At 45.1% G+C, this 127,271-nt stretch overlaps 3 protein-coding genes across 3 annotated transcripts; all 3 read left to right on the top strand.

Annotated features, from left to right (window-relative positions):
- Window positions 1–5,981: 5,981 nt before the first annotated feature.
- Window positions 5,982–66,707, top strand: LOC112232955 (thyroid receptor-interacting protein 11-like). The gene is made up of 33 exons (XM_042325117.1): window positions 5,982–6,653; window positions 13,453–13,508; window positions 14,035–14,145; window positions 14,366–14,668; window positions 14,905–14,973; window positions 16,163–16,355; window positions 17,974–18,321; window positions 18,591–18,628; window positions 18,726–18,803; window positions 20,193–20,408; window positions 20,664–21,389; window positions 25,446–25,604; window positions 26,136–26,303; window positions 27,240–27,324; window positions 29,528–29,913; window positions 30,084–30,212; window positions 30,423–30,530; window positions 33,640–33,842; window positions 34,935–35,073; window positions 36,982–37,086; window positions 40,699–41,232; window positions 42,804–42,914; window positions 43,214–43,384; window positions 44,112–44,261; window positions 44,837–45,030; window positions 45,731–45,894; window positions 46,984–47,087; window positions 49,372–49,471; window positions 51,311–51,392; window positions 55,353–55,467; window positions 61,550–61,675; window positions 62,752–62,899; window positions 65,911–66,707. Exons 1-33 carry the CDS (start codon window positions 6,515–6,517, stop codon window positions 66,132–66,134), a joined length of 5,982 nt encoding a protein of 1,993 aa, XP_042181051.1. The 5' UTR covers window positions 5,982–6,514; the 3' UTR covers window positions 66,135–66,707.
- A 27,749-nt stretch (window positions 66,708–94,456) lies between these two features.
- On the top strand, window positions 94,457–119,351 carry LOC112217193 (tandem C2 domains nuclear protein). The gene is made up of 12 exons (XM_042325116.1): window positions 94,457–94,543; window positions 94,795–94,865; window positions 95,861–96,058; window positions 96,414–96,560; window positions 97,475–97,551; window positions 99,317–99,398; window positions 102,008–102,108; window positions 104,092–104,208; window positions 107,169–107,360; window positions 117,706–117,811; window positions 118,193–118,389; window positions 118,575–119,351. Exons 2-12 carry the CDS (start codon window positions 94,796–94,798, stop codon window positions 118,683–118,685), a joined length of 1,398 nt encoding a protein of 465 aa, XP_042181050.1. The 5' UTR covers window positions 94,457–94,543; window position 94,795; the 3' UTR covers window positions 118,686–119,351.
- Window positions 119,352–122,275: 2,924 nt separating this feature from the next.
- Window positions 122,276–125,792, top strand: LOC112257199 (uncharacterized protein DDB_G0290685-like). Its single transcript, XM_042326226.1, has 10 exons — window positions 122,276–122,281; window positions 122,690–122,863; window positions 122,969–123,164; window positions 123,306–123,431; window positions 123,515–124,018; window positions 124,075–124,116; window positions 124,159–124,200; window positions 124,250–124,431; window positions 124,613–124,682; window positions 124,896–125,792. The coding sequence occupies exons 1-10, from the start codon at window positions 122,276–122,278 to the stop codon at window positions 124,982–124,984; spliced, it is 1,431 nt and encodes a 476-aa protein (XP_042182160.1). The 3' UTR covers window positions 124,985–125,792.
- The last annotated feature ends 1,479 nt before the right edge of the window (window positions 125,793–127,271 follow it).

Raw genomic sequence — 127,271 nt, 5'->3', positions numbered from 1 at the left:
CCACTAAATGTTGGAACATTTCTGCGGGGACTTGCTTCCCATACAGCCACACGGTATTAGTGAGGTCGGGCACTGATGTTGGAACGATTAGGCCTGGCTCACAGTCGGCGTTCCAATTCATCCCAAAGGTGTTAGATGGGGTTGGGTTCAGGGCTCTGTGCAGGCCAGTCAAGTTCTTCCACACCGATTTTGACAAACCCATTTATTTTTGGACCTCTCGCTTTGTGCACGGGGGCCTTGCCATGCTGAAACAGGGAAGGGCCATCCCCAAACTGTTGCTACAAAGTTGGAAGCACAGAATTGTCTAGAATGTCATTGTTTGCTGTAGTGTTAAGATTTCCCTTCAGTGGAACTAAGGGGCCTGAACCATGAAAAACAGCCCCAGACCATTATTCCTCCTTCACCAAACTTTAGTTTACACTATGCATCGGGGCAGATAGCATTCACCAAACTCCGATTTGTCAGTTGGACTGCCAGATGTTGAAGAGTGATTCATCACTCCAGAGAACGTGTTTCCACTGCTCCAGAGTCCAATTGGTGGCGAGCTTCACACCACTCCAGCCGACGCTTGGCATTGCGCATGGTGGTCCTAGGCTTGTGTGCGGATGCTCTGCCATGGAAACCCATTTCATGAAGCTCCCGACAAACAGTTCTTGTGCTGACGTTGTTTCCAGAGGCAGTTTGGAACTCGGTAGTGAGTGTTGCAACCGAGGACAGACACACTTTGATGTACTTCAGCACTCTGCTTGTGTTCCTAGCTCCAACAGTGCAGTAGTGTCTAGAAATTCACAACAATACACACACATCTAAACAGACGATTTTTACACTCTATTCGGCGGTCACGTTCTGTGAGCTTGTGTGGCCTACCACTTCACGGCTGAGCCGTTGTTGCTCCTAGACGTTTCCACTTCACAGTAACAGCACTTACAAGACTGGGGCAGCTCTAGCAGGGCAGAAATATTAAGAACTGACTTGTAGGAAAGGTGGCATCCTATGACGGTGCCACGTTGAAAGTCACTGATCTCTTCAGTAAGGCCATTCTGGTTTGTCTATGGAGATTGCATGGCTGTGTGCTTGATTTTATACACCTGTCAACAACAGGTGTGGCTGAAATAGTTGAATCCACTAATTTGACCACAAACCAATGCTGGCACTAAGTCCGCATTGAACGAGCTGTATAAATCCATAATCAAACAGGAAAATGCTCATCCAGAGGTGGCGCTCCTAGTGGCCGGGGTCTTTAATGCAGCGAAAAATTAAATCAATTTTACTTCATTTCTACCAGCATGTCAAATGTGCAACTAGAGGGAAAAAAACAACTCTAGACCACCTTTACTCCACACAGACGCGGATGCTAAGCTACAATAATGTTTTGCTAGCACAGACTGGAATACGTTCCGGGATTAACAGTAACCGGCTTCATCAATAAGTGCATCGACGACGTCGTTCCCACGGTGACCTCAATCAGAAGCCATGGATTAAAACCAAAATCTGCATTGAGCTAAAGGCTGCCGCTTTCAAGGAGCGGGACACCTAACCCAGATGCTTATAAGAAATCCCGCTATGACCTCCAACGAACCATCAAACAGGCAAAGCATCAATACAGGACTAAGATTGAATCCTTCTACATCGGCTCTGACGCTAGTCAGATGTGGGAGGGCTTGCAAAGTGTTACGGACTACAAAGGGGAGCTATAAGACGCGAGCTGCCCAGTGACACGAGCCAACCAGAAGAGCTAAATTACTTATATGCACGCTTCAAGGCAAGCAACACTGAGCATGCATTAGAGCACCAGCTGTTCCGGACAACTGTGTGATCACGCTCTCCGTAGCCAATGTGAGTAAGACCTTTAAACAGGTCAACATTCACAAGGCCACACGGCCAGACGGATTACCAGGACGTGTACTCGAAGCATGCGCTGACCAACTGGCAAGTGTCTTCACTGACATTTTCAACCTGTCCCTGACTGAGTCTGTAATACCTACATGTTTCAAGCAGACCACCATAGTCCCTGTGCCCAAGAACGCCAAGGTAACCTGCCTAAATGACTACCGACCCGTAGCACTCACGTATGTAGCCATGGAGTGCTTTGAAAGGCTGGTCATGGCTCATAACACCAGTGGAGGCTCCTCAGAGGAGGAAGTGGCAGACCATCCTCCTCAGTGATTTTCATAAAAATAAAAATTGTCAAACATTTAAAAAGTTATTTTTAGAGAAAACTATACTAAATATATTCACGTCACCAAATAATAAATAATAAAACACACAATTTTGCAATGAAGGTACTCTGTAGGGTAGCACCATGATGTAGCCGGAGAACAGCTAGCTTCCGTCCTCCTCTGAGTACATTGACTTCAATACAAAACCTAGGAGGCTCATGGTTCTCACTTACACAGCAATTATGACGACTTCCGGAGGACGTCCTCCAACCTATCAGAGTTCTTGCAGCATGAACTGAAATGTTGTCTACCCAATCAAAGGATCAGAGATTGAATTTAGTACTGAAAGCATATGCTACAGCTAGCTAGCACTGCAGTGCATAAAATGTGAGTATTTGACTCAAGGAAAGAGAGACAATATTTGAACAGTTTTGAACAAATTAATTTCTTCCAAAATGGAGGAGAGAGAAACATGTTCAGTTTCATTGTAAGCAAATACCAGCTAGCTAAGTTTAGCCTATTCAGCATCCCTCTGTTTGCAAGGCACTTACAGAGGGTAGTCGGTACGACCCAGCACATCACTGGGGCCAAGCTTCCTACCATCCAGGACCTCTATACCAGGCGGTGTCAGAGGAAGGCCCTAAAAATGGTCAAAGGCTCCAACCACACTAGTCATAGACTATTCTCTCTGCTACCGCACAGCAAATGGTACCGGAGCACCAAGTCTAGGTCCAAGAGGCTCCTTAAAAGCTTCTACCCCCAAGCAATAAGACAGCTGAAACAGTTAATCAAACGGCTACCAATGCTACCTGTCCTCTGCTGCTACTTGCTGTTTATTATCTGTACATAGTTTGATTTGATTTGACTTGATCATTGCCATACAAAAAGGTCATAGGAACTTGCCAAAAAGGTCATAGGAACTTGCCAAAAAGGTCATAGGAACTTGTCAAAAAGGTCATAGGAACTTGCCAAAAAGGTCATAGGAACTTGTCAAAAAGGTCATAGGAACTTATTGTGGGTGTTGACTTTTGACTGGAATCTATCTATGTATGAAATATGAAATCTACATTATGGAGAAAAGCGCATTATAATTTCCATGGCAGCATTTAATAACTGTGTGGAAAGCATTGCGTTCTTGGAAGAGGGTATCGGATCAAATAGGCTGCTGGAAGACATGAAGCAAGGCGGGGGATGGGATGGTGGTTGGAAGAGCGCGCTTGTTTTGAAATGGAAAAGCGTTGTGGTAGCTTTCGATAAAGAAGAACATCAAGATGCAGCAGCTGTTTTATAAGTGGGATGCCCTGTTGAGCGCTACATCCCGAGGGCTTCCTGCTGATTGGAGGTTGTGACCGCCAGTTAAATGGCGTCCCTTGAGAAGGCAAGAACAAGACGTATGTTAGGAGAAGTGCAGTATTAACATAAGGAGACTTGTACTTGGAATACGGAGGAGGAATGGAGGGGAAAAAGAGAGGAAGAGGAGGTCTAAGAGAGAGAGAGAGAGGGAGGAAGAGGGTGAGCTTGAGTCGGTTAAAAATGGTGGATTAAAGGAAAATGGTTTGTTAAAGAAGAATGGTAGAAAGTGTGCGCAGAGTGAGCTGAAGACAGGAGGAGAAATGGAAGTGAATGAGGTCAAAGTATCAGAGGTGGTAGGTATGGTGAAGTTCTCGACGCCCAAGGCTTGCACCAAGGGTCAGGTTAAAGATGAGTCTGTGACGTTTTTGGAAAGACCCTTGCCTTTTGACTGATCCATTTGTAGTTTCAGGGTGGGTGAAAACAGAGTTGGGTGCTGTGGAATCGGTGAGGGTAACCACAAGTGGTCTTGTGATAATCGTTTGTGTTTCTTCTGGTCAGAAGGAGAAGGCTCTCCGTGTTAAATGAACAGGGGCAAGAAATGTGAATTGTTTTGCTCTTAAGAAAAGGGCGCCATTGAAAGGAGTGATTATTGGGGTAACAGTAAATGTAAAAGTTGACCAACTGAAGGGGAAGATTCCCGGTGTTTGTGATGCTCGTCGTTTGGTGCGACGCAGACAGGGTGGTGTGAGTGGTGAAACAGAAGAGTCGTTGTCTGTTCTTCTCAGTTTTGATGTTGTCTTTCCCTGACAAAGTGATGTTAGGATATATAGGTTATCCTGTACAAGCTTTTGTGCCGAATACATTACGTTGTTACAGGTGTCCAGCTTATGGGCATGTGGCAGCAGTGTGCAGGAGTACATGAGACAAAGGAATGTGTAGCATTGGGGAAAGTAGTGGTATGTGTTAATTGTAAGGGTGCCCATGGGGCTGTGGATCAGAAATGTCCCGTGCCAGAGAGGCAGGTTGAGGTTTCCAGGGTTAGAGTAGTGCAGAAGTTGTCATATGCTGAGGTAGTGAAGAAAGTAGAGGAAGATGGGTCAAGGGGGAGGGATCCTGAGAGGACTGGTGTAGTAGATCTGTACCAGAACAGAGGGAGGGATCCTGAGAGGAGAGGTGTGACTAGTAGATCTGTACCAGAACAGAGGGAGTGATCCTGTGAGGAGAGGTGTGACTAGTAGATCTGTACCAGAACAGAGGGAGGGATCCTGAGAGGAGGGGTGTGACTAGTAGATCTGTACCAGAACAGAGGGAGTGATCCTGAGAGGAGAGTTGTGATTAGTAGATCTGTACCAGAACAGAGGGAGGGATCCTGAGAGGAGTGGAGTGACTAGTAGATCTGTACCAGAACAGAGGGAGGGATCCTGAGAGGAGGGGTGTGACTAGTAGATCTGTACCAGAACAGAGGGAGGGATCCTGAGAGGAGAGGTGTAGTAGATCTGTACCAGAACAGAGGGATAAACCAACAAGTGATATATGTTTCAGTAAGATTGGATTTATAGCATTTATAGCAATGGCTATCAACTGTACTGCAGGGATGGAACGTAAGTTGCAGAAAATTGAGATTGGGAAAGGGGGATACCTAATCAGTTGTCCAACTGAAAAGTGTCTTCTGCATTTAACCCAACCCCTCTGAATCAGAGGTTGTGGTGGCAGCTGCAGAGAGGTATTTGGGTGTGCGAGACTTGACATCAGAAGAGTTACAGGGTGTGTTAAGTGGTGGTGTCCCGTCCTTTCAGGTTGTTGGCCTGAAGTAGGACTAAATACATTTAAATAGTGGAGTAGGGTGGGGTTAGTTAGATGGTAGGGTATTTGATTATTTATTTATTTATTTTTCAAGCCAAGTGTAAGGGAGTTGTACTCCCAGCCCAGTAGGTGGCGGTAATGCAACATTTATTGGATGCCAACCGCCGTTAAACCTCATCGAAGAAGAACATTGCAGTCTTGAATGCAGCCCAAGTATAATCAAATATTTGTATAACTAAACCAAGATAGACCACAGCCTGTCGTTTCCAATAGGAATAAATGAGTCATAATTTGCAGAACAAGCAAGGAGGTGAGCAGAGCCAAGAACGAGCTAGCGAGATCCTATTTACCTGTTATAGCATGTATCTTCATATTTCCATTAGGGAACGCCTACTCTGTGAAGTTCACGCTTGCACTCCTAAACAATGCGATTTAAAAAAATTAAAAGAATAATAACTTAGTCCACTCTGTTCAAAACAGATTCTAGTTTTGGCAACAGAAAATTGTAATGAGATCAAATGTTTAATTGACGAGGAAATGTGCAAAATGTCGACCCAAAATCCATCTCCTTCCATATTCTCCCCACTGCCGGGCCACTGGGCTTCCTACTCACTACCATATTTGGTCATGAGTGGAAACGCCAAGCGGATGCTTCACATTTATAACATCCGGTGAAATATCTGTCTCGTTGTTCTATCTGTTATGTTCTTCCAATGTCCCATGATTCCGTGTTGCGGCTGTCCACGTCAAGCTCTGTCTGTGACAACACAGCACCGAGCTGAGATGGCAGACCTAGTACGTTATCTGAACCGGTATATACATACACGATAAAGACAACTGATATAATAGACCGGATAATCTTCTCATTAATGTTACGCGGATGATCTATTGTCGAAGTTTGTTTAGATTCGTAAATCCACGGGATCAATTTGACTGCAAGTGAGTGACACATTCAGCTAGCAAGTCTACGTTAGCATACCAGCTAACTAGCTATCCGGCCAACTACTGTAGCTAGCTTGACAACCAGTTTCACTCTACCAAATTGACAACTTCACAAAGGTGACAAAGCTAGTTTTAAGAAGTGCAAGAATTCAGGAAAAAAAACAACGTTTCTATGAGTTTTGACAGAGAGCTGAATTGTATGAAGGTAGGGTCGAAGTTGATCGCCACCTTACCAGCTAACTACCTAGCCTAGCCAGTGTTGGGCCTTTTTGTTATTGTTTAGCTAGCTTACTAGCTAACGTTAGTTATTCTCAAAGATGTCATCGTGGCTGGGTGGACTGGGCTCCGGCCTGGGCCAGTCTCTCGGCCAGGTCGGGGGAAGCCTCTCCTCATTCACCGGACAAATATCAACCTTCACCAAAGATATGCTTCTGGAAGGAGTTGAAGAAGTTGGAGGTGAGTAAAACCAGAAGCTATCAACTGTACTATCAACTGTGATATCAACTGTGCTATCAACTGTACAGGAGGTACCTCACAGCCAGCAGGGCACTCAGGTCAGCAGGAAACTAATAGCTAGAAGCTATTTAACTGAGCTGTTTCAGTTCTTAGGTGAGCAAGTTCAGGGCTACTACACAATTGTGAAACGTCTGGGAGAGGTTTGAGAACCACTGCGCTACAGGACATGTTGCTGGTTGGTTATTGTATAAACGGACTAAGGTAAACCGGATCAGGATAGCTTTTTATTTGAGCTATGATTAGATTCCAAGATTGCAATATGACCATAACATATCAGCATCAATGTAAACGTTTAATGGAGAAAATGCATCCTGTTAAGAGTTCTACATTATACCATGCGAATAGCATTTGATTTCTTATGTATGTATTTATGTATGTGTACATTTCCAGTCAAAAGTTTTAGAATAACTACTCATTCAATGTTTTTTCTTTATTTTTTACTATTTTCTACATTGTAGCATAATAGTGAAGACATCAAAACTATGAAATAACACATATGGAGTCATGTATTAACCAAAAAAGTGTTAAACAAATCCAAATATGTTTTAGATTCTTCAAAGTAGCCACCCTTTGCCTTGATGACAGCTTTGCACACTCTTGGCATTCTCTCAACCAGCTTCACCTGGAATACTTTCCAACAGTCTTGAAGGAGTTCCCACATATGCTGAGCACTTGTTGGCTGCTTTTCCTTCACTCTGCTGTCCAACTCATCCCAAACCATCTTATTTGGGTTTGAGGTCTGGTGATTGTGTTGGCCAGGTCATCTGATGCAGCACTCCACCACTCTCCTTCTTCAAATAGCCCTTGCACATCCTGGAGGTGTGTCGGGTCATTGTCCTGTTGAAAAACAAATGATAGTCCCACTAAGGCCAAACCAGATGGGATGCCGTATCGCTGCAGAATGCTGTGGTAGCCATGCTTGTTAAGTGTGCCATGAATTCTAAATAAATCAGACAGTATTACCAGCAAAGCACCCCCACAACATCACACCATTTTTATTTATTTTATTGAACCTTTATTGAACTAGGCAAGTCAGTTAAGAACAAATTCTTATTTACAGTGACGACCTAACCATCACACCTCCTCCTCCATGCTTCACGGTGGGAAATACAAATGCGGAGATCATCCGTTCACCCACACAGCATCTCCCAAAGACACAGCGGTTGGAACCAAAAATCTTAAATTTGGACTCCAGACCAAAGGACAAAATTCCAACGGTCTAATGTCCATTGCTCGTGTTTCTTTGCCCAAGCAAGTCTCTTCTTCTTATTGGTGGCCTTTAGTAGTGGTTTCTTTGCAGCAATTCGACCATGAAGGCCTGATTCACACAGTCTCCTCTGAACAGTTGATGTTGAGATGTGTCTGTTACTTGAACTCTGTGAAGCATTCATTTGGGCTGCAATTTCTGAGGCTGGTGTCTCTAATGAACTTATCCTTTGCAGAAAAGGTAACTCTGGGTCTTCCATTTCTGGGGCGGTCCTCATGAGAGCCAGTTTCATCATAGTGCTTGATGGTTTTTGCAACTGCACTTGAAGAAACTTTAAAAGTTCTTAATGTTCCGTATTGACTGACCTTCATGTCTTAAAGTAATGATGACTGTCGTTTCTCTTTGCTTATTTGAGCTGTTCTTGCCATAATATGGACTTGGTCTTTTACCAAATAGGGCCATCTTCTGTATACCACCCCTACCTTGTCACAACACAACTGATTGCCTCAAACGCATTAAGGAGGAAAGAAATTCCACAAATTCACTTTTAACAAGGCACACCTGTTAATTGAAATGCATTCCAGGTGACTACCTCATGAAGCTGGTTGAGAGAATGCCAAGAGTGTGCAAAGCTGTCATCAAAGCAAAGGGTGGCTATTTGAAGAATCTCAAATATAAAATATATTTTGATTTGTTTAACACTTTTTTTTGGTTACTACGTGATTCCAAATGTGTTATTTCATAGTTTTAATGTCTTCACTATTATTCTACAATATAGAAAATAGTAAAAAATAAAGAAACTCTTGAATGCGTAGGTGTGTCCAAACTTTTGACTGGTACTGTATATATCTATATTTATTTATATTTATATAATACATTTCTGTCTCCATACTTTAGTGTGTGTGGGGGTTTTCCCTCATCCACTTACTTTGACCAGAAAGACTGTTGTCATAAGTAAACAATGTTTGCCTGATGAACTAGTGACAGACAGACGGACAGGAACCACAGAGAACTTTGATCACTACGTTCCAACCGACACATACTGTACGCAAAGCAAGATTACGCATGACTCATGTCAGTAACTCTTGGAGGGCTGTTTCACTTCTGAAATTAACACAGAGCCTATAGTACTTTTGTTGTTGTTGTTGTATTAAATAAACATATTAACTATTGAGAACTAGACTAATTGGACTGAAAATATGTTTGAATTGTAGGATTTAGTTAGAAAATCTATTTTGTTTGTGGGATCGTGTAGAAGAGTCCCGGTGAAGGCATGTTTGTCTTTAGAATGTTGTTTTGTCATGTGAAACACTTTTAGCAGATCTCTTCATATGTGTCACATGTAGTTGCCAACCCTGGTAGTGCCTCATAGCTGCCGGAGAGATAAAATACCTCATCACCTTCCAGACAATATCAGATTCCCTCAGAATGGCAGTAGCCTATTTTTAAAAGCACAGAAATCAATATTATATCAGGATTTCCCGCCCGTGACGTCCGTAAATGAAGATAGTTGCTCAGTGAAAATCCATATTTGGTGAGTAATTAACATATTTTCACATTTTATAACCCTTGCAGAGCTGTCTAATGGGAGTTTAATCTAGGTTCAGGACTGTTGCTGCCACCATGGACTCTAATCTATGTTCAGGACTCTAATCTAGGTTCAGGACTCTAATCTAGGTTCAGGACTGTTGCTGCTACCATGGACTCTATGCCGATCTAGGTTCAGGACTGTTGCAACAGGATGAGGTTAGGAGTTCTGGCTTGTAAGGCCTCTAGGTAGCCAGGAAGGATGTGTTAAGATGAGGGGGTCTAGAAGAGATATATATGTATGTGTGTGTGTGTGTGTGTGTGTGTGTGTGTGTGTGTGTGTGTGTAAAACATTAGGAACATGTCACATAAAGGTGCAGACTTGACAGCGTAGAGACAGGTGACTATGGGGATCAGATGGGTCTATGATCAATATTTACAGTAATATACACATACAATATTGCGGTGTTTTCCTACATCTCCAGCACCTGAGGAAATGACCTGGACGTGCGTGTGTTTTTTTCAGCTTTTGTAGTTGATAACGTACCGTAACTACAAACGTAGAAGACTGCCAGGAGAAACAAATTCCTGAGTTTTATCATCATTACCAACTGAGGGCATGGTTATACAACGTAGAACAACTGAATATTATTTAGGACTTACATTTGTCCAAACAATATCATAACAAAAGGGCACTTGTATCATCATATCACGCACAGTGGAAGGAGGAAGGATAGGGCCGCCCATCACACAGTGGAAGGAGGAAGAATAGGGCCGCCCATCACACAGTGGAAGGAGGAAGGATAGGGCCGCCCATCACACAGTGGAAGGATAGGGCCGCCCATCACACAGTGGAAGGATAGGGCCGCCCATCACACAGTGGAAGGATAGGGCCGCCCATCACACAGTGGAAGGATAGGGCCGCCCATCACACAGTGGAAGGATAGGGCCGCCCATCACACAGTGGAAGGATAGGGCCGCCCATCACACAGAGGAAGGATAGGGCCGCCCATCACACAGAGGAAGGATAGGGCCGCCCATCACACAGAGGAAGGAGGAAGGATAGGGCCGCCCATCACACAGTGGAAGGATAGGGCCGCCCATCACACAGTGGAAGGATAGGGCCGCCCATCACACAGTGGCCCATCAAGGAGGAAGAATAGGGCCGCCCATCACACAGTGGAAGAATAGGGCCGCCCATCACACAGTGGAAGGATAGGGCCGCCCATCACACAGTGGAAGGATAGGGCCGCCCATCACACAGAGGAAGGATAGGGCCGCCCATCACACAGAGGAAGGAGGAAGGATAGGGCCGCCCATCACACAGTGGAAGGAGGAAGGATAGGGCCGCCCATCACACAGTGGAAGGAGGAAGGATAGGGCCGCCCATCACACAGTGGAAGGAGGAAGAATAGGGCCGCCCATCACACAGTGGAAGGAGGAAGGATAGGGCCGCCCATCACACAGTGGAAGGAGGAAGGATAGGGCCGCCCATCACACAGTGGAAGGAGGAAGGATAGGGCCGCCCATCACACAGTGGAAGGAGGAAGGATAGGGCCGCCCATCACACAGAGGAAGGATAGGGCCGCCCATCACACAGAGGAAGGAGGAAGGATAGGGCCGCCCATCACACAGTGGAAGGAGGAAGGATAGGGCCGCCCATCACACAGAGGAAGGAGGAAGGATAGGGCCGCCCATCACACAGTGGAAGGAGGAAGGATAGGGCCGCCCATCACACAGTGGAAGGAGGAAGGATAGGGCCGCCCATCACACAGTGGAAGGAGGAAGGATAGGGCCGCCCATCACACAGAGGAAGGAGGAAGGATAGGGCCGCCCATCACACAGAGGAAGGAGGAAGGATAGGGCCGCCCATCACACAGTGGAAGGAGGAAGGATAGGGCCGCCCATCACACAGAGGAAGGAGGAAGGATAGGGCCGCCCATCACACAGAGGAAGGAGGAAGGATAGGGCCGCCCATCACACAGTGGAAGGAGGAAGGATAGGGCCGCCCATCACACAGTGGAAGGAGGAAGGATAGGGCCGCCCATCACACAGTGGAAGGAAGGATAGGGCCGCCCATCACACAGTGGAAGGAGGAAGGATAGGGCCGCCCATCACACGGAGGAAGGATAGGGCCGCCCATCACACAGTGGAAGGAGGAAGGATAGGGCCGCCCATCACACAGTGGAAGGATAGGATAGGGCCGCCCATCACACGGAAGGAGGAAGGATAGGGCCGCCCATCACACAGAGGAAGGAGGAAGGATAGGGCCGCCCATCACACAGTGGAAGGAGGAAGGATAGGGCCGCCCATCACACAGAGGAAGTATAGGGCCGCCCATCACAACAAATAAACTGAACCGGGCCCCGTTTTCCCTAAAGCATTTTAGGACCAGGTTAATCGTTAGAACCTTTTTGTAGGAGCAATTGTTAAATCTCCGAGCTGTTTCCCAAAACCATTGTTATTAAAGTTGCACTTGAAAAAGCTTGTAATCTAACGCCTGCCTCAGACCACTTGAAGAACAGCGAAGTGCGTTGTTGGAGGTTTTTTTTTTCTTTCTTGTGGGGGGTAGGGGGGTCCTAGGGTAGAGGAACAGGAGTGGGGGGTAGGGGGCCTAGGGTAGAGGAACAGGAGTGGGGGGTAGGGGGAGGAACAGGAGTGGGGGGGGGGGGGTCCTAGGGTAGAGGAACAGGAGTGGGGGGGGGGTGGGTCCTAGGGTAGAGGAACCTTGGGGGTAGGGGGGGTCCTAGGGTAGAGGAACAGGAGTGGGGGTAGGGGCGGGTCCTAGGGTAGAGGAACAGGAGTGGGGGGTAGGGGCGGGTCCTAGGGTAGAGGAACTGGGGGTGGGGGGGGTAGTGGGGGGGGGCGGGTCCTAGGGTAGAGGAACAGGAGTGGGGGGTAGGGGGGTCCTAGGGGGGTGGGTCCTAGGGGGGTCCTAGGGAGGAACAGGAGTGGGGGGTAGGGGCGGGTCCTAGGGTAGAGGAACAGGAGTGGGGGGGTAGGGGCGGGTCCTAGGGTAGAGGAACAGGAGTGGGGGTAGGGGCGGGTCCTAGGGTAGAGGAACAGGAGTGGGGGGGGTAGGGGCGGGTCCTAGGGTAGAGGAACAGGAGTCCTAGGGGGGGGTAGGGGCGGGTCCTAGGGTAGAGGAACGGGTACGGGTGTAGGGGGGGGCCTAGGGTAGAGAAACAGGTGTGCGGGGGTAGAGGCGGGGCCTAGGGTAGAGGTACGGGGTGGGGGGTAGGGGCGGGGCCTAGGGTAGAGGAACAGGAGTGGGGGGTAGGGGCGGGGCCTAGGGTAGAGGAACAGGAGTGGGGGGTAGGGGCGGGTCCTAGGGTAGAGGAACAGGTGTGTGGGGGTAGGGGTGGGGCCTAGGTTAGAGGAACAGGAGTGGGGGGTAGGGGCGGGTCCTAGGGTAGAGGAACGGGTGTGGGGGGTAGGGGCGGGGCCTAGGGTAGAGGAACAGGTGTGGGGGGGTAGGGGCGGGTCCTAGGGTAGAGGTACGGGTGTGGGGGGGAATGGGCGGGGCTCCAAGACACTGGAGTCCTGTAGGAGTGCCATGACCCTAAACAACAGTCAACGTCTCTAAAGTACAGATACTGCGGCACATGCCGACTAACGGAAATACACGCCACAATTTAATTCCAAACTGTTTTGCTAATTAACCTATAGACCGATAACCATGACTGTGTTTACATCGACTGATATTTCTGTCATTGAAAACATTCTCCCGGACAATTTTGCTGGCAACTACTTTATTTATCGGCTATTCTTTTTTTTTAATCGGCCAAAAACCGACAATTACTGGCTAACAACAACCCTGTATATTAAGACAGTAGGTACAATTACTAACTAACAACAACCCTGTATATTTGGACAAGACACACCCAGTACAAATAAAGTATTGAACTAAAACTTGATTGGTTTAGCAAATCTTATTTTGGAGGATGCATGGCTGTGATTGGTAGTCCAATTGTTATTACACAGCATCTCATACTTTTCTTTCAGATGCTTCCACTGAGCTGCTGGTGTCCAGTTCTAAGCAGGAGCAAGTGGAGGCTGAGGTACGAGGGTTTCTTACCATAATAGGAGACGCGTTTCCAACACACAACATTTTAAAGCCTAATCCTGGACTAAAAAAACGATTTTAATTCAGATTCTCTGTTGAGTTATGCTTTGAAGTCCAGGACTAGATTTAATAGTGTTTGTGACCGCAGTCCCAAAAGTATATATTTGTAACAGATTTCATGTGTGTTTATTGGAGTCTGATAGTTGGTTATGTACGCTCTCCTGTTTTTCTGTGTTACAGTATGAGGGTTTTTAAGGGTAAAAAAAAAACATTTTTTTGGGCAAAATAGTATATATTTTTTTGACAATTTCAAACCTCAAAGAGTAGGTCTGATGGTAATTTGGGATATCAGCCCCACCCTCGCTTGGGGAACAAAAGAGGACCCCCCCCCCCACCCACTAGTACCATGTCATGTTATTCCCGAACCACCTATTTATTAGTTAATTAAATCAATATTTAAATGAGGTGAAAAGGGAGACTGGAGGAGGACTTTAATTATTTTTCTTTTCATCTTGTTTCAGTACGTGCGTTTAACGAGGATCCATGCCGAGCTGGAGGAGAAGCTGGAGGCCTCAGAGATCCAGAATAAACAGCAGTCAGCTGAATACAGGACCATGATGCAACAGAAAGATGTACGGTCTGATACATAGAACTATATTATACACACAATGAAATGTGAAAATGTCATCCTCTTGGAATATGGATAGATAGCTACGGTTTTTCCGAGGGAGCGTTTCACAACGTGCTGGTATCTATCTGACATTACTATTTTTTTGTACCTTTAAACCTGCAAGTAAGTTACTGGATGTGTCCGCGCTACTTCTAAACTGTGTCGTCGTGTCACCTGTCCAGGTGGAGATCAGTCACCTGAAAGCCCGTCAGAGTGGACTACAGGAAGAGGTTCAGAAACTACAGCACTCTGCTCAGTCAGCTACTTCCGACCCTGCCGTACTTCCTGTCACCACCGCCTCCACCACCACCACCTCTTCCTCTTACATGTCCCGCCCCCTGGGGGCCCCCCACCACCAGGGTTTCCATGGCAGCGACGAGATGGACTTCGGTGACGTGATCTGGTCCCAGCAGGAGATTAACCGTCTGTCTACGGAGGTGATGAGGCTGGAGGCTGAGGTCTCCCATTGGAGACGCGTGTCTCAGGTAGGGTGTTTTATTTTTGTTGCAACATCGTTCATTACATCGACTATAACACATTTGATCTATTACCGTTTTACTTCACGGATTCTAAAGGTTTGTGTCAAATTCCTAATTTAAAAAAATCCTTGGTATGAAATTCAGAGGTTTCTTTTCTTAGTAATACATGCATGTAAAAACTTACATTTTTAAATTGAGGGATGGAATCATATCTTAATTCTGATATTTCTATTTTTTTTCAGGCATCCGTAGCCCCAGGGGCAGGAAACGGTGACCAGGGAGAGGTCCTGAAGCTTCAGAGGATCATCAAGGTGGGGGTTTGCATGTGCTTTTTCTCCTTGGGAGTCTAGGCTGGGTTACTGTAAAACAGGGCTCTCCAACCCTGTTCCTGGAGAGACACCCTCCTGTAGGTTTTCACTCCAACCCTGTTCCTGAAGAGACACCCTCGGATCAGGTACCGCTAGATTAGGGTTTGAGTGAAACGAACAAGATGGGTTTCTCTCCAGGAACAGGGTTGGAATTAAAACCTACAGGAGGGTGTCTCTCCAGGAACAGGGTTGGAGTTAAAACCTACTGGAGGGCTTCTCTCCAGGAACAGGGTTGGAGTTGAAACCTACAGAAGGGTATTTCTCCAGGAACAGGGCTGGAGTTGAAACCTACAGAAGGGTATCTCTCCAGGAACAGGGTTGGAGTTGAAACCTACAGAAGGGTATCTCTCCAGGAACAGGGTTGGAGTTAAAACCTACTGGATGGTATTTCTCCAGGAACAGGGTTGGAGTTAAAACCTACTGGATGGTATTTCTCCAGGAACAGGGTTGGAGTTAAAACCTACTGGATGGCATTTCTCCAGGAACAGGGTTGGAGTTAAAACCTACAGGAGGGTGTCTCTCCAGGAACAGGGTTGGAGTTAAAACCTACTGGAGGGCTTCTCTCCAGGAACAGGGTTGGAGTTAAAACCTACAGGAGGGTGTCTCTCCAGGAACAGGGTTGGAGTTAAAACCTACTGGAGGGTTTCTCTCCAGGAACAGGGTTGGAGTTAAAACCTACAGGAGGGTTTCTCTCCAGGAACAGGGTTGGAGTTAAAACCTACAGGAGGGTTTCTCTTCAGGAACAGGGTTGGAGTTAAAACCTACAGGAGGGTTTCTCTCCAGGAACAGGGTTGTAGTTAAAACCTACAGGAGGGTGTCTCTCCAGGAACAGGGTTGGAGTTAAAACCTACAGGAGGGTTTCTCTCCAGGAACAGGGTTGGAGTTAAAACCTACAGGAGGGTGTCTCTTCAGGAACAGGGTTGGAGTGTAAACCTACAGGAGGGTATCTCTCCAGGAACAGGGTTGGAGAGCCTTGCTGTAGACCTATTTTGCCAACTGTTTATCTAAAAAGGGCTTTATGAATCAAATGTCAAAAAATATTGTTTTAAATCCTGCTTGGACTAAGAGAGACTGACCATCTCTATTCCTCTTTCTGTGGAACATTCTATATGATTCTATTCTACTGGAACAGGAGCTGCGTGAGGAGATGGGTCGTGAGGTAGATGAGCACCAGCATGAGTTAGCAGCGCTGCAGGACGCTCAGAGACAGAAGATGGCCGACGTCATCCGGCGCCACCGGGACGAGCTGGCAGAGTACGAGGAGAGGATAGAGGAGCTGGAGGAACAGAAACAGACTGGAGGAGAGGAGGAGGAACAGACTGGAGGTGAGGAGGAGGAACAGACTGGGAGGAGGAACAGACTGGGAGGGAGGAACAGGGACAGACTGGGAGGGAGGAACAGGGACAGACTGGGAGGGAGGAACAGACTGAAATATCACATTTTACAAGTATTCAGACCCTTTACTCAGTACTTTGTTGAAGCACCTTTGGCAGCGATTACAGCCTCAAGTCTTCTTGGGTATGACGCTACAAGCTTGGCACACCTGTATTTGGGGAGTTTCTCCCATTTTTCTCTGCAGATCCTCTCAAGCGCTGTCAGGTTGGATGGGGCTCGTTGCTGCACAGATATTTTCAGGTCTTCAGAGATGTTCGATCTGGCTGGGCCACTCAAGGACATTTAGAAACTTGTCCCAAAGCAACTGCGTTATCTTGGCTGTGTGCTTAGGGTCATTGTCCTATTTGAAGTTGAACCTTCACCCCAGTCTGAGGTTCTGAGTGCTCTGGAGCAGGTTTTCTTTAAGGATATCGCTGTACTTTGCACTGTTAATCTTTCCCTTGATACTGTCTCCCAGTCCCTGCCTCTGAAAAACATCCCCACAGCATGATGCTGCCACCACCATGCTTCACCGTAGGGATGGTGCCACGTTTCCTCCAGACGTGATGCTTGGCATTCCGGCCAAAGAGTTCAATCTTGGTTTCATCAGGCCAGAGAATCTTGTTTCTCATGGTCTGAGAGTCCTTTAGGTGCCTTTTGACAAACTCCAAGTAGACTGTCATGTGCCTTTTTACTGAGAAGTGGCTTCCATCTGGCCACTCTACCATAAATACCTGATTGGTGGAGTGCTGCGGAGATGGTTGTCCTTCTGGACGATTCTCCCATCTCCACAGAGGAACTCTGGAGCTCTGTCAGAGTGACCACCGGGTTCTTGGTCACCTCCCTGACCAAGGCCCTTCTCCTCAGATTGTTCAGTTTTGCCGGGCAGCCAGCTCTAGGAAGAATCAGTGGTTCCAAACTTCTTACATTTAAGAATGATGGAGGCCACTGTGTTCTTGGGGACCTTCTATGCTGCCGAAATGTTTTGGTACCTTTCCCCAGATCTGTGACTCGACACCACCCTGTCTCTGAGCTCTACGGACAATTACTTTTACAATTACAATTAAACCTCAAGGCTTCATTTTTGCTTTGACATGTACTGTCAATTGTGGGACCTTATATAGACAGGTGTGTGCCTTTCTAAATCATGTCCAATCAATTGAATTTACCACAGCTGGACTCAAATCAAGTTGTAGAAACATCTCAAGGATGATCAATGGAAGCAGGATGGACCTTTGCTATGCTTTCATAGCAAAGGATCTGAATACATTTATGTAAATAATATTTCTAAAAACCTGTTTTTACTTTGTCACTATGGGGTATTGTGATGTCACTATGGGGTATTGTGATGTCACTATGTGATGTCACTATGGGGTATTGTGTGTAGATTGATTAAATTTTTTTATTTAATCCATTTTAGAATAAGGCTGTAACGTAACAAAATGTCGACAAAGGGAAATGTCTCAACACTCTCCCAATGCACTGTACCTGTGACTGATTTCTCCACCCTGACCTAAGACTCTCACACATTTCCCTTTCGTGTTACCCTCTGTATCCAAACCCTTCCAGCTTCTAGTTCAGCCACAGCCAACGCTCTTCAGGAGTCCTCCATGCTCTCAGACCTCCAGAACACTATCCAGTCCCTACAGGAGGCAGCGGAGGAGCGGCTGAAGGAGGAGCAGGATAAGCAGCTGAAGGAGCTGACAGCTAATCTGGAGGAGGCAGGGAAGAGACAGGCCACGCTGCAGCAGGAGAAAGAGGAGGCGCAGGCAGAGAACGCTGAGCTGCTGCAGAACTACACTCGGCTGCAAACGTCTGTCACAGAGCTCCAGTCACGTGTCCAGGAACAGGAGGGGAAAGCCCGGAACAAGGCTCAGCTAGACCAGGAGATACAGGGGCTGAGGAATGCTCTCGCAGGTATAGTCTCAGTATTTATTCCCCCCAAAAATGATTGAACATTTATTTATAACAGGTAAGATATATTGTGAGACTTAGGTCTCATTTACAAATGTATAATACAATATAAATATACACAAAGTATAGTGAGGGTAAACTGAAATTCAGATTTTCCGTTCAGGTTACCGATTGAAAGGAAAGGGAATTGATTCTAACCCTTGAGTGGGTTTTAGTTATTTGTCAAAAGCTCAAGTTAACTCCAACTTCTTTTTTTGGTCATCTTTTTCAAGGTGCAGAGAAGGAGATCTCTAGGCTGAAGAGTCTTCAGGTATCTATCACGTAATGTATTTACAATGTGGTTGAAATCTGTAGTTTATTCTGTGCTCGTTCCTGCTTTAAATGATTGTGTTGATTGTTTGGAACAGAGTGAAACAAAGATGGAGGCGGAACACGCTGACATTCTAGAACTCAACACTGTCATCGGGACGTTGAGGAAGGAGATGGTGGGTGTTTACTCTCAAATGGAAACTTCACTTGGGAAATTACTTTCTTTTTTTTAATACAAGTTAACACAACTTAAAGATCTATATGACTTGATTTCTGTTTGCTAATGGTCATCATTGTAAAAGAAGAATTTGTTCTTAACTGACTTGCCTAGTTACATAAAGGTTAAATAAAATAAAAAATATAAATATGGATGTATGTATGGATGTATATATATTTGTGTGTGTATGTGTGTATATATATGTGGATATACACAAGGTACCAGTACTGAGTAATGATAACTAGGCTATATACACAGGGTACCAGTACTGAGTAATGATAACTAAGCTATATACACAGGGTACCAGTACTGAGTAATGATAACTAGGCTATATACACAGGGTACCAGTACTGAGTAATAATAACTAGGCTCTATACACAGGGTACCAGTACTGAGTCAATGAGTATTGATAACTAGGCTATATACACAGGGTACCAGTACTGAGTCAATGAGTATTGATAACTAGGCTATATACACAGGGTACCAGTACTGAGTAATGATAACTAGGCTCTATACACAGGGCACCAGTACTGAGTAATAATAACTAGGCTCTATACACAGGGTACCAGTACTGAGTCAATGAGTATTGATAACTAGGCTATATACACAGGGTACCAGTACTGAGTAATGATAACTAGGCTATATACACAGGGTACCAGTACTGAGTAATGATAAGTAGGCTATATACACAGGGTACCAGTACTGAGTAATGATAACTAGGCTATATACACAGGGTACCAGTACTGAGTAATGATAACTAGGTTATATACACAGGGTACCAGTACTGAGTAATGATAACTAGGCTCTATACACAGGGCACCAGTACTGAGTAATAATAACTAGGCTCTATACACAGGGTACCAGTACTGAGTCAATGATAATTGATAACTAGGCTATATACAAGGATAACCAGTACTGAGTCAATGAGTAATGATAACTAGGCTATATACACAGGGTACCAGTACTGAGTAATGATAACTAGGCTATATACACAGGGTACCAGTACTGAGTAATGATAACTAGGCTCTATACACAGACCAGTACTGAGTAATGATAACTAGGCTATATACACAGGGTACCAGTACTGAGTAATGATAACTAGGCTCTATACACAGGGCACCAGTACTGAGTCAATGTACAGGAGTATGCAATAATTGAGGTAGATAGGTACATATAACTAGGAATAAAGTGTTAGATTGTAATGAGTTGCCTCAGAGAGGGTGAGGGCCCTGAGAAGGGTTTTCTACATTGCCGTTTGCTGTTCGATGAGAGCTATTTTCAGTTGAATTATTTCATTAATGTTGACCATTTTTATTATATTTTTATATATTTATTTTTTCTTCCTCAGCGGAGTCTACAGGAGAGGCTTGCCAGGGCCGAGGAGAGAGTGGAGTCAGACAGCCTTGATGGAGGGGAGTCCTCCCCATCCGCCACAGAGCAGCTATCAGGGCTGAGGGCAGAGCTAGAGAAGAGCGAGCAGTCGTTGAGCGAGATCCAGGAGGAACGAGATACCCTCCTCAACGAGCTGGAAGAACTGGACCGACAGAACCAGCAGGCTACACAGGTCTGGTTTGCATTTGTGCAGACTACACTGTGGGGTTTGCTTGTTTGTTTTTTTAACAGGGAAATGGGTAATTTCATTGTGAATTTATTTAAAGACGAGGTTTACGTGATCAGATTATGGTTTGTCACTCACATTTGTGTTATGCCGTACAAACAAGTCACCAAAGTTTATATTAGTCAGACGTGCAGCAAAGTAACACGACTGAGACAAGGTTATGGACATGCTGTTTCATTGTGTTGCGTCTCCACGTTACAGCATGTCATCTCGGTGAAGGAGCAGCTCTCTGTTCAGCTGAAGGAATCTGAAGCCGTTGTGGCTCGGCTCCAATCAGACCTCAGTACCACCGCCGACCAGAAGGTGGCGCTGCAGCAAGAGCTAAAGGCCCAGCAGGAGAAACTGAGCCACAGTGCCTTCACTCTCAACGATCTACACATGGGCAAGCAGCAGCTGGAGGACACCGTTAAGGAGCTGAGAGACAAACTTGGACGGGCAACAGAGATGGGCAAAGAGGCACGCAGGGAGACCCAGGAGTTCCAGAGAACCATACAGGAGAGGGAGGAGGAGCTGTCGGCTGCCCGGGCAGAGCTGTGTGAGGCTGGGGAGAGAGGGAGAGAATCCGGGGGGTCCATAGAGCAGCTGGAAGTGCTCAGGAGAGAACTGGCAGAGATGAGGAGCTCCCAGGAGAAGATGATGTCAGAAGACTACGAGATGAAGATGGAGAAGCAGAGGCTGAAGACGGAGGCTGAGCAGGCCCAGGGGAGGATAGAGGAGCTGGCCAGACAGGTCAGGGAGGTTCAGGCTGCTCTCACCAGGACCGTCCTGGAGAAGGACACTCGTATCAAGGCTCTGAAGCTGGAGAAGAGCCAGCTGGAAGGGGAACTGGGCCAGGCAGAGAAGGGCCTACAGGAGCAGACCAGGCAGTACCAGCAGACCATCGAGGAGCTGACCGCTGCCCGCTCCATGGACGCCTCGGCACTACAGGTCCACTGTTGTTTTAATCAATTTATCTATCTACATTACATTTTTCTCTATATATTCTAGATATTTTCAAGCTATTTTCTGATGTTATTGAACAGAGAGAGATGGATGTCAGTGGGCAGGTACAGAGAGAGGTCATGTCAAAGTCCCGTAGGCTGGATTTCAACATATACAAACATTCTATCCCAGGGGTGTCGAACTCATTTCGTAGAGGGACTAGTGTCTGCAGTTTTTTTTGTTGGGGGGTTCCTTTCAATTAGGACCTAGACAACCAAGTGAGTGGAGTTCCTAACTAATTTGTGACCTTATTTCATCAATCAAGAACAAAGGAGGGGCAATAATCCGCTGACGCTCGGCCGTCCGTGGAAGGAGTTTGACCTATGTGTGCCGGAGGCTGCTGCATTAGGATGCTGTTAGACCAGCCAGGACACTTAGTATCTTCATTTATCATTAGACCAGCCAGGACACTTAGTATCTTCATTTATCATTAGACCAGCCAGGACACTTAGTATCTTCATTTATCATTAGGATGCTGTTAGACCAGCCAGGACACTTAGTATCTTCATTTATCATTAGACCAGCCAGGACACTTAGTATCTTCATTTATCATTGGGATGCTGTTAGACCAGCCAGGACACTTAGTATCTTCATTTATCATTAGGATGCTGTTAGACCAGCCAGGACACTTAGTATCTTCATTTATCATTAGACCAGCCAGGACACTTAGTATCTTCATTTATCATTAGACCAGCCAGGACACTTAGTATCTTCATTTATCATTAGACCAGCCAGGACACTTAGTATCTTCATTTATCATTAGACCAGCCAGGACACTTAGTATCTTCATTTATCATTAGACCAGCCAGGACACTTAGTATCTTCATTTATCATTAGACCAGCCAGGACACTTAGTATCTTCATTTATCATTAGGATGCTGTTAGACCAGCCAGGACACTTAGTATCTTCATTTATCATTAGGATGCTGTTAGACCAGCCAGGACACTTAGTATCTTCATTTATCATTAGACCAGCCAGGACACTTAGTATCTTCATTTATCATTAGGATGCTATTAGACCAGCCAGGACACTTAGTATCTTCATTTATCATTAGACCAGCCAGGACACTTAGTATCTTCATTTATCATTAGGATGCTATTAGACCAGCCAGGACACTTAGTATCTTCATTTATCATTAGGACTGTTAGACCAGCCAGGACACTTAGTATCTTCATTTATCATTAGGATACTGTTAGACCAGCCAGGACACTTAGTATCTTCATTTATCATTAGACCAGCCAGGACACTTAGTATCTTCATTTATCATTTAGACCAGCCAGGACACTTAGTATCTTCATTTATCATTGGGACAGTAACCAGCCAGGACACTTAGTATCTTCATTTATCATTAGGAATGTTAGACCCAGGACACTTAGACAGCCAACCCTCTGTTCTTCATTTATCATTAGGCAGTTAGACCAGCCAGGACACTTAGTATCTTCATTTACATTAGACCCCTGTTCCCGCTGTTAGACCAGCCAGGACACAGTTAGTATCCCTCTGTTTCATTTATCGGTTAGACCAGCCAGGACCCCTAGTTCATTTATCACTGTTAGGCAGTTAACCCTCTGGACCCCGGTAGACAGTTAATCTTCCTGTATCCCGGTAGGCAGTTAACCCTCTGGTCCCCGGTAGTATCTTCATTTATCAGGTTAACCATTGTTAGACCAGCCAGGACCCCGGTAGGCAGTTAATCCTCTGTTTAGACCCCGGTAGACAGTTACCCCTAGGTCCACTTAGTATCTTCATTAATCATCTGGTCCCCGGTAGACAGTTAACCCTCTGGTAGACCCCAGGTAGACAGTTAACCCTCTGGTCCCCGGTAGACAGTTAACCCTCTGTATCTTCCCATTAGACCAGTTAACCCTTCTTTTCCCCGGTAGGCAGTTAACCCTCTGTTTCCCGGTAGACAGTTAACCCACTGTATCTTCATTTATCATTAGGTAGACCAGTTAACCCTCTGTTTCCCGGTAGACAGTTAACCCTCTGGTAGACCCCGGTAGACAGTTAACCCTCTGGTCCCCGGTAGACAGTTAACCCTCTGGTGCTGTTAGACCCCAGGTAGACAGTTAACCCTCTGTTTCCGGTAGACAGTTAACCCTCTGTTTCCCAGTAGACAGTTAACCCACTGTTCCCGGTAGACAGTTAACCCACTGTTTCCCAGTAGACAGTTAACCCTCTGTTTAGACCCCGGTAGACAGTTAACCCTCTGGCCAGGACCCCGGTAGACAGTTACTTAGTATCTTCATTTATCATTAGGATACTGTTAGACCAGCCAGGACACTTAGTATCTTCATTATCATTAGACCCTCTGGTCCCCGGTAGACAGTTAACCCTCTGGTCCCCGGTAGACAGTTAACCCTCTGGTCCCCGGTAGACAGTTAACCCTCTGTTTCCCGGTAGACAGTTAACCCTCTGTTTCCCGGTAGACAGTTTAACCCTCTGGTCCCCGGTAGACAGTTAACCCTCTGGTCCCCGGTAGACAGTTAACCCTCTGTTTCCCGGTAGACAGTTAACCCTCTGTTTCCCAGTAGACAGTTAACCCCTGTTCCCCGGTAGGCAGTTAACCCTCTGGTCCCCGGTAGACAGTTAACCCCCTGTTCCCGGTAGGCAGTTAACCCTCTGTTTCCCGGTAGACAGTTAACCCACTGTTTCCCAGTAGACAGTTAACCCTCTGTTTCCCGGTAGACAGTTAACCCTCTGGTCCCCGGTAGACAGTTAACCCTCTGGTCCCCGGTAGACAGTTAACCCTCTCTTCCCGGTAGACAGTTAACCCTCTGTTTCCCGGTAGACAGTTAACCCTTAACCGTAGACAGGTCCCCGGTAGACAGTTAACCCTCTGTTCCCAGAGACAGTTAACCCACTGTTCCCCGGTAGACAGTTAACCCACTGTTTCCCAGTAGACAGTTAACCCTCTGTTTCCCGGTAGACAGTTAACCCTCTGGTCCCCGGTAGACAGTTAACCCCCTGTTCCCCGGTAGGCAGTTAACCCTCTGTTTCCCGGTAGACAGTTAACCCTATGGTCCCCGGTAGACAGTTAACCCTCTGGTCCCCGGTAGACAGTTAACCCTCTGGTCCCCGGTAGACAGTTAACCCTCTGTTTCCCGGTAGACAGTTAACCCTCTGTTCCCGGTAGGCAGTTAACCCTCTGGTCCCGGTAGACAGTTAACCCCTGTTTCCGGTAGACAGTTAACCCCGGTAGGACAGTTAACCCTCTGTTTCAGTTAACCGGTAGACAGTTAACCCTCTGTTTCCCGGTAGACAGTTAACCCCTGTTAGGCAGTTAACCCTCTGTTTCCCGGTAGACAGTTACCCCTATGGTCCCCGGTAGACAGTTAACCCTCTGGTCCCCGGTAGACAGTTAACCCTCTGGTCAGTTAACCGGTAGACAGTTAACCCTCTGGTCCCCGGTAGACAGTTAACCCTCTGTTTCCCGGTAGACAGTTAACCCCTGTTCCCCGGTAGGCAGTTAACCCCTGTTCCCCGGTAGACAGTTAACCCCTGTTCCCGGTAGACAGTTAACCCTCTGTTCCCGGTAGGCAGTTAACCCTCTGTTTCCCAGTAGACAGTTAACCCTCTGGTCCCCGGTAGACAGTTAACCCTCTGGTCACCGGTAGACAGTTAACCCTCTGTTCCCCGGTAGGCCGTCATTGTAAATAAGAATTTGTTCTTAACTGACTTGCGATGTTAAATAACTTTTTTTTAAATTATTATAATTTTTAAAAATCATTAGGATACTGTTAGACCAGCCAGGACACTTAATATCTTAATGTATCTATCTTCATAATCATATTTATGTCTTCATGATCATATTTATGTCTTCATGATCATATTTATGTCTTCATGATCATATTTATGTCTTCATGATCATATTTTTCTAGAAAGTTGTTTTTATCTTTCTCACTTTGTTTATTTTCATTTCATTTGTTAAGCGTTGACTTTGAACCAAATGTTTTGTTTTAAAGTGCTATATAAATAAAGTTTGATTTGATTGCTTGCAGACGGAGCATGAGCGGACAGTGAGGCTGAACCAGGAGAAGGATCTGGAGATATCCCAGCTTAAAAGAGACGTGGAGCAGATGTCCTCCGACCACAGAGACACCAACGAGATGCTGTCCATCACCGTGGCCGGACAGAAACAGCTGACCGACCTCCTCCAGGTCAGCTGAAATACCATAGAGTTAGATAGAGGACTCATCTTTTGTCTTATAACGGATATATATATATCCATGAGTCCTTTTATCTAACTCTGTGACTGACCTTTCTGACATTTTAAAGGGTCAATCTGCAGTTAAAACAACTACAAAGTGGTCACGCCCGCCACCTTTCGGGGGTATTAAGGATAGATATGGCTGCAGAAATGTAATGACTCTCATAATTCATAGACCAAGCTATGGATACAAGGACTGACTACAAGATCAACATGATAAATGTAACCATGTGTTGGAGCTATACAGCGTTTGTTTACAATTACATTGTTTACAAACAATGGAGTGAAACGTTTGCGTTCCGATGGGGTTAGACAGTTGAACGAAGCTCATGAGACATTTATAAGTTATATATATATAGTTCTTTATAATCAATGCCTATGTATTATTAATTTATAAGTCCAAAAAATGCATGTAGGAATTGCAGATTGCACCTTTTTAATTTTTTTTTTTTTTTTAATGATTCTAAATGTGAATCTCCAGGAGAAGGACTCCTTCACGGAGAGCCTGAGAGCCAACATGGCCGCCACCCAGAGGGAGCTGGAGGCCGGGGTCCAGGCAGCCACCCAGGACGCTGAGACCCTGAGAGGAGCTCTGGAGGAGAAGGACAAGCAGCTGGGAGGCATGAAGGAAGACAACAGCCACCTGAAGGTACGTCTACAATATGTATGACATGGGTAACGTGCAATATATCTGTTATGCTATTCATTATGGCTTATTTGGATAGTGACAAGTACACCTTGAGACAGTACTATGTGCCTAAGTTAATTAAAGTTCATCCTCAACTCCGCTCTTACCCTTCTCACTGAACTACCCGGCCTGACATGACTGATCTACCCGGCCTGCCGTGACTGATCTACCCGGCCTGTCGTGACTGATCTACCCGGCCTGTCGTGACTGAACTACCCGGCCTGTCGTGACTGATCTACCCGGCCTGTCGTGACTGATCTACCCGGCCTGTCGTGACTGATCTACCCGGCCTGTCGTGACTGATCTACCCGGCCTGTCGTGACTGATCTACCCGGCCTGTCGTGACTGATCTACCCGGCCTGTCGACTGACTGATCTACCCGGCCTGTCGTGACTGAACTACCTACCCGGCCTGTCGTGACTGAATCTACCCGGCCTGTCGTGATCTACCCGGCCTGTCGTGACTGAACCACCTACCCGGCCTGCCGTGACTGAACCACCTACCTACCCGGCCTGTCTGATCTACCCGGCCTGTCGTGACTGATCTACCCGGCCTGCCGTGACTGAACTACCCGGCCTGCCGTGACTGAACTACCCGGCCTGCCGTGACTGAACTACCCGGCCTGCCGTGACTGAACTACCCGGCCTGCCGTGACTGAACTACCCGGCCTGCCGTGACTGAACTACCCGGCCTGCCGTGACTGAACTACCCGGCCTGCCATGACTGATCTACCCGGCCTGCCATGATTGTCCATCTAATCATTAGTTTTGTTTTTGTTTTTTAAATTGCATTGTCCCCCCCCCCCACCACCACACCACTTTAAAAGCACTTTTAGATGATTCATTAATGTAATGAAAAATGCAATAAAAGTGTAATAACTGATGATCACCCTATCAGGAGGAGATCGATCGCCTCAGGGACCAGCAGAACAGACCCCAGCCCTCCGGCCTGTCCGAGCCACGCACCCTGGACATCATCACAGGTAAATAGAATTAGCTGTTCTGCTGTTGTTTAGAATATGATGTGATTTCGTCTGTGTGCATTTTTATGGCTCCAGGCTTTCCCTTGGTGGCACCAGCCCATGATTTGGGGTCACCCCACAAAATGTTTTGTAGCTGTCACATAATAAATACATTTCAAATCAAACTTTATTTGTCATGTGCGCCGAATAAAACAGGTGAAATGCAGTGAAATGCTTACAGGCCCTAACCAACAGTGCAATTTTTAAGTAAAAAATTGATATTAGGTGAAAAATTGATAAGTAAAGAAATAAAAAACTACAATAAATGACGGTGAAAAATAACAGTAGCGAGGCTATACACGGTAGAGGGCCTATATACACGGTAGAGGGCCTATATACACGGTAGAGGGCCTATATACACGGTAGAGGGCCTATATACACGGTAGAGGGCCTATATACACGGTAGAGGGCCTATATACACGGTAGAGGGCCTATATACACGGTAGAGGGCCTATATACACGGTAGAGGGCCTATATACGCGGTAGAGGGGCCTATATACGCGGTAGAGGGCCTATATACGCGGTAGAGGGCCTATATACGCGGTAGAGGGCCTATATACGCGGTAGAGGGCCTATATACGCGGTAGAGGGCCTATATACGCGGTAGAGGGCCTATATACGCGGTAGAGGGCCTATATACGCGGTAGAGGGCCTATATACGCGGTAGAGGGCCTATATACGCGGTAGAGGGCCTATATACGCGGTAGAGGGCCTATATACGCGGTAGAGGGCCTATATACGCGGTAGAGGGCCTATATACGCGGTAGAGGGCCTATATACGCGGTAGAGGGCCTATATACGCGGTAGAGGGCCTATATACGCGTAGAGGGCCTATATACGCGGTAGAGGGCCTATATACGCGGTAGAGGGCCTATATACGCGGTAGAGGGCCTATATACGCGGTAGAGGGCCTATATACGCGGTAGAGGGCCTATATACGCGGTAGAGGGCCTATATACGCGGTAGAGGGCCTATATACGCGGTAGAGGGCCTATATACACAGGAACCGGTTAGTCAGGCTGATTGAGGTAGTATGTACATGAATGTATAGTTAAAGTGACTATGCATATATGATAAACAGAGTGTCAGCAGTGTGAAAGAGGGGTTGGTTGGGGGGGGGTCTGGGTAGCCATTTTGATTACCTGTTCAGGAAACTTATGGCTTGGGGGTAAAAACTCTTGAGAAGCCTTTTGGCCCTAGACTTGGCGCTGACTTTATATGAGTCACCTTATAAAATAATTCTGAAGTCGTTCACAATACTATATTAAGAAGGGTAATAGACTAGTGAAATCGTATTCAAAAAATACGTTGTTACATCGAACAGTCCAAACAGGAATGCACGATAAAAAATATATATAATCCAATGATTGTTATGAGTTTTGGGTTGAACATTTATGCAAATGTTTTGTTATATATTACTGTCAAAATAGAGCTCCAGAATTTAGATTTTTCTTTTTGGGGGGGGGGTTCGATTGAGATTAATTTTCCTTCATCTTTTATGTACGATGCACTAACAGTTTATATATAGGCCTAATTCGATTGGTTCTAATTTACCACCTGTGGAAGTAGAAAGTCAAAACACATTAGCTATGTCGCTAACTTTTAAATTAAATATAACACCATGTATTAATCTAACGGTAAATGTAAATCCCAATAAAAAAATACGTTGCAATGTGGCCGAGTTCACTTGTGATGGCCGTCGTGCTGCGTATTTCAAAGCCCTATCAGATCAGATGTCTTGATTTGTTAAATAGGTGTGCTTTGCGCTCGGTAAAGAGCGTTAAGAAATAAACATTACACCTACAAGAAAGCTCTCTTTTTAATTTGGACAACTTATTGTTTCCAAAGTAGTAGTTTTCACGCAATTCTGAGAGGTGTGAGAGACTCACTCATTACAGCAGCCGGTCCCAGCGCACCAGGCACAGCAGTAGGGCAGACACTTTCATTACAGCAATCATGAGAATAATGCCTTTTTACTGTTTTATCAAATTCATGGTTTTATCCGCCCCAGAACGAACAATTAAAAATGTAACTCGCGCAAAAGGGTCGCAGAAATACCCTTTTTTTTTTTTTTTTTTTTTTTAAGTCGCCGTCTCATAGTCCTGCAGAAAGGAATCGCCTTGACGACAGTCACATTCAGATTTACAAAAAATGTTAACCACAGAACTGGAGAATGAGATCAGCCAGCTGAAGAGCACCAGAGACGGACTGGAGGAGGAGGGCCACTCCCTGAAGAGGAGAGTGGAGGAGCAGCGGGGGCACCTCCTCTCCTCCCAGCAGTCTCTCCTGGCGCAGCAGAATGAGTTGGAGCAGGCCCACCAACGCCACGAGCAGAGCAGAGAGAACTACGATAGGCTGATCCACGCCAAGGATGAGGAGATTGGGCGCCTGCAGCAGGAAGTAGATCACCTCGGCCACACCCACTCCTCCCAGGAACAGGAAGTGGTCATCCTCCAACAGGAAGACAAGACCCAGTCGTCCCTGAATAACGGAGAGAACGACAATGAGAAACATGACCTGTCAAAGGTGGAGATAAACCGTCTGGTGAAGGTATTTCCTGCATTTTATTATTTAATATTATAATAATAATCGAATAAATAACCTGATTTCTGTTAAATGACAACAACAAAAAAATGAAAATAAATGTAATGACATCATCCATCTCACTTGACTTGAGCAACTGTGGCCTTCTTGCTAATACATCTGATCTAAACCTGAAGGGCATCAAGGAGAAGGAGACTGAAATCAGCCAGCTGAATGAGAAGAACCTCAACCTGACCAGACAGCTGGCCCAACTGGTGGTCTCCAGAGAGGAGATTGGGAAACTCTCCCAGATGCTCTTGCAGAAGGTATGTCGTTTTTAAAAGGGCAAAATGCAGTTCAAACAACTGTTTTAGTAAAAAAGCTGAGGGATGGGGCTGGAGAAATGTAACGTCTGGACCCTACTATGGATACAAGGACTTGGCCATCCATGATATCAAATGTATAGTTTAACCATGTTTTGAGGTCGATGTAACAGTTTGTCTTATTGAAGGATACCAATTTGTATTTCTCTCAAGGACCTGGAGATCCAGGCACTGCATGCTAGAGTCTCCCTGGGGGGCCACAGCCAGGACGTGATGTTCCTCCAGCAGCAACTGCAGGCTTACGCCGTGGAGAGAGAGCAGGTCAGAATCACAATCAGAGTAAACTTTATTTGCCAAGTAGACTGTATGTACACTACCGTTCAAAAGTTTGGGGTCGTTTAGAAATGTCCTTTTTTTGAGCCGTTTCCAGCTACAATAGTCATTTACAACATTAACAATGTCTACACTGTATTTCTGATCAATTTGATGTTATTTTAAAAATGGACAAAAAATTTGCTTTTCTTTCAAAAACAAGGACATTTCTAAACGACCCCAAACCTTTAAACGGTAGTGTATATCTGTAGTAGTAGTATTTGTCTACATATAGTATATAGATGTAGTAGTAGTAGTATATATGTAGTATTAGTCTACATATAGTATATAGATGTAGTATTAGTCTACACATAATATATATATGTAGTAGTAGTATTTGTCTACATATAGTATATAGATGTAGTAGTAGTAGTAGTAGTATATATGTAGTATTAGTCTACATATAGTATATAGATGTAGTAGTAGTAGTAGTATATATGTAGTATTAGTCTACATATAGTATATAGATGTAGTAGTAGTAGTATATATGTAGTATTAGTCTACATATAGTATATAGATGTAGTAGTAGTATTAGTCTACACATAATATATAGATGTAGTAGTAGTATTAGTCTACATATAGTGTATATCTGTAGTAGTAGTATTTGTCTACATATAGTATATAGATGTAGTAGTAGTATATATGTAGTATTATTCTACATCTAGTATACATGTAGTAGTAGTTGTATTCATCTACATATAGTATATAGATGTAGTAGTAGTATTAGTCTACATATAGTGTAGATGTAGTAGTAGTATACATGTAGTATTAGTCTACATATAGTATATAGATGTAGTAGTAGTATTAGTCTACATATAGTGTAGATGTAGTAGTAGTATACATGTAGTATTAGTCTACATATAGTATATAGATGTAGTAGTAGTATTAGTCTACATATAGTGTAGATGTAGTAGTAGTAGTATACATGTAGTATTAGTCTACATATAGTATATAGATGTAGTAGTAATCTACATATAGTATATAGAGGTAGTAGTAGTCTGTATATAGAGATAGTAGTAATCTACATCTAGTATATAGATGTAGTAGTAATCTGTATATAGAGGTAGTAGTAGTCTACATATAGTATATAGATATAGTAGTAGTCTGTATATAGAGGTAGTAGTAATCTACATATAGTATATAGATGTAGTAGTAATCTACATATAGTATATAGATGTAGTAGTAGTCTGTATATAGAGGTAGTAGTAGTCTACATATAGTATATAGAGGTAGTAGTAGTCTGTATATAGCGGTAGTAGTAGTCTACATATAGTATATACAGTGCCTTGCGAAAGTATTCGGCCCCCTTGAACTTTGCGACCTTTTGCCACATTTCAGGCTTCAAACATAAAGATATAAAACTGTATTTTTTTGTGAAGAATGAACAACAAGTGGGACACAATCATGAAGTGGAACGACATTTATTGGATATTTCAAACTTTTTTAACAAATCAAAAACTGAAAAATTGGGCGTGCAAAATTATTCAGCCCCCTTAAGTTAATACTTTGTAGCGCCACCTTTTGCTGCGATTACAGCTGTAAGTCGCTTGGGGTATGTCTCTATCAGTTTTGCACATCGAGAGACTGAAATATTTTCCCATTCCTCCTTGCAAAACAGCTCGAGCTCAGTGAGGTTGGATGGAGAGCATTTGTGAACAGCAGTTTTCAGTTCTTTCCACAGATTCTCGATTGGATTCAGGTCTGGACTTTGACTTGGCCATTCTAACACCTGGATATGTTTATTTTTGAACCATTCCATTGTAGATTTTGCTTTATGCTTTGGATCATTGTCTTGTTGGAAGACAAATCTCCGTCCCAGTCTCAGGTCTTTTGCAGACTCCATCAGGTTTTCTTCCAGAATGGTCCTGTATTTGACTCAATCCATCTTCCCATCAATTTGAACCATCTTCCCTGTCCCTGCTGAAGAAAAGCAGGCCCAAACCATGATGCTGCCACCACCATGTTTGACAGTGGGGATGGTGTGTTCAGGGTGATGAGCTGTGTTGCTTTTACGCCAAACATAACATTTTGCATTGTTGCCAAAAAGTTAAATTTTGGTTTCATCTGACCAGAGCACCTTCTTCCACATGTTTGGTGTCTCCCAGGTGGCTTGTGGCAAACTTTAAACAACACTTTTTATGGATATCTTTAAGAAATGGCTTTCTTCTTGCCACTCTTCCATAAAGGCCAGATTTGTGCAATATACGACTGATTGTTGTCCTATGGACAGAGTCTCCCACCTCAGCTGTAGATCTCTGCAGTTCATCCAGAGTGATCATGGGCCTCTTGGCTGCATCTCTGATCAGTCTTCTCCTTGTAAGAGCTGAAAGTTTAGAGGGACGGCCAGGTCTTGGTAGATTTGCAGTGGTCTGATACTCCTTCCATTTCAATATTATCGCTTGCACAGTGCTCCTTGGGATGTTTAAAGCTTGGGAAATCTTTTTGTATCCAAATCCGGCTTTAAACTTCTTCACAACAGTATCTCGGACCTGCCTGGTGTGTTCCTTGTTCTTCATGATGCTCTCTGCGCTTTTAACGGACCTCTGAGACTATCACAGTGCAGGTGCATTTATACGGAGACTTGATTACACACAGGTGGATTATTTATCATCATTAGTCATTTAGGTCAACATTGGATCATTCAGAGATCCTCACTGAACTTCTGGAGAGAGTTTGCTGCACTGAAAGTAAAGGGGCTGAATAATTTTGCACGCCCAATTTTTCAGTTTTTGATTTGTTAAAAAAGTTTGAAATATCCAATAAATGTCGTTCCACTTCATGATTGTGTCCCACTTGTTGTTGATTCTTCACCAAAAAATACAGTTTTATATCTTTATGTTTGAAGCCTGAAATGTGGCAAAAGGTCGCAAAGTTCAAGGGGGCCGAATACTTTCGCAAGGCACTGTAGATGCAGTAAAAACAGAACAATAAGAGGATATAATAAACAAATTGACACATTTTTTAAAATTGTGTAAAGTGTGTAAAGTGACTGTGTAAAATTGGTGAATGTGTGTAGAATTTGGGATTGTTAAAGTAAAATGTGTTTTTGTTCATTTAGGTGCTGGCAGTGCTGAATGAGAAGACGAGGGAGAACAGTCAGCTGAGGGGGGACTACCAGCGCATCATGGACATTGTAGCAGGGAAGGAAGCTGTGCTCCTCAAGGTCCAGCAGGAGAACCAGAGGCTGTCCACCATGTCTGACCCCTCAGGCAGCCAGGAGATGTTCAGAGAGACCATCCAGAACCTGTCCCGGATCATCAGGTGTAGTTGTGTTGTACATTCGGTGCAGAAATACAGTAACTCAGTTGGTAGAACAAGGTCCTTGCAACTCCAGGATTGTGGATTCCTTTCCCGGGAATGCAAGTCCATTTGAATAAAAGTATCTGCTAAATGATATACTCTACCGTTCAAAAGTTTGGGGTCCATAAAAAAGAAGAAGCCGTATCTGAGAATGGCCAATAAAAAGAAAAGATTAAGATGGGCAAAAGAACACAGACACTGGACAGAGGAACTCTGCCTAGAAGGCCAGCATCCCGGAGTCGCCTCTTCGCTGTTGATGTTGAGACTGGTGTTTTTTCGGGGTACTATTTAATGAAGCTGCCAGTTGAGGACTTGTGAGGCGTCTGTTTCTCAAACTAGACACTCAAATGTACTTGTCCACTTGGGCTTCCCACTCCTCTTTGTATTCTGGTTAGAGCCGGTTTGCGTTGTTCTGTAAAGGGAGTAGTACACAGCGTTGTGGGAGATCTTCAGTTTCCTGGCAATTTCTCACGTGAAATTAGCCTTCATTTCTCAGAACAAGAATAGACTGACGAGTGTCAGAAGAAAGTTCTTGAAAGTTCTTTGTTTCTGGCCATTTTGAGCCTGTAATCGAACCCACAAATGCTGATGCTCCAGATACTCAACTAGTCTAAAGAAGGCCAGTTTTATTCCTTCTTTAAGCAGTTTTCAGCTGTGCTAACATAATTGCAAAAGGGTTTTCTAATGATCAATTAGCCTTTTGATTGTTGCTGATAATGGGCCTCTGTACGCCTATGTACATATTCCATAAAAAATCAGCCGTTTCCAGCTACAATAGTCATTTACAACATTAACAATGTCTACACAGTATTTCTGATCAATTTGATGTTATTTTAATCGACAAAAAATGTGCTTTTCTTTCAAAAACAAGGACATTTCTAAGTGACCCCAAACTTTTGAACGGTAGTGTATATATATGTATGTGTAATAAATTTGTATTATATATATATATATATATTTGAGTATGCAAATACAATTTCATTTTCTTATTATTATTGTCATCATCGTCGTCGTTGTTGTCGTTGTTGTTGTTGTTGTTGTTGTTATTATCAGAGAGAAGGACATTGAGATCGACGCGCTGACCCAGAAGTGCCAGACCCTGGTGTCGGTGCTGCAGGCAGGAGACTCTGGAGGCGTCAGCTCCAACCAGTTTGAAGAGCTGCTGCAGGACAGGGACACATTGAAACAACAGGCAAGACAAGATATTTAGCATTTGGTCTGGTTTTACAGAACTGTGCCTGCCTTGTGTCATAAAACCTTCTCATGGGACATAAAAGCATTATTCACATCACAGATGAGAAATCGCTGTTTTTAAAGTGTGCAATTCCATGTATAAAGGTTTCTCTAATGTATATATTGGAAGATGCATAATGTAGCTGAGGCTAATGTAGCTGAGGCTAATGTAGCTGAGGCTAATGTAGCTGAGGCTAATGTAGCTGAGGCTAATGTAGCTGTGGCTAATGTAGCTGAGGCTAATGTATATATTGGAAGGTGCCTAATGTAGCTGTGGCTAATGTAGCGGTGGCTAATGTAGCTGAGGCTAATGTAGCTGTGTCTAATGTATATATTGAAAGGTGCCTAATGTAGCTGTGTCTAATGTAGCTGTGTCTAATGTAGCTGTGTCTAATGTAGCTGTGTCTAATGTAGCTGTGTCTAATGTAGCTGTGGCTAATGTAGCTGTGGCTAATGTAGCTGTGTTTAATGTAGCTGTGTCTAATGTAGCTGTGGCTAATGTAGCTGTGGCTAATGTAGCTGAGGCTAATGTAGCTGTGGCTAATGCATATATTGGAAGGTGCCTAATGTAGCTGTGTCTAATGTAGCTGTGTCTAATGTAGCTGAGGCTAATGTAGCTGTGTCTAATGTAGCTGTGTCTTATATATATATATATTGAAAGGTGCCTAATGTAGCTGTGGCTAATGTAGCTGTGGCTAATGTAGCTGTGTCTAATGTATATATTGGATAATGTAGCTGTGTCTAATGTAGCTGAGGCTAATGTATGTATTGGAAGGTGCCTAATGTAGCTGAGGCTAATGTAGCTGCGTCTAATGTAGCTGCGTCTAATGTAGCTGCGTCTAATGTAGCTGCGTCTAATGTAGCTGCGTCTAATGTAGCTGCGTCTAATGTAGCTGAGGCTAATGTAGCTGTGTCTAATGTAGCTGTGTCTTATATATATATTGAAAGGTGCCTAATGTAGCTGTGGCTAATGTAGCTGAGGCTAATGTAGCTGTGTCTAATGTAGCTGTGTCTAATGTATATATTGAAAGGTGCCTAATGTAGCTGTGGCTAATGTAGCTGTGGCTAATGTAGCTGTGCCTAATGTAGCTGTGGCTAATGTAGCTGTGGCTAATGTAGCTGAGGCTAATGTATATATTGAAAGGTGTCTAATTTAGCTGTGTCTAATGTAGCTGTGTCTAATGTATATATTGGAAGGTGTCTAATGTAGCTGAGGCTAATGTAGCTGAGGCTAATGTAGCTGAGGCTAATGTAGCTGTGTCTAATGGAGCTGAGGCTAATGTAGCTGAGGCTAATGTAGCTGAGGCTAATGTAGCTGAGGCTAATGTAGCTGTGGCTAATGCATATATTGGAAGATGCCTAATGTAGCTGTGTCTAATGTAGCTGTGTCTAATGTAGCTGAGGCTAATGTAGCTGTGTCTAATGTAGCTGTGTCTTATATATATATATATATTGAAAGGTGCCTAATGTAGCTGTGGCTAATGTAGCTGTGGCTAATGTAGCTGTGTCTAATGTATATATTGGATGGTGTCTAATGTAGCTGTGTCTAATGTAGCTGAGGCTAATGTATGTATTGGAAGGTGCCTAATGTAGCTGAGGCTAATGTAGCTGCGTCTAATGTAGCTGCGTCTAATGTAGCTGCGTCTAATGTAGCTGCGTCTAATGTAGCTGAGGCTAATGTAGCTGTGTCTAATGTAGCTGTGTCTTATATATATATTGAAAGGTGCCTAATGTAGCTGTGGCTAATGTAGCTGAGGCTAATGTAGCTGTGTCTAATGTATATATTGAAAGGTGCCTAATGTAGCTGAGGCTAATGTAGCTGAGGCTAATGTAGCTTTGTCTAATGTATGTATTGGAATGTATCCAGGTGAAGAAGATGGAGGAGTGGAAGATGCAGGTGATCACCACAGTAAAGAACATGCAGCATGAATCTGGACAGCTGGTAGAGGAGCTCCACAAGCTACAGGGACAGGTAACCATCATAATATCTTAAAGTAATGAATCATGTATCATATGTCATGATAATGAGCCTGCCCAGCAGTAATACTGTTAAGATAAAGTACTAACTCAATTGGCGAAGTCACCCCCAAACGATTGGCGAAGTCACCCCAAACGGAAACTCTGCAGATGGCCCAATGTCCCTTCCCAAATTAGAAAGATGTGAGAACTTGTGAAATCCTGATTTTATCCAAATAATCATTATTGAAATATCTGCTTACCTGAACATTAGTCGTCCCATCCCACTGTCTGTTGACAGATGCTACGATGACTGTAGACATCACCATAGACCCTATAGACATCACCATAGACCCTGTAGACATCACCACAGACCCTATAGACATCACCACAGACCCTGTAGACATCACCATAGACCCTGTAGACATCACCATAGACCCTGTAGACATCACCATAGACCCTGTGGACATCACCATAGACCCTGTGGACATCACCATAGACCCTGTGGACATCACCATAGACCCTGTAGACATCACCATAGACCCTGTAGACATCACCATAGACCCTGTAGACATCACCATAGACCCTGTAGACATCACCATAGACCCTGTAGACATCACCATAGACCCTGTAGACATCACCATAGACCCTGTAGACATCACCATAGACCCTGTAGACATCACCATAGACCCTGTAGACATCACCATAGACCCTAGACATCACCATAGACCCTGTAGACATCACCATAGACCCTGTAGACATCACCATAGACCCTGTAGACATCACCATAGACCCATAGAGACATCACCACAGACCCCGTAGACATCCCCATAGACATCACCATAGACCCTATAGACATCACCATAGACCCTGTAGACATCACCGTAGACCCTGTAGACATCACCGTAGACCCTGTAGACATCACCGTAGACCCTGTAGACATCACCGTAGACCCTGTAGACATCACCGTAGACCCTGTAGACATCACCATAGACCCTGTAGACATCACCACAGACCCCGTAGACATCACCATAGACCCTATAGACATCCCCATAGACATCACCATAGACCCTGTAGACATCACCATAGACCCTGTAGACATCACCATAGACCCTGTAGACATCACCATAGACCCTGTAGACATCACCATAGACCCTGTAGACATCACCATAGACCCTGTAGACATCACCATAGACCCTGTAGACATCACCATAGACCCTGTAGACATCACCATAGACCCTGTAGACATCACCATAGACCCTGTAGACATCACCATAGACCCTGTAGACATCACCATAGACCCTGTAGACATCACCATAGACCCTGTAGACATCACCATAGACCCTGTAGACATCACCATAGACCCTGTAGACATCACCATAGACCCTGTAGACATCACCATAGACCCTGTAGACATCACCATAGACCCCGTAGACATCACCACAGACCCTGTAGACATCACCATAGACATCATCATAGACCCTATAGACATCACCATAGACCCTGTAGACATCACCATAGACCCCGTAGACATCACCACAGACCCTATAGACATCACCATAGACCCTATAGACATCCCCATAGACATCACCATAGACCCGTAGACATCACCATAGACCCTGTAGACATCACCATAGACCCTGTAGACATCACCATAGACATAGACCCGTAGACATCACCATAGACCCCGTAGACATCACCATAGACCCTGTAGACATCACCATAGACCCTGTAGACATCACCATAGACCCTGTAGACATCACCATAGACCCTGTAGACATCACCACAGACCCTATAGACATCACCATAGACCCTGTAGACATCACCATAGACCCTGTAGACATCACCATAGACCCTGTAGACATCACCATAGACCCTGTAGACATCACCACAGACCCCGTAGACATCACCATAGACCCTATAGACATCCCCATAGACATCACCATAGACCCTATAGACATCACCATAGACCATGTAGACATCACCATAGACCCTGTAGACATCACCACAGACCCGTAGACATCACCATAGACCCTATAGACATCACCATAGACATCACCATAGACCCTGTAGACATCACCATAGACCCTGTAGACATCACCATAGACCCTGTAGACATCACCATAGACCCTGTAGACATCACCATAGACCCTGTAGACATCACCATAGACCCTGTAGACATCACCATAGACCCTGTAGACATCACCATAGACCCTGTAGACATCACCATAGACCCTGTAGACATCACCATAGACCCTGTAGACATCACCATAGACCCTGTAGACATCACCATAGACCCTGTAGACATCACCATAGACCCTGTAGACATCACCATAGACCCTGTAGACATCACCATAGACCCTGTAGACATCACCATAGACCCCGTAGACATCACCATAGACCCGTAGACATCACCATAGACCCATAGACATCCCCATAGACATCACCATAGACCCCGTAGACATCACCATAGACCCGTAGACATCACCATAGACCCCGTAGACATCACCATAGACCCCGTAGACATCACCATAGACCCGTAGACATCACCATAGACCCCGTAGACATCACCATAGACCCGTAGACATCACCATAGACCCCATAGACATCACCATAGACCCCGTAGACATCACCATAGACCCCGTAGACATCACCATAGACCCCGTAGACATCACCATAGACCCGTAGACATCACCATAGACCCCGTAGACATCACCATAGACCCCGTAGACATCACCATAGACCCCGTAGACATCACCATAGACCCGTAGACATCACCACAGACCCCGTAGACATCACCACAGACCCGTAGACATCACCACAGACCCCGTAGACATCACCACAGACCCGTAGACATCACCACAGACCCCGTAGACATCACCACAGACCCCGTAGACATCACCATAGACCCCGTAGACATCACCATAGACCCCGTAGACATCACCATAGACCCTATAGACATCACCATATACATCACCATAGACCCTGTAGACATCACCATAGACCCTATAGACATCACCATAGACCCTATAGACATCACTGTAGACATCACCATAGACATCACCGTAGACCCTATAGACATCACCGTAGACCCTGTAGACATCACCGTAGACCCCGTAGACATCACCGTAGACCCCGTAGACATCACCGTAGACCCCGTAGACATCACCATAGACCCCGTAGACATCACCATAGACCCCGTAGACATCACCATAGACCCTGTAGACATCACCATAGACACTCATCAGACAGTCACTGGTCCATCATGATGTATTCCTGTAATCTAACTCACTACGTTAAGACAGCCTGTCCCTCATCAGACACTGGTCCATCATGACACAGACAGATCTCTTCCTCCACCTGAAAGGAACGTCTTTCAACAACATAATCTTTTGTCGTGTTTTTTTTAGCTGAGTTTTCTGTTTATTTTTTTTTTGGGGGGGGGGGCGGTTCCTAATTGGGGTGTTTTATGGGTACATGATCACGATAGGACAAAGGTTGACATCGCCCAAACCCTTCTTTCAACTACAACGTGACGTGTCGGGCCAGCCCGCTGAACCTACTAGTGATTCGTCATTCAGCAGCCTTATTGGGATGAATAAAGGACTGTTTGTCTCTGATCCTGTAGGTGGATGCAGACAACGACTGCACCTCGACTCTCTCCGTGGACTACAGCCGTCTGATCCACAGCTATGAGCAGAAGGAGAGGAAGCTCGGCAGTCTCAGTCACGAACTAGCCCACGTCCAACAGACCATCAGCCAGCTGAGCAGTACTAAAGATGTCCTCCTGGGGAAACTGGACAGTGTGGCGCAGAGTCCCCAAGTCACCCCACTGTCTGCTGCCCTGACGTCTACTGCCCAGCCTCCTGCTGCAGTGGAACCTCCCAGACACCAGGTGGCAGCACCTGCAACACCAGGGAACCAGGAAGGACTGAGACAGGAGTTGGAGTCTCTGAGAGCCCTCCTGTCTGAGAGGGAGACTATGATCAGGACCTTGCAGGAGAATAACCACCGCCTGTGTAACTCAGCCCAGGTGTCAGACAGCGAGCAGCGAGGCCAGGCCGAGGAGGCCAGACAGGTCAGAGAGAGACTGGACGTTCTGCAGCGCTCTGTCAGGGAGAAAGACCTGCTCATCAAGACTAAAGGAGATCAACTCACCCAGGTGTGTGAGTGTGTGTGTGTGTGTGTGTGTGTGTGTGAGAGATATGAGGAAGGCACAGCGTGTGCGCTATTAAGACTTAAATGTAACCGTAAATAATATCTATATTCAAAAAATCTATATTCAGTTGCAACTGAATCAAGTGACTAATGACCCCTTCATTAGAATGAGTACAACGGTAAATTCAAGTGAATTATGTCATAAATGGTGGACTGCAGCTATTTTGAGTGTCCACATAGGTGCAAAGTAGGATGTTTTAGCAGCCATTTTGAGTTTCCACATAGGTGCAAAGGTAGGATGTTCTAGCAGCCATTTTGAGTGTCCACATAGGTGCAAAGGTAGGATGTTCTAGCAGCCATTTTGAGTGTCCACATAGGTGCAAAGGTAGGATGTTCTAGCAGCCATTTTGAGTGTCCACATAGGTGCAAAGGTAGGATGTTCTAGCAGCCATTTTGAGTGTCCACATAGGTGCAAAGGTAGGATGTTCTAGCAGCCATTTTGAGTGTCCACATAGGTGCAAAGTAGGATGTTTTAGCAGCCATTTTGAGTGTCCACATAGGTGCAAAGTAGGATGTTTTAGCAGCCATTTTGAGTGTCCACATAGGTGCAAAGGTAGGATGTTTTAGCAGCCATTTTGAGTGTCCACATAGGTGCAAAGGTAGGATGTTCTAGCAGCCATTTTGAGTGTCCACATAGGTGCAAACGTAGGATGTTCTAGCAGCCATTTTGAGTGTCCACATAGGTGCAAAGGTAGGATGTTCTAGCAGCCATTTTGAGTGTCCACATAGGTGCAAAGGTAGGATGTTCAAGCAGCCATTTTGAGTGTCCACATAGGTGCAAAGTAGGACGTTCTAGCAGCCATTTTGAGTGTCCACATAGGTGCAAAGTAGGATGTTCTAGCAGCCATTTTGAGTGTCCACATAGGTGCAAAGGTAGGATGTTCAAGCAGCCATTTTGAGTGTCCACATAGGTGCAAAGTAGGACGTTCTAGCAGCCATTTTGAGTGTCCACATAGGTGCAAAGTAGGACGTTCTAGCAGCCATTTTGAGTGTCCACATAGGTGCAAAGGTAGGATGTTCTAGCAGCCATTTTGAGTGTCCACATAGGTGCAAAGGTAGGATGTTCTAGCAGCCATTTTGAGTGTCCACATAGGTGCAAAGGTAGGATGTTCTAGCAGCCATTTTGAGTGTCCACATAGGTGCAAAGGTAGGATGTTCTAGCAGCCATTTTGAGTGTCCACATAGGTGCAAAGGTAGGATGTTCTAGCAGCCATTTTGAGTGTCCACATAGGTGCAAAGGTAGGATGTTCTAGCAGCCATTTTGAGTGTCCACATAGGTGCAAAGGTAGGATGTTCTAGCAGCCATTTTGAGTGTCCACATAGGTGCAAAGGTAGGATGTTCTAGCAGCCATTTTGAGTGTCCACATAGGTGCAAAGGTAGGATGTTCTAGCAGCCATTTTGAGTGTCCACATAGGTGCAAAGGTAGGATGTTCTAGCAGCCATTTTGAGTGTCCACATAGGTGCAAAGGTAGGATGTTCTAGCAGCCATTCAATCTGTGCATTTATTTCTCCAGGTGAGCGAGAGCCTGAGGAACCGTGAGAGCGACAACGAGGTGTTAAAACAGGCCGTGACCAACCTGAAGGAGCGAGCTCTTATCCTGGAGATGGATACCAGGAAGCTGAAGGTAGGTAGCCTAGCGGCTCAGGAGTTCAAACTTTTAACCGGAAGGTAGCCAGTTCGAATCCTGGGCTGGATTGACCTGAAATCTGGAGGGCTGCTAAGTTCACATCCTAAAGACGTTGGGTTCTTGAGCAAGGCCCTTAAACCCACAACATGCTCTCTATCCAGTGGCACTAGACTGCAGCTTGACCCTTGTGTGTGAGGGTCAAGTGTGCTGTCTGGAGGGGATTGAGAGATATAAGATATATTTCCGTTGTTGGCTGAAACCTGGACAATTTGAAAGTTATTTGAATTGTATTGAAGGATGAGAACGAGGCTGTGGCCCAACGGAGCCGGGAGAAGGAGTCAGAGTTCAGAGCCCTGCAGGAGACCAACATGCAGGTGTCCCTCCTCATGAGGGAGAAGGAGTTTGAGAGGAGCGCCATGTCAGAGAAGGCTGCCGCCATGGAGAAGATGCTCAAGGACAGAGAACAGGTTTGGATGTTTGTACTGTACAAAATCACTATTACTATAAACTACTAACTACACATTTTTGGGAGAATGACCATTGGGGGACTTAAAATGCCATAACTCAAATCCTTTATTGAAGCGATAAGGCCAGAGGAGGTGTGGTTTATGGCCAATATACCACGGCTAAGGGTTGTTCTTAAGTACGACGCAACGTGGAGTGCCTGGATACAGCCCTTAGCCGTGGTATATTGGCCATATACCACAAACCCCTGAGGTGCCTTATTGCTGTTATAAACTGGTTACCAACGTAAATTAGAGCAGTGTAAGTAAACGTTTTGTCATACCCATGGTATACGGTCTGATATACCATGGCTGTCAGCCAATCAGCATTCAGGGCTGGAACCACCCAGTTTATAATTAGTAATAGATTACAGATCTAGTGAAGGACAGAGAAATTCAATCAAAGAAGTAAAATAGCCTATTTAAATAGTTTAAATAGATTTTCGAACACTTTGGTTAAATCTTTTCTCAAACTGATCAATAATGTATTCTTTCCTGACCCTGTAAAACAACACTTTCACTGCACCTATCAGGTGTGTGTGTGTGTGTGCGTGTGTGTGTGTGTGTGTGTTTTCATAACCTGACCGTTCCATTGCGGTGTCCCATGGCAACAGTCAGAAGAGCGGGAAGCAGAACCAGCTGTTTGATCAACATTTTTTTTTATATATATTTTTATTGATACGTTTCCCAGGGCAACAGCCAGAAGTCTGGAGAGCTCAACCAGCTCCTGAACGAGCTGAGGTCCATGCAGGAGAAAGCTGTGGCCTTCCAGCAGGAGAGAGACCAGGTCATGCTGGCTCTCAAACAGAAACAGATGGAGACGACAGCCGTACAGACAGAGGTAGGATGGATGGACACACACCAGGGTTTCTGTTAGAGAAATGGTGGTCTTTTATTATTCAAAAACATAAAAGGGTGTAAAAAGTGTCAAATGTATCGTAAGATATTTTGGCCATATCGCCCACCCCATCACACACTGCTATTATTTGAAGGACACCTGTTAGGGGGGTTGTATACACATTCATAACCAATACACACCACATTCATAACCAATAGACAACACATTCGTAACCAATACACAACACATTCGTAACCAATACACAACACATTCGTAACCAATACACAACGCATTCATAACCGATACACAACGCAGTCGCAGGCGATACGGAACGCAGTCGCAGGCGATACGGAGCGCAGTCGCAGGCGATACATTCCTTATCAGATATATTTATGGATAGTATATGGCAATCAAATATTATTTGTAGTGAAATTGGTTCTGCTGTTGGTAAATATCAAACCCCCATGTGACCCCTCTCCCTGTATCTCTCTCTCTCTCTCTCTCTCTCTCTCTGTTTTTCTCTCTCCGTCTGTCTCTTCTCTCTGTTTTTCTCTCTCCGTCTGTCTCCTCTCTCTCAGCTGCAGCATGTGAAGGACAGAGAGCAGCGGTTGAAGTTGGAGCTGGACCGACTACGTAACCACCTGCTGGAGATAGAGGAGTCCTACACACGGGAGGTCCTCGCCGCGGAGGACAGGGAGGCGGAGCTATGCAAGAGAGTCACGCTATTGGACGACAGACTGGCCACTTCCTCCAGTCAGGTGGAGAGCACCAGGTAAACATGTTCAGTAGGCACGAAGATGAAACAGGGAAGTACTATCTGAACGTTTTTGAAACGTCTTGAAACATTTTTTTGCTACTGTGTGTCCTAATGAACAAGACCCCTTGAAAACAGATGGTCTGTTTATCACTGGTGTTGGTTGAGTTACAGAAAGATAAAAACTTTATTGTCCCGTGTCCACGAACACACAGAAATGTACGTCCAATTGAAAGTTTGTGTTCTGCACTATCAAATCAAATGTTATTTGTCACATACACATGGTTAGCAGATGTTAATGCGAGTGTAGTGAAACGATTGTGCTTCTAGTTCCGACAATGCAGTAATAACCAACAAGTAATCTAACCTAACAATTCCAAAACTACTACCTTATACACAAGTGTAAAGGGATGAAGAATATGTACATAAAAATATATGAATGAGTGATGGTACAGAACGGCATAGGCAAGATGCAGTAGATGGTATCGAGTACAGTATATACATATGAGATGAGTAATGTAGGGTATGTAAACATTATATTAAGTAGCATTGTTTAAAGTGGCTAGTGATATATTTTACATCCATTTCCATTATTAAAGTGGCTGGAGTTGAGTCAGTGTGTTGGCTGCAGCCACTCGATGTTAGACGCAGCGAGGTTTGGGTAGCAAACCGGGAGGAGGAAAACGCGAGTCATCCTTCTTCTTTGTTTGTCTCGTAGCCACCAGGCGTCTCTCCAGGTGGAGTCTCTCCAGGAGCAACTGAGTGGAACGGTGAGGCAGAGAGACGAGGCCTTGACTCAGCTCAGAGCAGCACGGGACCAGGTCAACCAGTACGCCATGTCCCTGTCCAACCTCCAGATGGTGCTAGAGCAGTTCCAGCAAGGCAAGACTACTGGCCTCCGCTGGTCTGGTCCCAGATCAGTTTGTGCTGTGTAGATGGCGTCTAATGATCGATGTAATGCCATGATAAGGACCGTAGGAGTTGGTAAGAGCACTAACAGGTCTGGGACCAGGCTAGCCTCTCTGCTGTAATGCATGTTGTTTATTTTTGGTATCCAGACCTGTTAGTGTTGTATAGCCAACTCTATGGTCACTGAGGCGGTAGGGAGAATATAGCCTGATATCCAGATCTGTTAGTGTTGTATATGCAACTCTATGGTCTCTGAGGCGGTAGTGATTATATAGCCTGGTATCCAGATCTATTAGTGTTGTATAGCCAACTCTATGGTCACTGAGGCGGTAGGGAGAATATAGCCTGGTATCCAGATCTGTTAGTGCTCTATAGCCAACTCTATGGTCACTGAGGCTGTAGTGATTATATAGCCTGGTATCCAGATCTGTTAGTGTTGTATAGCCAACTCTATGGTCACTGAGGCTGTAGTGATTATATAGCCTGGTATCCAGATCTATTAGTGTTGTATAGCCAACTCTATGGTCACTGAGGCGGTAGGGAGAATATAGCCTGGTATCCAGATCTGTTTGTGCTCTATAGCCAACTCTATGGTCACTGAGGCGGTAGGGAGAATATAGCCTGGTATCCAGATCTATTAGTGCTGTATAGCCAACTCTATGGTCAAGGAGGCGGTAGGGAGAATATAGCCTGGTATCCAGATCTGTTAGTGTTGTATAGCCAACTCTATGGTCTCTGAGGCTATAGTGATTATATAGCCTGGTATCCAGATCTGTTAGTGTTGTATAGCCAACTCTATGGTCACTGAGGCTGTAGTGAGAACATAGCCTGCTATCCAGATCTGTTAGTGCTGTATAGCCAACTCTATGTTCACTGAGGTTGTAGTGATTATATAGCCTGGTGTCCAGATCTGTTTGTGCTCTATAGCCAACTTGATGCTATACCACACACAGATCTGGGACCAGTCTCATCTAAAGGCAACATCAACTCCGACAGAGGAAGTAGAGCTCTTCTGGTCTTTATAAAGATATGAACCTCTTCTCTCTGTTCTCCTCCCAACAGAAGAGAAAGCCATGTATTCGTCAGAGCTCGATAAATACAAGAGGGAGAAGGACGAGTGGAGAAGAAAAGCACTTAAACTGGAGGACATGGCCTCAGCACTTCAGGTAGGACACTTCAGAACGACTCATCAAGTACACATCCACTCCTCAATCATATAGTCCTTATGTTAGCCTAAACAACTACCTCTTCCCCCTACTGTATTTATTTATTTATTTTGCTCCTTTGCACCCCATTATTTCTATCTCTACTTTTGCACATTCTTCCACTGCAAATCTACCATTCCAGTGTTTTACTTGCTATATTGTATTTACTTTGCCACCATGGCCTTTTTTGCCTTTACCTCCCTTATCTCACCTCATTTGCTCACATTGTATATAGACTTGTTTTTCTACTGTATTATTGACTGTATGTTTGTTTTACTCCATGTGTAACTCTGTGTTGTTGTTGTATGTGTCAAACTGCTTTGCTTTATCTTGGCCAGGTCGCAATTGTAAATGAGAACTTGTTCTCAACTAGCCTTCCTGGTTAAATAAAGGTGTTCTCAACTAGCCTACCTGGTTAAATAAAGGTGAAATATATACAAATAAATGTTACATTCTGACTTATTGGTCTACTTATCATATCCCTCTCTCTCTGTCTGTCTCTCTCGCTCTGTCTCTCTCTGTCTCTCTCTGTCTGTCTCTCTCGCTCTGTCTCTCTCTGTCTTTCTCTCTCTGTCTTTCTCTCTCTGTCTTTCTCTCTCTCGCTCTGTGTCTCTCTCTGTCTTTCTCTCTCTGTCTTTCTCTCTCACGCTCTGTGTGTCTCTCTGTCTTTCTCTCTCTGTCTTTCTCTCTCTCTCTCTGTCTTTCTCTCTCTGTCTTTCTCTCTCTCTCTCTGTCTTTCTCTCTCTGTCTTTCTCTCTCACGCTCTGTGTCTCTCGCTCTGTCTCTCGCTCTGTCTCTCTCTGTCTTTCTCGCTCTGTCTCTCTCTGTCTTTCTCTCTCTGTCTTTCTCTCTCGCGCTCTGTGTCTCTCTCTGTCTTTCTCTCTTGCGCTCTGTGTCTCTCGCTCTGTGTCTCTCGCTCTGTGTCTCTCGCTCTGTGTCTCTCTCTGTCTTTCTCTCTCTGTCTTTCTCTCTCGCGCTCTGTGTCTCTCTCTGTCTTTCTCTCTTGCGCTCTGTGTCTCTCGCTCTGTGTCTCTCGCTCTGTGTCTCTCGCTCTGTGTGTCTCTCTGTCTTTCTCTCTCTGTCTTTCTCGCTCTGTCTCTCTCTCACGCTCTGTGTCTCTCTCTGTCTTTCTCTCTCTGTCTTTCTCTCTCACGCTCTGTGTCTCTCTCTGTCTTTCTCTCTCTGTCTTTCTCTCTCACGCTCTGTCTTTCTCTCTCTGTCTTTCTCTCTCTGTCTTTCTCTCTCTGTCTTTCTCTCTCTCGCTCTGTGTCTCTCTCTGTCTTTCTCTCTCTGTCTTTCTCTCTCACGCTCTGTGTGTCTCTCTGTCTTTCTCTCTCTGTCTTTCTCTCTCTCTCTCTGTCTTTCTCTCTCTGTCTTTCTCTCTCTCTCTCTGTCTTTCTCTCTCTGTCTTTCTCTCTCACGCTCTGTGTCTCTCGCTCTGTCTCTCGCTCTGTCTCTCTCTGTCTTTCTCGCTCTGTCTCTCTCTGTCTTTCTCTCTCTGTCTTTCTCTCTCGCGCTCTGTGTCTCTCTCTGTCTTTCTCTCTTGCGCTCTGTGTCTCTCGCTCTGTGTCTCTCGCTCTGTGTCTCTCGCTCTGTGTCTCTCTCTGTCTTTCTCTCTCTCGCTCTGTGTCTCTCGCTCTGTGTCTCTCTCTGTCTTTCTCTCTTGCGCTCTGTGTCTCTCGCTCTGTGTCTCTCGCTCTGTGTCTCTCTCTGTCTTTCTCTCTTGCGCTCTGTGTCTCTCGCTCTGTGTCTCTCGCTCTGTGTCTCTCTCTGTCTTTCTCTCTTGCGCTCTGTGTCTCTCGCTCTGTGTCTCTCGCTCTGTGTCTCTCGCTCTGTGTCTCTCGCTCTGTGTCTCTCGCTCTGTGTCTCTCGCTCTGTGTCTCTCGCTCTGTGTCTCTCGCTCTGTGTCTCTCGCTCTGTGTCTCTCGCTCTGTGTCTCTCGCTCTGTGTCTCTCGCTCTGTGTCTCTCGCTCTGTGTCTCTCGCTCTGTGTCTCTCTCTGTCTTTCTCTCTTGCGCTCTGTGTCTCTCGCTCTGTGTCTCTCGCTCTGTGTCTCTCGCTCTGTGTCTCTCGCTCTGTGTCTCTCGCTCTGTGTCTCTCGCTCTGTGTCTCTCGCTCTGTGTCTCTCGCTCTGTGTCTCTCGCTCTGTGTCTCTCGCTCTGTGTCTCTCGCTCTGTGTCTCTCGCTCTGTGTCTCTCGCTCTGTGTCTCTCGCTCTGTGTCTCTCGCTCTGTGTCACTCTCTCAGATCAACCTAGATGAGGCTAATGCTGCTCTGGACTCAGCCTCCAGACTCACTGACCAGCTGGACCTGAAGGAAGAACAGCTAGAAGAGCTCAAAAAACAAGGTGGGAGAGAGGGGGGAGAGGAGGGGGGGGGGGGGGAGGAGGGGAGGGGGGGGGGAGAGGAGAGGGGGGAGGAGAGGGGGGGGGAGGGGGAGGGAGAGAGGAGGAGAGGGGAGGGGGGAGGGAGGGGAGGGGGGGGAGAGGGGAGGGAGGGGGGAGAGGGGGGGGGGAGAGGGAGAGGAGGAGGGGAGGGGAGGAGAGGGAGAGAGGGAGAGGGGGAGAGGGGGGGGGAGAGGGGGGGGGGGGGAGAGGGGGGAGGGGGGGAGGGAGAGGGGGGGGGGGGAGAGGGGAGAGGGGGGGGAGAGGGGAGGGGGGGAGGGGGAGAGGGAGAGGGGGAGAGGAGAGGAGAGGGGAGAGGGGGAGAGGGGGAGAGGGGGAGAGAGAGGAGGGGGAGAGGGGGGGGAGAGGGGGGAGAGGGAGGGAGAGGGGAGGAGGAGAGGGGGGAGAGAGGAGGGAGAGGGGGAGAGGGGAGAGGAGAGGGGGGGGGAGGGAGAGGGGGGGGGAGAGGAGAGGGGAGAGGGGGAGAGGAGAGGGGAGAGGAGGGGAGAGGAGAGGGAGAGGGGGAGAGAGAGGGGGAGAGGGAGAGGGGAGAGGAGAGGGGGGGGGAGAGGAGAGGGGGAGAGGGGGAGGGGGAGAGGGGGGAGGGGGGAGGGGGGGGAGAGGGGGGAGGAGGGGAGGGGGAGAGGAGGGGAGAGGAGGGGAGAGAGAGGGAGAGGGGGAGAGGGGGGGAGGGGGAGAGGGGAGAGGGGGGAGAGGGGAGAGGGGGGGAGAGGAGAGGAGAGGGGGGAGAGGGAGGGGAGAGGGGGAGAGAGAGGGGAGAGGGGGGGGAGAGGGGGGGGAGAGAGGGGAGAGGGGGAGAGGAGAGGGGGAGAGAGGGGGGAGGGGAAGGAAGAGGGGGAGAGGAGAGGGGGGGAGGGGGGGAGAGAGAGAGGGGGGAGAGGGAGGGGGAGAGAGGAGGGGAGAGGGGGGAGAGGAGAGCAGCCATCTTATGTCAGGCTTTTTATCTAGCATGAAGGAACTTCTGACCGGGGCCTTATGGGAAATAAAGTGATCTACTTCTGACCAGGGCCTTATGGGAAATAAAGTGATCTACTTCTGACCAGGGCCTTATGGGAAATAAAGTGATCTACTTCTGACCAGGGCCTTATGGGAAATAAAGTGATCTACTTCTGACCAGGGCCTTATGGGAAATAAAGTGATCTACTTCTGACCAGGGCCTTATGGGAAATAAAGTGTTCTACTTCTGACCAGGGCCTTATGGGAAATAAAGTGTTCTACTTCTGACCAGGGCCTTATGGGAAATAAAGTATTCTACTTCTGACCAGGGCCTTATGGGAAATAAAGTGTGTACCAGGCTGAATGTTGTCCTGAGGGCCAACATGCCCTGATTTGCCTCCCTAATGACTGAAGCTTTCTGTGACATGGCTGTCTCTGTGGCACGGCTGTCTCTGTGGCACGGCTGTCTCTGTGGCACGGCTGTCTCTGTGGCACGGCTGTCTCTGTGACACGGCTGTCTCTGTGACACGGCTGTCTCTGTGACACGGCTGTCTCTGTGGCACGGCTGTCTCTGTGGCACGGCTGTCTCTGGGACACGGCTGTCTCTGGGACACGGCTGTCTCTGGGACACGGCTGTCTCTGGGACACGGCTGTCTCTGGGACACGGCTGTCTCTGGGACACGGCTGTCTCTGGGACACGGCTGTCTCTGGGACACGGCTGTCTCTGGGACACGGCTGTTGAGGTTTAGCCAAACTAACCACGCTTCAGACTTCTGAGGAGCTGCAGCGCATTGAACGTGTGTGTGTGTGTGTGTGTGTGTGTGTGTGTGTGTGTGTGTGTTACAGTTGATGTGAGGCAGGAGATGTTGGAAGAGTCTCAGGACAAGTTGATGAACTTGCTGAATAGCACAGAGGGACAAGTAGACCAGTAAGTTCAACACTACACTGACTAAATATGGTGTACTTAGACACTACACTGAGTAAATATAATGTATTTAACACACTACACTGACTAAATATAATGTATTTAACACACTACACTGACTAAATATAATGTATTTAACACACTACACTGACTAAATATAATGTATTTAACACACTACACTGACTAAATATAATGTATTTAACACACTACACTGAGTAAATATAATGTATTTAACACACTACACTGACTAAATATAATGTATTTAACACACTACACTGACTAAATATAATGTATTTAACACACTACCCTGACTAAATATAATGTATTTAACACACTACACTGACTAAATATAATGTATTTAACACACTACACTGACTAAATGTGATGCATTTAACACACTACACTGACTAAATGTGATGCATTTAACACACTACACTGACTAAATATAATGTATTTAACACACTACACTGACTAAATGTGATGCATTTAACACACTACACTGACTAAATGTGATGCATTTAACACACTACACTGACTAAATGTGATGCATTTAACACACTACACTGACTAAATATAATGTATTTAACACACTACACTGACTAAATATAATGTATTTAACACACTACACTGACTAAATATAATTTGTATTTATAATTACAAACATGACTAAATAAAATGTTTTAACACACTACACTGACTAAATATAATGTATTTAACACACTACCCTGACTAAATATAATGTATTTAACACACTACACTGACTAAATATAATGTATTTAACACACTACACTGACTAAATGTGATGCATTTAACACACTACACTGACTAAATGTGATGCATTTAACACACTACACTGACTAAATATAATGTATTTAACACACTACACTGACTAAATGTGATGCATTTAACACACTACACTGACTAAATATAATGTATTTAACACACTACACTGACTAAATGTGATGCATTTAACACACTACACTGACTAAATATAATGTATTTAACACACTACACTGACTAAATGTGATGCATTTAACAGGGCTGGAGGCAATTCAGATGAAAGTCATTCATTTCAGGAAGTGATTTGAATTTATAATTAAAAGATGGACTCATTTTTTAAAATGAATTGTTTTTTCCTTTTCGGTCTTATTGAATTGGTATTTCAGTTTACTTTCCTGAATTGTCTGACTTCAATTGGAATTGAGCCCATCCCTGGTATTTAATCACACGTTTCATGTAAATTGATCAGAGGTTGTGATTATAAGTACTGAAGTTCAGTGTTAACGACATAATGTATTTCTTCTCAAACGAGTGGTGAAAATTGCTGTTTGATATCGTCCACCACACAGAGATATATGTAATAGATTGTAGGCTGTGTTAATAGAGATATATGTAATAGATTGTAGGCTGTGTTAATAGAGATATATGTAATAGATTGTAGGCCGTGTTAATAGAGATATATGTAATAGATTGTAGGCTGTGTTAATAGAGATATATGTAATAGATTGTAGGCTGTGTTAATAGAGATATATGTAATAGATTGTAGGCTGTGTTAATAGAGATATATGTAATAGATTGTAGGCCGTGTTAATAGAGATATATGTAATAGATTGTAGGCTGTGTTAATAGAGATATATGTAATAGATTGTAGGCTGTGTTAATAGAGATATATGTAATAGATTGTAGGCCGTGTTAATATATGTAATAGATTGTAGGCTGTGTTAATAGAGATATATGTAATAGATTGTAGGCTGTGTTAATATATGTAATAGATTGTAGGCTGTGTTAATAGAGATATATGTAATAGATTGTAGTTAATAGAGTGATTTAATAATAGAGATATATGTAATAGATTGTAGGCTGTGTTAATAGAGATATATGTAATAGATTGTAGGCTGTGTTAATAGAGATATATGTAATAGATTGATGTGTTAATAGAGATATATGTAATAGATTGTAGGCTGTGTTAATAGAGATATATGTAATAGATTGTAGGCTGTGTTAATAGAGATATATGTATTAGATTGTAGGCTGTGTTAATAGAGATATATGTAATAGATTGTAGGCTGTGTTAATAGAGATATATGTAATAGATTGTAGGCTGTGTTAATAGAGATATATGTAATAGATTGTAGGCCGTGTTAATAGAGATATATGTAATAGATTGTAGGCTGTGTTAATAGAGATATATGTAATAGATTGTAGGCCGTGTTAATAGAGATATATGTAATAGATTGTAGGCCGTGTTAATAGAGATATATGTAATAGATTGTAGGCCGTGTTAATAGAGATATATGTAAAAGATTGTAGGCTGTGTTAATAGAGATATATGTAATAGATTGTAGGCTGTGTTAATATATGTAATAGATTGTAGGCCGTGTTAATAGAGATATATGTAATAGATTGTAGGCTGTGTTAATAGAGATATATGTAATAGATTGTAGGCTGTGTTAATAGAGATATATGTAATAGATTGTAGGCTGTGTTAATAGAGATATATGTAATAGATTGTAGGCTGTGTTAATAGAGATATATGTAATAGATTGTAGGCTGTGTTAATAGAGATATATGTAATAGATTGTAGGCTGTGTTAATAGAGATATATGTAATAGATTGTAGGCCGTGTTAATAGAGATATATGTAATAGATTGTAGGCTGTGTTAATAGAGATATATGTAATAGATTGTAGGCTGTGTTAATAGAGATATATGTAATAGATTGTAGGCCGTGTTAATAGAGATATATGTAATAGATTGTAGGCTGTGTTAATAGAGATATATGTAATAGATTGTAGGCTGTGTTAATAGAGATATATGTAATAGATTGTAGGCTGTGTAATAATATATGTAATAGATTGTAGGCCGTGTTAATAGAGATATATGTAATAGATTGTAGGCCGTGTTAATAGAGATATATGTAATAGATTGTAGGCTGTGTTAATAGAGATATATGTAATAGATTGTAGGCTGTGTTAATAGAGATATATGTAATAGATTGTAGGCCGTGTTAATAGAGATATATGTAATAGATTGTAGGCTGTGTGTTAATAGAGATATATGTATATAGATTGTAGGCCGTGTTAATAGAGATATATGTAATAGATTGTAGGCCGTGTTAATAGAGATATATGTAATAGATTGTAGGCCGTGTTAATAGAGATATATGTAATAGATTGTAGGCCGTGTTAATAGAGATATATGTAATAGATTGTAGGCCGTGTTAATAGAGATATATGTAATAGATTGTAGGCCGTGTTAATAGAGATATATGTAATAGATTGTAGGCCGTGTTAATAGAGATATATGTAATAGATTGTAGGCCGTGTTAATAGAGATATATGTAATAGATTGTATTGGCCGTGTTAATAGAGATATATGTAATAGATTGTAGGCCGTGTTAATAGAGATATATGTAATAGATTGTAGGCCGTGTTAATAGAGATATATGTAATAGATTGTAGGCCGTGTTAATAGAGATATATGTAATAGATTGTAGGCCGTGTTAATAGAGATATATGTAATAGATTGTAGGCTGTGTTAATATATGTAATAGATTGTAGGCCGTGTTAATAGAGATATATGTAATAGATTGTAGGCTGTGTTAATATATGTAATAGACTGTAGGCTGTGTTAATAGAGATATATGTAATAGATTGTAGGCTGTGTTAATATATGTAATAGATTGTAGGCCGTGTTAATAGAGATATATGTAATAGATTGTAGGCCGTGTTAATAGACATATATGTAATAGATTGTAGGCCGTGTTAATAGAGATATATGTAATAGATTGTAGGCCGTGTTAATTTCCCCATCATGGCTGTGTAATGATTCTTTGTGGTCCAGGGGGTTGTACTTGTACATCAAGCTGCCTCACGCTACAGAAACACGAGATAGGCTCCTCCCCTATGTGCTGTTTCTGGCTCAGACATGGCTGCTAACTCTTCTTTATATTCTGTCTGCTCAGGGCTCTGATGCGGAACCTGTTCATGGGATACTTCCACACCCCGAAACCCAAACGCTCCGAGGTGCTGAGGCTCATGGGTAGTGTCCTGGGACTGGACAAGGATGAGGTCAACCAGGTGACTGACAATACCCGTCCTCTTTTCCACCACTTTCTCACCCTCCTCTCCTTACTTCCTCTTTCTGCCCCTCCTCTCCTTACTTCCTCTTTCTGCCTCTCCTCTCCTTACTTCCTCTTTCTGCTTCTCCTCTCCTTACTTCCTCTTTCTGCCTCTCCTCTCTTTACTTCCTCTTTCTGCCCCTCTTCTCCTTACTTCCTCTTTCTGCCTCTCCTCTCCTTACTTCCTCTTTTCTTCTCTCCTTACTCCTCTCTTTACTTCCTCTTTCTGCCCCCTCTCCTTACTTCCTCTTTCTGCCTCTCCTCTCTTTACTTCCTCTTTCTGCCCCTCTTCTCCTTACTTCCTCTTTCTGCCCTCCTCTCCTTACTTCCTCTTTCTGCCTTTCTGCCCTCTCCTTACTTCCCTCTTTCTGCCCCCTCTCCCCCCTCTCCTTACTTCCTCTTTCTGCCCCCCCCTCTCCTTACTTCCTCTTTCTGCCTCTCCTCTCTTTACTTCCTTGCTTTTATGTCTTATCCTTATTTGTGATCCTATCCTTCTGTTTGTTCTTTTTTCACCTCTTAGGTCTGTGTGGGATTAGTGTGTTAACCTCTTAGGTCTGTGTGGGATTAGTGTGTTAACCTCTTAGGTCTGTGTGGGATTAGTGTGTTAACCTCTTAGGTCTGTGTGGGATTAGTGTGTTAACCTCTTAGGTCTGTGTGGGATTAGTGTGTTAACCTCTTAGGTCTGTGTGGGATTAGTGTGTTACCTCTTAGGTCTGTGTGGGATTAGTGTGTTAACCTCTTAGGTCTGTGTGGGATTAGTGTGTTAACCTCTTAGGTCTGTGTGGGATTAGTTTGTTAACCTCTTAGGTCTGTGTGGGATTAGTGTGTTAACCTCTTAGGTCTGTGTGGGATTAGTGTGTTAACCTCTTAGGTCTGTGTTTGGGATTAGTGTGTTAACCTCTAGGTCTGTGTGGGATTAGTGTGTTAACCTCTTAGGTCTGTGTGGGATTAGTGTGTTAACCTCTTAGGTCTGTGTGGGATTAGTGTGTTAACCTCTTAGGTCTATGTGGGATTAGTGTGTTAACCTCTTAGGTCTGTGTGGGATTAGTGTGTAAACCTCTTAGGTCTGTGTGGGATTAGTGTGTTAACCTCTTAGGTCTGTGTGGGATTAGTGTGTTAACCTCTTAGGTCTGTGTGGGATTAGTGTGTTAACCTCCTAGGTCTGTGTGGGATTAGTGTGTGTGAGATTAGTGTGTTAACCTCTAGGTCTGTGTGGGATTAGTGTGTTAACCTCTTAGGTCTGTGTGGGATTAGTGTGTGTGAGATTAGTGTGTTAACCTCTTAGGTCTGTGTGGGATTAGTGTGTTAACCTCTTAGGTCTGTGTGGGATTAGTGTGTGTGAGATTAGTGTGTTAACCTCTTAGGTCTGTGTGGGATTAGTGTGTTAACCTCTTAGGTCTGTGTGGGATTAGTGTGTTAACCTCTTAGGTCTGTGTGGGATTAGTGTGTTAACCTCTTAGGTCTGTGTGGGATTAGTGTGTTAACCTCTTAGGTCTGTGTGGGATTAGTGTGTTAACCTCTTAGGTCTGTGTGGGATTAGTGTGTTAACCTCTTAGGTCTGTGTGGGATTAGTGTGTTAACCTCCTAGGTCTGTGTGGGATTAGTGTGTTAACCTCCTAGGTCTGTGTGGGATTAGTGTGTTAACCTCTTAGGTCTGTGTGGGATTAGTGTGTTAACCTCTTAGGTCTGTGTGGGATTAGTGTGTTAACCTCTTAGGTCTATGTGGGATTAGTGTGTAACCTCCTAGGTCTGTGTGGGATTAGTGTGTAACCTCTTAGGTCTGTGTGGGATTAGTGTGTTAACCTCTTAGGTCTGTGTGGGATTAGTGTGTTAACCTCTTAGGTCTGTGTGGGATTAGTGTGTAACCTTTTAGGTCTATAGATTGGATTCTTAGAAAACTTTTGATGTTTATTTCTAATGTGGATTGATAGGCTACAGACAAACATATTGCTATTGTTTACCTTTTGATGTGGAGAATTGTCTACGGGATGACGTGGAGAATTGTCTATGGGATGACGTGGATAATTTTTGAGTGTTTCCCCATGTAGCGTCCTGGTGAGAAACCATACCCCCTCCCTGCTGTTGCACTGAAGAACACTTGCCGTTTTCTTCATTCAACATGAGAGAAACTGCACACTTGTGTTTTACATAATTAAAAATATATATATATTTTACTAGGCAAGTCAGTTAAGAACAAATTCTTGTTTTCAATGACAGCCTAGGAACAGTGGGTTAAACTGCCTTGTTCAGGGGCAGAACGACAGATTAGTACCTTGTCAGCTCGGGGGTTTGATTTTGCAACCTTCCGGTTACTAGTCCAACGCTCTAACCACTAGGCTACCCTGCCACCCCATGTCTGGAGTGTTTATTTGGTACACATACCTCTGAACTGCATGCACCTTTTGAAATACGTAGTGTTGAAGACCGGTTCCTCTGGATGAAGGTTCTTGTACTGGCTGTGAGTCCAAATGGTGTAAAATTCCACCTAGACCATTATTTGTTGCTGCTTTTACTGTCAGGAAATGTGCTAATCCAGGTCTAATTCAGGTCTAATTCAGGTCTAATTCAGGTCTAATTCAGGTCTAATCCAGGTCTAATCCAGGTCTAATCCAGGTCTAATCCAGGTCTAATCCAGATCCCGACAATTCTACCATCTGGATTAAACCGTCGGACGTTTCTGCACATAAATGGAAGTTGTCTTCTTCCCAAACTTATTTGGAGAGAGGAAAAAACCGCAGACTCGTGTATTGCATGATTTCTGAAACGTGGCTCAAAAAACAATCACCGACAAAGACATTGACATTGATGGTTACTATGATTAAAGGTGATGGTGTTGCTATATGCATAAAAGACAAGTACTCTCTGACCATTCTGTCGTCTGTTACCAAACACCTTCTGACTTCTGTTAGCCAACCCATTACCAAACCCAACCCAGTCAGTCTTCTCTTACCAAACCCAACCCATTACCAAACCCAACCCAGTCAGTCTTCTCTTACCAAACCCAACCCAGTCAGTCTTCTCTTACCAAACCCAACCCAGTCCGTCTTCTCTTACCAAACCCAACCCATTACCAAACCCAACCCATTCAGTCTTCTCTTACCAAACCCAACCCATTGTCTTCTCTTACCAAACCCAACCCATTCAGTCTTCTCTTACCAAACCCAACCCAGTCAGTCTTCTCTTACCAAACCCAACCCAGTCAGTCTTCTCTTACCAAACCCAACCCATTCAGTCTTCTCTTACCAAACCCAACCCAGTCAGTCTTCTCTTACCAAACCCAACCCAGTCAGTCTTCTCTTACCAAACCCAACCCAGTCAGTCTTCTCTTACCAAACCCAACCCAGTCAGTCTTCTCTTACCAAATCCAACCCAGTCAGTCTTCTCTTACCAAACCCAACCTAGTCAGTCTTCTCTTACCAAACCCAACCCAGTCAGTCTTCTCTTACCAAACCCAACCCATTTGCTAAAATGTCTAAAAAAAACATGTTTTCACTTTGTCATTGTGGGGTATTGTGATGTCATTATGGGGTATTGTGATGTCACCGTGGGGTATTGTGATGTCACCGTGGGGTATTGTGATGTCACCGTGGGGTCTTGTGATGTCACCGTGGGATCTTGTGATGTCACCGTGGGGTCTTGTGATGTCACCGTGGGGTCTTGTGATGTCACCGTGGGGTCTTGTGATGTCACCGTGGGGTCTTGTGATGTCACCGTGGGGTCTTGTGATGTCACCGTGGGGTATTGTGATGTCATCGTGGGGTATTGTGATGTCATCGTGGGGTATTGTGTGTAGATGAGTGAGAACAAAATATTGAATCCATTTTGAATTCATGCTGTAACACAACAACATGTGTAATAAGTCAAGGGGTATGAATACGTTCTGAAGGGACTGTATCTGCTGGATGCACCCTGTGGGACCTCGGCCAACTATTCACAATGTTTTACCCAATACACACACATCCTCTCCTCCTCCCAGTTTGACTTCCCAATTATCTTTCTGCATTTGTTTTGTTCTCCACAAGGAATTCTTAACATAGTTCAGGACGTCTGTGTTTTCCTCTAGAGCAGTGGTCACCAATCACGATCTGCAAGGCATTCCTGGTCACCAATCACGATCCACTAGTTGATCTGCAAGGCATTCCTGGTCACCAATCACGATCCACTAGTTGATCTGCAAGGCATTCCTGGTCATCAATCACGATCCACTAGTTGATCTGCAAGGCATTCCTGGTCATCAATCACGATCCACTAGTTGATCTGCAAGGCATTCCTGGTCACCAATCACGATCCACTGGTTGATCTGCAAGGCATTCCTGGTCACCAATCATGATCCACTGGTTGATCTGCAAGGCATTCCTGGTCACCAATCACGATCCACTAGTTGATCTGCAAGGCATTCCTGGCCACCAATCACGATCCACTGGTTGATCTGCAAGGCATTCCTGGTCACCAATCACGATCCACTAGTTGATCTCCAAGGCATTCCTGGTCACCAATCACGATCCACTAGTTGATCTCCAAGGCATTCTTGGTCACCAATCACGATCCACTAGTTGATCTCCAAGGCATTCCTGGTCACCAATCACGATCCACTAGTTGATCTCCAAGGCATTCCTGGTCACCAATCACGATCCACTGGTTGATCTGCAAGGCATTCCTGGTCGATCACAATTTTGCATTGGCATTGGCTTGCATTCCGACTTCGAAGGGAATCTGGATTCCGCTGAGGTTGTTGACCACTGCTGTTGAGTGTCCCCTAACTTATGATAATTTCCCCTCGACTTGCTATTGTTTTGAACCAGTCAGCGATCACTCAAGGAGTATTGTACTGGGTTGGAACAGTGTTTTGGACCAGTCAGCGATCACTCAAGGAGTGTTGTACTGGGTTGGAACAGTGTTTTGGACCAATCACTCAGTGATTTCAACACCCATGTCTAGTAGGCGTTTTTTTTAACGTTCCCTTGAGGAAGCATGTGGTTTTTCCAATGTTTACACCACTGAGCTTATCGGGACAGGAAGCAAGCCATGATCAGTGACCCCGGTCAGAGTCCTGTCACAGATAGGCTGACCCCTCCGGCCTGGGCTGAGGTGATTTTATAACGTGTCCCCTGAGAGCGCGGCACTAACTGATGGCGTGTGGGCTGCCAGGGCTTAAATTATAGAAGCTGGGCAATGGGCCCCCAGAGCAAATCAGACCCCCCAAATAACAATCGAAATATCCCTAGCCTCACAAGTGTCAAAGATATAAATGTCGGACCCCCCAAATAACAATCGAAATATCCCCTAGCCTCACAAGTGTCAAAGATATAAATGTCGGACCCCCCCAAATAACAATGGAAATATCCCCTAGCCTCACAAGTGTCAAAGATATAAATGTCGGACCCCCCACCTCGAGACTTTGCAAGAGTCAATTGTAAAACACTTGCGTGTAACACTTAGTGCTGACTGGCTGTGAACGACTCCAGGGATCTTTGGAGTTGACTCTCTCGACTCCGACTTCTAGTTCACAAAAATAAAATGAGCTATAAATAGCTACAGGTGCGACGTTAGAATGTGTGCGCTGATTAGCGCATGGAGCCGTCTGACAATCACAACTAAATATTCAAGGGTAATCAGTAGCCTACGTCAGCTGCCTGGGGGGAGAAGAATGGAATGACTCCAGAATTTGTTAGAGTCGACTCCGGCTCTCGGTGGTCGAGGAATCAACTCTTTTGGAGTCGACTCCGGCTGTCGGTGGTCGAGGAATCAACTCTTTTGGAGTCGACTCCGGCTGTCGGTGGTCGAGGAATCAACTCTTTTGTTGGAGTCGACTCCGGCTCTCTGTGGTCGAGGAATCAACTCTGTTGGAGTCGACTCCGGCTCTCGGTGGTCGAGGGAATCAACTCTTTTGGAGTCGACTCCAGCTCTCGGTGGTCGAGGAATCAACTCTTTTGTTGGAGTCGACTCTCCACATCTACGTAACCTCTAATCCCGGATTGGTGGTCACCTCACTCTATCCCTTACTAATCGTGAACTCTGACCTCTAACCTATGTCCCTGTAGCTGCTGGAGGAGGAGGGAGGCCATGGTGTCGGCGGCTGGGTGTCCGGCTGGTTGGGAGGCAGAGCTGTACAGAGTGTCCCCAACACACCACAGAGACCTGGAGCAGGACAGGGGGGCTTCAACAACGTGAGTATATGGACATTATGCACACACACAGAGATATGGACATTATGCACACACACACAGAGATATGGACATTATGCACACACACAGATACACACACACAGAGAGATATGGACACACACAGATATGGACACACAGAGATATAGACACACACACAAATATCTTCTTCTCTGGTAGTTCTCTGTTGTTCTTCTCCGGTAGTTCTCTGTTGTTCTTCTCCGGTAGTTCTCTGTTCTTCTCCGGTAGTTCTCTGTTGTTCTTCTCCGGTTGTTCTCTGTTGTTCTTCTCCGGTAGTTCTGTTGTTCTTCTCCGGTAGTTCTGTTGTTCTTCTCCGGTAGTTCTCTGTTGTTCTTCTCCGGTAGTTCTCTGTTGTTCTTCTCCGGTTGTTCTCTGTTGTTCTTCTCCGGTTGTTCTCTGTTGTTCTTCTCCGGTTGTTCTCTGTTGTTCTTCTCCGGTAGTTCTGTTGTTCTTCTCCGGTTGTTCTCTGTTGTTCTTCTCCGGTAGTTCTCTGTTGTTCTTCTCCGGTAGTTCTCTGTTCTTCTTCTTCTCCGGTAGTTCTCTGTTGTTCGTCTTCTCCGGTAGTTCTCTGTTGTTCGTCTTCTCCGGTAGTTCTCTGTTGTTCGTCTTCTCCGGTAGTTCTCTGTTGTTCGTCTTCTCCGGTAGTTCTCTGTTGTTCGTCTTCTCCGGTAGTTCTCTGTTGTTCGTCTTCTCCGGTAGTTCTCTGTTGTTCGTCTTCTCCGGTAGTTCTCTGTTCCTTCTTCTTCTCCGGTTGTTCTCTGTTCCTTCTTCTTCTCCGGTTGTTCTCTGTTGTTCCTTCTCCGGTTGTTCTCTGTTGTTCGTCTTCTCCGGTAGTTCTCTGTTGTTCGTCTTCTCTGTTGTTCGTCTTCTCCGGTAGTTCTCTGTTGTTCTTCTCCGGTAGTTCTCTGTTCTTCTTCTTCTCCGGTTGTTCTCTGTTGTTCGTCTTCTCCGGTTGTTCTCTGTTGTTCGTCTTCTCCGGTTGTTCTCTGTTGTTCTTCTCTGTTAATTCTCTGTTCTTCTTCTCTGGTAATACTTCTCTGATCTCTTCTGTTCTTTTCCAGTCGTTCTCTGAGATGTTTGTAAAGTTCCTGGAGGTGGAGTCTAGGCCAGCGCTCCCTGCCCCCAGACTTCCTGTCTATGACATCAAACCTCTCAGTGCCCCGCCTCCTGGGAGGACCACCAGCTCAGCCTGGGCTCAACAACCAGAAGGTAATGCTGTCATGGTAATATTGTTCCATGGTGAAATAATGTTGTCATGGTAATATTGTTCCAGGTAATGTTGTCATGGTAATATTGTTCCAGGGTGAGGTAATGCTGTCATGGTAATATTGTTCCAGGTAATGTTGTCATGGTAATATTGTTCCTGGGTGACATAATGCTGACATGGTAATATTGTTCCAGGGTGAGGTAATGCTGTCATGGTAATATTGTTCCAGGGTGTGTTAATGCTGTCATGGTAATATTGTTCCAGGGTGTGTTAATGCTGTCATGGTAATATTGTTCCAGGGTGAGGTAATGCTGTCATGGTAATATTGTTCCAGGTAATGTTGTCATGTTAATATTGTTCCAGGGTGAAATAATGTTGTCATGGTAATATTGTTCCAGGGTGAGGTAATGCTGTCATGGTAATATTGTTCCAGGTAATGTTGTCATGGTAATATTGTTCCTGGGTGAAATAATGTTGTCATGGTAATATTGTTCCAGGGTGTGTTAATGCTGTCATGGTAATATTGTTCCAGGGTGAAATAATGCTGTCATGGTAATATTGTTCCAGGGTGAAATAATGCTGTCATGGTAATATTGTTCCAGGGTGAAATAATGCTGTCATGGTAATATTGTTCCAGGGTGAAATAATGCTGTCATGGTAATATTGTTCCAGGGTGAAATAATGCTGTCATGGTAATATTGTTCCAGGGTGAGGTAATGCTGTCATGGTAATATTGTTCCAGGGTGTGGCAATGCTGTCATGGTAATATTGTTCCAGGTATTGTTGTCATGGTAATATTGTTCCATGGTGAAATAATGTTGTCATGGTAATATTGTTCCAGGTAATGTTGTCATGGTAATATTGTTCCAGGGTGAGGTAATGCTGTTCCAGGTAATGCTGTCATGGTAATATTGTTCCAGGTAATGTTGTCATGGTAATATTGTTCCAGGGTGAGGTAATGCTGTCATGGTAATATTGTTCCAGTGTGTGTTAATGCTGTCATGGTAATATTGTTCCAGGGTGAGGTAATGCTGTCATGGTAATATTGTTCCAGGTAATGTTGTCATGGCAATATTGTTCCAGGGTGAAATAATGTTGTCATGGTAATATTGTTCCAGGGTGAGGTAATGCTGTCATGGTAATATTGTTCCAGGTAATGTTGTCATGGTAATATTGTTCCAGAGTGAAATAATGTTGTCATGGTAATATTGTTCCAGGGTGAAATAATGTTGTCATGGTAATATTGTTCCAGGGTGAAATAATGCTGTCATGGTAATATTGTTCCAGGGTGAAATAATGCTGTCATGGTAATATTGTTCCAGGGTGAAATAATGCTGTCATGGTAATATTGTTCCAGGGTGAGGTAATGCTGTCATGGTAATATTGTTCCAGGGTGTGGCAATGCTGTCATGGTAATATTGTTCCAGGTATTGTTGTCATGGTAATATTGTTCCATGGTGAAATAATGTTGTCATGGTAATATTGTTCCAGGTAATGTTGTCATGGTAATATTGTTCCAGGGTGAGGTAATGCTGTTCCAGGTAATGCTGTCATGGTAATATTGTTCCAGGTAATGTTGTCATGGTAATATTGTTCCAGGGTGAGGTAATGCTGTCATGGTAATATTGTTCCAGTGTGTGTTAATGCTGTCATGGTAATATTGTTCCAGGGTGAGGTAATGCTGTCATGGTAATATTGTTCCAGGTAATGTTGTCATGGCAATATTGTTCCAGGGTGAAATAATGTTGTCATGGTAATATTGTTCCAGGGTGAGGTAATGCTGTCATGGTAATATTGTTCCAGGTAATGTTGTCATGGTAATATTGTTCCAGAGTGAAATAATGTTGTCATGGTAATATTGTTCCAGGGTGAAATAATGTTGTCATGGTAATATTGTTCCAGGTAATGCTGTCATGGTAATATTGTTCCAGGGTGAGGTAATGCTGTCATGGTAATATTGTTCCAGGGTGAGGTAATGGTGTCATGGTAATATTGTTCCAGGTAATGCTGTCATGGTAATATTGTTCCAGGGTGAGGTAATGCTGTCATGGTAATATTGTTCCAGGGTGAGGTAATGCTGTCATGGTAATATTGTTCCAGGGTGAGGTAATGCTGGCATGGTAATATTGTTCCAGGTAATGATGTCATGGTCATATTGTTCCAGGGTGAGGTAATGCTGTCATGGTAATATTGTTCCAGGTAATGTTGTCATGGCAATATTGTTCCAGGGTGAAATAATGTTGTCATGGTAATATTGTTCCAGGGTGAGGTAATGCTGTCATGGTAATATTGTTCCAGGTAATGCTGTCATGGTAATATTGTTCCAGGGTGAGGTAATGCTGTCATGGTAATATTGTTCCAGGGTGAGGTAATGGTGTCATGGTAATATTGTTCCAGGGTGAGGTAATGCTGGCATGGTAATATTGTTCCAGGGTGAGGTAATGCTGTCATGGTAATATTGTTCCAGGGTGAGGTAATGCTGGCATGGTAATATTGTTCCAGGGTGAGGTAATGCTGTCATGGTAATATTGTTCCAGGGTGAGGTAATGATGTCATGGTCATATTGTTCCAGGTAATGATGTCATGGTCATATTGTTCCAGGGTGAGGTAATGCTGTCATGGTAATATTGTTCCAGGGTGAGGTAATGCTGTCATGGTAATATTGTCATGGTAATATTGTTCCAGGGTAGCAATGATTCTGACTAGGGTTGAGACTGAGGGCAGAAGAACCCATGTTGCATGAAATATGAATAATCTGGCCAGGGTTGAGCGAGAGCATGGGGTGATTTACAGTGGGAGACAGCACGGTTCAGAATATCAACCATACCTGGACCCTTCTACCCAGACTCCTCTGCCCTCAGTCTCACCCCTAGCCAGAACCTCTGTAGAGACTTGTTTGTTTACATCTTAAGTTAACAAAGAAATCTCAAGGTTCCGGGCCATCTCAACCCCTGCCGCCTCCAGCTTATTCCGACCTCTGACCTCTAACCTCTAACCTCTGTTTCCTCCTCAGGAGCCGGCAGGGGACAGAGAGCAGCTGGGGAGTCCAACCCTTTCCTGGCTCCCCGCTCTGCGGCCGTACCGCTGATGCATCATGGGAGCGGTAGTTCCAGTGCTTCGGGAGGACACCACCACCTCCTAATGAAACCCATCTCAGACAACCTGCCTACCTTCACCCCCGTGCCCGTCTCCGCTGAGAGCGGCGGGCAGGTGCTCAAAGACTTACTCAAGCAGTGATTGGAGCCACGGCCTGTCACTCAAAGCTCCTCATCCAATCAGGAGGAGCGTATACACAGACTGAGATGGAGGAGGACCGTTATTACTGTGTAGTGCTTTCTTCCAACAGTCCCTCAGTGATGGTTCTACTAACTTCTGCACAGGATGAGGGTTCTACGAAATTCTGCACAGGATTAGGGTTCTACGAAATTCTGCACAGGATGAGGGTTCTACAAACTTCTGCACAGGATGAGGGTTCTACGAACTTCTGCACAGGATGAGGGTTCTACGAACTTCTGCACAGGATGAGGGTTCTACTAAATTCTGCACAGGATGAGGGCTCTACTAAATTCTGCACAGGATGAGGGTTCTACTAACTTCTGCACAGGATGAGGGTTCTACGAACTTCTGCACAGGATGAGGGTTCTACTAAATTCTGCACAGGATAATGGTTCTACTAACTTCTACACAGGATAATGGTTCTTCTAACCTCCAAACAGCAGGACATGTCAGGCAGACCCTCTCTGATTTAACTGTCAGTTTGTTGTCGGGTTGATATTTCGTTGACACTATTAAAGTTAAAGGGGAAATCTGCGTTGGTCCATACGTTTTTGGTTGTTTGAGCTAGAGAAAGAAATCTCCTTTAAGGAGATGAGGTAGAATCTGGATTTGCTGTTCAATGCCTGCAGTGTCCCTCCCACTCACTCGGTCTTTAACTTTTTTCTGCCACGGTATATTGCTAACGGGGAGACGGTTTATGCATTGAACAAAGAGGGAACTGTGTGTGTGAATGACTCCTGGGTATAGCTGTGTCATGTGACGCGTATGTGATTGAAGGAGAACATCTCTTCTAAATATGACTGGTTGGACAATTGGGGGATGTAGGAGTTACTAAATGTTATGTTTTGTATTCTTTCATTTTAGCCATAGGCCTTTAGGATAATCTGTCTGATCCGGCAAAATGGCACTCTAATCCCTATGATCCCTACCAGAGCCTTGGTCAAATATAGTACACTGTAGGGAATAGGGTGCTATTTGGACACATATAACACTGCTGTATGTATTCAACATACAGTGCTATACATATATATATATATATATATACACACACACAGTATCAGTCAAAAGTTTGGACACACCTACTCATTCAAGGGTTTTTCTTTATTTTTACTATTTTCTACATTGTAGAATATTAGTGAAGACATCAAAACTATGAAATAACACATATGGAATCATGTAGTAACCAGAAAGTGTTAAACAAATCCAAATATATTTTAGATTCTTTAAAGTAGCCACCCTTTTGCCTTGATGACAGCTTTGCACACTCTTGGCATTCTCTCAACTAGCTTCACCTGGATTGCTTTTCCAACAATCTTGATTGACTTCCCACATATGCTGAGCACTTGTTGGCTGCTTTCCTTCACTCTACAGTCCAACTCATTCCAAACCATCTCAATTGGGTTGAGGTCGGGTGATTGTGGAGGCCAGGTCATCTGATGCAGCAATCCATCACTCTCCTTCTTGGTCAAATAGCCCTTACACAGCCTTGAGGTGTGTTGGTTCATTGTCCTTTTGAAAAACAAATGATACGCCCACTAAGCGCAAACCAGATGGGATGGCGTATCGCTGCAGAATGCTGTGGTAGCCATGCTGGTTAAGTGTGTCTTGAATTCTAAATAAATCAGACAGTAAAGCACCATCACACCACCTCCTCCATGCTTCACGGTGGGAACCACACATGCGGAGATCATCCGTTCACCTTCTCTGCGTCTCACAAAGAAAGACACGGCTGTTGGAACCAAAAATCTCAAATTTGGACTCATCAGGGCAACGGACTGATTTCTCTAATGTCCGTTGCTCATGTTTCTTGGCCCAAACAGGTCTTCTTATTAGTGTCCTTTTGGTAGTGGTTTCTTTGCAGCAGTTCGACTGAATGCCTGATTCACCCAGTCTCCTCTGAACAGTTGATATGTCTTACGTGAACTCTGAAGCATTTATTTGGGCTGCAATTTCTGAGGCTGGTGACTCTAATGAACTTATCCTCTGCAGCAGAATGAACTCTGGGTATTCCTTTCCTGTGGCGGTCCTCATGAGAGCCAGTTTCATCGTAGCGTTTGATCATTTTTGCCACTGCACTTGAAAAACAAATTTAGTTCTTGAAATGAAATGTTCCGTATTGATGGACCTTCATGTCTTAAAGTAATGATGAACGGTCTTTTCTCTTTGTTTATTTGAGATGTTCTTGACATAATATGGACTTGGTCTTTTACCAAATAGGGCTATCTTCTTCTGTATACCACCCCTACCTTGTCACAACACAACAGATTGGCTCAAACACATTAAGAAGGAAAGAAATTCCACAAATTCACTTTTAAAAAGTCACACCTGTTAATTGAAATGCATTCCAGGTGACTACCTCACGAAGCTGGTTGAGAGAATGCCAAGAGTGTGCAAAACTGTCATCAAGGCAAAAGGGTGGCTACTTTGAAGAATCTCAAATATAAAATATATTTTCATTTTTTGGCAACTACATGATTCATTATTTGTTATTTTATAGTTTTTGATGTCTTCACTATTATTCTACAACGTAGAAAATAGTAAAAAATAAATTTTAAAAAACCTTGAATGAGTCAGTGTGTTCAGACTTTAGACTGGTAGTGTGTGTGTAAATGGGTGATATTTTAATAATAATTAAGGCAGTTCGGGAAGTACTGTCCAAAGTGTCTACCAATTTTGCTATTATGATGTAAAGGTTATATGATTTGGTTTGTAAATTATTAAATACAAATGTATATTTACAAAGTTGTAAAAACAACTGCACATTAAAAAGCTTTGCCTCTCGCCAACTCTGTCAAATTAGCTCTACATTTTTCTAGGATTATCCTCCACAGTCAACTGCTGGAAAATGATTTCCACCCATACTTCTGAGATAAAATAGTCAAAATAATATTAAATGATATATCCTCATACTCCCCAAAACATGTTAAAGATGCAGTCTCAATGAATCATTAGGTAACCCCTCAGAGAAGTGGTAATTAATTATTTTTTGGGGGGAGGGAAACAATAAAATGGAAGAACACTCAGATAACTAGTGACTTTCTATGTTGGTTGTTTTGATAAAATAAAGGTATTACAACCCCTCAAAAGTATGTAGGTCTGTCTCCTCCTTTTGAGTTGACGCTATTGGCTGCGTCTCAATTGCACCCTATTCCCCTTTTCCCTGTTCACATTGCACTACTTTTGACCGGGACCCATAGGGTTCCATGAGGTTCCCATAGGGCCCATAGGGTTCCATGAGGTTCCCATAGGGCCCATAGGGTTCCATGAGATTCCCATAGCGTTCCATAAGGTTTCCATAGGGTTCCATGAGGTTCCCATAGGGCCCATAGGGTTCCATGAGATTCCCATAGCGTTCCATAAGGTTTCCATAGGGCTCCATAAGGGTTCCATGAGGTTTCCATAGGGTTCCATGAGGTTCCCATAGGGTTCCATAGGGCCCATAGGGTTCCATGAGATTCCCATAGGGTTCCATGAGGTTTCCATAGGGCCCATAGGGTTCCATGAGATTCCCATAGCGTTCCATAAGGTTTCCATAGGGTTCCATTGAGGTTACCATAGGGTTCCATGAGGTTTCCATAGGGTTCCATAGGGCCCATACGGTTCCATGAGGTTCCCATAGGGTTCCATGAGGTTCCCATAGGGTTCCATGAGGTTTCCATAGGGTTCCATGAGGTTCCCATAGGGCCCATAGCATTCCATAAGGTTCCCATAGGGCCCATAGGGTTCCATGAGATTCCCATAGCGTTCCATAAGGTTTCCATAGGGTTCCATGAGGGTTCCATAGGGCCCATAGGGTTCCATAAGGGTTCCATAGGGCCCATAGCGTTCCATAAGATTCCCATAGGGCCCATAGTGTTCCCATAGGGTTCCATAAGATTCCCATAAGATTCCCATAGGGTTCCATAAGATTCCCATAGGGTTCCATAAGGTTCACATAGGGCTCATAGGGTTGCATGAGGTTCCCATAGCATTCCATAAGGTTCCCATAGGGCTCATAGGGTTACATGAGGTTCCCATAGCATTCCATAAGGTTCCCATAGGGCTCATAGGGTTCCATGAGATTCCCATAGCATTCCATAAGGTTCCCATAGGGCTCATAGGGTTCCATGAGATTCCCATAGCGTTCCATAAGGTTTCCATAGGGTTCCATGAGGGTTCCATAGGGCCCATAGGGTTCCATGAGGTTCCATAAGGGTTCCATAGGGCTCATAGGGTTCCATGAGGTTCCATAAGGTTCACATAGGGCTCATAGGGTTACATGAGGTTCCCATAGCATTCCATAAGGTTCCCATAGGGCTCATAGGGTTCCATGAGGTTCCCATAGCATTCCATAAGGTTCCCATAGGGCTCATAGGGTTCCATGAGATTCCCATAGTGTTCCATAAGGTTTCCATAGGGTTCCATGAGGGTTCCATAGGGCCCATAGGGTTCCATAAGGGTTCCATAGGGCCCATAGCATTCCATAAGATTCCCATAGGGCCCATAGTGTTCCCATAGGGTTCCATAAGATTCCCATAGGGTTCCATAAGATTCCCATAGCATTCCATAAGGTTCCTATAGGGCTCATAGGGTTCCATGAGGTTCCCATAGCATTCCATAAGGTTCCAATAGAGTTACATAAGGTTCCCATAGGGCCCATAGCGTTCCATAAGATTCCCCTAGGGCCCATAGCATTCCATAAGATTCCCATAGGGCCCATAGGGTTCCATAAGGTTCCCATAGGGCTCATAGCGTTCTATAAGGTTCCCATAGGGCCCATAGGGTTCCATAAGGTTCCCATAGGGCCCATAGTGTTCCATAAGGTTCCCATAGGGCCCATAGTGTTCCATAAGGTTCCCATAGGGCCCATAGTGTTCCATAAGGTTCCCATAGGGCCCATAGCGTTCCATAAGGTTCCCATAGGGCCCATAGTGTTCCATAAGGGGCCCATAGGGTTCCATGAGGTTCCCATAGGGTTCCATAAGGTTCCCATAGGGCCCATAGTGTTCCATAAGGTTCCCATAGGGTTCCATAAGGTTCCCATAGGGCCCGTAGTGTTCCATAAGGTTCCCATAGGGCCCATAGTGTTCCATAAGGTTCCCATAGTGCCCATAGCGTTCCATAAGGTTCCCATAGGGTTCCGGTCAAAAGTAGTGCACGTTATGGGGAATCGGTGCCATTTGAGATGCTGCCTTTGAGTTTGAGCCAAAAACCACTGATTTATCAGCTTAATATGGTTCATGATCTCCACAAGCATCTCCGGGTATTTTGAATTTCCACCATTTTCCACCTTGACCTCCTCAGCAAAGAACAGCTAGCCTCTATACGCTGCAACTCAGAACAGCTAGCCTCTCTACGCTGCAACTCAGAACAGCTAGCCTCTCTACGCTGCAACTCAGAACAGCTAGCCTCTCTACGCTGCAACTCAGAACAACTAGCCTCTCTACGCTGCAACTCAGAACAGCTAGCCTCTCTACGCTGCAACTCAGAACAGCTAGCCTCTCTACGCTGCAACTCAGAACAGCTAGCCTCTATACGCTGCAACTCAGAACAGCTAGCCTCTCTACGCTGCAACTCAGAACAGCTAGCCTCTCTACGCTGCAACTCAGAACAGCTAGCCTCTATACGCTGCAACTCAGAACAGCTAGCCTCTCTACGCTGCAACTCAGATCTACGTGCCTCTATAAGCTGCAACTCAGAACAACTAGCCTTTACAGCTGCACCATCGAGAGCATCCTGGTGGTTTGCATCACTGCCTGGTATGGCAACTGCTCGGCCTCCGACCGCAAGGCACTACAGAGGGTAGAGCGTACGGCCCAGTACATCCTGGGGGCCAAGTTTCCTGCCATCCAGGACCTTTATACCAAGTGGTGTCAGAGGAAGGCCCTAAAAATTGTCAAAGACTCCAGCCACCCAAGTCATAGACTGCTCTCTCTGCTACCGCATGGCAAGCGTTACCGGAGCACCAAGTCTAGGTCCAAAAGGCTCCTAAATAGCTTATACCCCCACGCCATAAGACTCCTGATCAGCAAATCAAATGGCTACCCAGACTATTTCCCCATAATGACAAAGCAAAAATAGGTTTTTAGAAAATTTTGCAAATGTATTCAATATAAAAAAAAACTAATATTTACATAATTATTCAGACCCTTTACTTAGTACTTTGTCGAAGCACCTTTGGCAGAGATTACAGCCTCGAGTCTTTTTGGATATGACGCTACAAGCTTGGCACACCTGTATTTGGGGAGTTTCTCCCATTCTTCTCTGCAGATCCTCTCAAGCTCTGTCAGGTTGGCTGGGGAGTGTCGCTGCACAGCTATTTTCAGGTCTCTCTAGATATGTTCGATCGGGTTCAAGTCCGGGTTCTGGCTGGGTCACTCAAGGACATTCAGAGTCCCAAAGCGTTGTCTTGCCAGTGTGCTTAGGGTCGTTGTCCTATTGGAAGGTGAACCTTCGCCCCAGTCTGAGCACTCTGTAGCAGGTTTTCATCAAGGATCTCTCTGTACTTTGCTCCGTTCATATTTCCCTCGACCCTGACTAATCTCCCAGTCCCTGCCGCTGTAAAACATCCCCACAGCATGATGCTGCCTCCACCAATCTTGTTTCTCATGGTCTGAGTCATTTAGATGCATTTTGGCAAACTCCAAGTGGGCTGTCATGTGCTTTTTACTGAGTAGTGGCTTCCATCTGGCCACTCTACCACATCCTCTATGCACTTCCTGATGAACCCAGTCACTGAGGGAATTTGATTAATCTGGCCTGGGCATGCGGGTAGGTTTTGTTTTTTGAAAGTTGATTGCATTAGTTTTGGAACCGGCTGCCTCCCGGGTACTCGGGCTGGAAGCACATGACCAGCCCACTTGGAGTTTGCCAAAAGGCACCTAAATGACTCTCAGACCATGAAAAACAAGATCCTCTAGTCCGATGATACCAAGATTGAACTCTTTGGACTGAATGTCAAGCTTCACGTCTGGAGGAAACCTGTTACCATCCCTATGGTGAAGCATGGTGGTGGCAGCATCATGCTGTGGGGATTGTCAGGATTGAGGCAAAGATGAACGGAGCAAAGTACAGAGAGAATTTTAACTGTGCTTAGCTTAGCTCTATTCCGTTTATTTTTATCCTAAAAAGACTCCCCAGTCCTTGCCAATGATAAGCATACCCATAACATGATGCAGCCACCACCATGCTTGAAAATATGTAGTGGTACTCACTGATTTGCCCCAAACATAACGCTCTGTATTCAGGACAAATTTAATTTCTTTGCCACATTTTTGCAGTTTTATTTTAGTGCATTTATTGCAAAGAGGATGCCTGTTTTTACTTTTTATGCTGTACAGGCTTCCTTTTCTTCACTCTGTGAATTAGGTTAGTATTGTGGAGTAATTTATTTTATTATTTTTATTTTATTTTTAGTATTTTGCTTTTCCTTTGTGTTATTGACTGTACGTTTGTTTATCTGTAACTCTGTGTTGTTGTTTGTGTCGCACTGCTTTGTTTTATCTTGGCCAGGTCGCTGTTGTAAATGAGAACGTGTTCTCAACTGGCCTACCTGGTTAAATAATTAATAAAAATATCCCTTCCTCTGTCCCCCATACATACAACATCTGTAAGGTCTCTGTCAAGTGTTGAATATCAAGCACAGATTCGACTACAAAAGACCAGGGAGATTTTCGAAAGCCTCATAAAAAGAAGGGCAGTGATTGGTGGATGGGTAACAATAACACATCAGACATTGATTATCTTTAAGCATGGTCCAATTAATAGTTATGCCGTGGATGATGTATTAAACCACCCAGACACATCAAAGATAATCGTCCTTCTGTACTGAGCTGCAGCCAATGGTGATTTTAAAACCTCTACAGAGTTCAATGGCTGTGATGGTAGAAAACTGAGGATGGATCAACAACGTTGTAGAGACTCAACAATAATGTCCTAAATGGCAAGAGTGAAAAACAAGAATAAAAATATACAAAATACAAAACATTCATCCTGTATGCAACAAGACACTAAAGTAATACTGTGGAAAATACAAAACATTCATCCTGTATGCAACAAGACACTAAAGTAATACTGTGGAAAATACAAAACATTCATCCTGTATACAACAAGACACTAAAGTAATACTGTGGGGAAATACAAAACATTCATCCTGTATACAACAAGACACTAAAGTAATACTGTGGGAAATACAAAACATTCATCCTGTATGCAACAAGACACTAAAGTAATACTGTGGGGAAATACAAAACATTCATCCTGTATACAACAAGACACTAAAGTAATACTGTGGGGAAATACAAAACATTCATCCTGTATACAACAAGACACTAAAGTAATACTGTGGGGAAATACAAAACATTCATGCTGTATACAACAAGACACTAAAGTAATACTGTGGGAAATACAAAACATTCATCCTGTATGCAACAAGACACTAAAGTAATACTGTGGAAAATACAAAACATTCATCCTGTATACAACAAGACACTAAAGTAATACTGTGGGAAATACAAAACATTCATCCTGTATGCAACAAGACACTAAAGTAATACTGTGGAAAATACAAAACATTCATCCTGTATACAACAAGACACTAAAGTAATACTGTGGAAAATACAAAACATTCATCCTGTATACAACAAGACACTAAAGTAATACTGTGGGGAAATACAAAACATTCATCCTGTATACAACAAGACACTAAAGTAATACTGTGGGAAATACAAAACATTCATCCTGTATACAACAAGACACTAAAGTAATACTGTGGAAAATACAAAACATTCATCCTGTATACAACAAGACACTAAAGTAATACTGTGGGAAATACAAAACATTCATCCTGTATACAACAAGACACTAAAGTAATACTGTGGGAAATACAAAACATTCATCCTGTATACAACAAGACACTAAAGTAATACTGTGGAAAAAAACAAGGCCATTTTTTTTATGCCTAAATGCAAAGCCTTCTGTTTGGGGCAAATCCAACACAACACATCACTGAGTAACTGCCTCCTTATTTTCAAGCATGGTGATGGCTGCATCATGTTATGGGTATGCTTGACATAGGCAAAGACTAGGGAGTTTTTCAGGATAAAAATAAATGGGATGGAGCTAAGTACGTGCAAAATCCTAGAGGAAAACCTAAGGAAGTCACCTTTCAGCAGGATAATGACCTACAACACAAGGCTAATTCTACGCTGGAGTTGCCTACCAAGAAGTCGGTGAATGTTCCTTAGTGGCCAATGTAACGGATGTGAAACGGCTAGCTTAGTTAGCGGTGCGACATCCGTTACACCAAGTTACAGTTTTGACTTAAAGGGAAACTTCTGGATTTTGGCAGAGCCCTCTACTTCCCCAGAGTCAGATGAACTTGAGGATACCTTCTATGTATTAGCCTGTAGTTTGAAGGATGTTGCTAACTAGTATTAGTGCATTTGCTAACTAGCGTTAGCGCAATTGCTAACTAGCGTTAGCGCGATGACTTCCAGTCATTGCGCTAGCAGATACCCATAGACTTCCAGTCATTGCGCTAATGATAGTTAGCATTGGCTCGTAAAACTAGCACTAACTTTTTCCTTACTGGACACAGAGACATAAACATGATATCCACCAGTCCATCTGACTCTGGGGAAGTAGATAAAGGGCCTCATCTCTCTCTGAGGAAGTAGATAAAGGGCCTCATCTCTCTCTGAGGAAGTAGATAAAGGGCCTCATCTCTCTCTGGGGAAGTAGATAAAGGGCCTCATCTCTGAGGAAGTAGATAAAGGGCCTCATCTCTGAGGAAGTAGATAAAGGGCCTCATCTCTCTCTGAGGAAGTAGATAAAGGGCCTCATCTCTCTCTGAGGAAGTATATAAAGGGGGGAATACTTATCTAATAAAGGTATATTGTTTTATTTGAAATGAATCTTTATAAAAATTTAAAAAATTAACATTTTTCTTCCACTATGACATTAAAGAGTATTGTGTGTAGATTGTTGACAAAACATTACAATTTAAATCCATTTTAACCTCACTTTGTTACACAATAAAATGTTTAGAAGTCAAAGGGGGTGGTGGTGGTGAATACGGATGATATCCACTGTTAGTGCAGAGAATTCTGGGAGAAAAGTAATGCTAGTTGTAAGGCTAGTTGTTCAAAAGTTTTTTCCTTGATTCCTCAAGTCCTCTTTCCTTGCCTCCTTCTCAAATGGTGAAAAGGAGGACTCATTTGAGATTCATTCCCTGACCAACCAGACATACTGTTGTCAACATGGTCATTGCCAACCCCTATGTTGTGTGATAATAATTGGACCATTGCTGTCTAACTGACGTGAAATGTTGTGTGTTTTTGATTCTGAAGATATCAATGAGTGTGAGACTGGTAACAACACGTGTACAACAGCACAAGTATGTTTCAATTTCAAGGGAGGCTATACATGCTTGGATCTGCTAAAATGTGATCCACCGTACGTTGCTACGCTGCCGCCCCGCCCCAACACCCCACTAGTCCAAACTCTAACCACTAGGCTACGCCCCCAATCTACACCAACACCCTAACCAGTCCAACACTCTAACCACTAGGCTACGCTGCCGCCCCACACAACACCCCATAATGACTAGTCCAACACTCTAACCACTAGGCTACGCTGCCGCCCCCACACACAACACCCCATAATGACTAGTCCAACACTCTAACCACTAGGCTACGCTGCCGCCCCAATCTACCACAACACCCCATAACTAGTCCAACACCTAACCACTAATGACCCAACACTCTAACCACTAGGCTACGCTGCCGCCCCTACCCTGCCAACACCCCATAATGACTAGTCCAACACTCTAACCACTAGGCTACGCTGCCGCCCCAATCTACACACAACACCCCATAATGACTAGTCCAACACTCTAACCACTAGGCTACGCTGCCGCCCCACCCACACAACACCCCATAATGACTAGTCCAACACTCTAACCACTAGGCTACGCTGCCGCCCCACTACACACAACACCCCATAATGACTAGTCCAACACTCTAACCACTAGGCTACGCTGCCGCCCCCACACAACACCCCATAATGACTACCCAACACTGACTAGTCCAACACTCTAACCACTAGGCTACGCTGCTACGCTGCTACACCACAACACCCCATAATGACTAGTCCAACACTCTAACCACTAGGCTACGCTGCCGCCCCAATCTACTACATAACAACACCCCATAATGACTAGCTCCAACACTCTAACCACTAGGCTACGCTGCCTAACCCCAATCTACACACAACACCCCATAATGACTAGTCCAACACTCTAACCACTAGGCTACGCTGCCGCCCCAATCTACACACAACACCCCATAATGACTAGTCCAACACTCTAACCACTAGGCTACGCTGCCGCCCCAATCTACACACAACACCCCATAATGACTAGTCCAACACTCTAACCACTAGGCTACGCTGCCGCCCCAATCTACACAACACCCCATAATGACTAGTCCAACACTCTAACCACTAGGCTACGCTGCCGCCCCAATCTACACACAACACCCCATAATGACTCCAACACTCTAACCACTAGGCTACGCTGCCGCCCCATCTACACACAACCCCATAATGACTAGTCCAACACTCTAACCACTAGGCTACGCTGCCGCCCCACACACAACACCCCATAATGACTAGTCCAGTCTAACACGCCCCAACACCCCTAACCTAACAGGCTACGCTGCCACCCCATAATGACTAGTCCAACACTCTAACCACACCCCATAATGACTAGTCCAACACTCTAACCACTAGGCTACGCTGCCCCCCAACACCCCATAATGACTAGTCCAACACTCTAACCACTAGGCTACGCTGCGCCCCGCCTACACCCACCCCATAATGACACACTAACCACTACACCCCATAACGACTAGTCCAACACTCTAACCACTAGGCTACGCTGCCGCCCCAATCTACACACAACACCCCATAATGACTAGTCCAACACTCTAACCACTAGGCTACGCTGCCGCCCCAACACCCCATAATGACTAGTCCAACACTCTAACCACTAGGCTACGCTGCCGCCCCAATCTACACACAACACCCCATAACGACTAGTCCAACACTCTAACCACTAGGCTACGCTGCCGCCCCAATCTACACACAACACCCCATAATGACTAGTCCAACACTCTAACCACACACACCAACACCCCATGACTAGTCCAACACTCTAACCACTAGGCTACGCTGCGCGCCCGCCCCAATCACACAACACCCCATAATGACTAGTCCAACACTCTAACCACTAGGCTACGCTGCCGCCCCCCAATCTACACACAACACCCCATAATGACTAGTCCAACACTCTAACCACTAGGCTACGCTGCCTACACCAACACCCCATAATGACTAGTCCAACACTCTAACCACTAGGCTACGCTGCCCCATAACACCCCTAATGACTAGTCCAACACTCTAACCACTAGGCTACGCTGCCGCCCCCCAACACACCCCATAATGACTAGTCCAACACTCTAACCACTAGGCTACGCTGCCGCCCCAATCTACACACAACACCCCATAATGACTAGTCCAACACTCTAACCACTAGGCTACGCTGCCTACACCAACACCCCATAATGACTAGTCCAACACTCTAACCACTAGGCTACGCACCCCATAATGACTAGTCCAACACTCTAACCACTAGGCTACGCTGCCGCCCCAATCTACACACAACACCCCATAATGACTAGTCCAACACTCTAACCACTAGGCTACGCGCAATCTACCACAACACACCCCATAATGACTAGTCCAACACTCTAACCACTAGGCTACGCTGCCGCCCCCCCACACACCCCATAATGACTAGTCCAACACTCTAACCACTAGGCTACGCGCTGCCCCAACCTACACACAACACCCCATAATGACTAGTCCAACACTCTAACCACTAGGCTACGCTGCGCCCCAACACACAACACCCCAAGTCCAACACCTAACCACTAGGCTACGCTGACTAGTCCAACACTCCAACACTCTAACCACTAGGCTACGCTGCCGCCCCAATCTACACACAACACCCCATAATGACTAGTCCAACACTCTAACCACTAGGCTACGCTGCCGCCCCAATCTACACAACACCCCAATGACTAGTCCAACACTCTAACCACTAGGCTACTAGCCCCCAACACACACTAACCACTAGACTAGTCCAACACTCTAACCACTAGGCTACGCTGCCGCCCCAATCACACACACACTACCGCTGCCGCCCCAATGACTAGTCCAACACTCTAACCACTAGGCTACGCTGCCGCCACAACACCCCATAATGACTAGTCCAACACTCTAACCACTAGGCTACGCTGCCGCCCCAATCTACACACAACACCCCATAACGACTAGTCCAACACTCTAACCACTAGGCTACGCTGCCGCCCCAATCTACACACAACACCCCATAACGACTAGTCCAACACTCTAACCACTAGGCTACGCTGCCGCCCCAATCTACACACAACACCCCATAATGACTAGTCCAACACTCTAACCACTAGGCTACGCTGCCGCCACAACACCCCATAATGACTAGTCCAACACTCTAACCACTAGGCTACGCTGCCGCCCCAATCTACACACAACACCCCATAATGACTAGTCCAACACTCTAACCACTAGGCTACGCTGCCGCCCCATCTACACACAACCCCATAATGACTAGTCCAACACTCTAACCACTAGGCTACGCTGCCGCACCAATCTACACCCCATAATGACTAGTCCAACACTAACCACTAGGCACTACACACAACACCCCATAATGACTAGTCCAACACTCTAACCACGCTGCCGCCCCTCTACCACCCCCAATGACTAGTCCAACACTCTAACCACTAGGCTACGCTGCCGCCCCCAATCTACACAATGACTAGTCCAACACTCTAACCACTAGGCTACGCTGCCGCCCCAATCTACACACAACACCCCATAATGACTAGTCCAACACTCTAACCACTAGGCTACGCTGCCAACACCCCATAATGACTAGTCCAACACTAACTAACCACACCCCATAATGACTAGTCCAACACTCTAACCACTAGGCTACGCTGCCGCCCCAACACCCCATAATGACTAGTCCAACACTCTAACCACTAGGCTACGCTGCCGCCCCAATCTACACACAACACCCCATAACGACTAGTCCAACACTCTAACCACTAGGCTACGCTGCCGCCCCAATCTACACACAACACCCCATAATGACTAGTCCAACACTCTAACCACTAGGCTACGCTGCCGCCCCAATCTACACACAACACCCCATAACGACTAGTCCAACACTCTAACCACTAGGCTACGCTGCCGCCCCAATCTACACCAACACCCCATAATGACTAGTCCAACACTCTAACCACTAGGCTACGCTAGCCCCAACACTCACACAACACCCCATAATGACTAGTCCAACACTCTAACCACTAGGCTACGCTGTCCAACACTCTAACCACTAGGCTACGCTACACACAACACCCCATAATGACTAGTCCAACACTCTAACCACTAGGCTACGCTGCCGCCCCAATCTAATGACTAGTCCAACACTCTAACCACTAGGCTACGCTGCCGCCCCAATCTACACACAACACCCCATAATGACTAGTCCAACACTCTAACCACTAGGCTACGCTGCCGCCCCAATCTACACACAACACCCCATAATGACTAGTCCAACACTCTAACCACTAGGCTACGCTGCCGCCCCAATCTACACACAACACCCCATAATGACTAGTCCAACACTCTAACCACTAGGCTACGCTGCCGCCCCAATCTACACACAACACCCCATAATGACTAGTCCAACACTCTAACCACTAGGCTACGCTGCCACCAACCCCCAACTAGTCAACACACTAACCACTAGGCACGCCCCATAATGACTAGTCCAACACTCTAACCACTAGGCTACGCTGCCCCAATCCACAACACCCCATAATGACTAGTCCAACACTCTAACCAACACCCCATAATGACTAGTCCAACACTCTAACCACTAGGCTACGCTGCCGCCCCAATCTACACACAACACCCCATAATGACTAGTCCAACACTCTAACCACTAGGCTACGCTGCCGCCCCAATCTACACACAACACCCCATAATGACTAGTCCAACACACTAACCACTAGGCTACGCCCACACACAACAATGACTAGTCCAACACTCTAACCACTAGGCTACGCTGCCCCAATCTACACACAACACCCCATAATGACTAGTCCAACACTCTAACCACTAGGCTACGCCCATACACCCCATAATGACTAGTCCAACACTCTAACCACTAGGCTACGCTGCCCCAATCCACACAACACCCCATAATGACTAGTCCAACACTCTAACCACTAGGCTACGCTGCCGCCCCAATCTACACACAACACACAACACTAACCCATAATGACTAGTCCAACACTCTAACCACTAGGCTACGCTGCCGCCCCAATCTACACACAACACCCCATAATGACTAGTCCAACACTCTAACCACTAGGCTACGCTGCCGCCCCAATCTACACACAACACCCCATAATGACTAGTCCAACACTCTAACCACTAGGCTACGCTGCCGCCCCAATCTACACACAACACCCCATAATGACTAGTCCAACACTCTAACCACTAGGCTACGCTGCCGCCCCAATCACACCACAACATAATGACTAGTCCAACACTCTAACCACTAGGCTACGCTCTAACCACTAGGCTACGCTGCCCCCAATCACACAACACCCCATAATGACTAGTCCAACACTCTAACCACTAGGCTACGCTGCCGCCCCCCCCTACACACAACACCCCATAATGACTAGTCCAACACTCTAACCACTAGGCTACGCTGCCGCCCCAATCTACACACAACACCCCATAATGACTAGTCCAACACTCTAACCACACTACGCTACGCCCCAATCTACACACAACACCCCATAATGACTAGTCCAACACTCTAACCACTAGGCTACGCTGCCGCCCCAATCTACACACAACACCCCATAATGACTAGTCCAACACTCTAACCACTAGGCTACGCTGCCGCCCCAATCTACACACAACACCCCATAATGACTAGTCCAACACTCTAACCACTAGGCTACGCTGCCGCCCCACACACCCCACAGTCCAACACCCCATAATGACTAGTCCAACACTCTAACCACTAGGCTACGCTAACCACTAGGCGCCCCATCTACACACAACACCCCATAATGACTAGTCCAACACTCTAACCACTAGGCTACGCTGCCGCCCCCAATCTACACACAACACCCCATAATGACTAGTCCAACACTCTAACCACTAGGCTACGCTGCCGCCCCAATCTACACACAACACCCCATAATGACTAGTCCAACACTCTAACCACTAGGCTACGCTGCCGCTACACAACACCCCGACTAGTCCAACACTCTAACCACACAACACCCCATAATGACTAGTCCAACACTCTAACCACTAGGCTACGCTGCCGCCCCAATCTACACACAACACCCCATAATGACTAGTCCAACACTCTAACCACTAGGCTACGCTGCCGCCCCAATCTACACACAACACCCCATAATGACTAGTCCAACACTCTAACCACTAGGCTACGCTGCCCCCACCAACACCCCATAATGACTAGTCCAACACTCTAACCACTAGGCTACGCTAACCCCCATCTACACACAACACCCCATAATGACTAGTCCAACACTCTAACCACTAGGCTACGCTGCCAACCCCCCATCTACACACAACACCCCATAATGACTAGTCCAACACTCTAACCACTAGGCTACGCTGCCGCCCCAATCTACACACAACACCCCATAATGACTAGTCCAACACTCTAAACCACTAGGCTACGCTGCCGCCCCCCATAATGACTAGTCAACACACAACACCCCATAATGACTAGTCCAACACTCTAACCACTAGGCTACGCTGCCGCCCCAATCTACACACAACACCCCATAATGACTAGTCCAACACTCTAACCACTAGGCTACGCTGCGCCCCACTAGGCACGCAACACCCCATAAGTCCTAGTCCAACACTCTAACCACTAGGCTACGCTGCCGCCCAATCTACACACAACACCCCATAATGACTAGTCCAACACTCTAACCACTAGGCTACGCTGCCGCCCCCCATCTACACAACACCCCATAATGACTAGTCCAACACTCTAACCACTAGGCTACGCTGCCGCCCCAACACTCTAACCACTAGGCACACAACACCCCATAATGACTAGTCCAACACTCTAACCACTAGGCTACGCTGCCGCCCCAATCTACACACACAACACCCCATAATGACTAGTCCAACACTCTAACCACTAGGCTACGCTGCCGCCCCAATCTACACACAACACCCCATAATGACTAGTCCAACACTCTAACCACTAGGCTACGCTACCCCGCCCCAATCTCCACACAACACCCCATAGTCCAACACTAACCAGTCCAACACTCTAACCACTAGGCTACGCTAGTCCAACACTCTAACCACTAGGCTACGCTGCCGCCCCACAACACCCCATAATGACTAGTCCAACACTCTAACCACTAGGCTACGCTGCCGCCCCAACACACAACCCCATGACTAGTCCAACACTCTAACCACTAGGCTACGCTGCCGCCCCAACACCCCATAATGACTAGTCCAACACTCTAACCACTAGGCTACGCTGCCGCCCCAATCTACACACAACACCCCATAATGACTAGTCCAACACTCTAACCACTAGGCTACGCTGCCGCCCCAATCTACACACAACACCCCATAATGACTAGTCCAACACTCTAACCACTAGGCTACGCTGCCGCCCCAATCTACACACAACACCCCATAATGACTAGTCCAACACTCTAACCACTAGGCTACGCTGCCGCCCCAACACCCCATAATGACTAGTCCAACACTCTAACCACTAGGCTACGCTGCCGCCCCAACACCCCATAATGACTAGTCCAACACTCTAACCACTAGGCTACGCTGCCGCCCCAACACCCCATAATGACTAGTCCAACACTCTAACCACTAGGCTACGCACCCCATAATGACTAGTCCAACACTCTAACCACTAGGCTACGCTGCCGCCCCAACACCCCATAATGACTAGTCCAACACTCTAACCACTAGGCTACGCTGCCGCCCCAATCTACACACAACACCCCATAATGACTAGTCCAACACTCTAACCACTAGGCTACGCTGCCGCACCAACACCCCATAATGACTAGTCCAACACTCTAACCACTAGGATACGCTGCCGCCCCAATCTACACCAACACCCCATAACGACTAGTCCAACACTCTAACCACTAGGCTACGCTACCGCCCCAATCTACACACAACACCCCATAATGACTAGTCCAACACTCTAACCACTAGGCTACGCTGCCGCCACAACACCCCATAATGACTAGTCCAACACTAACCACTAGGGCTAATGACTACACACAACACCCCATAATGACAACACTCTAACCACTAGGCTACGCTGCCGCCCCAATCTACACACAACACCCCATAATGACTAGTCCAACACTCTAACCACTAGGCTACGCTGCCGCCCCAATCTACACACAACACCCCATAATGACTAGTCCAACACTCTAACCACTAGGCTACGCTGCCGCCCCAAACCCATAACACCCCATAACTGACTAGTCCAACACTCTCCAAACCACTAGGCTACGCTGCGCCCCAACCTACACACAACACATGACCCCACTAGGCTACGACTAGTCCAACACTCTAACCACTAGGCTACGCTCTAACCGCCCCAATCTACACACAACACCATAATGACTAGTCCAACACTCTAACCACTAGGCTACGCTGCCGCCCAATCTACACACAACACCCCATAATGACTAGTCCAACACTAACCACTAGGCTACGCTGCCGCCCCACATCTACACACAACACCCCATAATGACTAGTCCAACACTCTAACCACTAGGCTACGGCCCCTACACACAACACCCCATAATGACTAGTCCAACACTCTAACCACTAGGCTACGCTACACACAACACCCCATAATGACTAGTCCAACACTCTAACCACTAGGCTACGCTGCCGCCCCAATCTACACACAACACCCCATAATGACTAGTCCAACACTCTAACCACTAGGCTACGCTGCCGCCACAACACCCCATAATGACTAGTCCAACACTCTAACCACTAGGCTACGCTGCCGCCCCAACACCCCATAATGACTAGTCCAACACTCTAACCACTAGGCTACGCTGCCGCCCCAACACCCCATAACGACTAGTCCAACACTCTAACCACTAGGCTACGCTGCCGCCCCAATCTACACCAACACCCCATAACGACTAGTCCAACACTCTAACCACTAGGCTACGCTGCCGCCCCACCACTACACGCCCCAACACCCCATAATGACTAGTCCAACACTCTAACCACTAGGCTACGCTGCCGCCCGGAAGCATTGGAGTCAACATGGACCAGCATCTCTGTGGAACACTCGCGACTCCTTGTGGAGTCCACGCCCCGACGAATTGAGGCTGCTCTGAGGGCAAAAGGGGGGAGGGGGTGCGCAAAGCAATATTAGGAAGGTGTTCTTAATGTTTTGTACACTCGGTGTATATCTGTCTTGAACTAAGAACATACACATAGCCAGTCTGTCTGTCTTGGACTGTGGTTGTGTAATTCTACTCACTACTTATTTTCTACTCACTCTCATTGGAATGCTCCTATGTACATAAATGCATCTGAGATTAGGAGTGCTGATCTCAGGTCAGTTTAGTATTTTCGATAATAATTAATTTCGTGACATGGACAAGAGGGGGGATCTGATCCAAGATCACTACTCTCCTACTCCTGATGCTTTATGAACATGAACACAGGAGTTCAAGTGATATTCCTCCCTCTCTAAGTGATACATCTCCCCCCCCAATCCCATTCCTCCTTCTCTAAGTGATACATCTCTCCCCTCCCAATCCCATTCCTCCCTCTCTAAGTGATACATCCCCCCAATCCCATTCCTCCCTCTCTAAGTGATACATCTCTCCCCCCTCCCTCCCCAATCCCATTCCTCCCTCTCTAAGTGATACATCTCTCCCCCAATCCCATTCCTCCCTCTCTAAGTGATACATCTAAGTGATACATCTCCCCCCCAATCCCATTCCTCCCTCTCTAAATGATACATCTCCCCTCAATGATACATCTCTCCCCCAATCCCATTCCTCCCTCCATTCCATACCCCTCTCTAAGTGATACATCTCCCCCTCCCTCCCATTCCTCCCTCCTCCCCTCCCCAATCCCATTCCTCCCTCTCTAAGTGATCCCACATCTCCCCCAATCCCATTCCTACCTCTCTAAGTGATACATCCCCCCCCCCTCCCCAATCCCATTCCCCCTCTCCAGTCAGTGTATGTGTAGTACTGAGAACCCAGCTTGTAGAGACAGGCCCCTCACCATCCTTTACCGTCACATGGACCTGTCCTCAGGCCGCAGCGTCCCAGCAGACATCTTCCAGATGCAGGCCACTACCAGATACCCTGGAGCTTTCTACATCTTCCAGATGCAGGCCACCACCAGATACCCCAGAGCTTTCTACATCTTCCAGATCAAAGGACCGGGCAACGAGGGACGAGAGTTCTACATGAGGGTGAGGGAGGGAGGAGCATTCTACAAGAGGGAGAGGGAGGGAGGGAGGAGCGCTCTACAGGAGGGAGAGGGAGGGAGGGAGGAGCATTCTACAAGAGGGAGGGAGGGAGGGAGGCAGGGAGGAGCATTCTACAGGAGGGGGAGGGAGGGAGGGAGGGAGGGCATTCTACAAGAGGGAGGGAGGGAGGGGGGGGAGTTTTAGATGAGGGAGGGAGGAGCGTTCTACATGAGGGATAGGGAGGGAGGGAGGAGCATTCTACAAGAGGGAGGGGGAGGGAGGGAGGGAGGGAGGAGAGTTTTAGATGAGGGAGGGAGGAGCGTTCTACATGAGGGGAGGGAGGGAGGAGCGTTCTACAGGAGGCATTGGGAGGAGGGAGGAGGGAGGGAGGAGCGTTCAGGAGGTAGAGAGGAGCGTTCTACATGAGGGAGAGGGAGGGAGAGCATTCTACAGGAGGTAGAGGGAGGGAGGAGCATTCTACAGGAGGTAGAGGGAGGGAGGAGCGTTCTACATGAGGGGGAGGGAGGGAGGAGCGTTCTACATGAGGGAGAGGGAGGGAGGAGGGAGGGAGGAGCATTCCAAATGAGGGAGAGGAGGAGCGTTCTACAGGAGGGTGGGAGGGAGGGAGGAGCGTTCTACGGGAGGGTGGGAGGGAGGAGAGTTCTGCTGGAGGGTGGGAGGGAACGAGGTTAGGAGCGTTCTATGGAGGGTGGGAGGGAAGGAGGGAGGGAGGAGCGTTCTACAGCGTGGCTGATGTATTGTTGCCTACCCTGACCACCTGAGGAGCGGCCCGTCAGGAAGCCCAGGATCCAGTATGTGCTTGGTATAGTTGGCCAGGAGATGGGGCACTAAGAGTGTGTTGCGTTAGAGATGCTCTACTCTGCTAGATTCTGATTGTGTTCTCTGAGATTAGAGGTGTCCTCAGCTGTTTGTTTTTTGGTGTGAAATAATCTACTGCAAAGACGGTGATGGTATCTTTCCAAGGTACACTGTGGCGTATAATACTGTGCTGAATCCTCTGTGTGCTCATGATTTGTCAGTGTTTGATCTGAAACCATAAATCATGACTTGTGTGTAGGAATGTAGGAAGTGGTTTTAACTTAACCACTGCGATGCGGAAGGGAAAGGCATGTTGCCAGTATATTCCATTCAGACCCCTTGACTTTTTCCATATTTTGTTACGTTATTCTAAAATTGATTAAATTGTTTGTTTTCCTTATCAATCTACACACAATACCCCATAATGACAAAGCAAAAACAGTTTTTTTTGCAAATCTATTAAAAATTTAAAAAAAGATACCTTATTTCCGTAAGTATTCAAGACCCTTTGGTGTGAGACTCGAAATTGAGCTCAGGTGTCTCCAGAAGGTGTAATGAGATGTGAGATGCGATGCTGTCTGTCTCCTCTTCTCTCTGTTCGCGAGAGGACTGACCAGTGAACCTGGTCAGTCCTCTCCAATAACAACCTATAAGTGAACCTGGTCAGTCCTCTCCAGTAACAACCTGTAAGTGAACCTGGTCAGTCCTCTCCAATATCAACCTGTAAGTGAACCTGGTCAGTCCTCTCCAATAACAACCTGTAAGTGAACCTGGTCAGTCCTCTCCAATAACAACCTGTAAGTGAACCTGGTCAGTCCTCTCCAATAACAACCTGTAAGTGAACCTGGTCAGTCCTCTCCAATATCAACCTGTAAGTGAACCTGGTCAGTCCTCTCCAATAACAACCTGTAAGTGAACCTGGTCAGTCCTCTCCAGTAACAACCTGTAAGTGAACCTGGTCAGTCCTCTCCGGTAACAACCTGTAAGTGAACCTGGTCAGTCCTCTCCTGTAACAACCTGTAAGTGAACCTGGTCAGTCATCTCCAATAACAACCTGTAAGTGAACCTGGTCAGTCCTCTCCAGTAACAACCTGTAAGTGAACCTGGTCAGTCCTCTCCAATAACAACCTGTAAGTGAACCTGGTCAGTCCTCTCCAATATCAACCTGTAAGTGAACCTGGTCAGTCCTCTCCAATAACAACCTATAAGTGAACCTGGTCAGTCCTCTCAAATAACAACCTGTAAGTGAACCTGGTCAGTCCTCTCCAGTAACAACCTGTAAGTGAACCTGGTCAGTCCTCTCCAATAACAACCTGTAAGTGAACCTGGTCAGTCCTCTCCAGTATCAACCTGTAAGTGAACCTGGTCAGTCCTCTCCAGTAACAACCTGTAAGTGAACCTGGTCAGTCCTCTCCAATATCAACCTGTAAGTGAACCTGGTCAGTCCTCTCCAATAACAACCTGTAAGTGAACCTGGTCAGTCCTCTCCGGTAACAACCTGTAAGTGAACCTGGTCAGTCCTCTCCAGTAACAACCTGTAAGTGAACCTGGTCAGTCATCTCCAATAACAACCTGTAAGTGAACCTGGTCAGTCCTCTCCAGTAACAACCTGTAAGTGAACCTGGTCAGTCCTCTCCAATAACAACCTGTAAGTGAACCTGGTCAGTCCTCTCCAATATCAACCTGTAAGTGAACCTGGTCAGTCCTCTCCAATAACAACCTGTAAGTGAACCTGGTCAGTCCTCTCCAATAACAACCTGTAAGTGAACCTGGTCAGTCCTCTCCAGTAACAACCTGTAAGTGAACCTGGTCAGTCCTCTCCAATAACAACCTGTAAGTGAACCTGGTCAGTCCTCTCCAGTAACAACCTGTAAGTGAACCTGGTCAGTCCTCTCCAGTAACAACCTGTAAGTGAACCTGGTCAGTCCTCTCCAATAACAACCTGTAAGTGAACCTGGTCAGTCCTCTCCAATAACAACCTGTAAGTGAACCTGGTCAGTCCTCTCCAATAACCTGGTCAGTCCTCTCCAATAACCTGGTCAACCTGTAAGTGAACCTGGTCAGTCCTCTCCAATATCAACCTGTAAGTGAACCTGGTCAGTCCTCTCCAATAACAACCTGTAAGTGAACCTGGTCAGTCCTCTCCAATATCAACCTGTAAGTGAACCTGGTCAGTCCTCTCCAATAACAACCTGTAAGTGAACCTGGTCAGTCCTCTCCAGTAACAACCTGTAAGTGAACCTGGTCAGTCCTCTCCAGTAACAACCTGTAAGTGAACCTGGTCAGTCCTCTCCAATAACAACCTGTAAGTGAACCTGGTCAGTCCTCTCCAATATCAACCTGTAAGTGAACCTGGTCAGTCCTCTCCAATAACAACCTATAAGGGAACCTGGTCAGTCCTCTCAAATAACAACCTGTAAGTGAACCTGGTCAGTCCTCTCCAGTAACAACCTGTAAGTGAACCTGGTCAGTCCTCTCCAATAACAACCTGTACGTGAACCTGGTCAGTCCTCTCCAGTATCAACCTGTAAGTGAACCTGGTCAGTCCTCTCCAGTAACAACCTGTAAGTGAACCTGGTCAGTCCTCTCCAGTAACAACCTGTAAGTGAACCTGGTCAGTCATCTCCAATAACAACCTGTAAGTGAACCTGGTCAGTCCTCTCCAGTAACAACCTGTAAGTGAACCTGGTCAGTCCTCTCCAATAACAACCTGTAAGTGAACCTGGTCAGTCCTCTCCAATAACAACCTGTAAGTGAACCTGGTCAGTCCTCTCCAATAACAACCTGTAAGTGAACCTGGTCAGTCCTCTCAATAACAACCTGTAAGTGAACCTGGTCAGTCCTCTCCAATAACAACCTGTAAGTGAACCTGGTCAGTCCTCTCCAATAACAACCTGTAAGTGAACCTGGTCAGTCCTCTCCAATAACAACCTGTAAGTGAACCTGGTCAGGTAACAACCTGTAAGTGAACCTGGTCAGTCCTCCAGTAACAACCTGTAAGTGAACCTGGTCAGTCCTCTGTAACAACCTGTAAGTGAACCTGGTCAGTCCTCTCCAATAACAACCTGTAAGTGAACCTGGTCAGTCCTCTCCAATAACAACCTGTAAGTGAACCTGGTCAGTGAACCTGGTCAGTCCTCTCCAATAACAACCTGTAAGTGAACCTGGTCAGTCCTCTCCAATAACAACCTGTAAGTGAACCTGGTCAGTCCTCTCCAATAACAACCTGTAAGTGAACCTGGTCAGTCCTCTCCAATAACTGTAAACCTCTCCAATAAGTGAACCTGGTCAGTCCTCTCCAATAACAACCTGTAAGTGAACCTGGTCAGTCCTCTCCAATAACAACCTGTAAGTGAACCTGGTCAGTCCTCTCCAATAACAACCTGTAAGTGAACCTGGTCAGTCCTCTCCAATATCAACCTGTAAGTGAACCTGGTCAGTCCTCTCCAATAACAACCTGTAAGTGAACCTGGTCAGTCCTCTCCAATAACAACCTGTAAGTGAACCTGGTCAGTCCTCTCCAGTAACAACCTGTAAGTGAACCTGGTCAGTCCTCTCCAATAACAACCTGTAAGTGAACCTGGTCAGTCCTCTCCAGTAACAACCTGTAAGTGAACCTGGTCAGTCCTCTCCAGTAACAACCTGTAAGTGAACCTGGTCAGTCCTCTCCAATATCAACCTGTAAGTGAACCTGGTCAGTCCTCTCCAATAACAACCTGTAAGTGAACCTGGTCAGTCCTCTCCAATATCAACCTGTAAGTGAACCTGGTCAGTCCTCTCCAATAACAACCTGTAAGTGAACCTGGTCAGTCCTCTCCAATAACAACCTGTACGTGAACCTGGTCAGTCCTCTCCAATATCAACCTGTAAGTGAACCTGGTCAGTCCTCTCCAATAACAACCTGTAAGTGAACCTGGTCAGTCCTCTCCAATAACAACCTGTAAGTGAACCTGGTCAGTCCTCTCCAATAACAACCTGTAAGTGAACCTGGTCAGTCCTCTCCAATAACAACCTGTAAGTGAACCTGGTCAGTCCTCTCCAATAACAACCTGTAAGTGAACCTGGTCAGTCCTCTCCAATAACAACCTGTAAGTGAACCTGGTCAGTCCTCTCCAATAACAACCTAGTAAGTGAACCTGGTCAGTCCTCTCCAATAACAACCTGTAAGTGAACCTGGTCAGTCCTCTCCAATAACAACCTGTAAGTGAACCTGGTCAGTCCTCTCCAATAACAACCTGTAAGTGAACCTGGTCAGTCCTCTCCAATAACAACCTGTAAGTGAACCTGGTCAGTCCTCTCCAGTAACAACCTGTAAGTGAACCTGGTCAGTCCTCTCCAGTAACAACCTGTAAGTGAACCTGGTCAGTCCTCTCCAATATCAACCTGTAAGTGAACCTGGTCAGTCCTCTCCAATATCAACCTGTAAGTGAACCTGGTCAGTCCTCTCCAATATCAACCTGTAAGTGAACCTGGTCAGTCCTCTCCAATAACAACCTGTAAGTGAACCTGGTCAGTCCTCTCCAATATCAACCTGTAAGTGAACCTGGTCAGTCCTCTCCAATAACAACCTGTAAGTGAACCTGGTCAGTCCTCTCCAATAACAACCTATAAGTGAACCTGGTCAATCCTCTCAAATAACAACCTGTAAGTGAACCTGGTCAGTCCTCTCCAGTAACAACCTGTAAGTGAACCTGGTCAGTCCTCTCCAATAACAACCTGTAAGTGAACCTGGTCAGTCCTCTCCAGTATCAACCTGTAAGTGAACCTGGTCAGTCCTCTCCAGTAACAACCTGTAAGTGAACCTGGTCAGTCCTCTCCAATATCAACCTGTAAGTGAACCTGGTCAGTCCTCTCCAATAACAACCTGTAAGTGAACCTGGTCAGTCCTCTCCAATAACAACCTGTAAGTGAACCTGGTCAGTCCTCTCCAATATCAACCTGTAAGTGAACCTGGTCAGTCCTCTCCAATAACAACCTGTAAGTGAACCTGGTCAGTCCTCTCCAATAACAACCTGTAAGTGAACCTGGTCAGTCCTCTCCAATATCAACCTGTAAGTGAACCTGGTCAGTCCTCTCCAATAACAACCTATAAGTGAACCTGGTCAGTCCTCTCCAATAACAACCTGAGTGAACCTGGTCAGTCCTCTCCAATATCAACCTGTAAGTGAACCTGGTAAGTCCTCTCCAATAACAACCTATAAGTGAACCTGGTCAGTCCTCTCAAATAACAACCTGTAAGTGAACCTGGTCAGTCCTCTCCAGTAACAACCTGTAAGTGAACCTGGTCAGTCCTCTCCAATAACAACCTGTAAGTGAACCTGGTCAGTCCTCTCCAGTATCAACCTGTAAGTGAACCTGGTCAGTCCTCTCCAGTAACAACCTGTAAGTGAACCTGGTCAGTCCTCTCCAATATCAACCTGTAAGTGAACCTGGTCAGTCCTCTCCAATAACAACCTGTAAGTGAACCTGGTCAGTCCTCTCCAATATCAACCTGTAAGTGAACCTGGTCAGTCCTCTCCAATAACAACCTGTACGTGAACCTGGTCAGTCCTCTCCAATATCAACCTGTAAGTGAACCTGGTCAGTCCTCTCCAATAACAACCTGTAAGTGAACCTGGTCAGTCCTCTCCAATAACAACCTGTAAGTGAACCTGGTCAGTCCTCTCCAATAACAACCTGTAAGTGAACCTGGTCAGTCCTCTCCAATAACAACCTGTAAGTGAACCTGGTCAGTCCTCTCCAATAACAACCTGTAAGTGAACCTGGTCAGTCCTCTCCAATAACAACCTGTAAGTGAACCTGGTCAGTCCTCTCCAATATCAACCTGTAAGTGAACCTGGTCAGTCCTCTCCAATAACAACCTGTAAGTGAACCTGGTCAGTCCTCTCCAATAACAACCTGTAAGTGAACCTGGTCAGTCCTCTCCAATATCAACCTGTAAGTGAACCTGGTCAGTCCTCTCCAATAGCAACCTGTAAGTGAACCTGGTCAGTCCTCTCCAATAACAACCTGTAAGTGAACCTGGTCAGTCCTCTCCAGTAACAACCTGTAAGTGAACCTGGTCAGTCCTCTCCAGTAACAACCTGTAAGTGAACCTGGTCAGTCCTCTCCAATATCAACCTGTAAGTGAACCTGGTCAGTCCTCTCCAATATCAACCTGTAAGTGAACCTGGTCAGTCCTCTCCAATATCAACCTGTGGGTGAACCTGGTCAGTCCTCTCCAATATCAACCTGTAAGTGAACCTGGTCAGTCATCTCCAATAACAACCTGTAAGTGAACCTGGTCAGTCCTCTCCAATATCAACCTGTAAGTGAACCTGGTCAGTCCTCTCCAATAACAACCTATAAGTGAATCTGGTCAGTTAAATAAAACGTACTGGATCTGAATGCTGCATCTGGTCAAAGTTATTCTTCTTATGTAACAATGCCATGTAAAAGTTATTCTTCTTAATTAATGATTTTGGGGATTAGCAACAAAAGCCAATAGTGGCCAACACTGGGAGGTCAAATGAGGATACTTCTGTTCAGGGTAATACATGCTCATATGGAGATCACATGAACAGACTATACCATTCTTTATCTTTATTAAGGAAGCAATTGAGACTCCTGCACATGTTTATTATTAATTTTGTTTTTGGAGAAGGAAGCTTGTTAATCTTGAGAACGTCTCGTTTGAAGGGCATTAGCGGAGAGAGAGGAACCATGTCAACAGAACCAACCAGCCTTAGACACGACGGGCACTAGGACCTAAAACGTGTCTGTGGTTCCAGTGGAAGTTAAGGACGAGGACAGTGTGGGAGAATACCCACTATTCCAGCTGTTCTATAGAGAAGTACTGAAAGAAGTTGTGCGTCTTCCCGGGGCGGGAATATCTGCTTAGCAGGTTTTCATAAATTTGTTTTAGTTTGGTTAATGTGGTTATTGTGAGATGATAATAATTGCTGAAATGTCTAGGAATCGTTTCTACCTATGTATCTCTTCTCATCAGAAGATATAGCTGACTCCTGTCAATTCATTTCTTGAACTATTCTGTCGTCAGAAAGATACATCGCAGTCAAACTTTCAAGCGGTATTACAGTTGGCTTCGTGCTGCTGTTTATTCTGCTGTGTACTCTGATTACGACTCTATTACAGCATGGCAATGGAATGCATCAAGAACTGCTGCAAGACCTTCCTAGGCAAGGACGCTGAGATAGAACAGCAAGGTAAATTGTTAATTTTATACATATAAAAAATAAATAAATAGCCTATTGGATTACTCCTTGGCTTATATTATATCACCCATTTATCAAATGTTTATTAAAGAAAATACATTGATTAGCCTTTATGTTATTTTTCCCTCTTTTTGATGTAGTACCATATAGTTTACAGCCTGATTTATTTAACCAGGCAAGTCAGTTAAGAACAAATTCTTATTTATAACGATGGTCTAGGAACAGTGGGTTAACTGGTCTAGGAACAGTGGGTTAACTGGTCTAGGAACAGTGGGTTAACTGGTCTAGGAACAGTGGGTTAACTGGTCTAGGAACAGTGGGTTAACTGGCCTAGGAACAGTGGCTTAACTGGAACAGTGGGTTAACTGGAACAGTGGGTTAACTGGTCTAGGAACAGTGGGTTAACTGGTCTAGGAACAGTGGGTTAACTGGAACAGTGGGTTAACTGGTCTAGGAACAGTGGGTTAACTGGTCTAGGAACAGTGGGGTTAACTGGTCTAGGAACAGTGGGTTAACTGGTCTAGGAACAGTGGGTTAACTGGTCTAGGAACAGTGGGTTAACTGGTCTAGGAACAGTGGGTTAACTGGTCTAGGAACAGTGGGTTAACTGGCCTAGGAACAGTGGGTTAACTGGTCTAGGAACAGTGGGAACAGTGGGTTAACTGGCCTAGGAACAGTGGGTTAACTGGTCTAGGAACAGTGGGTTAACTGGAACAGTGGGTTAACTGGTCTAGGAACAGTGGGTTAACTGGTCTAGGAACAGTGGGTTAACTGGAACAGTGGGTTAACTGCCTTGTTCAGGGGGCAGAACGACAGATTTTTAGATTGTCAGCTCGGGGGTTTGAACTTGCAACCTTTCAGTTACTAGTCCAACGCTCTAACCACTAGGCTACCCTGCCGCCCCGTTTATAAAATGTGATGGATGTCTACTACTTAGTAAACTGAAGTCCCTCTGAGGAAAAATAATGGTTTATTCTACTTTGTAGTTATTACAATGAAGATGCCCCCTGCCAGAGCTATCTCAGGTGGCCCCAGGAAGGGTGTAGGGGTATCAGAGGACTATCTCCTCTCTAAACTCCCCTTGGATGGAAAAGAGATCCCCTTTGTCCTCCCCACGTTCAAACCTTCCTACATCCAACCACGAGGATCACGTTACCTCGGCTATCAGACACCAGGGCTACACAGTATGTATGAAGTCATTCAATCAGTGTCTTTACTGTCACAAATGTGGACATTTTTTACAACCACCATTGTCTGGGCTTTTCTCAGAGCGAAAATGTATATCAATTAATGTTTTATTGCTAATATCATAATGTACATACTGTATTGATTATGGCAATAATCTCTCTGTGTGTACCCCGGGTTTAGGTGATGTGTTATGTAACCTCTGACCTGTGACCTCTAACCTCTATGTATCCCAGGTTTAGGGGATGTGTTAGGTAACCTCTGACCTGTGACCTCTAACCTCTGTGTATCCCAGGTTTAGGGAATGTGTTATGTAACTTCTGACCTGTGACCTCTAACCTCTATGGACCCCAGGTTCAGCCAGGAGCACCTATGCAGAGAGGAAGGCGGAACTGTCAGGGGCCAGTCACATAGTCTATAACCCCGACTCCTCCCCCAACATGTCTCCCGGAACAACACGACACAGCAATCTGAAAAAGAGTCCCCGGGGCTCAGATTCAGGTGTGTACTATAATATCACCCTGACCCCTGACCCTGTACTGTAATATCACCCCTGACCCCTAACCCTGTACTGTAATATCACCCTGACCCCTAACCCTGTACTGTAATATCACCCTGACCCCTAACCCTGTACTGTAATATCACCCCTGACCCCTAACCCTGCACTGTAATATCACCCTGACCCCTGACCCTGTACTGTAATATCACCCTAAACCTGTACTGTAATATCACCCTAACTCTGTACACTAAATATCACCCTGACCCCTAACCCTGTACTGTGATATTACCCTGACCCCTAACCCTGTACTGTGATATCACCCTGACCCCTAACTCTGTACTGTGATATCACCCTGACCCCTAACTCTGTACTGTGATATCACCCTGACCCCTAACTCTGTACTGTAATATCACCCTGACCCCTAACCCTGTACTGTAATATCACCCTGACCCCTGACCCTGTACTGTAATATCACCCTGACCCTAACTCTGTACTGTAATATCACCCTAACTCTGTACTGTGATATCACCCTGACCCCTAACTCTGTACTGTAATATCACCCTAACTCTGTACTGTGATATCACCCTGACCCCTAACTCTGTACTGTAATATCACCCTGACCCCTAACTCTGTACTGTAATATCACCCTGACCCCTAGTGTACTGTAATATCACCCCTGACCCCTAGTGTACTGTAATATCACGGATAAGAAAAGTCCTACCAGCTCATATTGGTTTATATGTGAGGAGAGACCAGGACCTGTGGATCAGGTGTGTACTGTAAAACCATAAAGAGAAAAGAATCCCGTCATCATATTGCAAATACTGAGATTTTCCTGTGCCTTAGTAACTATTTGCTTAGCTTTCACATTTGGGGAAATGGTATCTTAGCTTAATACGGTTTGCTTGGCTTTCAGGTGGGAATGTGACGACTGGGAATCTGAGCAAATCCCTGTATGACTTGTCCAACTCCAACCCTCCCAGCCACATACAGGTGAGTGAGGATGTTTATGCAATAACCAAACCACCTGTATTGTTTACCTCTGACACATTCAGTATGAAACCAAAGCCTAAATCCACCTATGAGCTGCCATATCTTTGTGTTCCTGTCGTCCACATGTAAAGTCGTTGTGCGTCACCCCCGCTCGGCCACATTCATGGTTTCCATTGACTGTCACTCACCTCTCGGCCTCTGAAAGACGGCGCAAAGCTCTGTTGATTGTGTTGAAGGAAGTGGTAATCAATCACAATAATATGTAAGGGTTTGGTTAGGGCTGGTCTGGGTGGGGTCCTCTTGGCTGTATTAGTAATATAAGGGGTATTGTATTGCACCATACTCGCCAGTCATCAACAACACCGTTGGTTACCAGGTATATATTGATAGTGTGCATTTGTTATGACTACTTTTGGTCTCATGTCTCGCCCCCCAAAAAAAAAAAAAAAAAACACGATAAACATCACAATCTATCGTACAGAACCTCGTGATAAATAATGTGATAAACTTCAGTTTGACTATGTGTTTCACAGTGTACTGATATTAGGCTTGCATCCTAAATTGCTCCCTATTCCCTACGTAGTGACCTATGGGCCCTGGACAAACAGTAGTTCACTATAAAGGACATAGGGACACATCCTGGACCTGGTTGAACCTGGGCCAGAACTTTGTGATTGGATGCTTAGTGTGTTGTATTGTTAGTTGCTCTCGTGCCTTATCAGGGACGTCTAGCTGTTGCTGTTTAGTGTAATATCAGGGAAGTCTAGCTGTTGAGCTGTTGCTGTTTAGTGTAATATCAGGGAAGTCTAGCTGTTGATTTGTTGCTGTTTAGTGTAATATCAGGGAAGTCTAGCTGTTGATTTGTTGCTGTTTAGTGTAATATCAGGGACGTCTAGCTGTTGAGCTGTTGCTGTTTAGTGTAATATCAGGGAAGTCTAGCTGTTGATTTGTTGCTGTTTAGTGTAATATCAGGGAAGTCTAGCTGTTGATTTGTTGCTGTTTAGTGTAATATCAGGGACGTCTATCTGTTGCTGTTTAGTGTAATATCAGGGAAGTCTAGCTGTTGAGCTGTTGCTGTTGAGTGTAATATCAGGGAAGTCTAGCTGTTGCTGTTGAGTGTAATATCAGGGAAGTCTAGCTGTTGCTGTTGAGTGTAATATCAGGGAAGTCTAGCTGTTGCTGTTTAGTGTAATATCAGGGACGTCTATCTGTTGCTGTTTAGTGTAATATGGGGGAAGTCTAGCTGTTGCTGTGTATTATGTAGTGTATTATGTAGTGTAATATGTAGTGTAATATGTAGTGTAATATGTAGTGTATTATGTAGTGTAATATGTAGTGTAATATGTAGTGTATTATGTAGTGTAATATGTAGGTTGTCTCTGTGTAATATGTAGTGTAATATGTAGTGTATTATGTAGTGTAATATGTAGTGTATTATGTAGTGTAATATGTAGTGTAATATGTAGTGTAATATGTAGTGTATTATGTAGTGTAATATGTAGTGTAATATGTAGTGTATTATGTAGTGTAATATGTAGTGTAATATGTAGTGTAATATGTAGTGTATTATGTAGTGTAATATGTAGTGTAATATGTAGTGTATTCATGCAGAGATAATAATACTCAGTCTGTTTGAACATCCTGTTCATGTCCTGTTGATTTCATGTTTTAATGTCACGCAAGGTTGTCTCTGTGTTTATTATGACAGTGTGTCCAGGGCCTAACACGTGTGTGTGTGTGTGTGTGTGTGTGTGTCCCATTGTAGCGTTACGACAGTGTGTCCAGTGTCCAGAGCAGCAGTGCATCGTCCTCCCAGAGGGACTCCCTGGAGAACAGCCGTAGCCTTGGTAACCATTACACACACACACACACACACCCCAGTCGTAGCCTTGGTAACCAATATAAAGGAAACACTAAACCCTGACAACAGAACAAAGACAACAATCCACTTCCTAACAGACTTTGTCAGAATTATTATTTGTTATTTAGGAGGAAAATAAAACACTGACACAATGCTCTGTTGGTGTTTTCCATTGATCTGACACACACACACACACACACTGTTGGTGTTTTCCATTGACACACACACACTCCTGTTGGTGTTTTCACACACACACACACACACACACACTGACATTGATCTGACATGTCTCTGTTGGTGTTTTCACAAATGCAGATGGATTTGTTTATGTTCAATAGCTTGTTTTCCATTGATCTGACATGTCTCTGTTGGTGTTTTCCATTGATCTGACATGTCTCTGTTGGTGTTTTCCATTGATCTGACATGTCTCTGTTGGTGTTTTCCATTGATCTGACATGTCTCTGTTGGTGTTTTCCATTGATCTGACATGTCTCTGTTGGTGTTTTCCATTGATCTGACATGTCTCCCTGTTGGTGTTTTCCATTGATCTGACATGTCTCTGTTGGTGTTTTCCATTGATCTGACATGTCTCTCTGTTGGTGTTTTCCATTGATCTGACATGTCTCTGTTGGTGTTTTCCATTGATCTGACATGTCTCTGTTGGTGTTTTCCATTGATCTGACATGTCTCTCTGTTGGTGTTTTCCATTGATCTGACATGTCTCCCTGTTGGTGTTTTCCATTGATCTGACATGTCTCTGTTGGTGTTTTCCATTGATCTGACATGTCTCTCTGTTGGTGTTTTCCATTGATCTGACAAGTCTCTGTTGGTGTTTTCCATTGATCTGACATGTCTCTCTGTTGGTGTTTTCCATTGATCTGACATGTCTCTGTTGGTGTTTTCCATTGATCTGACATGTCTCTGTTGGTGTTTTCCATTGATCTGACATGTCTCTCTGTTGGTGTTTTCCATTGATCTGACATGTCTCTGTTGGTGTTTTCCATTGATCTGACATATCTCTCTGTTGGTGTTTTCCATTGATCTGACATGCCTCTGTTGGTGTTTTCCATTGATCTGACATGTCTCTGTTGGTGTTTTCCATTGATCTGACATGTCTCTGTTGGTGTTTTCCATTGATCTGACATGTCTCTCTGTTGGTGTTTTCCATTGATCTGACATGTCTCTGTTGGTGTTTTCCATTGATCTGACATGTCTCTGTTGGTGTTTTCCATTGATCTGACATGTCTCTCTGTTGGTGTTTTCCATTGAACTGACATGTCTCTGTTGGTGTTTTCCATTGATCTGACATGTCTCTGTTGGTGTTTTCCATTGATCTGACATGTCTCTGTTGGTGTTTTCCATTGATCTGACATGTCTCTGTTGGTGTTTTCCATTGATCTGACATGTCTCTGTTGGTGTTTTCCATTGATCTGACATGTCTCTGTTGGTGTTTTCCATTGATCTGACATGTCTCTCTGTTGGTGTTTTCCATTGATCTGACATGTCTCTGTTGGTGTTTTCCATTGATCTGACATGTCTCTGTTGGTGTTTTCCATTGATCTGACATGTCTCTGTTGGTGTTTTCCATTGATCTGACATGTCTCTGTTGGTGTTTTCCATTGATCTGACATGTCTCTGTTGGTATTTTCCATTGATCTGACATGTCTCTGTTGGTGTTTTCCATTGATCTGACATGTCTCTCTGTTGGTGTTTTCCATTGATCTGACATGTCTCTGTTGGTGTTTTCCATTGATCTGACATGTCTCTGTTGGTGTTTTCCATTGATCTGACATGTCTCTGTTGGTGTTTTCCATTGATCTGACATGTCTCTGTTGGTGTTTTCCATTGATCTGACATGTCTCTGTTGGTGTTTTCCATTGATCTGACATGTCTCTGTTGGTGTTTTCCATTGATCTGACATGTCTCTCTGTTGGTGTTTTCCATTGATCTGACATGTCTCCCTGTTGGTGTTTTCCATTGATCTGACATGTCTCCCTGTTGGTGTTTTCCATTGATCTGACATGTCTCTGTTGGTGTTTTCGATTGATCTGACATGTCTCTCTGTTGGTGTTTTCCATTGATCTGACATGTCTCTGTTGGTGTTTTCCATTGATCTGACATGTCTCTGTTGGTGTTTTCCATTGATCTGACATGTCTCTGTTGGTGTTTTCCATTGATCTGACATGTCTCTCTGTTGGTGTTTTCCATTGATCTGACATGTCTCTCTGTTGGTGTTTTCCATTGATCTGACAAGTCTCTGTTGGTGTTTTCCATTGATCTGACATGTCTCTCTGTTGGTGTTTTCCATTGATCTGACATGTCTCTGTTGGTGTTTTCCATTGATTTGACATGTCTCTCTGTTGGTGTTTTCCATTGATCTGACATGTCTCTGTTGGTGTTTTCCAATGATCTGACATGTCTCTGTTGGTGTTTTCTATTGATCTGACATGTCTCTGTTGGTGTTTTCCATTGATCTGACATGTCTCTGTTGGTGTTTTCCATTGATCTGACATGTCTCTCTGTTGGTGTTTTCCATTGATCTGACATGTCTCTGTTGGTGTTTTCCATTGAACCGACATGTGTCTGTCTTTGTAGAGTCCATCACGTTGTCTGGAGATGAGAGAGACTTGGGCAAGGTGTGTGTCCGGCTGAGTTACCAGGAGGCCCTGGAGCAGGTGTGGATCACGTTGGTACAGGTACGGTTATAGGCCGCGGGACGAAGGTGCTACCCAGGGGACTGAACCCACCTACCCATAGGACTGAAGGGCCCATTGTACCTGCCTACTAGGTGACTGAATGGAGCCTCTGTCTCAGATTGTTGGACCAGAAACCAGGACCCAGAAACTCCATCTCAATTTCTCCTCTCTCTCACAAGTCACTACTCTGTTAACTTCTGAGAAGTGTTTTACTGAGGAGAAATAATCACTACTTTGAGAGGTATTTTAGTGAAGAAAAATAATCACTGCTTTGAGTTTATTTTTCAAATGTAAAGTAGATTAAGAACCACTTCCGTTCCAATCACAAATTAGAAGGTCTGATCATATCACAAAATACGATCACAACGTAGATACACTCAGACCTCTAACTCTGGAGCCGGGCCTCTAACTCTGTAGTCAGACCTCTAACTCTGTAGTTAGACCTCTAACTCTGTAGCCGGGCCTCTAACTCTGTAGTCAGACCTCTAACTCTGTAGTCAGATCTCTAACTCTGTAGTCAGATCTCTAACTCTGTAGTCAGATCTCTAACTCTGTAGTCAGATCTCTAACTCTGTAGTCAGATCTCTAACTCTGTAGTCAGATCTCTAACTCTGTAGTCAGATCTCTAACTCTGTAGCCGGGCCTCTAACTCTGTAGTCAGACCTCTAACTCTGTAGTCAGACCTCTAACTCTGTAGCCAGACCTCTAACTCTGTAGTCAGATCTCTAACTCTGTAGCCGGGCCTCTAACTCTGTAGTCAGACCTCTAACTCTGTAGTCAGATCTCTAACTCTGTAGCCGGGCCTCTAACTCTGAAGTCAGACCTCTAACTCTGTAGACGGGCCTCTAACTCTGTAGTTAGACCTCTAACTCTGTAGCCGGGCCTCTAACTCTGTAGTCAGACCTCTACCTCTGTAGACGGGCCTCTAATTCTGTAGTCAGACCTCTAACTCTGTAGTCAGACCTCTAACTCTGTAGCCGGGCCTCTAACTCTGTAGTCAGACCTCTACCTCTGTAGCCGGGCCTCTAACTATGTAGTCAGACCTCTACCTCTGTAGCCGGGCCTCTAACTCTGTAGTCAGATCTCTAACTCTGTAGTCAGACCTCTACCTCTGTAGCCGGGCCTCTAACTATGTAGTCAGACCTCTACCTCTGTAGCCGGGCCTCTAACTCTGTAGTCAGATCTCTAACTCTGTAGTCAGATCTCTAACTCTGTAGTCAGATCTCTAACTCTGTAGTCAGATCTCTAACTCTGTAGCCGGGCCTCTAACTCTGTAGTCAGACCTCTAACTCTGTAGTCAGACCTCTAACTCTGTAGTCAGACCTCTAACTCTGTAGTCAGATCTCTAACTCTGTAGCCGGGCCTCTAACTCTGAAGTCAGACCTCTAACTCTGTAGCCGGGCCTCTAACTCTGTAGTCAGACCTCTAACTCTGTAGCCGGGCCTCTAACTCTGTAGTCAGACCTCTAACTCTGTAGCCGGGCCTCTAACTCTGTAGTCAGACTAACTCTGTAGATGGGCATCCTCTGTAGCCAGACCTCTAACTCTGTAGTCAGACCTCTAACTCTGTAGTCAGGACCTCTAACTACTGAGCTCTAACTCTGTAGTCAGACCTCTAACTCTGTAGCCGGGCCTCTAACTCTGTAGTCAGACCTCTACCTCTGTAGCCGGGCCTCTAACTATGTAGTCAGACCTCTACCTCTGTAGCCGGGCCTCTAACTCTGTAGTCAGATCTCTAACTCTGTAGATGGGCATCTAACTCTGTAGCCAGACCTCTAACTCTGTAGTCAGACCTCTAACTCTGTAGTCAGACCTCTAACTCTGTAGACGGGCCTCTAATTCTGTAGACTGAGCTCTAACTCTGTAGCCGGGTTCTCTAACTCTGTAGCCGGGCCTCTAACTCTGTAGCCGGGCCTCTAACTCTGTAGCCGGGCCTCTAACTCTGTAGCCAGACCTTCAATTATTCTTTCTCTCCTTCTCTCAGTGTAAGGATGTGTCCCTCGTCCAGAACAGCAGTGAGCAGCAGCAGATTAGCTTTAAAGGCATCATCACTATGAGCAAACCAGTACAGTTCAAGAGCTCCGTCAAGGAAGGTTCTCCGGTAAGTTATTTAACATCTGCCTTCTGTTTGATAGAGAGGAAATGTCTGTCTGGGAGAAAGTAAAAGTTATTCTCTCTGGCAACTAACGTTCTTCCATCCTCTCCCCTGGGCATTACATTGGCTAACCTGGTCATGTATCCACAAAGCGTCTCTGAGTAGGAGTGCTGATCTAGAATCAGTTTTGCCTTTTAGATCATAATGAATAAGATTATATGGACAGATCCTAGATCAGAATGAATAAGACTATATGGACAGATCCTAGATCAGAATGAATAAGACTATATGGACAGATCCTAGATCAGAATGAATAAGACTATATGGACAGATCCTAGATCAGAATGAATAAGACTATATGGACAGATCCTAGATCAGAATGAATAAGACTATATGGACAGATCCTAGATCAGAATGAATATGACTATATGGACAGATCCTAGATCAGAATGAATAAGATTATATGGACAGATCCTAGATCAGCACTCATTCTCTAAGATGCTTTGTGGATACAGGCCCAGCTGTTTTTTTTTATTTATTTGGCCTTTATTTAACTAGGCAAGTCAGTTAAGAACACATTTTCAATGATGGCCTAGGAACAGTGGGTTAACTGCCTGTTCAGGGGCAGAACGACTGCTCAGGGATTTGAACTTGCAACCTTTCGGTTATTAGTACAACTCTCTAGCCACTAGGCTACCCTGCCACCCCAAAACCAAGGAAGATAGATAGATAGATAGATAGATAGATAGATAGATAGATAGATAGATAGATAGATAGATAGATAGATAGATAGATAGATAGATAGATAGATAGATAGATAGATAGATAGATAGATAGATAGATAGATAGATAGATAGATAGATAGATAGATAGATAGATAGATAGATAGATAGATAGATAGATAGATAGATAGATAGATAGATAGATAGATAGATAGATAGATAGATAGATAGAGAGAGAGATGAGCTCTGAGCTCCGCGTCACTGGCTTTTAGTTCTCACTGGTAGTTTAGCCTCTTGTCGAGCGCAGTGTTTCTGTTGTTGAGCTGTTGCAGGCCTGAAGAGTCAATGGCTGTAAATTAGGTGAGAACAGGATTCATCCATTTGCACTGTTGATGCTTTTTGCTCCACTAGGTTCTACGAGTAAGTGAAGAAACAATGTGATCCTCTCTGATAACATACTACCAGGTACTAGTCAGAATGTAGTACCGTCCTAATCTACCAGGTACTAGTCAGAGTGGAGTACCGTCCTAATCTACCAGGCACTAATCAGAGTGGAGTACCGTCCTAATCTACCAGGTACTAGTCAGAGTGGAGTACCATCCTAATCTACCAGGTACTAATCAGAGTGGAGTACCATCCTAATCTACCAGATACTAGTCAGAGTGGAGTACCGTCCTAATCTACCAGGTACTAGTCAGAGTGGCCTAATCTACCAGGTACTAGTCAGATTGGAGTACCATCCTAATCTACCAGGTACTAGTCAGAGTGGAGTACCGTCCTAATCTACCAGGTACTAGTCAGAGTGGCCTAATCTACCAGGTACTAGTCAGAGTGGAGTACCATCCTAATCTACCAGGTACTAGTCAGAGTGGCCTAATCTACCAGGTACTAGTCAGAGTGGAGTACCGTCCTAATCTACCAGGTACTAGTCAGAGTGGCCTAATCTACCAGGTACTAGTCAGAGTGGAGTACCATCCTAATCTACCAGGTACTAGTCAGAGTGGAGTACCATCCTAATCTACCAGGTACTAGTCAGAGTGGCCTAATCTACCAGGTACTAGTCAGAGTGGAGTACCGTCCTAATCTACCAGGTACTAGTCAGAGTGGAGTACCGTCCTAATCTACCAGGTACTAGTCAGAGTGGAGTACCATCCTAATCTACCAGGTACTAGTCAGAGTGGAGTACCATCCTAATCTACCAGGTACTAGTCAGAGTGGAGTACCATCCTAATCTACCAGGTACTAGTCAGAGTGGCCTAATCTACCAGGTACTAGTCAGAGTGGAGTACCGTCCTAATCTACCAGGTACTAGTCAGAGTGGAGTACCATTCTAATCTACCAGGTACTAGTCAGAGTGGAGTACCGTCCTAATCTACCAGATACTAGTCAGAGTGGAGTACCGTCCTAATCTACCAGGTACTAGTCAGAGTGGAGTACCGTCCTAATCTACCAGGTACTAGTCAGAGTGGCCTAATCTACCAGGTCCTAGTCAGAGTGGAGTACCGTCCTAATCTACCAGGTACTAGTCAGAGTGGAGTACCGTCCTAATCTACCAGGTACTAGTCAGAGTGGCCTAATCTACCAGGTACTAGTCAGAGTGGAGTACCATCCTAATCTACCAGGTACTAGTCAGATTGGAGTACCATCCTAATCTACCAGATACTAGTCAGAGTGGAGTACCATCCTAATCTACCAGGTACTAGTCAGAGTGGAGTACCGTCCTAATCTACCAGGTACTAGTCAGAGTGGAGTACCATCCTAATCTACCAGGTACTAGTCAGGGTGGAGTACCATCCTAATCTACCAGGTACTAGTCAGATTGGAGTACCATCCTAATCTACCAGGTACTAGTCAGAGTGGAGTACCGTCCTAATCTACCAGGTACTAGTCAGAGTGGAGTACCATCCTAATCTACCAGGTACTAGTCAGAGTGGAGTACCGTCCTAATCTACCAGGTACTAGTCAGATTGGAGTACCATCCTAATCTACCAGGTACTAGTCAGATTGGAGTACCATCCTAATCTACCAGGTACTAGTCAGAGTGGCCTAATCTACCAGGTACTAGTCAGAGTGGAGTACCATCCTAATCTTCCAGGTACTAGTCAGAGTGGCCTAATCTACCAGGTACTAGTCAGAGTGGAGTACCATCCTAATCTACCAGGTACTAGTCAGAGTGGAGTACCATCCTAATCTTCTATCTCTGCTCCCTCCCTCCCCCTCCCTCCCTCCCTCCCTCCCTCCTAGGACACAGTCTTCATGGAGACCTTTGTGTTTACGGTGCGGCTGCAGCAGCTGCGTTGCAGTGCTCTGGTATTCCGGCTGCAGACCCACCACCCCAGGAAGAGAACGGTGGCAGAGTGTGTCCTCTCCCTCAGACAGCTCGGCCCTGAGGAGACACAGCACTGGATGGAGCTCAGCCCCCTTTCCAAGACCACTGTGAGTATAGAGTTGTACAGCATAGAAAGGATGCCTAGAAAGTCCATTCCAACTCAGTGGCCTTGTGGTTTTGAGTGTCCGCCCTGAGATTGGAACTTTGTGGATTTTGATCAACCGACCGAATCACACCAAAGCGTGTAAAAATGAGTCAGGGAGGTGACCAAGAACCCGATAGTCAAACTGAGCATTTGGGGAAGAAGGGCCTTGGTCTGGAAGGTGACCAAGAACCCGATAGTCACTCTGACAGAGCTCCAGAGTTCCTTTGTGGAGATGGGAGAACCTTCCAGAAGGACAAACATCTTTGCAGAACTCCACCAAGTACTTCGCTACTTGAGTCAACTCTCTCTGCTTTTTCTTTCCGCTACAGCTTTCCACGGTGACCTAGCCACGCCCCCTGTCACTCAAGGAGCAGCATTTGATGTTCCTCAACCACGAGACACTTGTGTTCAGTCTGCATAGTCAATGCAGCACATGCAACAATGTTGACGACAACAATGCTGTTGTCACTTTGCTTCTTAATATAAATCCACTAGCGTTCTGTAACTACACTACTAGCTTGTGTTTCTTACATCTGCAAACAGCTAGTTTGCCTTTTCTTAGCATGTTGCCCAAAGTAGATGTCCTAACCGACTTGCCAACGCTATAGTTTGTTTAACAAGAAATTTGTGGAGTGGTTGAAAAACGAGTTTTAATGACTCCAACCTTTTTTCTTTTTTTTTTGACTACTTTTACTTTTACTTCTCTACATACCTAAAGAAAATACTGTACTTTTTACTCCATACATTTTCCCTGACACCTAAAAGTACTCGTTACATTTGGAATGCTTAGCAGGACAGGAAAATGGTCTAATTCACACACTTATAAAGAGAACATCCCTGTTCATCCCTACTGCCTCTGATATAGCAGACTCACTAAACACAAATGCTTCGTTTGTAAATTATGTCTGAGTGTTGGAGTGTGCCCCTGGCTATCTGTAAATGATGTCTGAGTGTTGGAGTGTGCCCCTGGCTATCTGTAAATGATGTCTGAGTGTTGGAGTGTGGCCCCTGGCTATCTGTAAATGATGTCTGAGTGTTGGAGTGTGCCCCTGGCTATCCGTAAATTGAAAAATCAAGAAAATGGTGCCTACTGGTTTGCTTCATATAAGGAATTTGAAATTATTTATACTTTTACTTTCGATACTTAAGTATATTTTATAAATTACATTTACTTTCGATACTTAAGTATATTTTATAAATTACATTTACTTTTGATGCTTAAGTAAATTTAAAACCAAATACTTTTAGACTTTTATTCAAGTAGTATTTTACTGGGTAACTTTCACTTTTCCTCGAGTCATTTTCTATTAACACATCTTTTACTTTCCACCAATGTAATTGAGTGCAGAAAATGCAGAAATTATAAAGTGCTGAAATTTGTTGAAGTTGAATTGAACAGTATAAACCAATCAGAATGGAGAGAGACCCACTGAAATCACTTAGAATGTACAGTTGAAGTCTGAAGTTTACATACAACTTAGGTTGGAGTCATTAAAACCTCATTTTTCAACCACTCCACAAGTTTCTTGTTAACAAACTATAGTTTTGTGAAGTCGGTTAGGACATCTACCTCGTGAATGACACAAGTAATTTTTCCAACAATTGTTTACAGACAGATTATTCCACGTATCATTCACTGTATCACAATTCCAACAGCTTGGAAAATTCCAGAACATGATGTCATGGCTTTAGAAGCTTCTGATAGGCTAATTGACATCATTTGAGTCAATTGGAGGTGTACCTGTGGATGTATTTCAATGCCGCACAGCAAGGAAGAAGCCACTGCTCCAAAACCGCCATAAAAAAAACAGGCTACGGTTTGCAATTGCACATGGGGACAAAGATCGTACTTTTTGGAGAAATGTTCTCTGGTCTGATGAAACAAAAATAGAACTGTTTGGGCATAATGACCATCATTATGTTTGGAGGAAAAGGGGGAGGCTTGCAAGCTGAAGAACACCATCCCAACCGTGAAGCACGGGGTGGCAGCATCATGTTGTGGAGGTGCTTTGCTGCAGGAGGGACTGGTGCACTTCACAAAATAGATGGCATCATGAGGAAAGAAAATTATGTGGATATGTTGAAGCAACATCACAAGACATCAGTCAGGAAGTTAAAGCTTGGTCACAAATGGGTCTTCCAAATGGACAATGACCCCAAGCATACTTCCAAAGTTGTGGCAATATGACTTAAAGACAACAAAGTCAAGGTATTGGAGTGGCCATCATAAAGCCCTGACCTCAATCCAATAGAACATTTGTGGGCAGAACTGAAAAAGCGTGTGCGAGCAAGGAGGCCTACAAACCTGACTCAGTTACACCAGCTCTGTCAGGAGGAATGGGCCAAAATTCACCCAACTTATTGTGGGAAGCTGGTGGAAGGCTACACGAAACGTTTGACCCAAGTTAAACAATTTAAAGGCCAAATACTAATTGAGTGTATGTAAACTTCTGACCCACTGGGAATGTGATGAAAGAAATAAAAGCTGAAATAAATCATTCTCTCTACTATTATTCTGACATTTAAAATAAAGTGGTGATCCTAACTGACCTAAGACAGGGAAATTTTACTAGGATTAAATGTCAGGAATTGTGTAAAACTGAGTTTAAATGTATTTGGCTAAGGTGTATGTAAACGTCCGACTTCAACTGTATGTGTTGCCACCCTAGGATCACTCACTACTCATAAAGCACACTGGGGTCACTCACTACTCATATAGCACACTGGGATCACTCACTACTCATATAGCACACTGGGATCACTCACTACTCATAAAAGCAAATGTAGAACTTTTATGATTGAAAAACTAAAAATACCGTCAAATACCGTCATACCGTCCGTGATATCATATTTTGGCCATATCGCCCAGCCCTACTTCCAGCAGCACAACGACCCTAAGCACACAGTCAAGACAACGCAGGAGTGGCTTCGGGAGAAGTCTCTGAATGTCCTTGAGTGGCCCAGCCAGAGCCCGGACTTGAACCTGATCGAACATCTCTGGAGAGACCTGAAAATAGCTGTGCAGCGACGCTCCTCATCCAACCTGACAGAGCTTGAGGTGTTCTGCAGAGAAGAATGGGAGAAACTCCCCAAAAACTCCCCAAAGGTGCTTCAACAAAGTACTGAGTAAAGGGTCTGAATACTTATGTAAATGTGATATTTCCTTTATTCATTATTTATATATAAATTTGCAAACATTTCTAAAAACCTGTTTTTGCTTTGTCATTATGAGGCATTGTGATGTCATTATGGGGTATTGTGATGTCATGATGGGGTATTGTGATGTCATTATTGACGAGGGGGAAAAAACAATTTACTCAATTTTAGAATAAACTGTCGTAAGAATATGTGGACAAAGTCAAGGGGTCTGAATACTTTCCCGAATGCACAGTTATATATTTAGTCCCTGTTTTCTATTCAGTGAATTTCATTGAGAAAAAAAGCCCAAGTTTTCACTCACGAACCTGCAGCCACTAGTTAGCTTGTCAGTAGAGTATCCCTCTAAACACCAACTTGTCCTCTGGGAGTGTTCCTCTGAACACCAACCTGTCCTCTGGGAGTATCCCTCTAAACACCAACCTGTCCTCTGGGAGTATCCCTCTAAACACCAACCTGTCCTCTGGGAGTATCCCTCTAAACACCAACCTGTCCTCTGGGAGTATCCCTCTAAACACCAACCTGTCCTCTGGGAGTATCCCTCTAAACACCAACCTGTCCTCTGGGAGTATCCCTCTAAACACCAACCTGTCCTCTGGGAGTATCCCTCTAAACACCAACCTGTCCTCTGGAAGTATCCCTCTAAACACCAACCTGTTCTCTGGGAGTATCGTCTTGGTCCCAGTTGCTGCTTTCATGATTCCTTTTACTGCCCAACTATGACTCACTGGCTTATTTGCAGTTTCTTAAGGCACCCAACCAAGCCCTTAGATAACACAGGCCTTAGACAGAGTCATACATAAGAGTCAAATAAATGACATCTGGGGTCAAAGGTCAAGATTTCAGGTAGTCAAGGTCAGGGTGTTGAGCTTCCCTTTTGTTGTATCCCTCTTTCTGAAATAGACTAACCTGTCCTATGAAGAGTGTGTATTTGAAACAGTGGATACAATACATGCATCTTTAGAAAAAAGCCTTTATGTAAGGCTCATTTTGTGGAGAGTTGTTGACTGACGGGGGTTATAGACTCATTATGTGGAGAGTTGTTGACCGGGGTTATAGACTCATTATGTGGAGAGTTGTTGAGGGGGGTTATAGACTCATTATGTGGAGAGTTGTTGACCAGGGTTATAGACTCATTATGTGGAGAGTTGTTGACGGGGGTTATAGACTCATTATGTGGAGAGTTGTTGACCGGGGTTATAGACTCATTATGTGGAGAGTTGTTGACCGGGGTTATAGACTCATTATGTGGAGAGTTGTTGACTGACGGGGGTTATAGACTCATTATGTGGAGAGCTGTTGACCGGGGTTATAGACTCATTATGTGGAGAGTTGTTGACCGGGGTTATAGACTCATTTTTTGGAGAGTTGTTGACGGGGTTATAGGTGGAGAGTTGTTAGGGGGTTATAGGCTCATTATGTGGAGAGTTGTTGACCGGGGTTATAGACTCATTATGTGGAGAGTTGTTGACGGGGTTATAGACTCATTATGTGGAGAGTTGTTGACCGGGGTTATAGACTCATTATGTGGAGAGTTGTTGACCGGGGTTATAGACTCATTATGTGGAGAGTTGTTGACTGACGGGGTTATAGACTCATTATGTGGAGAGTTGTTGACCGGGGTTATAGACTCATTATGTGGAGAGTTGTTGACCGGGGTTATAGACTCATTTTTTGGAGAGTTGTTGACCGGGGTTATAGACTCATTATGTGGAGAGTTGTTGAGGGGGTTATAGGCTCATTATGTGGAGAGTTGTTGACCGGGGTTATAGACTCATAATGTGGAGAGTTGTTGACTGACGGGGGTTATAGGCTCATTATGTGGAGAGTTGTTGACCGGGGTTATAGACTCATTATGTGGATAGTTGTTGAGGGGGTTATAGACTCATTATGTGGAGAGTTGTTGACCGGGGTTATAGACTCATTATGTGGAGAGTTGTTGACTGACGGGGGTTATAGGCTCATTATGTGGAGAGTTGTTGACTCATTATGTGGAGAGTTGTTGACTCATTATGTGGAGAGTTGTTGACTCATTATGTGGAGAGTTGTTGACTCATTATGTGGAGAGTTGTTGACTCATTATGTGGAGAGTTGTTGACTCATTATGTGGAGAGTTGTTGACTCATTATGTGGAGAGTTGTTGACTCATTATGTGGAGAGTTGTTGACGGGGGTTATAGACTCATTATGTGGAGAGTTGTTGACCGGGTTTATAGACTCATTATGTGGAGAGTTGTTGACTGACGGGGGTTATAGACTCATTATGTGGAGAGTTGTTGATGGGGGTTATAGACTCATTATGTGGAGAGTTGTTGGGGGTTATAGACTCATTATGTGGAGAGTTGTTGACCGGGTTTATAGACTCATTATGTGGAGAGTTGTTGACTGATGGGGGTTATAGGCTCATTATGTGGAGAGTTATTGACCGGGGTTATAGGCTCATTATGTGGAGAGTTGTTGACCAGGGTTATAGACTCATTATGTGGAGAGTTGTTGACTGACGGGGGTTATAGACTCATTATGTGGAGAGTTGTTGATGGGGGTTATAGACTCATTATGTGGAGAGTTGTTGACGGGGTTATAGACTCATTATGTGGAGAGTTGTTGACCGGGTTTATAGACTCATTATGTGGAGAGTTGTTGACTGACGGGGGTTATAGGCTCATTATGTGGAGAGTTATTGACCGGGGTTATAGGCTCATTATGTGGAGAGTTGTTGACCAGGGTTATAGACTCATTATGTGGAGAGTTGTTGACTGACGGGGGTTATAGGCTCATTATGTGGAGAGTTGTTGACCGGGGTTATAGACTCATTATGTGGAGAGTTGTTGACTGGGGTTATAGACTCATTATGTGGAGAGTTGTTGACCGGGGTTATAGACTCATTATGTGGAGAGTTGTTGACCGGGGTTATAGACTCATTATGTGGAGAGTTGTTGAGGGAGGTTATAGGCTCATTATGTGGAGAGTTGTTGAGGGGGGTTATAGACTCATTATGTGGAGAGTTGTTGAGGGGGTTATAGACTCATTATGTGGAGAGTTGTTGAGGGGGTTATAGGCTCATTATGTGGAGAGTTGTTGACCGGGGTTATAGACTCATTATGTGGAGAGTTGTTGACTGACGGGGTTATAGGCTCATTATGTGGAGAGTTGTTGACCGGGGTTATAGACTCATTATGTGGAGAGTTGTTGACCGGGGTTATAGACTCATTATGTGGAGAGTTGTTGACCGGGGTTATAGACTCATTTTTGGAGAGTTGTTGACCGGGGTTATAGACTCATTATGTGGAGAGTTGTTGAGGGGGTTATAGACTCATTATGTGGATAGTTGTTGAGGGGGGTTATAGACTCATTATGTGGAGAGTTGTTGACCGGGGTTATAGACTCATTATGTGGAGAGTTGTTGACCGGGGTTATAGACTCATTATGTGGAGAGTTGTTGACCGGGGTTATAGACTCATTATGTGGAGAGTTGTTGACCGGGGTTATAGGCTCATTATGTGGAGAGTTATTGACGGGGGTTATAGACTCATTATGTGGAGAGTTGTTGAGGGAGGTTATAGGCTCATTATGTGGAGAGTTGTTGAGGGGGGTTATAGACTCATTATGTGGAGAGTTGTTGAGGGGGGTTATAGGCTCATTATGTGGAGAGTTGTTGAGGGGGGTTATAGACTCATTATTTTGAGATTTGTTGATAGAGATCAGGTGATTTAGAAACGGTTAGAAGCAATGGATGCAATAATATTCTTTAGAAATAGCCTTGTGTAATAATAGTTTTTAATGGACGTTATAGGCATCTGAGGTACAGATGTAGGATCTTAATTTGAGCCAGTTAATTTGAGCTGCATCTGGAAAATAATCATACGGCAACAGAAAATGTGAATTATAATTAATGGACATTTTTGAACGGGTTGATACCGTTTTCATAAGGGAAAATCAAGTCCGAACCTTCAAAGTGGAAATTACAAACTTCAGAAACCTTTTTAAACCTCAAATACACTACAAGTTTTACATGTCCTGCAATGCAGGGGAATTTTTGCCTGCAACCGGGTGATCAAATTACGATCCTACACCTGTATACACAGTCCAGGAAGTTTAAGAAAGGTTATGGACTGTACTTACCGTAACAGGAAATGTCCTTCTACATATTGTTGATGTCAGACCTCAGCATGTCCGCCTTGTGGCTGAAACAGGTCATGCTCCTGGCTGAAAAGCAGTGGCTGTCTGCTGAAAAGAGAAGCAGGAGACGTGTGTCACTTGGCAATGGGAATGTCATTAAGAGCCGACTCTCTGATGCAACATTGGATGTGTACCACATGGCACCCTGTTCCCTATTTTTATTTAAAAATATATACAAATATCCCAATGCCCCAGGGCAGTGATTGGGGACATTGCCCTGTGTAGGGTGCTGTCTTTTGGATGGGACGTTAAACGGGTGTCCTGATTCTCTGTGGCCACTAAAGATCCCATGGCACTTATCGTAAGAGTAGGGGTGTTAACCCCGGTGTCCTGGCTCTCTGAGGTCATTAAAGATCCCGTGGCACTTATCGTAAGAGTAGAGGTGTTAACCCTGGTGTCCTGGCTAAATTCCCAATCTGGCCCTCAAACCATCACGGTCACCTAATCATCCCCAGTTTACAATGGGCTCATTCATCCCCCCCTCCTCTCCCCTGTAACTATTCCCCAAGGTCGTTGCTGCAAATGAGAATGTGTTCTCAGTCAACATACCTGGTAAAAAATAAGGGGTTAAATAAAATGAGTGCACTACTTTTGACCAAGAACCCTATGGAACCTGGACAACAGTAGTGCACTAAATAGGGAATAGGGTGCCATTTGGGATACCGTCATCATGTGATTCTGAAGACCTGAGCTTTGTACTCATGAATCAATGTATGATTGTGTTTAAAGAATATGCTTAAACAAATAATGTGTATTTTCTAGGGGTACATACGGTTATGATTGTGTTTAATGTTGTGATAACCCAGGACATGTACAGTGATCTCCAAAAGTATTGGAACAGTGGCACATTCGTTGTTGTTTTGTCTCTGTACTCCAGCACTTTGAGATTTTAAAACGATACAACGACTACGAGGTTAAGTTGCAGACTGTCGGCTTTAATTTGAGAGTATTGTCATCCACGTCGGGTGAACCGTTTAGAAATGAAAGCCATTTTTTTTGTCCAAAGTCCACCCAAATTTACTTATGTGTATTAAAGTAGTCAAAAGTTTAGTATTTTGTCCCATATTCCTAGCGCGCGATGATTACGTCAATTTGTTGGATTCATTTGCTGTTTGTTTTGGTTGTGTTACAGATTATTTTGTGTCCAATAGAAATGAATGGTAACTAAACTGTTGTATAATTTTGGTGTCACTTTAATTGGAAATAAGAATAGAATATGTTTCTAAACACTTCTACATTCATGTGGATGTTACCATGGTTACGGATCTTCCTGAATGAATCGTGAATAACGATGAGTTAGAAAGTTACAGACACACAACTACTGTACACTACATGGCCAAAAAGTATGTGGACGCCTGCTTCTTGAACGTCTCATTACAAAATCATGGACATTAATATGGAGTTGTTCCCTCCCCTTTGCTGCTATAACAGCCTCCACTCTTCTGGGAAGGCTTTCCACTAGATGTTGGAACATTGCTGCTATAACAGCCTCCACTCTTCTGGGAAGGCTTTCCACTAGATGTTTGAACATTGCTGCTATAACAGCCTCCACTCTTCTGGGAAGGCTTTCCACTAGATGTTGGAACATTGCTGCTATAACAGCCTCCACTCTTCTGGGAAGGCTTTCCACTAGATGTTGGAACATTGCTGCTATAACAGCCTCCACTCTTCTGGGAAGGCTTTCCACTAGATGTCGGAACATTGCTGCTATAACAGCCTCCACTCTTCTGGGAAGGCTTTTTCACTAGATGTTGGAACATTGCTGCTATAACAGCCTCCACTCTTCTGGGAAGGCTTTCCACTAGATGTTGGAACATTGCTGCTATAACAGCCTCCACTCTTCTGGGAAGGCTTTCCACTAGATGTTGGAACATTGCTGCTATAACAGCCTCCACTCTTCTGGGAAGGCTTTCCACTAGATGATGGAACATTGCTGCTATAACAGCCTCCACTCTTCTGGGAAGGCTTTCCACTAGATGTTGGAACATTGGTGCGGCGACTTGCTTCCATTCAGCCACAAGAGCATTAATGAGGTCGGGCACTGATGTTGGACCGATTAGGCCTGGCTCGCAGTCGGCGTTCCAATTCAGCCCAAAGGTGTTCGATGGAGTTGAGGTCAGAGCTCTGTGCAGGCCAGTCAAGTTCTGTGGTCCAGAAGTCAGTGGTAGGTCAAACCTCAGGAGGGACGGAGAGAGGGAAAGGACATTCTGTGGTCCAGAAGTCAGACACAAATCGTCATTATGCTTTCTCAGAAAAGAGACATTCAACAGAATGTTGTTAGACCAAATGATTTAGTCTACCACTTTATGGTACACATAGACAGCACAAACAAGCACAGAACATTCAATTCCTTTCGGTTAACTCCTAAAAAATATCCATGTGGTATTTTCACTATCTTCTTCAACGTGGTACTCCTTCAAACTAATCCACAACGCAAGATGGCACCGACAGAGATGGTCACCTGGCTTCGAGTCCTTACACAAGAATTTCACTACACTCACAATAACATCTGCTAACCATGTGTACGTGACCAATAAAATTTGATTTGATGATTTGACACAGAAGCAGTTTTATCTACCTAGTCTGGCGTTACCATACCTCCAAATCACGTTGTCGTTACGTCGCTACCTAGTCTGGCGTTACCATACCTCCAAATCACGTTGTTGTTATGTCGCTACCTAGTCTCGCGTTACCATGCCTCCAAATCACGTTGTTGTTACGTCGCTACCTAGTCTGGCGTTACCATGCCTCCAAATCACGTTGTTGTTACGTCGCTACCTAGTCTGGCGTTACCATACCTCCAAATCACGTTATCGTCACGCCGCATTAGCTACCTAACCAAGTACAGGCGTTTGGGATGGCACCAGTGTGTTTAGCAACATGAGGTTGTTGGTAGGAAATGTTTGAAACTAGAAATGTGTCCAGTCTCCAGTGTCTGAAGTTTTCCTCTTCTTCCTGTCCGTCTTTCTCCAGGTGTGTCACGCTGAGCTGCACCTGGCCACCTGTTTCCAGCCTGTTAACGGACGCATCCAACTGCAGGTCCTCGCTGCCCAGAACCTCCCTGCTCCACTCAGGCAGGGTAGGTGTCTATTTCACCTGACCAGACATGGGTTCAAAATGTTCGATTGAACTTGCCTGTTGCAATGGAACCAATGGAAAGTCCAACAAGTGCCAACCCTGGCCACAACCAGGCACTCCGGGCAGGCTACAGCAGCAAATACTGAATGTTTTAGAAATATATCTAATAGGATTTGAACCCAGGTCTGGATCTGACCACCTACATGACCATTCATGTACATCATTCTTCAAAAACATTTGAAATTATTTGAATGATGAGTAGTCTTGAGTGGCCATCCTTACAAATCCCGTCTGGTACGTGAGAAGCCTCGGGCTTCCGAGGCTAACGAGTAACCATTTTGCTTGTGTGTGTGTGTGTCCTCCTTCCTCGTCTGTGAAACAGCATTCTTTGTGAAGATAGAGATGCAGCTGTTGGGCAGGGTGGTGATGAAGAAGAAGACTCACGTCCTGAAGTCCTCCGGAGGTCAGCTGACCTGGACTGAGTCTTTCTACTTCCCCTTGGCTCTGGACCAGAGCTTCCTGCTGTCAGTCAAACTGTACAGCCGCCGCTCTGTCAGACGAAAACACTTCCTCGGGCAGGTGATAACGGCTTAACGTACTGAATCTGTTTGACTTTGTTGTTCGTACAACGTTTCTTCTTTTTGCCACTATCCATGTAAAAAAAACGCTCTGCCTATCTCGCTGTCACACACACCAGTAACCACGTGGAGTGTTTGCGTTTCGAAGATTAGCCCAGTTGCATAACAACGTACATTTTTCTGCAGGTTCACCTTGGCTTCGACAGCCCAACGCAGGAAGCAGCAGAGCAGTGGAGGGATAGCATGTCTCACCCCGAGAAGGTGGTGGCTGTATGGCACAGACTCAACGGGTCCTGAAACGCCTGTAGAAACTCACACAGCCTGTAGAAACTCACACAGCCTGTAGAAACTCACACAGCCTGTAGAAACTCACACAGCTCACACAGCCTGTAGAAACTCACACAGCCTGTAGAAACTCACACAACCTGTAGAAACTCACACAGCCTACATTCAAAATGGCACCCTATTTCAGGGGTTCTCAAAGTGGGGTCCACGGAGGTACTGACACGGAGTCTGCGGTCTACATCTCAAAATATATATAAAAAATATATATTTAAAAAAAACAAAGAATATCTTATCAATATAACTAACAACAACAGGTGAAAACACACATTTTCCCATATGGATCTGTGGAATAAGTTTATGGTGTGTAATACAATGTAATATTATTGACCTAAAATGTATGTTCTTAAAGGCCTAGTGCAGTCAAAAATGTGATTTTCCTATGTGTTATATATTAGAGGTTGGAATAATACTGTGAAATTGTGAAAATTATGATAATGCCCTTTAAGTGTAAGAGCTGTTTGAAAAGACCTGAAATGTCATCCTGTTTTGGTCGGATGGACTTTTGGTCTGCCTGGAGACATCACCAGGCGGTAAATGAATTCATCAAATCAAATCCAACTTTATTTGTCACATGCGCCGAAAACGACAGGTGTAGAGACCTTACCGTGAAACGCCCTTAACCAACAGTGCAGTTCAATAAAGAGTTCAGAAAATATTTAACAAGTAAACTAAAGTAAAAATCATTAAAAAGTAACACAATAAAATAACAATAACGAGACTATATACAGGGGGTATCAGTACCGAGTTAATGTGCGGGGGTACAGGTTAGTCAAGGTTATTTGTACATGTAGATAGGGGTGAAGTGGCTGTACACAGAAAATAAACAGAGAGTTTAGTGGAGGGGGGTGTCAATGTAAATAGTTCAGGTAGACATTTGATTAATTGTTCAGCGGTCTTATGGCTTGGGGGGGTAGAAGCTGTTAAGGAGACTTTTGGTCCCAGACTTGACGCTCCGGTAACGCTTGCCGTGCGGTAGCAGAGAGAACAGTCTGTGATTCGGGTGACTGGAGTAATCGCAGTTCTGATGACCAGGAGTTATTTTTGATCATAAGCAACATTATATACAAAATAAGTTTAAAAAATCAGTTACAAACAACGCCAAAAAAACGAACAAAATAGCACAGTTGGTTAGGAGCACGTAAAACGGCAGCCAATAAGAAAGAGAGTTTCAAATCTCTCTGCCAATAACAGCTCGTTTTCAGTTACCCCTCCCCCCACTCTGACCACTCCCAGACAGTCCTAGCTAAATTCTTGCTTTAGAAATTGCTCTTTGCTAAGAAGCTATTTTTGTTTATTTTTGACCGTTTTATTTGAAACAATCACAGTAACGTACTTAATTGTTACCCAACAACAAAGCATCTCTCTGCCCCAATGACAAAATGTCATTGGGCAGAATTACAGAATACAAAAACGGCTACATTTTCTCGAGGCGGGCCTTTAATATGTTCCTCCCCAGGGCTCAAGACTTGGTTCGCCCCGGCCAAAGTCATAGTAAAACTCCTTGGGGACATACTTGGTGAACATAAGCAACCATTTAAATGTAAACAGTTTCATCCGGCGTATCAGCAAATTAAAATCGTTCATTTACTTGCACGTGACAGAACGCTAAATTGTAGCTGGTCCCGGATAAAATGGCACACGTTTAGCCTTATGCTAACCTCACCCAGATAAAATGGCACACGTTTAGCCTTATGCTAACCTCACCCAGATAAAATGGCACACGTTTAGCCTTATGCTAACCTCACCCAGATAAAATGGCTAACCTCACAGATTTAACCTTATGCTAACCTCACCCAGATAAAATGGCACACGCCCTATTAACCTCACCCAGATAAAATGGCACATGTTTAACTAACCTCACCCAGATAAAATGGCACACGTTTAGCCTTATGCTAACCTCACCCAGATAAAATGGCACACGTTTAGCCTTATGCTAACCTCACCCAGATAAAATGGCACACGTTTAGCCTTATGCTAACCTCACCCAGATAAAATGGCACACGTTTAGCCTTATGCTAACCTCACCCAGATAAAATGGCACACGTTTAGCCCTATGCTAACCTCACCCAGATAAAATGGCACACGTTTAGCCCTATGCGACCGTGTCGGCGTGCACTGCGCCCGGCCAGCCACAGGAGTCGCTAGTGCGCGATGAGACAAGGATATCCCTGCCGGCCAAACCCCCCCCTAAACCTGGACGACGCTGGGCCAATTGTGCGTGGCCCCATGGGCCTCCCGGTCGCGGCCCGGCTGCGACAGAGCCTGGACTCGAACCCAGAATCTCTAGTGGCACTGCTAGCACTGCGATGCAGCGCCTTAGAGCACTGAGCCACTCGGGAGGTATCTGCTTTGTCACTTAAGGCTATATGTTATTTGACTCGAGGAGGATGACCGTGCCCATGTGTACAGTGGGATTGATTATAGGTTGCACTCTCGTTATCATCCTACAGATGGCAGTGTTGATGTTATTTTTTAAATACGTTTTATTGCGAGTCCGAGGGACTGGAACAGATGGTCTTAATGGAGCCGACTCTGTAAATCTATCTGATGGGGAATTAGTTCTATTTGACAAAGTCATCTTAACTCTCTGATTAGCCTTTTCTGTAGGCTAGCTACTATAGGATCTCCAATCAACGGAGCTTCATTCATTCACATCAAATAGCGTTTTCCTTATGTTATAACCTGCTAATGAATATGGGGAATTATATGGTACACCTCAATTCATAATGGACCTCGTTAACTACCGTGGTCCTATTCCATATGTACTGTAGCCTCGGCTTCCAGGCGGTGGGAGGTGAACGCATGGTGGAGCCTACCCAGGGAGTGATTACGCCCTCTCCTTGCTAAGAGATGTTAGTGTAGGCTATCATTAGTAAGATGTATTCTTGTGTAGGCTACACTTACATGCAGGCCTACAGCGTTTTACAGGCTATGCGTTATTATATACATCGACTTCGTGACATGCGTTTTGAATTGAGCGTCAAAGACCGGGAGTGAACCGTTTTTTTTTGGACTCAAAAGAAAAAGCTTGATGTGAGGGGGTCTCGAACCCATGATTAAAATGCACTATTGATTTCAAGTCAACCACTTTAGCAGTGTGCCACTTAGAAACAATGGTAATAGCAGTAGCCTACAAGACTGCTATTTAACTATTACTTTATTTAAATATATATATATTTTTGCTAGTAGCTAGTAGCTAGTAGCTAGTAGCTAGTAGCTAGTAGCTAGTAGCTAGTAGCTAGTAGCTAGTAGCTAGTCAAGGATACATCAGGGCAATATTGGCTCTCCACATTGTGTTACAGATCAATGGAGAGAAAAAAAAGTAAACCTTAAATTTGTAGGTTTAAAATATCTCCCTAGTGACCAGGGTTGACTTATTTTAAGAAATGCCATCGATTGGTGGATATAAAGTCTAAGATCTTTGATAGGCTGACAAAGCATTTGTTCTAGGATGTGATCATAGCCACCTACCTGGGAGGTTAGCATAAGGCTAACGTGTGGCATATTATCTGATGGGACCAATTGCTATTTAGCGTTGTCACATGCAGGTAAATCGACAATATTAATTGGCCGATACACATTTTGAGCTGGAGAAACTGTTTGAATTTGAATGGTTGCTTATGTTCGTAATTATCGCCCCCTTTGTATGCTATGTTTATCTCACTCGAGTTGTGTTCTGATTATGAGGAGGGTCCTTGATGAAAAAAGGAGTCCCCTGCCCCACAAAAAAATTTGAGAACCCTTGCCCAATTTTAGTGCACAACTTTTTACATCTTTTCTGGTCAAGAGTAGAGCACCATATATGGAATAGGTTGCCATTTGGGACGTAGACACAGCCTCACCTGGACAGACAGGTGACCAAGACGATGTAGACACAGCCTCACTTGGACAGGCAGGTGACCAAGATGATGTAGACACAGTCTCACCTGGACAGGCAGGTGACCAAGACGGTGTAGACACAGCCTCACTTGGACAGGCAGGTGACCAAGACAGATGTAGACACAGCCTCACCTGGACAGGCAAGTGACCAAGACGATGTAGACACAGCCTCACCTGGACAGGCAGGTGACCAAGACAATGTAGACACAGCCTCACTTGCCTCACTTGGACAGGCAGGTGACCAAGACGATGTAGACACAGCTCACCTGGACAGGCAGGTGACCAAGACGATGTAGACACAGCCTCACCTGGACAGGCAGGTGACCAAGACGACACAGCCTCACCTGGACAGGCAGGTAGACACAGCCTCACCTGGACAGGCAGGTGACCAAGACAATGTAGACACAGCCTCACCTGGACAGGCAGGTGACCAAGACGATGTAGACACAGCCTCACCTGGACAGGCAGGTGACCAAGACGATGTAAACACAGCCTCACCTGGACAGGCAGGTGACCAAGACGATGTAGACACAGCCTCACTTGGACAGGCAGGTGACCAAGACAGGCATGACCAAGAGATGTAGACACAGCCTCACTTGGACAGGCAGGTGACCAAGACGATGTAGACACAGCCTTCACTTGGACAGGCAGGTGACCAAGACAATGTAGACACAGCCTCACTTGGACAGGCAGGTGACCAAGACGATGTAGACACAGCCTCACTTGGACAGGCAGGTGACCAAGATGATGTAGACACAGCCTCACCTGGACAGGCAGGTGACCAAGACGATGTAGACACAGCCTCACTTGGACAGGCAGGTGACCAGGTGACCAAGACAGGCAGGTGACCAAGACACAGCCTCACCTGGCCTCACTAAACACAGCCTCACCTGGACAGGCAGGTGACCAAGACGATGTAGACACAGCCTCACCTGGACAGGCAGGTGACCAAGACGATGTAGACACAGCCTCACCTGGACAGGCAGGTGACCAAGACGATGTAAACACAGCCTCACCTGGACAGGCAGGTGACCAAGATGATGTAGACACAGCCTCACTTGGACAGGCAGGTGACCAAGACGATGTAGACACAGCCTCACTTGGACAGGCAGGTGACCAAGACGATGTAGACACAGCCTCACCTGGACAGGCAGGTGACCAAGACGATGTAGACACAGCCTCACCTGGACAGGCAGGTGACCAAGACGATGTAAACACAGCCTCACCTGGACAGGCAGGTGACCAAGACGATGTAGACACAGCCTCACCTGGACAGGCAGGTGACCAAGACGATGTAGACACAGCCTCACCTGGACAGGCAGGTGACCAAGACGATGTAGACACAGCCTCACCTGGACAGGCAGGTGACCAAGACGATGTAGACACAGCCTCACCTGGACAGGCAGGTGACCAAGACGCCTCATGGACAGGCAGGTAAACACAGCCTCACCTGGACAGGCAGGTGACCAAGACGATGTAGACACAGCCTCACTTGGACAGGCAGGTGACCAAGATGATGTAGACACAGTCTCACCTGGACAGGCAGGTGACCAAGACGATGTAGACACAGCCTCACCTGGACAGGCAGGTGACCAAGACGATGCCTCAGACACAGACCCTCAGCCTTGGACAGGCAGGTGACCAAGACGATGTAGACACAGCCTCACCTGGACAGGCAGGTGACCAAGACAATGTAGACACAGCCTCACTTGGACAGGCAGGTGACCAAGACGATGTAGACACAGCCTCACTTGGACAGGCAGGTGACCAAGACGATGTAGACACAGCCTCACCTGGACAGGCAGGTGACCAAGACGATGTAGACACACCTCACTTGGACAGGCAGGTGACCAAGACAGGCATGTGACCAAGACACAGACACAGCCTCACCTGGACAGGCAGGTGACCAAGACGATGTAGACACAGCCTCACCTGGACAGGCAGGTGACCAAGACAATGTAGACACAGCCTCACCTGGACAGGCAGGTGACCAAGATGATGTAGACACAGCCTCACCTGGACAGGCAGGTGACCAAGACGATGTAAACACAGCCTCACCTGGACAGGCAGGTGACCAAGACGATGTAGACACAGCCTCACTTAGACAGGCAGGTGACCAAGACAATGTAGACACAGCCTCACTTGGACAGGCAGGTGACCAAGACGATGTAGACACAGCTTCACTTGGACAGGCAGGTGACCAAGACAATGTAGACACAGCCTCACTTGGACATGCAGGTGACAGGCAAGACGATGTAGACACAGCCTCACTTGGACAGGCAGGTGACCAAGACGATGTAGACACAGCCTCACCTGGACAGGCAGGTGACCAAGACGATGTAGACACACACCTCACCTGGACAGGCAGGTGACCAAGACGATGTAAACACAGCCTCACCTGGACAGGCAGGTGACCAAGACGATGTAGACACAGCCTCACCTGGACAGGCAGGTGACCAAGACGATGTAGACACAGCCTCACCTGGACAGGCAGGTGACCAAGACGATGTAGACACAGCCTCACCTGGACAGGCAGGTGACCAAGACGATGTAGACACAGCCTCACCTGGACAGGCAGGTGACCAAGACGATGTAGACACAGCCTCACCTGGACAGGCAGGTGACCAAGACGATGTAAACACAGCCTCACCTGGACAGGCAGGTGACCAAGACGATGTAGACACAGCCTCACCTGGACAGGCAGGTGACCAAGACGATGTAGACACAGCTTCACTTGGACAGGCAGGTGACCAAGACCAAGACCTGTAAACTCATAACACAAACACATGCTTTTGGTTCGGGAACCGGACCCATAGGAACAACCACACCTGTATGTTTACCTGTACAGCCATACCAGCATGCTCTATAACTGGGCTTGGCAACAGGAGGCCCAACAGGCAGCTTTTTTAAAGACTGTTAAAAATCACCAGGAATTCAGCTAAAATTGGTTTAATTTAGTAAATATGTTCAATTATTTTTGGGCTTTAGGCCTCGATTCAATCCGATCAAACCGACACAGCTGATGTTTTGACCTTTGTCGAGAGGTGGAACTACGTTGGAGAGGTCAAACATTTCTGTCACCTAATGGAGGTGTAGATTTACATCTCACACTCCTGTGTTCCAACATGTAAACAAATCTGCATTGGGATTTCTCTTAATTAATGCGATGTCGTGCAACCGATGCCACCGAGGTTACAATGATCGGGCCTGCGTCCGAAGTTATAGGTACATCTTGTTGTTTTATAGGATCATCTTGTTGTTTTATCGGGACACTGCTTCCACTACAGATTATGTTCCCTCACTTTGCTTAATTAAAAAAGGGATTGTTATTTAATAAACACATTCTGTGAATGTCTGGAAGAACAAATGGATTTGTTTATTTTATTTTGTTGTCGATAAAGTTTGACAAGTTTTGTATGTTGTCGATGTTTTAGTGAACGAGCAGTACATCGAGGAAGTTACTTTGAATGGAAATGGATGTTTTTAAAAGAAGGAAAATGATTTTTTTTAAACTCTTATTTAATATATTTATAGCTGTTTATAACTGCTAGGAATTGTAGCATGTAGCATCTTTATATTTATATGTATACCAGGAATTGTAGCATGTATTTTGGTTTTATGTCATGTATCATCTGTGTACACTGGTGAATCCCTGGTCTATTATAATATATCAATATTTTTTTGTACGTCTTCTTCTTTGTTTAGTCTTCTAATCTTAATCTAGAGAACTACTGTATAAATATAATCAATTATTAACCTCACATTAGCATATTAGCGTGTAGTATAATAAATTATTAATCTCACATTAGCATATTAGCATATAAACACTGGTGTGAGTGTCTTTCATCTCCTGTCTTTTTATATAACGACATGTAACGATTGTTTAAAGATAAGCGTGATTAAAACTAAGATCCTATTTTAAACCCAAATCTGTACAGATGTCCGACTTGGTTTGTTCTGATCAAAGGGGTTGTAAAAAGCAAGGAAACAGCCCGGGTTTGTTGTTTCAGTACGTATAGCATACGATGCTAACGTATCCCTCAGTGTTCTATAGGCCCGTGTGTATCTTCTCTGAAACGGGACCAACAACCATAAACAATTCGTAGTCTTTTTTATTATAGAATTGCTTGAGTGACACATGTTCAGAACAAACGGAGAAGATTCCACACTGGCCTCAATACAATAGACATTTCCACTGCGTCACTCACCTCCTTCCAACTCTCAAAATGTAATTTTCCTGCTCGTTCGGATGCAATCATCTGAAATCATGTGTCCACTGACCTGCGTTCTACAAAAATTCAATCAAGGATTTTCTTGTCCAACAATAGAGGAACGGTTTTGGTCTGGCCACTAAAAAAAAATGGATTTAAAATACTATATTTTAAAGATCAGGGTTAGAAACCACTTTATCTACCCTGAAAGGGAAATTAATATTGTCTTTGCATGAACATATAGTATCCAATTACAGCAATGTGCATATATAAACCCTGAGAAGCCCAATCTAAACCCATTATCAAGGCAGCCTTACTGTGTTACCAGCAATGTTTTAGTCTATTAGGAGTGTGGTATATTGGTCAGGCTGATCAGTGTATATTGGGAGTGTGGTATATTGGTGTCAGGCTGATCAGTGTCTATTGGGAGTGTGGTATATTGGTGTCA

Source organism: Oncorhynchus tshawytscha, linkage group LG08 (genome assembly GCF_018296145.1).
Source record: "Oncorhynchus tshawytscha isolate Ot180627B linkage group LG08, Otsh_v2.0, whole genome shotgun sequence".
In the NCBI taxonomy this organism is placed as follows: Eukaryota; Metazoa; Chordata; class Actinopteri; order Salmoniformes; family Salmonidae; genus Oncorhynchus; species Oncorhynchus tshawytscha.
Note: the sequence above shows the minus strand (reverse complement) of the source record. Positions and strands in the feature narration are given on the sequence as shown.

Coding starts and splice junctions, on each gene's coding strand:
- LOC112232955 (XM_042325117.1), top strand. CDS start 6,515: ATGTCATCGTGGCTGGGTGGACTGGGCTCCGGCCTGGGCCAGTCTCTC. Junction 18,322..18,590: donor GCTGAGGAATGCTCTCGCAG/GTATAGTCTCAG, acceptor ATCTTTTTCAAG/GTGCAGAGAAGGAGATCTCT. Junction 21,390..25,445: donor TGGACGCCTCGGCACTACAG/GTCCACTGTTGT, acceptor GATTGCTTGCAG/ACGGAGCATGAGCGGACAGT.
- LOC112217193 (XM_042325116.1), top strand. CDS start 94,796: ATGGCAATGGAATGCATCAAGAACTGCTGCAAGACCTTCCTAGGCAAG. Junction 96,561..97,474: donor TCCCCGGGGCTCAGATTCAG/GTGTGTACTATA, acceptor CTTGGCTTTCAG/GTGGGAATGTGACGACTGGG. Junction 117,812..118,192: donor CCCTGCTCCACTCAGGCAGG/GTAGGTGTCTAT, acceptor TCTGTGAAACAG/CATTCTTTGTGAAGATAGAG.
- LOC112257199 (XM_042326226.1), top strand. Junction 123,165..123,305: donor AGCCTCACTTGGACAGGCAG/GTGACCAAGACA, acceptor TTGGACAGGCAG/GTGACCAAGACGATGTAGAC. Junction 123,432..123,514: donor AGCCTCACTTGGACAGGCAG/GTGACCAGGTGA, acceptor CTGGACAGGCAG/GTGACCAAGACGATGTAGAC.